The sequence below is a fragment of the Triturus cristatus genome, chromosome 7, assembly GCF_964204655.1.
Source record: "Triturus cristatus chromosome 7, aTriCri1.1, whole genome shotgun sequence".
In the NCBI taxonomy this organism is placed as follows: Eukaryota; Metazoa; Chordata; class Amphibia; order Caudata; family Salamandridae; genus Triturus; species Triturus cristatus.
Window position 1 is genome coordinate 1718324355 of NC_140590.1, and position 140209 is coordinate 1718464563.

At 46.3% G+C, this 140209-nt stretch overlaps 1 protein-coding gene across 3 annotated transcripts; it reads left to right on the top strand.

Annotated features, from left to right (window-relative positions):
• Positions 1-16470: 16470 nt before the first annotated feature.
• On the top strand, positions 16471-115165 carry LOC146812879 (uncharacterized). Of its 3 annotated transcripts, XM_085614626.1 has the most exons (6): positions 16471-16676; positions 70974-71018; positions 95677-95721; positions 96636-96671; positions 105238-105435; positions 114809-115165. In XM_085614626.1, exons 1-6 carry the CDS (start codon positions 16598-16600, stop codon positions 115096-115098), a joined length of 693 nt encoding a protein of 230 aa, XP_085470752.1. In that variant the 5' UTR covers positions 16471-16597; the 3' UTR covers positions 115099-115165. The 3 variants fall into 3 exon arrangements, with proteins under 3 accessions (XP_085470752.1, XP_085470754.1, XP_085470753.1); XM_085614628.1 differs by lacking the exon at positions 105238-105435; XM_085614627.1 differs by lacking the exon at positions 70974-71018.
• The last annotated feature ends 25044 nt before the right edge of the window (positions 115166-140209 follow it).

The window sequence follows — 140209 nt, forward strand, 5'->3', positions numbered from 1 at the left end:
GGATGGGATGTTTAAAAGCATGCCCCATCCATTCTCCCAAATATACACTATCCACGCATATATTAACAACACAGTAGTTCCCTTAGTTTACAGTTTACTCCCTGATAAACAATACCCAACATACACTGAATTTTTGTCAGTGATAAAGCTAAAACATCAAACAAAAGTCCTGGAAAATGTCTTATTGACTTTGAATTACCTATGATTAAGGATGTTTTTTCACTTTTCATCGGCATATTGGCGAACAATTCAAAAAACATCCTTTATTGAGGATTATATATCAGATAGCAACCTACCGTTTGAACTAAAAAACGAACTGCCCTTTACTTTATTCCTCCTGACAGTGTAGACACGAGTACTACACTTTGATTTCAGAATCTGAATATTTTACCTCAAACGAAGAAAAGTTGGCGCCTATTCTAAATTATTTTGAAGACACATGGATTGGCAATCTAAACAGGTCGGGTCGCAGGAGGAAGCCACGATTCCATGTGGAGTGGTGAAATTGCTACTCGACCTGCTTAGAGGGAGGAGCAAAAGCAAACAATGCCATAGAGGGATGGCACAACTCTTTCAATAAATCAATTGGCAAACCTCATCCTAATTTCTCTTGGAAATTTTGAGAAAGAATCAAAGTTTCCAAGAAATGAGAATGTTGGAATCATTAACAGGTAGTCTGAACCCACGTATTTCTAAAAGAACAAAATGTCTTAAAGACTATCGGGTGCAAATCAACAGTTTACGTTGACAGGGGCTTCACACTACCTTGATAATCTTGCACACATTCTCCATTTCTAACCCACATTATCTTCTTACTTGCCTGTTTCGGCCCAAAAAATTAAAACTAATTCAATTGTTTTTTTAAAAAACATTTTTAAATTGATAATAAAAGTCGGGTCTCCTTACCTTCAAATGTTTTCTTTTTTCAACTCTTGGATTTACGTTCAGTCCATTTCTTCACCAAGAGTCCTTTTACTTTTTCGTAAATCCATTACCAATAATCCACATTCCATTTGGAAAATCCATAACCTGATTTATACTTTTTTAATGTGCACAAATATTTTTATTAAAATCTGTGCATATCTAAAAAAACACACTCAATAAAAAAGATCCCGAAAAATTGTTATTTTTGTTCAAAGAACGTAACAAATTCCAACGTTGCAATCTAATCTATTTCGAAAACAATCCCATTTCGATTCCAAGTTCCTTAATCTATCCCCGAAAAGCCATTTTGAAAAATGGTAATTCGCACATCAAAATTCCAAATGTAGGTGGATGTAAAAATATCCAATTTCCTATTTTACAAACAGGAAATCTTTTAGTATAAATCATATTATAAAATATATCAAACCGCGACAAAGAAAATGTTTTCTTTTTTTAAAAAAAAAAACATCGCAAATCGAAAAAAGCATACCTTTCAAAACACTAATGTTTATAAAAAAATGTTATGTATATAATGTTATTAACTTTATTAAACAAAAGTTGTTTAGAAAAAACAAGACCCGATGTGGGCCTACTACTGTAACCTGTAATGGAGTGAAATAGTTTGTTAACACACAACCAAAATACCTAAAACACATGTTCTACATCTATCTACCTCCCTCCTCTCTCCTTACAATTACCACTACACTATGTATTTTATTCATTTGAATTTATCTTACCTTAACGGAGCTCTCCCGTGCATCTGTCCTGTACAGTGATGATCCCCGTAATGACCAAAGTTACGTTTACGCTCCAACGTCATTTCTTTCTGGAAAAATGAAAAAAGGACATTTTAACCCATTGACTTCAATGGAAAAGCGTGAGAAAAATGTATAAAAATGTGTTATAAAATCTAAATGTACATAATAAATTGCAACGAAAATTTGGGAAAATATTTATATGTGTATACTACTTTTTGAAACATTTTTATAATGTATTTGTATTATTAAAAATATTATAAATATTAATTAAATGATGTTATTAATGCTTAACTTGTATGGTATTTCTTCCTTCATATTTTTTATATCATAATAATATATTGAATGCTAAATATTTGTTTTAATAATTATACATTCAAATTAATTTTTTTGAATTTTATGATAATTTATTTATATGAATATATTTCAATACCCCATGGTAATATTATGTTATATTGATAGTTATAATATTAAAAATTACTCAAAATACTGTAGTACTTTATTTTTTTACCCGAGTGTTATTTTACATGTACTAAACATTAGTCACTATTAAAATATATATTTTTTAAATCAAACTCTTCTCATTCACAATAATAAAACATCACAATGCATATTATTTTTAATCATATATCAAACATTTAAAACCTATTTTTCCAAATGTGTATTAATTAATACCTGAGTTTTTAATTATATATATTAAATACTCTGGTATTAATTAATTCACATTTGGAAAAAATAGGTTTTAAATGTTTGATATATGATTTAAAATAATGTATTGTTTTGTTTTAATATTATAATATAATACAAATATAATATAATATAAAAAAAATTATAATACACATCTGAAATCTTTCATTCACATATCATTTTCATACCATATATTTATTATTATTATTTTTTCAATTTATATTCTTTATAATATCTTGGGGCCTATTAGGATGGCGGGCGGACACCCTAGCGGTGCTGGGACCGACCGCCAGTGGAGCAGCGGTCCCGCACCGGCAATTAGGATGCCACCGCCACCGTGGCGGTGGCATCCTCTATTCCCAGCATTGTGGCGGGCGGTGCTCACAGCACCGCCCGCCACAATGCTGGGAATGCATATTGTGCATTGGCATGCACAAGGTGACAGGAACCGCGCGGTGCCTGCCACTTTGTCTGTGCCAATGCAGGGGGTACCATAGGTAGCCCCCATGTGCCCCCCCAACATCCTGGGGTCTGCAACGGGCCCCCAACTGCAAAATATGCATGCCTTTGGTTGCCACCACGGAAAGGCTGCTTCCCGCTCCCATGGTAATATGGATAGCGGTGTCTAGAAGACACCGCCACCATATTCAACCCTTTTCCACCAGGTCGACTCTTCGACCGGGCGGAAAAGGGGCGGACCGTCTTCCCGTCTGCCGCGGTACCTCCCGCCATCATAATATGGTGGGGGGAAATGGGAGGCGGGCGGGGATGATGTCGGGCGGATCGCCACAGCCATGCGGGCGGTGGTGATCCGCCCGACATCATAATAGACCCCTTAGTATTAATACCTGAGTATTAAATTAAAAAATTACGTATTTTTCTCTTTACTTATCAAAAAATCAATTTGTTTTTATATTTATTCATTATAATTTTCTTAATGTTCTAAAAATAAAATTAATCTCTTAGTATTAAATTAAACACTAACACCCTTTTTCCATTGCATTCTAAATATTAAATTTTAATGGTAATTATTTAATATGAATTTTTTCTATTACCATAAATTATTTTAGTATTAATACCTGCGTATTAAATCCAACAAACAATTTTAAAAACCAAACAAACACTTACCATCCAATACTTACCAATTCATTGTAATAGCATGCGTTGTAATGGTATATGCGTTGAAATGGCATGCGATGTAAAGCCATGCGATGTAATGGTGTCTGTGTAGTAATAGTTGCGTTGTAAAGGCATCGCGTTGTAATGTCCGCGTTGTAACTGATGTCTTCTCCTGGCCCAGATAGCAGGGCTTTGTTGGAAGTCCCAAGGCAACCAGGATAGCCCAAGGATTTTATGTAAGTGTCCGTTCTCCGGCTAACAACCTGACCTCGTTGTCACTATTTTTTTGTTGTTTGTTTAATTTTTATTCAAATTTATTTCGAAATTTAACAAAGCGGCAGTTCAATTTCAGGTCGTCTGGCTCTAGACAGGATATTTTTTTATCCTACTGAAGAAAGTCACACGCAAGACATCCTGTCTCAGCAACTTTCACTTTGGAAGGAAGGTTGGGGCCCCACCTACTCTACAGGGGCCCTCATTATGCCACTGTGATATCCATTGATGTTTTTGTTCATAGCTCGTACATGGTGCTTACATACTGGCACATGCATCAACAAAGACTTTTGCGATTCCTTAATTGCGATTTTTAAGGAATCGCAATTAAGGAATTGCGAAAGCCTATGCATGTAGGAATCGCTATAAAAATAGCGATTCCTACAAGTTCCTTAATTGCGACTCGCAAATTGCGAGTCGCAATTAAGGAATGCCGTCCCATTCATTCCTATGGGCCTCCAGGCCCATAGGAATGAATTGGAGATTGCATGATCAATTTGCGAGTACCAGTAGGTACTCGCAAATTGCTCATGCAATTTCAAGGGTGCAAGGGTGTCAAAATGACACCCTATTGCACCCCTGATATTGATCTGTGCACATATGTTGCACAAACACACATGCTCTAAGGGCATGTGTGTGCGCAACATGAAACTTTGAAAAATGCACAAAAGTGCATTTTTCAAAGTTTTTGCAAATTACCATGAAGTTCAACTTCATGGTAATTTGCTCCCCCTATTTGCGAAATCGCTAATTTTTTCACTTTCATGCATTGCATTTAAGGAATCTCAATTTGGGATTCCTTAAATGCAATCGCAATTTAAGGAATCGCAATTTAGAGATTCCTTAAATTGCGATTTTTGTATTTGGGATGATGCATCCCAAATGCAAAAACACCGGTCGCAAAGGGGCAGATTCTGAGAATCTGCCCGTTTGCGACCGGTTTTTACATTGAATAGTGTGCAAACGCACAACAAGCTTTCAGAATGAAATTGACGATACCAACAAACTACGGTTTAGGGAAATTCATAAAGGAAAAATTAAAGACAATACAAATGTAGTTACTTGAGCTGCTCAGTGAAGAGGAAATATGTAAGCCCATTTCACAAATGTTGGCATTTGAGAAATTTCATGGCATGGTTAGGATGGAATGAAGAGAGTTCACTAGAGTAACAATAAATGTGAGGTGGCCAATCCATCTTTGCCCCCCCCCTGGATGTATGAGGGACCCCTAGGATAATGGGGTGCATTATTGGTTCAGTGATAGCCAGAGCTTGCTGTCTCTCTCCTCCTTTTTTACCCCTCCCCCAACCAGTGGTTAACTTGTAAAAACAATAAGTGACTGGGCTTTCGTCAGTAGGCAGCTTGAACCAGCCCATTTCTCCTGTTAGCGCGTCTAAAACATAACCAACTACTAACCATGAAACTGGTGAGAGGATGTGGCATAATGGCCAGAGCTACCGACTTTGGAGCTGGTAAACTAGTTTTGAGTCACAGCATCAGATCAACGTCCTGTGATTGTGGGCAAATCACTTAATTTGCCGGTAAATGAAAGGGTACTTAACTGGTCCTCATGAAAAGCGCTGGTGTTAATGATTAACTGACGGTGCTGAGCACCGATATCACTGGCTCAAATTAAGCACTGCCCCCAACCAGATTTATCTGTATAGCAAAGAGCAACTGTCTAGTTTTAGTACCCATCCTGAAGGAAAGACAAGGCGATACGTTCTTCAGTTCTCTTGATGTGGCTGAACCACTTCCAACAGATCGTGCTGTGCTCTCACCTGAACAACACCGGCCCCACATAATGGCTGCAGTGCGCCCCTCTTACAGGGAAAAGGGGCAGCCTGTCTGGCCCCGCATACTGGGCTTTGTGCTTCCAAAGAGAACACTCAGGAGGGCAGTTTCACATGAGCCTGGTTGTCATGTAGATGTGGCACAGTGAAGGAGAAATTTGCTTAAGGGTCTTTGGTTGCTCCCAAACGTTTGGGGCGAACTTTGAATCTGGCTGGATATTTGGATCTTGGTCACCTGCCCCAAGCTAAGCCCTTGGACGGAATACACCAAAACATCAAAGAAAACATATTGTGATATTGTATTGTATTGTATTGTTGTGATATAAGAATTTTGTATCAAGAATATTGTGAACTCAAAGATATTGTGGGGCAGAATATAGACTGCAAAAATATTGTTTAAGAATATACTATTGTTTTTTAAAATGCTGCATATAATACTATTTTTATTCATATTAAATATTGTTGTTAAATTACTTTAATATATATTGGTCATTGTAATATTATATGGAATTAGTACTATGATAATATTTGTTATTTATTTTTAGTGTAGTTTGTTTCGGTGGTATGGGATTATGGTAGGTGGTTATTCAAAATAAAAAATTATTGTTTTTCAAGTTCACTTTTTATGTTAGTTAAACTATTCATTGATAATACATTCTGAAAATTATTTGATTAATTGTTATATTGATTATTTTATTATTGTCTGTATTTTTTTTATGTGCCGATTCCGATCCTGTAAAACCCGGGTACGAATGGTCGTACGGAGCATATTCTCCGTACGACTCGTACCCGGGAAATCCACCTTACAAACCAGCAAGTACGATTCGTACAGAAATACCATTTCCGTACGAATCGTAAAAAACACCGTACGGCTGAAAAATACCTACTATTCTGATCCTGGACAGCGCATACGCGACGTCCGCACAGAGTCAGGCAGCGTTTTACGGACCAGCAAGTACGATTCGTACCTACAGCACTCCGCACGGCTATTTATTTACGGGAGCCAAAAAGTGCCGGAAAATCTAAGTACGCTGCGATGCACGACGAAAAGGGGGCCCGGTACGCGACGTACACGCCATCAACCACATCGTACGTGTCATCATGTACGGTGCGTTCCCCAACATTGCATATGTATGGTGCGTACATCCTCGCTGTTGGGGTACGCACCGTACATAGGCCAACAGTGCGTATGTACGGTGCGTATGTCCGCACCGTACCCCCCCACCCGTGTATGTCCGCACCGTACCCCCCCACCCGCGTACGTCCGCACCGTACCCCCTGGGGTACGGTGCGGACATACGCGGGTGGGGGGTACGATGCGGACATATGCGGATGGGTGGGAGGCTGGGGGGTCGTACGACTCGTACCCTGGGCACAAGTGTACCCAGGGTAGGGGTCGTACAAAGTTTGCTCCGTACGGGACGTTTTCCATACGCTTGTGTATTCGGAACGCCGGTACGGATCGGACTTGTGCGCTCGGACTTCAGTTTTAGGACTCGTACGTAAAACTGTCCGGGGACGTCTCGTAGACCTTTTCCCGATACGATTCATATGTATTTTTTAAAGTACGAATCGTACTTCACCGGTTGTACGGGACTTGTACGATTCGTGCGTAAAAAAATACGGATACGAGTCGTACGGTAATTTTTTTTAACGGATCGGAATCGCCACCTTAATGTGAAAATTTATTTAATCAGTCTGTTTTAATTTAGTAGCAAGTTGTTGAATTGGTAGGGGTTTGGGATGGTATTTTATTTAAAACCTATATATTTGTGTTTTTTAATTTTTAAGTAATTGCCATGTCAATTAAATTATTAATTGATAATTCATTACACAGATCATTTAATTGATTTACTGTTATTTTATTTGTTGTTTTCAATTGATAATCGATCAATTAATTTAATTAAACAATTCTGAAAAAGAGCTTTATATTTATCTAGTCAGAATCCACTGATATACTGCTTTTTACCGGAAACCTTGTTAACCAAGGATTCTACGCCTGATGTTCTAGCAGCTCTTCCAGAGAACTTTTACGTTTTGAATGTGAACAGAACTCATGGCAAAAAAGGAGGGAGGATCGAAGCAATCATAAATAAACAGCAAAAATGTACTAAACACACCCCTTTACCCATTTCTTCAGCAGAAAAAAATCGTAATTAAACTACATTCACCTACCTCCTCTATGATATGTATCATTCTGTATAGACCTCCAGGTCACAAGCACCATTTTCTGGCTGATTTACCGACACAGTGTTGGCCTTGGCCATTGATTATGCAAAATTATCACTGATTGGTGCCTTCAATTTATGGTCAAATGACCCTAATGAGGGCCCCATACTCCAATGTGACTGAGCAGTTGACTAGTTTGAATTTCGCTCAGCAGGTGTCAACAGCCACCCATGTCAATGGCCAAATTTTATATCAAATTTGGGGGCATATTATCAAGGCGGCGCTATGAAATTATCGCCGCTTTTGCATCCGTTTTCAGGCAAAAAGTGGCGATAATTTTATCGCCTTATCAGCAAAGACATGCTATTGCGTGTTTTGCTGACTGAACGCCCATTTCCAGCACGCCTAACTTTGCATCGCTAATGAGATGCAAAGTAGGCGTGGCTGTGAAACCAACCAGGGAAAATATCGCGAAGGCAGCTTCGCAAAATTAACAAGGAAGGGTAGAGATTTTTTAAATTGCGTTAAGTATGCCTTAACGCAGGAATTTAACGTCTGTAAAATTCCTGACTAAGGCATACTTAACATGGGGGGTGTATTTTGTGACTAAGACCACAGGCCCTATCATCTAGGATATCGCCGTTTTCCACCATGGAAAACGGCGATATCCACCCTATCTCTGGAATTTGTATCGCCTCGGCGATGCACGTTGTTAATAACGCGCTAACCGGGCGATAAATTCCAGAGATAGCCGGCGATAAATAAGCAAGCGCTAGGCGCGCTTTGCGATATTTATCGCCGGCGCTTGTTAATATGCCCCTTGGTCACTGATTCTTCTCATCTCCAATCTCCAGGTCATTCCCTGCTGTTGATCAGACCATCATTTAATTACATTCAGAATGTGTGCTCCCTCTTTTAGGAAACCTTCTCAGTGTCCTGACCCTTTGTCCAGGAATTGGAAACATGCAGATCTTACTGCTTTTTGCAATTCTTTGGTACAGTCCCTTCATAGCTAACGAGAGTACCTGAAGCTTGAAGGGGCAATGATGAACTGGCTCAGAGAAGCGAGCGATACTCATGCCCCTCTGCGTAGGACGAACCTGTTCTGGTGCCACAAGGCATCCCAATGGTTTTCAGATGACCTTAAAGAAGTTAAACTAATTTGGGAAGCTAAAGTCACCTTCTTTTCAAGCAAGATCATAAATTCTGAAAATAAACCAAAGTAATATTTGAAACAGTCTTAGACTTGTCCAACCATGACTGCCTAATCGCCTCAGTGTCCCCACACAAGCCTTATGCGATGAATTAAACTCTTTTTTCATCAAAAAGATTAGGACAATCAAAGACAACATTCCTCCTAGTCCGCCCATCAGCCCCACTCCTTTGGAAATCACGAATCCCCTTTATCTTATTACTTTCCCTCTGTTCACTTAAGATGATCTGCCTAAGCTGCTTAACGAAGGTCAAATCTGGCTCTCCCAATGATGTTTGCCTCTCCCCGCCCGATTCAAAAAGCCATTTTTTCAACGTTTTCTGAATCGGCGATGGCCATACTTAACCTATCCCTGAGCCAGGGCGTTGTCCCTATTTATTTGAAAAAAACAGTGGTTTAGCGTCTTTTGAAAAAAGTTGGAGCCGACCCCTTGATTTTAAAGATTACCACCCAATCTCCCTTCTCCCCTACCTAGCCAAGATCCTAGAAGCTCATATCGTTTACCATCTCTGCTCTTTTATTGAGGGCTCATCATTTCTAAACTCACATTAGGTGGGCTTTTGGCCCACTCACTCCACGGAATTTGTTATTATTTCCATAGTAGTTGACATGAGAGAGGAGGCAGATACAGATCATGCCCAGCTGTTGGTCCTTCTGGATCTATTGGCGTCCTTCAACACAGTGGATTATGACATTCTCTTGAACTGTGCAGGGTTGTGCTATAGATTGGATAAAATATTTCCTATAGACCGCTCACATTCCGTTCGCCTTTCCCCCTTCTGCTTCTCCAAGGGTGAGCTTAGTTGTGGAGTGCCTCAGGGCTCCTCTCTAGCCCCCATCCTTTTCAATCTCTATATTAACCCGCTGGTAAATGACCTACAAAGGGGGGAAGTATAAGTATACAACTAAGCTGATAATATGCAGCTAGTATTCACCTTGTGGATACTTCTGATTCAACAGCATTCTTCCAGAGCAGCATGGTCTTCATTTGGGACTGTATGAAGTCACCAACTAAAGTTAAACTCGGATAAAACAGAGATGATGATGGTTAAAAACAAACTGCACTGCTGGAGCCCCTCCTATTGGCCTCAGGAGTTAGGCCCCCGTCCTACTCCTAAAAAGGCGGTCAAGAGTCTTGTCATACTTATGGAAAAAGACCTGTCAATTAAACACATTCAGGTCTGTAAAATTAAAAAAATCTGTAAATTTTTCTCAACTGAAGTCATCATCCAGATTGTACTCGCACTTGTCATGTCCCGTATTGACAATGCGAACACCCATTACCTGTGCCTCTCAAAGGGTCTGAGTCAAAGACTGCAGCTGGTCCAGAGTCATGCTGCTAGATTGGTCTATCAACTGCCAAGATACTGCCACACTTCACCCTTACTAAAGAAACTGCATTGGCATCCAGTTGTACAAAGAACATTGCTTAAAACAGGCTTCACTATTTTCAGAGCAAAAGCCCCAATTTTATGTCCTCTAGAATAAGGAACTATACTCCTAGTCGCAACCTCAGATCGGAACATCTCAATTTCCTAGAGATCTCAAATATTATAGGAAGAGGCTAGGGGGAACCAGGTCTGCCGTGATGGCTCCCGGTATTTGAAATTATTTTCCGGATAACATGAGAGCAGCAACCTGCTATGGGCAATTCAGGACTCTGCAAAAGACATGTCTTTTCAGACAAGCTTATGACTAATCTACATCTTTGTCCTGCTGCTAGTGCTCCCAGCGCCATGAAACCTTCGGTGAACATGCGCTTTAGAAGTTTCTTAGAGCATAACATTACATTATTTTGTTTTCATGTTTACCTGTTTTATTTATTAATTCATTTAATAATAAAAAATGTCATGTGTATATTTAAAATGGTTATGTTGGGTTGTAGGGAAAGAAGTGTATTCATTTTAAATATTTTTATTTTTTATATTCTTGTAATAATTTTGAAATGAGCAATTTGTATTTTTTCAATTCACTTTTAAGATGGGACAGTATATCTAAACCCATCAAAGTCCAACACATTCCATACTGTTGTTCAGATTAAGGTGGGAATTATAAATCTAACCCTTTCAGGCAGCAACATGTTCCTGGCTTTTGCGTTGACTGCGGTGGGAATAGTATAACTAACGCATTCACAGTCCAACACTTTCCTTACTGTTGCTAGGATTGGAATGGGAATAGTGAGTCTAAACCATCCAAAGTCCAACACTTTCCCTGCTTTTGCTTACGTCTGAAGTAGGAATAGCATATCAAACCCCACCAAAGTCCAACACGTTCCCTGCTTTTGTTTATGTTGGAGTGGGAATAGTAAATATGACCTCTTCAAAGTCCAGTACTGTTCACCACCTTTCTGACTCACTCCTTGTATTCTTCCATGAATGCCCACTTTCTGTAAACAGGCATCTAAATTTTGTTCTTATCTTGTCAGATTTGCTGTGCATTCAAAGACAGTGGTCAAATGTCAGGTTCTTCAAGAGAGCTTGGTGTGAACTTTTCTTTCTCTGACTTTCAAGTGAGAGGATTTATATGAAAATCTTGCTGTGAAAGGTAAGGCTTTTTTCTACCACACAATAAAATGTAAATGTCTGTATATTAACTGTGCAAATATCTCAGAATATATCAGAATCAGGAAAGCACAAATGAAGCACATTTTGCTTGTAATTCTGAAGTGCGGTAGAAACAAATATTTGAATATGATCAAAACATATCAATATATTAGGGTGATTCCATTTCCTCACATTATCATGTGTGACTGTATAGTTTTATCAGCAAACATATGTGCAAATGTAACAGTCATTTCAATTGAAAATGTGTTGTCTGAAATTGTAGTGCGCTACCACACCATGCATACTCCACTCTACACCACTCCACTCTATACCACTTCAAACTATGCCACTCCAATCTATGCCACTGCACTCTATGCCACTCGACTTTATGTCCCTCCACTCTTCCGACATTCTACTCCACTCTAAGCTACTCAACTCAATGACACTCCACCATACAACATTCCACTCTGAACCACTCCATGCTACTCCACCCCACTCAGCTATAGGGCACTCCACTGTATAACACTCCACTTCACGACACTCCCTGGCACTCCACTCCACTCTACTCCACTTTACCTCACTTTATGCCACTTCACTGAAGGCCACTTTGCTCTACTCTACAACACTCCACTGTACAACACTCCACGACACTCTATGTCACTCCACTCTATGCCACTCTACTCCACTCTACACTCTTTCACTCTACATGCATCCACTCTACAACCCTCCACTCTATGCCCCTCTTCTCTATGACACTGTACGACGCCACTCAACTCTATGACTCTTTGCTCCCCTTTATGTCAATCTACACCACTCCACTCTATTACACTTCACCCTAGGCCACTCTGCTGCACTGTACGCCACTCCACTCTATCAGCCACGGCCGTTACAGGTAAGAGCGGTGGGGCGGTTGGGCCGGCTGAGGGGGATTTCGAGAGACAATCAAGAGGGAAAATTAATTATTTATCTAATTTTCCCTTGTGGTCGTTTCTTGAAATCGCCCCCCCCCCCCCCCAACCAGCCGGCCCCACCGATCTTACCTGTAGCGGCCGTGGCTGCACTCAATGCCACTGCACTCTATGACTCTACTTCACTCTATGGCGCTCCACTCCACTCTACTCTATGCCACTCCACACGACTCCATTCAGCGCCTCTTTACTCCACTCTGTGCCATTCAACACCCATCCACTCTATACCACTCCACTCTACACTACAACACTTTACTTCTCTCTATGCCACTCAACTCTACTCCACTCTGTGCCACTCCACTGTACGACACTCTATTTTTTGACACTCCTTAGATAGAAAAAAGCTAAAATCTTTCTGCATGTTTCTTCACATTCGGAGCTACTGCGTCTTTTTTTTAAACTTAGTTGTATTGAACTGTTTCTAATATCTGTCAGCAACAAATATCTACCAAGTTTTTGATGTGTTTAATTTTGCACTGGAGGTTTTTTTTATCTTTCATGTTTGCAAACATGCTTGTTCTTTCAAATGAAAGAGCTACACACCAAAGTTTTAAGTGGTTTGTGGGAAAGGTGATGGTGTGACCATGGATCATATGTGATAAAGTACTCCCTAGCATATATAATAAGGATATTGCATGTCACCCCAGACTCCCATAGCCTTATAAAGGAGCTCAGCCTTCGACCTTGTTCCACTATATGGTTATGGAACTCCTCTCTGAGGTGCAATATCCTTATAATATATGGTGGGGTATTTTATCCCTTATATTGTACTTGCATTAAGCACAGGTGTAAGTGTCTTCACATGCTGTGTCCAGGTGTATGTTTTCAATCTGGTGTGCTTGTTCGAATAGCCATGTCAGTCCGTTGTCAACCAGTGCTCGGTCGTAGAGACATGACCAGGTTTCACTTTTTCATATACTTAATAAAGACGGACTTCTACTACCTACCTGTGGCCAGATCACATGGGGCCTCATTATGATGTATCTCGGAAAGTCTCCGACCACAGCATTCCAATGCAGGCGGTCAAAAGTAAAACCGGCTGGTCATTCTGGCTGAATTCCGATGGGCTTAAGGAGCCTGTCAGCCAGTCTGAGGCCTCACCGTAATCCCCAAGGACGGCATTTCCCGCCGTCTGAATTACGGTGTCAGTTTCGACAGGGTTTCAATGTGTGGCTTTCAGACATGGAAAGCCTGTTGGAAAGCGACTTTGGGGGCCCCTAACACTGCCCCCTTATCCCTGCGGCCTCCGGTTGGGGGTCGAGGAGCCCTTCCTGTTAAACTCCCATTTCAATATGGGAGCTTGTGTTGTGGCCAGTTTACAGCTGCTAACAGATTGAAACAACCAGGGTTCAGACTCTTAATCAGCAAGGCAGAGCCCCAATACACAATAAACAACAAAATGCCAATACTGATCACTTCTTCTACCTTATTTTCTATCACATCACAATGAACCAAACAAAGTGACCATTAGAACTTTTTCTTCTCAGTTTTTGAATCTATCAAAATGTATTAAACCACAAAATCAATTTAATGGGTTATTCAAAATCATTACAATAGTTTTACATATCAAATAAATCCCACACATCACTATTAGACAACTCTCTCATACTGACAGTCAAACATTAGACGCAATCCAATTGTTGGTGTTCTCCTCAGGACAACTACTTGTCGCAATCCTCTATTCGAGAACCAGCGGTCGCCCGTGGTGTCCTGCTAGCTTTTGAACACACGGAATAGCGAACAGCTCACTCCCCTGCGTAAATTTATTTATTTATTTTATTTATTTTGAGAGTCTTATATAGCGCGAACAAGATCCTTGCGGATATCAGAGCGCTTTACATAACAACAAAACAGTAAGTTGGAACAAACAATAGTGTGCAGGTAACAGTCATATAAACACATTTGGAGCACGAAATCTTAGGAGGATTAAAAAAGTAGAGCATTTTAAACGGGCTCTAAAGAGTAGATGTGCAACTAATGGGTTGTCTACCGTCTAAGGGAGTGTCTAAAGAGTTCTCGAATAGAGGATTGCGACGAGTAGTTGTCTCTGGCGGTTACACTGTTTGAGCAAGCCGGCTTCGCCTATCTTTTCCGGCTTCTAAAGATATCGTGCCTTGCATCGCCACGAAGAATGAGTCATATGTCCAGCAGATAAATAGATCGGCTGATCTATTTAAAGAAATCAAGCGTGTTGGTCCTGAGGAGAACACCAACAATTGGATTGGGGTGTTCGAAACGCGTCGACCTGTCGTTTTTTTTTGGACCTATTGGGTGTTTTTATATGTTGGAATTATTTGTGATTTTGGTAGTCATTGTGAGATTTATTTACCTTAGGTCTTGCTTTTTCTAAAATATGGTTATGTATATGAAATTGCTGTTTTCTGTATGGTTTGAGGGGGTGAAAGAATGGTTGGTTGTTTGGCTGCTGGAGTGAATGAGAGAAAGTGGGAACATTGAGTGTGAATCAAATCAGGAAACGCGTCTAATGTTTGACTGTCAGTATGAGAGAGTTGTCTAATAGTGATGTGTGGGATTTATTTGATATTTAAAACTATTGTAATTATTTTGAATAACCCATTACATTGATTTTGTGGTTTAATAAATTTTGATAGATTCAAAAACTGAGAAGAAAAAGTTCTAGTCGTCACTTTGGTTCATTGTGATGTGATAGAAAATAAGGTAGAAGAAGTGATCAGTGTTGGCATTTTGTTGTTTATTGTATCAGTTTACAGCCGCAGCACAAGCTCCCATAGAGAAAGGGGAATATGTGACCGCCCTATGTGCGGTCCCATTGTAATAGCAGTGTCGGGACCGCCAGCCGGAGGTCGGTCGGTCCTGAGACCGCAATGGTGTCTGTTCGCTCGACATCGTAATAAGGTCCGTAGTGATCACAACGCCTAATTTGTAAAAGAATGACTGCCGGTGCCCAGTCTTTGCCTGGAATCCCACGGCCGGAGCGATTACATGCCGAGACGCTGAATATCAAGCCCGCGTGGCCTTGAGTCCACCTCATGCCTCTTTAATCGGCTCCCAGACACTGCCTGCGCCGTCATCTCACTACCGAAAGTTCCTGCTCTCTCGATTTGTGGCGTTTTTTCCATCTTTCTCTTCTCCACTCTGGACATCTTTCCCTCTCTTTCTCTCGCTCAAAAATGAGTGCTGTTGGGACCCACCTGCAACCATCAGCTCAAATTAAGCACTGCCTGTTAACGGATATCTGGTGTTAGTCTAATTAGTTCAATGGAAGCAAAGGAAAGGGCTACACCCAGGGGGCGTCAGGCTACCACACAAAAGGCCAACACTGGAACCAGGACCCGTAATGACATGGAGGCAGGTGGCCACCCAAGGCGAGGGTCTCCGATTCTGGGGTCGCCCTGGCTTTCCTCAAGGTTCCACTTTTTCAGGTAGGTGAGAACGATCTTAGCGGGTAGTGTCTGGGGTCTCACCCGTGGTGTCCTGGGCAGGGGGAACCCATTGATAAACCTAGTCTGTGCCACCTGAACCACTCGAGCTAGAATGCCCATCGCAGACACTTCTGAGTGGTAAAGGCTGTGCCAGTCCTGTGCCAGAAATGCCTCCCACCCCCCACACACCAGCGCTTTAGCCCTGCAGAGAGTGACCTGCCTCGCCCTGTGTGCTCTGGCTGCCTGGAGTGGTGGGTGACAGCGGCCTCAACTGTCCCGGTCTCGCCATGGGATTATTAGGGGTTGTGGAGGTCTGGCAGAACTCAGGGGGGATGCAAAGTGGAGACACACAGCACCTGGTCTGTGCAGAGCGCAAAAGATCCCAGCGGTCCCATCCCCTCCAGCCTCCCTGAGGAGTCACCTGGCAGTCGCCTCCTCCCCAGCCACATCTGTTAAGGAACCTCTGTGCTCTCTAGTCCCACACACCAGGGCTGATTTCAGCCCAGAGCCGCTGGCACCATCCGTACAGCAGGGAAAGAGTTAAAACCCCTCCCAGCCCCACCTATGTTCAGACACCACCTAGAGCAGGGAACACCCTCTCCTGGCCAGAGGGAGGGAGCCACGGGCGCAGGGTGACTCCAGACTGCGCCAGGGGCCCGACCTCGAACCAGGCAGAGGCAGAGACTAGCGGACTCTACAGACGGAACCCGCAGGGCTCCATCCACCCACCGCCCCTCCCAGGAGCCACCATGTGGGGCGCTGCCCTGGCACTGCTGTGGGCGCTCTCAGCTGGCACACTGGCCCTTCGGGATATCGAGACGACACCAGGTGAGTGTTCCTCAAAAGAATGACGTCAAACAGGAGAGAGCCCCCTCTGGGAGCTGGGGTGGTTGTCACCACAGGGGGCCCGGGTGGGCTGCGGTCCTCGTAGAGGCCGTCAGGGCAGCTTGGCAGGGGCTGCGCCTCACACGACCCTTAAGGGGCCCTTAGGAGGCAGGGGCCAGAGGTGGTCACTCGGTCACTTGCACGAGTGCGGTCGTTCTCAGGTGCTAGTAAAGGGACACACCTGGCTCCACCAGTGCACCTCAACCTAAGCACACAGCACCTGCTGCTATTACAGGGGCACACTTGGCTCCGCCAGTGCACCCCAACCTTAGCACACAGCACCTGCTGCTAGTACAGGGACACACCTGGCTCCGCCAGTGCACCTCAACCTAAGCACACAGCACCTGCCGATAGTACAGGGACACACCTGGCTCCGCCAGTGCACACAGCACCTGCTGCTAGTACAGAGTCACACCTGGCCCCTCCAGTGCCGCTAAACCTACGCACACAGCACCTGCTGCTAGTACAGGGACACACCTGGCCCCACCAGTGCGCATCAACCTAAGCACACGGAACCTGCTGCTAGTACAGGGACACATCCGGCTCCGCCAGTGCACCTCAAGCTAAGCACAGAGCACCTGCTGCTAGTACAGAGATACACCTGGCTCCACCATTGCACCCCAAGCTAAGCACAGAGCACCTGCTGCTAGTACAGGGATGCACCTGGCTCCACCGGTGCGCCTCAACCTAAGCACACTACACCTGCTGCTAGGACATGGAAACACCTGGCCCCACCAGTGCGCCTACACCTATGCACATAGCACCTGCTGCTAGTACAGAGATACACCTGGCTCCACCATTGCACCCCAAGCTAAGCACAGAGCACCTGCTGCTAGTACAGGGATGCACCTGGCTCCACCGGTGCGCCTCAACCTAAGCACACAGCACCTGCTGCTATTACAGGGGCACACTTGGCTCCACAGGTGCACCTCAACTTAAGCACACAGCACCTGCTGCTAGTACAAGGGCACACCTGGCTCTGCCAGTTCACCTCAACCTAAGCACACAGCACCTGCTGCTAGTACAGGGACACACCTGGCTCCGCCAGTGCACCTCAACCTAAGCACACAGCACCTGCTGCTATTGCAGGGACGCCTCTGGCTCCACCAGTGCACCTCAACCTAAGCACACAGCAACTGCTGCAAGTACAGGGACACACCTGGCTCCACCAGTGCACCTCAAGCTAAGCACAGAGCACCTGCTGCTAGTACAGGAACACACCTGGCCCCACCAGTGTGCCTCAACCTAAGCACGCGGAACCTGCTGCTTGTACAGGGACACACCCGACTCCACCAGTGCACCTCAAGCTAAGCACAGAGCACCTGCTGCTAGTAAAGAAACACAACTGGCCCCACCAGTGCACCTCAACCAAAGCACACAGCAGCTGCTGCAAGTACAGGGACACACTTGGCCCCACCATTGCACCCCAAGATAAGCACAGAGCACCTGCTGCTAGTACAGGGACGCACCTGGCTCCAACGGTGCGCCTCAACCTAAGCAAACAGCACCTGCTGCTATTACAGGGGCACACTTGGCTCCACAGGTGCACCTCAACCTAAGCACACAGCACCTGCTGCTAGTACAGGGGCACACCCGGCTCTGCCAGTTCACCTCAACCTAAGCACACAGCACCTGCTGCTAGTACAGGGACACACCCGGCTCCACCAGTGCACCCCAACCTTAGCACACAGCACCTGCTGCTAGTACAGGGACACACCTGGCTCCGCCAGTGCACCTCAACCTAAGCACACAGCACCTGCTGCTAGTGCAGAGACGCCTCTGGTTCCACCAGTGCACCTCAACCTAAGCACACAGCACCTGCTGCTAGTGCAGGGACACACCTGGCTCCGCCAGTGCACCTCAACCTAAGCACACAGCACGTGCTGCTAGTACAGGGAAACACCTGGCCCCACCAATGCACCTCAACCTAAGCACACAGCACCTGCCGCTAGTACAGGAAAACACCTGGCCCCACCAGTGCATCTCAACCTAAGCACACAGCACCAGCCACTAGTACAGGGACACATCTAGCTCCGCCAGTGCACCCCAACCTAAGCACACAGCACCTGCTGATATTACAGGGGCACACTTGGCTTCACAGGTGCACCTCAACCTAAGCACACAGCACCTGCTGATATTACAGGGGCACACTTGGCTTCACAGGTGCACCTCAACCTAAGCACACAGCACCTGCTGCTAGTACAGGGGCACACCTGACTCCACAGGTGTACCTCAACCTAAGCACACAGCACCTGCTGCTAGTACAGGGGCGCACCTGGCTCTACCAGTGCACCTCAACCTAAGCACAAAGCACCTGCTGCTACTACAGGGACACACCTGGCTCCACCAGTGCACCTCAACCTCAGCACACAGCACCTGCTGCTAGTGCAGGGACACATCTGGCTCCACCAGTGCACCTCAACCTAAGCATACAGCACCTGCTGCTAGTACAGGGACACACCTGGCCCCTCCAGTGCGCCTAAACCTACACACACACAGCAACTGCTACTAGTACAGGGACACACCTGGCTCCACCAGTGCACCTCAAGCTAAGCACAGAGCACCTGCTGCTAGTACAGGGACACACTTGGCTCCACCAGTGCACCTCACCCCAAGCACACAGCACCTGCTGCTAGTACAGGAACACACATGGTCCCACCAGTGCACCTCAGCCTAAGCACACAGCACCTGCTGCTAGTACAGGGGCACACCTGGTCCCGCCAGTGCCCCTCAACCTAAGCACAGAGCACCTGCTGCTAGTACAGGGACACACTTGGCTCCACCAGTGCACCTCAACCTAAGCACACAGCACCTGCTGCTAGTACAGGGACACACCTGGCTCCACCAGGGCACCTCAACCTCAGCACACAGCACCTGCTGCTAGTACAGGTGCACACCTGGCCTCACCAGTGCACCTCAACGTAAGCACACAGCACCTGCTGCTAGTACAGGGACACACCTGGCTTCACAAGTGCACCTCAAGCTAAGCACACAGCACCTGCTGCTAGTACAGGGGCACACCTGGCCCCACCAGTGCACCTCAACGTAGGCACACAGCCCCTGCTGCTACTACAGGGACACACCTGGCCCCACCAGTGCACCTCAACCTAAGTACACAGCACCTGCTGCTAGTACAGGGGCACACCTGGCCCCACCAGTGCACCTCAACCTAAGCACACAGCACCTGCTGCTAGTACAGGGACACATCCGGCTCCACCAGTGCACCTCAACCTCAGCACACAGCACCTGCTGCTAGTACAGGGGCACACCTGGCCTCACCAGTGCACCTCAACGGAAGCACACAGCACCTGCTGCTAGTACAGGGACACACCTGGCTCCACAAGTGCACCTCAAGCTAAGCACACAGCACCTGCTGCTAGTACAGGGGCACACCTGGCCCCACCAGTGCACCTCAACGTAGGCACACAGCCCCTGCTGCTAGTACAGGGACACACCTGGCCCCACCAGTGCACCTCAACCTAAGTACACAGCACCTGCTGCTAGTACAGGGGCACACCTGGCCCCACCAGTGCACCTCAACCTAAGCACACAGCACTTGCTGCTAGTACAGGGGCACACCTGGCTCCACCAGTGCACCTCACGCTAAGCACACAGCACCTGCTGCTAGTCAGTGCAGGGACACATCGGGCTCCACCAGTGGACCTCAATCCAGCCCTGAAGCACCGCTGCAACTTCAGTTTGGGGACAACCAAATAGCTCCGCGAAACATCTCCCTCTTCACCTGCAGCACCCCCTTTATTCATGTATGTGTACCCCACTCAGCTCTTGCAGTGCACCTCATGCCTGCTTTTAAACGCCTCCATCTTTTCGCTCTCCTGAGACGCTTCTCTAAGTGCAAAAATGAAGCACTTTGATGTGAATGCGCGGAACTCCCTTCCTCTGGGAGAAGCCTTTGTTCTCCGCTGTCCTCCTCTTTGAGGCTTTGTACGGCCGTGGGTGTGGGCCCGGCCCGCCATGATCGTCTGAAGCAGTTTACAGAAATCCAGGCCAGCCCCTGAAAGCAGCGAGACCTGGTCCGGGCCCTAGGGAGCCTGCCTGGCCCTGAGAGCTGTGTGCCTGCAACAAGGGCATCCGATGAAAGGAGCGAGGCCTGGTACAGGCCTCTGAGGGAGCGGCCTGGCCCTGAGATCTGTGTGCCTGCAACAAGGGAATCCGATGAAAGGAGCGAGGCCCTCTGCGGGACAGGCCTGACCCTGAGAGCTATGTGCCATCCGATGAAAGCAGCGAGGCCTGGTGCAGGCCTCTGAGGGACCGGCCTGGCCCTGAGAGCTGTGTGCCATCCGATGACAGCAGCGAGGCCTGGTACACAGGCCTCTGAGGGACTGGCCTGGCCCTGAGAGCTGTGTGCCATCCGATGACAGCAGCGAGGCCTGGTACACAGGCCTCTGAGGGACCGGCCTGGCCCTGAGAGCTTTGTGCCATCCGATGACAGCAGCGAGGCCTGGTACACAGGCCTCTGAAGGACTGGCCTGGCCCTGAGAGCTGTGTGCCATCCGATGACTGCAGCGAGGCCTGGTGCAGGCCTCTGAGGGACCGGCCTGGCCCTGAGAGCTGTGTGCCATCCGATGACAGCAGCGAGGCCTGGTGCAGGCCTCTGAGGGACCGGCCTGGCCCTGAGAGCTGTGTGCCATCCGATGACAGGAGCGAGGCCTGGTACACAGGCCTCTGAGGGACCGGCCTGGCCCTGAGAGCTGTGTGCCATCCGATGACTGCAGCGAGGCCTGGTGCAGGCCTCTGAGGGACCGGCCTGGCCCTGAGAGCTGTGTGCCATCCGATGACAGCAGCGAGGCCTGGTGCAGGCCTCTGAGGGACCGGCCTGGCCCTGAGAGCAGTGTGCCATCCGATGACAGCAGCGAGGCCTGGTACACAGGCCTCTGAGGGACCGGCCTGGCCTTGAGAGCTGTGTGCCTGTAACCAGGGCCGGCTTTAGCGCTGGTGGCGCCCAGTGCGACAATGTTAGTTGGCGCCCCCAATGGCCACCTCCACCAAGGATTCTCTCACTAGCACCCTTTAACAGTGACCAAGTCTCCATAACCACTCTCTCTCGGATGCATTGAATTCGTTAAATAGCGCTACTCATACCAGTAAAGTATGTCAGAGCACTTTGCATCACACACATTACACAGACAATCAATCATACTTGTGTAAATCAGTGTATAGGAAATGTTACATAAGTCAAAGGACTGATGGCCAGATGTATCAACATTGCATTTTGCGAGTCCTTAATAGCGAATCAGTAAAATTCGCTATTAAGGACTCGCAAAATGCAATGTATATAGGTTTCGCATTTAAAATAGCGATTCCTACGCATTCCTTATTTGCGAGTCGCAAATAAGGAATGGCTTCCCATTCATTTAATGGAAAGTGCAAGCGCAATTTGCGAGTACCCAATAGGTACTCGCAAATTGCGCATGCAATTTCAAGGGTGCAAGGGTTCCAAAAGGACACCCTGTTGCACCCCTGAAATGTGCATGTGTGCCCATGTGGCACACATACATGCCTTAAGGACATGTATGTGCGCCACATGGCACTTTGAAAAATGCAAAAAAGTGCATTTTGCCAGGAAATCGCAAATTACCACCAACTTGAAGTTGGTGGTAATTTGCAATTCTTTAAAGCAATATCGCAATTTGCAATGGCTGCAAGACTAGCATTTAGGGAATCGTAAATTGCGATTCCATAACTGCATTCGCAATTTAGGTAATTGCAAATAATTGCGATTACCCATATTGTGAATTCTTAAAGCTTGATACATTGCTAAACGCTTTTTGGATATTTCAAACAGGCCGCATCTGCGAATCGGCCCTTTTGCAATCGCAAAATGCGTTGATACAGCTGGCCCTAAAAGTGTAGGAGTCACATGTCATCCATACTGGGAGGCAGTATAGTTTAGGAGTGCTTGGTGTGGAGAAGCACAAACTCAGAGTCGAAAAAGAAACAGCATTGTTGGGAGTTTTCTTTAATAATAAGAATCCATTTCTACCCAAATTAACCCTTTTTGCAATATTAATCAATGTTCTATACTTTGCAGAGTGTATGCAGTTCTAGGATGAAAGTTAATACCTCACTATTCTATATTAGGACTTTAAGTTATAAATTGCAAGTAACAAAAGGATGCTCTTTTAAAAGCGGTAACCAGCTGATCTATTTACATTAAATGCACTCTGTAAACTACTTGGTACATGTTCTTTGCAGTAGCCATATTAACCGTCTGTGCTACCTTCACATAAGTCAAAAACCTCAACTACAAAAAACTCTGATCTCTGGCCAGGAATAACATTAATCACGGGAGTTATCTTGCCATTTTTGTGAGGCCCCGTAATTACAGGAGGAGAGGAATGTGGTAGCAGGGGCTTTAAAAGCATAATAAAGTTGCAAACAGGCGCCCCCAGCCCAGGAAGCCAGCACCCGGTGCGATGGCACCAGTCGCACCGCCCTAAAGCAGGCCCTGCCTGTAACAAGCCCAGCTGATGAAAGTGGCGACACCGGGCCACTAGGGAGCCCTCCGCCTCTGAGAGCTGTGTGCCTGCAACAAAGGTGCGAGGCCTGGTCTAGGCCCCTGAGGAGCCCCTCCACGCTAGAGACAATGCGTGCCTGCAACAAGGCCAGCCGATGAAAGGACCGGACGGGGCCCCTGGGGAGCCGGCCCGCCCGGAGAAGCTGTGTGCCCTCAACAAGCAAGGAAGGGGAAGAAACAACAGAAGAGACAGACGTAACTGATGAAACAAGAGACAGGGGTGGCTAATGGAGGTCGGGGACTAGTTTTAGGTCATTATTTGTTCTTCGCTCGGTGATCACAGTCTGAAAGGACCTCAATTATAAATAAGAATGGCAGTGCGTAGCCAGTGCGTCACGGGCCTTCTGCTAGGAACGCACTGCCCCCTGGCGGCCGCTCTCCGAATTATGAAATACAGCAGTGATCCGGGTTCAATGGGGCCTGCACGGAAGGCAGCTACGCCCCTCTGTAAGGCACCCAGGGCCTCATCTCATCTGGGAAATACGGTTTGATGTCAGGACTATTAGATCATGATTGGTATTACAAGACGGTGACGGCGATGGGTGCAGGAATAGATGGAAAAAGAAGGAAACAGCACATTTTGCGTCATATTTACAAGGGCATTATCGCCGCTTTAGCGGCACTTTTTGCCGCTGAAGCGGCCATAATTTCATCGCCCTATTAGCAAGGCGGCGCTAACATGCATTAGCGGATGTTAGCTGCTTTTTGTAGCCATGCATCTTAGCGATATACATTGTTAATGAGATGCAAAGTAGGCGTACCTTCCTGTAACACCATGACAAAAGGTCGCGAACAGGACATCCCGTTATTTACAAGGCGGCCCGGAACCACGAAGCGATGATGAAAGCCAGGCTAACCGCGGTTTTCGCATGATCCTTAACGCCTGGTCAAAACTTGACTTAGGTTTCAATGGGAGGTGGATTTTTTGGTTACGTCCGCACTCCCCTATTATCAAGCTTTTCATTAGCGTGTGAAATCATTGCTTGATTTCACACGCTAATGATGAATATCGCCGTCTATCGCAGGTTTGTACATCGCCTATGAGCATGACGTTGTAAATACGGCGCTAACACGGCGATGTAAACCAGCGATAGGCGGCGATATTCAAAATTGCGCAAAGCGTGATTTGCGATGTTTAACACGAAGCGTTGATAATATCTCCCTGGGGCATATTAGCAACGGTTTATCGCAAAGCGCGCTTAGCGCTCATTTTCTTAATGCCGGCTATCGCTGGTTTTCATCGCGGAGAAAACACGTTATCAGCAAGGCGTATCTCCAAAGCGATAAGAAATCCAGCGATAGCGGCGAAATGCCTGATTATCGCTGAAAATCCAGCGATGAAATTCCTGCGATAGTAAAATCCTTGGTCATAAGCCAAGGTTGTCTCAGGCTGACAATCCATCTCCCATTGGAAATATGGCTAAGTCATATTTCTATAAGGCGTTAGGAAGCAGCAATAATGACAGTTAGCGCAAGTTATTTCATGGCTTAGCGGCCATTGGTAATAGGGGGAAGGTGAGTTAGCGACTGCTTTCAGTTGCCTTGAAGTTGGGAACACCTACTTTGCATGTCATTAGCGATAAATATCGCTGACATGCAAAGCGGCACCCAAACCGGTCGCTTTCGCCAGGAAGTTGTCGCTAACAGCTGTTAGCGACAGCTTGCTGAAAGGGCGATGAAAATATCACCGCTTTAGCGATGACGCCCTTGCTAATGTGCCCCCTGCGTTTTAAATATCGACTTACAGGAGCATTGTAGTCAGGATATCGACTCCCACGATAGTACAGAAGTGAGAATATACAGGTCAGATGACCAGGTGAGAAAGCTCCCGAGGTTTGAACGCTCAAAGGAAGAGACGGGTCTTCAGTTTTTTTGAGTGATCATAGATTGGGTTCATTGCACAGCGGTGGGGGAGAGCTTTCCAAGGGGAGGAGGCTCGCAGGTGCAGAAACCTCCCTCGGCTGCACTTCAGTCATTGAGGGAGCAGAGCCAGACCTCGGGCGTCTGGTCCAGAGGGACAGTCTGGCACTGAGCCTTGCGCTGATTTGAGCACCAAGAACAGGATTCTGAGTTGGTCTTGGTTTAGTAGGAGCCAGTGCAGTGTTCTAAGGGCTACAGGCAGGAGGCGGACAGCAACACTGTCTGCTCTTTGTAGCTTGAATAACCTTCTGGTTGTAAACCCCATACATTTAACTAAAGTATTCTATATATGATGTGGCTTCTGCTTTCACCAGAGCATTCCGGTGTTAGGTTTGAGATAAGGTACCATGGCGGATACAGAGAAGGGCATGGAGCGTGCCTGGGCTTATGGGGGCACACTCTCCTAGACGGCAAGAGGATGGTGCATGGACAGGCTGGGCACTTGTACTGTGAGAAGAGAGATGTGCAGAATCCTGGCACGTTACAATGCCATGTAAAGACGTCTGCAGTAACAGATGCACCAGTAAGACCTGTACTCACCTTCACTGCCTGTAGGAAGAGAGGGTAGGTGCAAGTGTTCAAAGGATTGTACATGGACAGGCTGGGCACTTGTACTGTGAGAAGAGAGATGTGCAGAATCCTGGCACATTACAATGCCACGTAAAGACGTCTGCAGTAACAGATGCACCAGTAAGACCTGTACTCACCTTCACTGCCTGTAGGAAGAGAAGGTAGGTGCAAGTATTCAAAGGATGGTACATGGACAGGCTGGGCACTTGTACTGTGAGAAGAGAGATGTGCAGAATCCTGGCACGTTACAATGCCACGTAAAGACATCTGCAGTGACAGGTGCACCAGTAAGACCTGTACTCACCTTCACAGCCTGTAGGAAGAGAGGGTAGGTGCAAGTATTCAAAGGATGGTACATGGACAGGCTGGGCACTTGTACTGTGAGAAGAGAGATGTGCAGAATTGGCACGTTACAGTGCCAAGTAAAGACATCTGCAGTGACAGATGCACCAGTAAGACCTGTACTCGCCTTCACTGCCTGTAGGAAGAGAGGGTAGGTGCAAGTATTCAAAGGATGGTACATGGACAGGCTGGGCACTTGTACTGTGAGAAGAGAGATGTGCAGAATCCTGGCAAGTTACAATGCCACGTAAAGACCTCTGCAGTGACAGATGCACCAGTAAGACCTGTACTCGCCTTCACTGCCTGTAGGAAGAGAAGGTAGGTGCAAGTATTCAAAGGATGGTACATGGACAGGCTGGGCAATTGTACTGTGAGAAGAGAGATGTGCAGAATCCTGGCACTTTACAATGCCACGTAAAGACGTCTGCAGTGACAGATGCACCAGTAAGACCTGTACTCACCTTCACTGCCTGTAGGAAGAGAGGGTAGGTGCAAGTATTCAAAGGATGGTACATGGACAGGCTGGGCACTTGTACTGTGAGAAGAGAGATGTGCAGAATTGGCACGTTACAGTGCCACGTAAAGACGTCTGCAGTGACAGATGCACTAGTAAGACCTGTACTCACCTTCACTGCCTGTAGGAAGAGAGGGTAGGTGCAAGTATTCAAAGGATGGTACATGGACAGGCTGGGCACTTGTACTGTGAGAAGAGAGATTTGCAGAATCCTGGCACGTTACAGTGCCACGTAAAGACATCTGCAGTGACAGATGCACCAGTAAGACCTGTACTCGCCTTCACTGCCTGTAGGAAGAGAGGGTAGGTGCAAGTATTCAAAGGATGGTACATGGACAGGCTGGGCACTTGTACTGTGAGAAGAGAGATGTGCAGAATTGGCATGTTACAGTGCCACGTAAAGACATCTGCAGTGACAGATGCACCAGTAAGACCTGTACTCACCTTCACTGCCTGTAGGAAGAGAGGGTAGGTGCAAGTATTCAAAGGATGGTACATGGACAGGCTGGGCACTTGTACTGTGAGAAGAGAGATGTGCAGAATCCTGGCACGTTACAATGCCACGTAAAGACGTCTGCAGTGACAGATGCACTAGTAAGACCTGTACTCACCTTCACTGCCTGTAGGAAGAGAAGGTAGGTGCAAGTATTCAAAGGATGGTACATGGACAGGCTTAGCACTTGTACTGTGAGAAGAGAGATGTGCAGAATTGGCACGTTACAATGCCACGTAAAGACGTCTGCAGTGACAGATGCACCAGTAAGACCTGTACTCACCTTCACTGCCTGTAGGAAGAGAGGGTAGGTGCAAGTATTCAAAGGATGGTACATGGACAGGCTGGGCACTTGTACTGTGAGAAGAGAGATGTGCAGAATCCTGGCACGTTACAGTGCCACGTAAAGACATCTGCAGTGACAGATGCACCAGTAAGACCTGTACTCACCTTCACTGCCTGTAGGAAGAGAGGGTAGGTGCAAGTATTCAAAGGATGGTACATGGACAGGCTGGGCACTTGTACTGTGAGAAGAGAGATGTGCAGAATTGGCACGTTACAGTGCCACGTAAAGACGTCTGCAGTGACAGATGCACTAGTAAGACCTGTACTCACCTTCACTGCCTGTAGGAAGAGAGGGTAGGTGCAAGTATTCAAAGGATGGTACATGGACAGGCTGGGCACTTGTACTGTGAGAAGAGAGATTTGCAGAATCCTGGCACGTTACAGTGCCACGTAAAGACATCTGCAGTGACAGATGCACCAGTAAGACCTGTACTCACCTTCACTGCCTGTAGGAAGAGAGGGTAGGTGCAAGTATTCAAAGGATGGTACATGGACAGGCTGGGCACTTGTACTGTGAGAAGAGAGATGTGCAGAATTGGCACGTTACAGTGCCACGTAAAGACATCTGCAGTGACAGATGCACCAGTAAGACCTGTACTCACCTTCACTGCCTGTAGGAAGAGAGGGTAGGTGCAAGTATTCAAAGGATGGTACATGGACAGGCTGGGCACTTGTACTGTGAGAAGAGAGATGTGCAGAATCCTGGCACGTTACAATGCCACGTAAAGACGTCTGCAGTGACAGATGCACTAGTAAGACCTGTACTCACCTTCACTGCCTGTAGGAAGAGAAGGTAGGTGCAAGTATTCAAAGGATGGTACATGGACAGGCTGGGCACTTGTACTGTGAGAAGAGAGATGTGCAGAATTGGCACGTTACAATGCCACGTAAAGACGTCTGCAGTGACAGATGCACCAGTAAGACCTGTACTCACCTTCACTGCCTGTAGGAAGAGAGGGTAGGTGCAAGTATTCAAAGGATGGTACATGGACAGGCTGGGCACTTGTACTGTGAGAAGAGAGATGTGCAGAATCCTGGCACGTTACAGTGCCACGTAAAGACATCTGCAGTGTCAGATGCACCAGTAAGACCTGTACTCACCTTCACTGCCTGTAGGAAGAGAAGGTAGGTGCAAGTATTCAAAGGATGGTACATGGACAGGCTGGGCACTCGTACTGTGAGAAGAGAGATATGCAGACTCCTGGCACGTTACAGTGCCACGTAAAGACGTCTGCAGTGACAGATGCACTAGTAAGAACTGTACTCACCTTCACTGCCTGTAGGAAGAGAAGGTAGGTGCAAGTATTCAAAGGATGGTACATGGACAGGCTGGGCACTTGTACTGTGAGAAGAGAGATGTGCAGAATTGGCACGTTACAGTGCCACGTAAAGACATCTGCAGTGACAGATGCACCAGTAAGACCTGTACTCGCCTTCACTGCCTGTAGGAAGAGAAGGTAGGTGGAAGTATTCAAAGGATGGTACATGGACAGGCTGGGCACTTGTACTGTGAGAAGAGAGATGTGCAGAATTGGCACGTTGCAGTGCCACGTAAAGACATCTGCAGTGACAGATGCACCAGTAAGACCTGTACTCACCTTCACTGCCTGTAGGAAGAGAAGGTAGGTGGAAGTATTCAAAGGATGGTACATGGACAGGCTGGGCACTTGTACTGTGAGAAGCGTGATTTGCAGAATCCTGGCACGTTACAATGCCACGTAAAGACGTCTGCAGTGACAGATGCACCAGTAAGACCTGTACTCACCTTCACTGCCTGTAGGAAGAGAAGGTAGGTGCAAGTATTCAAAGGATGGTACATGGACAGGCTGGGCACTTGTACTGTGAGAAGAGAGATGTGCAGAATCCTGGCACGTTACAATGCCACGTAAAGACGTCTGCAGTGACAGATGCACCAGTAAGACCTGTACTCACCTTCACTGCCTGTAGGAAGAGAGGGTAGGTGCAAGTATTCAAAGGATGGTACATGGACAGGCTGGGCACTTGTACTGTGAGAAGAGAGATGTGCAGAATCCTGGCACGTTACAATGCCATGTAAAGACGTCTGCAGTGACAGATGCACCAGTAAGAACTGTACTCACCTTCACTGCCTGTAGGAAGAGAAGGTAGGTGCAAGTATTCAAAGGATGGTACATGGACAGGCTGGGCACTTGTACTGTGAGAAGAGAGATGTGCAGAATTGGCACGTTACAGTGCCACGTAAAGACATCTGCAGTGACAGATGCACCAGTAAGACCTGTACTCGCCTTCACTGCCTGTAGGAAGAGAAGGTTGGTGGAAGTATTCAAAGTATGGTACATGGACAGGCTGGGCACTTGTACTGTGAGAAGAGAGATGTGCAGAATCCTGGCACGTTACAGTGCCACGTAAAGACATCTGCAGTGACAGATGCACCAGTAAGACCTGTACTCACCTTCACTGCCTGTAGGAAGAGAAGGTAGGTGCAAGTATTCAAAGGATGGTACATGGACAGGCTGGGCACTCGTACTGTGAGAAGAGAGATATGCAGACTCCTGGCACGTTACAGTGCCACGTAAAGACGTCTGCAGTGACAGATGCACTAGTAAGAACTGTACTCACCTTCACTGCCTGTAGGAAGAGAAGGTAGGTGCAAGTATTCAAAGGATGGTACATGGACAGGCTGGGCACTTGTACTGTGAAAAGAGAGATGTGCAGAATTGGCACGTTACAGTGCCAAGTAAAGACATCTGCAGTGACAGATGCACCAGTAAGACCTGTACTCGCCTTCACTGCCTGTAGGAAGAGAAGGTAGGTGGAAGTATTCAAAGGATGGTACATGGACAGGCTGGGCACTTGTACTGTGAGAAGAGAGATGTGCAGAATTGGCACGTTGCAGTGCCACGTAAAGACATCTGCAGTGACAGATGCACCAGTAAGACCTGTACTCACCTTCACTGCCTGTAGGAAGAGAAGGTAGGTGGAAGTATTCAAAGGATGGTACATGGACAGGCTGGGCACTTGTACTGTGAGAAGCGTGATTTGCCGAATCCTGGCACGTTACAATGCCACGTAAAGACGTCTGCAGTGACAGATGCACCAGTAAGACCTGTACTCACCTTCACTGCCTGTAGGAAGAGAAGGTAGGTGCAAGTATTCAAAGGATGGTACATGGACAGGCTGGGCCCTTGTACTGTGAGAAGAGAGATGTGCAGAATCCTGGCACGTTACAATGCCACGTAAAGACGTCTGCAGTGACAGATGCACCAGTAAGACCTGTACTCACCTTCACTGCCTGTAGGAAGAGAGGGTAGGTGCAAGTATTCAAAGGATGGTACATGGACAGGCTGGGCACTTGTACTGTGAGAAGAGAGATGTGCAGAATCCTGGCACGTTACAATGCCATGTAAAGACGTCTGCAGTGACAGATGCACCAGTAAGAACTGTACTCACCTTCACTGCCTGTAGGAAGAGAAGGTAGGTGCAAGTATTCAAAGGATGGTACATGGACAGGCTGGGCACTTGTACTGTGAGAAGAGAGATGTGCAGAATTGGCACGTTACAGTGCCACGTAAAGACATCTGCAGTGACAGATGCACCAGTAAGACCTGTACTCGCCTTCACTGCCTGTAGGAAGAGAAGGTTGGTGGAAGTATTCAAAGGATGGTACATGGACAGGCTGGGCACTTGTACTGTGAGAAGAGAGATGTGCAGAATCCTGGCACGTTACAATTCCACGTAAAGACGTCTGCAGTGACAGATGCACCAGTAAGACCTGTACTCACCTTCACTGCCTGTAGGAAGAGAAGGTAGGTGCAAGTATTCAAAGGATGGTACATGGACAGGCTGGGCACTTGTACTGTGAGAAGAGAGATGTGCAGAATCCTGGCACGTTACAATGCCACGTAAAGACGTCTGCAGTGACAGATGCACCAGTAAGACCTGTACTCACCTTCACTGCCTGTAGGAAGAGAGGGTAGGTGCAAGTATTCAAAGGATGGTACATGGACAGGCTGGGCACTTGCACTGTGAGAAGAGAGATGTGCGGAATCCTGGCACGTTACAATGCCATGTAAAGACGTCTGCAGTGACAGATGCACCAGTAAGAACTGTACTCACCTTCACTGCCTGTAGGAAGAGAGGGTAGGTGCAAGTATTCAAAGGATGGTACATGGACAGGCTGGGCACTTGTACTGTGAGAAGAGAGATGTGCAGAATCCTGGCACGTTACAATGCCATGTAAAGACGTCTGCAGTGACAGATGCACCAGTAAGAACTGTACTCACCTTCACTGCCTGTAGGAAGAGAAGGTAGGTGCAAGTATTCAAAGGATGGTACATGGACAGGCTGGGCACTTGTACTGTGAGAAGAGAGATGTGCAGAATCCTGGCACGTTACAGTGCCACGTAAAGACATCTGCAGTGACAGATGCACCAGTAAGACCTGTACTCACCTTCACTGCCTGTAGGATGAGAGGGTAGGTGCAAGTATTCAAAGGATGGTACATGGACAGGCTGGGCACTTGTTCTGTGAGAAGAGAGATGTGCAGAATCCTGGCACTTTACAATGCCACGTAAAGACGTCTGCAGTGACAGATGCACCAGTAAGACCTGTACTCACCTTCACTGCCTGTAGGAAGAGAGGATAGGTGCAAGTATTCAAAGGATGGTACATGGACAGGCTGGGCACTTGTACTGTGAGAAGAGAGATGTGCAGAATTGGCACGTTACAATGCCACGTAAAGACATCTGCAGTGACAGATGCACCAGTAAGACCTGTACTCACCTTCACTGCCTGTAGGAAGAGAGGGTAGGTGCAAGTATTCAAAGGATGGTACATGGACAGGCTGGGCACTTGTACTGTGAGAAGAGAGATGTGCAGAATTGGCACGTTACAGTGCCACGTAAAGACATCTGCAGTGACAGATGCACCAGTAAGACCTGTACTCACCTTCACTGCCTGTAGGAAGAGAGGGTAGGTGCAAGTATTCAAAGGATGGTACATGGACAGGCTGGGCACTTGTACTGTGAGAAGAGAGATGTGCAGAATCCTGGCACTTTACAATGCCACGTAAAGACGTCTGCAGTGACAGATGCACCAGTAAGACCTGTACTCACCTTCACTGCCTGTAGGAAGAGAGGGTAGGTGCAAGTATTCAAAGGATGGTACATGGACAGGCTGGGCACTTGTACTGTGAGAAGAGAGATGTGCAGAATTGGCATGTTACAATGCCACGTAAAGACATCTGCAGTGACAGATGCTCCAGTAAGACCTGTACTCACCTTCACTGCCTGTAGGAAGAGAAGGTAGGTGGAAGTATTCAAAGGATGGTACATGGACAGGCTGGGCACTTGTACTGTGAGAAGAGAGATGTGCAGAATTGGCACGTTACAGTGCCACGTAAAGACATCTGCAGTGACAGATGCACCAGTAAGACCTGTACTCACCTTCACTGCCTGTGGGAAGAGAGGGTAGGTGCAAGTATTCAAAGGATGGTACATGGACAGGCTGGGCACTTGTACTGTGAGAAGAGAGATGTGCAGAATCCTGGCACGTTACAATGCCACTTAAAGACGTCTGCAGTGACAGATGCACCAGTAAGACCTGTACTCACCTTCACTGCCTGTAGGAAGAGAGGGTAGGTGCAAGTATTCAAAGGATGGTACATGGACAGGCTGGGCACTTGTACTGTGAGAAGAGAGATGTGCAGAATTGGCACGTTACAATGCCACGTAAAGACATCTGCAGTGACAGATGCACCAGTAAGACCTGTACTCACCTTCACTGCCTGTAGGAAGTGAAGGTAGGTGCAAGTATTCAAAGGATGGTACATGGACAGGCTGGGCACTTGTACTGTGAGAAGAGAGATGTGCAGAATCCTGGCAAGTTACAATGCCATGTAAAGACGTCTGCAGTGACAGATGCACCAGTAAGACCTGTTCTCACCTTCACTGCTTGTAGGAAGAGAGGGTAGGTGCAAGTATTCAAAGGATGGTACATGGACAGGCTGGGCACTTGTACTGTGAGAAGAGAGATGTGCAGAATCCTGGCACGTTACAATGCCACGTAAAGACGTCTGCAGTGACATGCACCAGTAAGACCCATACTCACCTTCACTGCCTGTAGGAAGAGAGGGTAGGTGCAAGTATTCAAAGGATGGTACATGGACAGGCTGGGCACTTGTACTGTGAGAAGAGAGATGTGCAGAATCCTGGCACGTTACAATGCCATGTAAAGACGTCTGCAGTGACAGATGCACCAGTAAGAACTGTACTCACCTTCACTGCCTGTAGGAAGAGAAGGTAGGTGCAAGTATTCAAAGGATGGTACATGGACAGGCTGGGCACTTGTACTGTGAGAAGAGATGTGCAGAATCCTGGCAAGTTACAATGCCACGTAAAGACATCTGCAGTGACAGATGCACTAGTAAGACCTGTACTCACCTTCACTGCCTGTAGGAAGAGAGGGTAGGTGCAAGTATTCAAAGGATGGTACATGGACAGGCTGGGCACTCGTACTGTGAAAAGAGAGATAAGCAGACTCCTGGCACGTTACAGTGCCACGTAAAGACGTCTGCAGTGACAGATGCACTAGTAAGACCTGTACTCACCTTCACTGCCTGTAGGAAGAGAGGGTAGGTGCAAGTATTCAAAGGATGGTACATGGACAGGCTGGGCACTTGTACTGTGAGAAGAGAGATGTGCAGAATCCTGGCACTTTACAATGCCACGTAAAGACGTCTGCAGTGACAGATGCACCAGTAAGACCTGTACTCACCTTCACTGCCTGTAGGAAGAGAGGGTAGGTGCAAGTATTCAAAGGATGGTACATGGACAGGCTGGGCACTTGTACTGTGAGAAGAGAGATGTGCAGAATCCTGGCACGTTACAATGCCATGTAAAGACGTCTGCAGTGACAGATGCACCAGTAAGAACTGTACTCAGCTTCACTGCCTGTAGGAAGTGAAGGTAGGTGCAAGTATTCAAAGGATGGTACATTGACAGGCTGGGCACTTGTACTGTGAGAAGAGAGATGTGCAGAATTGGCACGTTACAGTGCCACGTAAAGACATCTGCAGTGACAGATGCACCAGTAAGACCTGTACTCACCTTCACTGCCTGTAGGAAGAGAGGGTAGGTGCAAGTATTCAAAGGATGGTACATGGACAGGCTGGGCACTTGTACTGTGAGAAGAGAGATGTGCAGAATCCTGGCACGTTACAGTGCCACGTAAAGACATCTGCAGTGACAGATGCACCAGTAAGACCTGTACTCACCTTCACTGCCTGTAGGAAGAGAAGGTAGGTGCAAGTATTCAAAGGATGGTACATGGACAGGCTGGGCACTCGTACTGTGAGAAGAGAGATATGCAGACTCCTGGCACGTTACAGTGCCACATAAAGACGTCTGCAGTGACAGATGCACTAGTAAGAACTGTACTCACCTTCACTGCCTGTAGGAAGAGAAGGTAGGTGCAAGTATTCAAAGGATGGTACATGGACAGGCTGGGCACTTGTACTGTGAGAAGAGAGATGTGCAGAATTGGCACGTTACAGTGCCAAGTAAAGACATCTGCAGTGACAGATGCACCAGTAAGACCTGTACTCGCCTTCACTGCCTGTAGGAAGAGAAGGTAGGTGGAAGTATTCAAAGGATGGTACATGGACAGGCTGGGCACTTGTACTGTGAGAAGAGAGATGTTCAGAATTGGCACGTTGCAGTGCCACGTAAAGACATCTGCAGTGACAGATGCACCAGTAAGACCTGTACTCACCTTCACTGCCTGTAGGAAGAGAAGGTAGGTGGAAGTATTCAAAGGATGGTACATGGACAGGCTGGGCACTTGTACTGTGAGAAGCGTGATTTGCCGAATCCTGGCATGTTACAATGCCACGTAAAGACGTCTGCAGTGACAGATGCACCAGTAAGACCTGTACTCACCTTCACTGCCTGTAGGAAGAGAAGGTAGGTGCAAGTATTCAAAGGATGGTACATGGACAGGCTGGGCACTTGTACTGTGAGAAGAGAGATGTGCAGAATTGGCACGTTACAGTGCCACGTAAAGACATCTGCAGTGACAGATGCACCAGTAAGACCTGTACTCACCTTCACTGCCTGTAGGAAGAGAGGGTAGGTGCAAGTATTCAAAGGATGGTACATGGACAGGCTGGGCACTTGTACTGTGAGAAGAAAGATGTGCAGAATCCTGGCACGTTACAGTGCCACGTAAAGACATCTGCAGTGACAGATGCACCAGTAAGACCTGTACTCACCTTCACTGCCTGTAGGAATAGAAGGTAGGTGCAAGAATTCAAAGGATGGTACATGGACAGGCTGGGCACTCGTACTGTGAGAAGAGAGATATGCAGACTCCTGGCACGTTACAGTGCCACATAAAGACGTCTGCAGTGACAGATGCACTAGTAAGAACTGTACTCACCTTCACTGCCTGTAGGAAGAGAAGGTAGGTGCAAGTATTCAAAGGATGGTACATGGACAGGCTGGGCACTTGTACTGTGAGAAGAGAGATGTGCAGAATTGGCACGTTACAGTGCCAAGTAAAGACATCTGCAGTGACAGATGCACCAGTAAGACCTGTACTCGCCTTCACTGCCTGTAGGAAGAGAAGGTAGGTGGAAGTATTCAAAGGATGGTACATGGACAGGCTGGGCACTTGTACTGTGAGAAGAGAGATGTTCAGAATTGGCACGTTGCAGTGCCACGTAAAGACATCTGCAGTGACAGATGCACCAGTAAGACCTGTACTCACCTTCACTGCCTGTAGGAAGAGAAGGTAGGTGCAAGTATTCAAAGGATGGTACATGGACAGGCTGGGCACTTGTACTGTGAGAAGAGAGATGTGCAGAATCCTAGCACGTTACAATGCCACGTAAAGACGTCTGCAGTGACAGATGCACCAGTAAGACCTGTACTCACCTTCACTGCCTGTAGGAAAAGAGGGTAGGTGCAAGTATTCAAAGGATGGTACATGGACAGGCTGGGCACTTGTACTGTGAGAAGAGAGATGTGCAGAATCCTGGCACGTTACAATGCCATGTAAAGACGTCTGCAGTGACAGATGCACCAGTAAGAACTGTAATCACCTTCACTGCCTGTAGGAAGAGAAGGTAGGTGCAAGTATTCAAAGGATGGTACATGGACAGGCTGGGCACTTGTACTGTGAGAAGAGAGATGTGCAGAATTGGCACGTTACAGTGCCACGTAAAGACATCTGCAGTGACAGATGCACCAGTAAGACCTGTACTCGCCTTCACTGCCTGTAGGAAGAGAAGGTTGGTGGAAGTATTCAAAGGATGGTACATGGACAGGCTGGGCACTTGTACTGTGAGAAGAGAGATGTGCAGAATCCTGGCACGTTACAATTCCACGTAAAGACGTCTGCAGTGACAGATGCACCAGTAAGACCTGTACTCACCTTCACTGCCTGTAGGAAGAGAAGGTAGGTGCAAGTATTCAAAGGATGGTACATGGACAGGCTGGGCACTTGTACTGTGAGAAGAGAGATGTGCAGAATCCTGGCACGTTACAATGCCACGTAAAGACGTCTGCAGTGACAGATGCACCAGTAAGACCTGTACTCACCTTCACTGCCTGTAGGAAGAGAGGGTAGGTGCAAGTATTCAAAGGATGGTACATGGACAGGCTGGGCACTTGTACTGTGAGAAGAGAGATGTGCAGAATCCTGGCACGTTACAATGCCATGTAAAGACGTCTGCAGTGACAGATGCACCAGTAAGAACTGTACTCACCTTCACTGCCTGTAGGAAGAGAGGGTAGGTGCAAGTATTCAAAGGATGGTACATGGACAGGCTGGGCACTTGTACTGTGAGAAGAGAGATGTGCAGAATCCTGGCACGTTACAATGCCATGTAAAGACGTCTGCAGTGACAGATGCACCAGTAAGAACTGTACTCACCTTCACTGCCTGTAGGAAGAGAAGGTAGGTGCAAGTATTCAAAGGATGGTACATGGACAGGCTGGGCACTTGTACTGTGAGAAGAGAGATGTGCAGAATCCTGGCACGTTACAGTGCCACGTAAAGACATCTGCAGTGACAGATGCACCAGTAAGACCTGTACTCACCTTCACTGCCTGTAGGAAGAGAGGGTAGGTGCAAGTATTCAAAGGATGGTACATGGACAGGCTGGGCACTTGTACTGTGAGAAGAGAGATGTGCAGAATCCTGGCACTTTACAATGCCACGTAAAGACGTCTGCAGTGACAGATGCACCAGTAAGACCTGTACTCACCTTCACTGCCTGTAGGAAGAGAGGATAGGTGCAAGTATTCAAAGGATGGTACATGGACAGGCTGGGCACTTGTACTGTGAGAAGAGAGATGTGCAGAATTGGCACGTTACAATGCCACGTAAAGACATCTGCAGTGACAGATGCACCAGTAAGACCTGTACTCACCTTCACTGCCTGTAGGAAGAGAGGGTAGGTGCAAGTATTCAAAGGATGGTACATGGACAGGCTGGGCACTTGTACTGTGAGAAGAGAGATGTGCAGAATTGGCACGTTACAGTGCCACGTAAAGACATCTGCAGTGACAGATGCACCAGTAAGACCTGTACTCACCTTCACTGCCTGTAGGAAGAGAGGGTAGGTGCAAGTATTCAAAGGATGGTCCATGGACAGGCTGGGCACTTGTACTGTGAGAAGAGAGATGTGCAGAATCCTGGCACTTTACAATGCCACGTAAAGACGTCTGCAGTGACAGATGCACCAGTAAGACCTGTACTCACCTTCACTGCCTGTAGGAAGAGAGGGTAGGTGCAAGTATTCAAAGGATGGTACATGGACAGGCTGGGCACTTGTACTGTGAGAAGAGAGATGTGCAGAATTGGCACGTTACAATGCCACGTAAAGACATCTGCAGTGACAGATGCTCCAGTAAGACCTGTACTCACCTTCACTGCCTGTAGGAAGAGAAGGTAGGTGGAAGTATTCAAAGGATGGTACATGGACAGGCTGGGCACTTGTACTGTGAGAAGAGAGATGTGCAGAATTGGCACGTTACAGTGCCACGTAAAGACATCTGCAGTGACAGATGCACCAGTAAGACCTGTACTCACCTTCACTGCCTGTGGGAAGAGAGGGTAGGTGCAAGTATTCAAAGGATGGTACATGGACAGGCTGGGCACTTGTACTGTGAGAAGAGAGATGTGCAGAATCCTGGCACGTTACAATGCCACTTAAAGACGTCTGCAGTGACAGATGCACCAGTAAGACCTGTACTCACCTTCACTGCCTGTAGGAAGAGAGGGTAGGTGCAAGTATTCAAAGGATGGTACATGGACAGGCTGGGCACTTGTACTGTGAGAAGAGAGATGTGCAGAATTGGCACGTTACAATGCCACGTAAAGACATCTGCAGTGACAGATGCACCAGTAAGACCTGTACTCACCTTCACTGCCTGTAGGAAGTGAAGGTAGGTGCAAGTATTCAAAGGATGGTACATGGACAGGCTGGGCACTTGTACTGTGAGAAGAGAGATGTGCAGAATCCTGGCAAGTTACAATGCCATGTAAAGACGTCTGCAGTGACAGATGCACCAGTAAGACCTGTACTCACCTTCACTGCTTGTAGGAAGAGAGGGTAGGTGCAAGTATTCAAAGGATGGTTGTTGGACAGGCCACACGAAGGGCTTGCTCCCTCCCCGCACAACAGGGCCCGAGCTCCGGCCCACCAGGCATAATCCACGAAAAGCACCTGTACCCCGTCTCCCGACGGATCTTCTGCCCTCGGACCTCTACTCATCACGGGGCCCAGCCCCACCGGCTCCCCCGGCCGGTTCAAGCCGCCATCTTGGGCCCTGCACCACGAGGCCGCGTGGCCTCGCCCCGACCCTAACCCCGGGCCTGGCAGGCCCCGACATCCCGGCACCACCATCCACCCGGGAGGTGAGCGGACCACTTGGCAGGTCAATGGGAGGACGAAGTGTCAAGAGCTCTTCCCCCGCCAGGTGCCGATCGCCTCCAGCTCCCCCAGGCGCTGGCTCCACCCCCTGCTGGGTGTCTGGACACCTTCATCCCGGACCCTCCGACCTCCAAGTGCGAGGGTCCGGCAGAGGCGTAGCTAGAGCTTGTGGCGCCCGGGGCTATCCCTCAGATTGCCGCCCCTGGAGAGGCGGGGGGGGGGGTGCTGGGGAAAAAGGAGGGTGAGCACTTGAAAGAGGTCCGAGAGACACATAGTATTGCCGCTAATAGTTACCTCGATCAAGCAAATCACATGCACATACATGACGCGGTCCAAGGCTACACAGTTGAATAGACCAGTGACTGGCAGAACAAAAGAGAATACACAGACTGCATGATCCATCTGGGGACTCAGAAAAACCGCATGTGCCATCCTTCAGAGAGCTGCGTAAACAATTACCTGGTAATCCCCTCAGCACAATGCAAACATGCACATACATGACACTGTTCAGGGATCCATCATCTACAGCTGACAGTGGAGAAGTGTGGCTCAATGGTTAGAGCGGCAGACCCTGATGCAGAGGTCTGGCCTGGACCAGGGTTCAATTCCCGCCTCGGCGGCTCTTGGGCTCAATTTCCCCGGACCCGATAATTCTCGCCTTGGTGCCTATTCTGATCATGGGTCCCACCCACTCTGCAACTCTGGGCAATAGCTTGCTTAATCTCCACAACGGCCCCCACAGCGCAAATGATGCCTGGCTTTCACCTTGGGGTGCCCAGGAGTGGACATCTCATAGGAAAAACCAGGAAGGGTTCCACAGCGGTATGAGTACAAGCGCCAGGATGCCTCCGGGTAGCTGCGCGCTATACAAATACATCACATTTACATTAAATGACCATACATCATGGTCCCTCCATTAAAGCAGTGGGGACCTGCACAAATGTGATGTGGTCTGGGGACCCAAAACCAATGTAACAGTGTCAAAGCCTGTGATTCTTTGTCTTTCAAAAACAGCAAATTAATTATTCACAGGGAATGACTCACTGTGTGCCCTTAGAACTAAACGCAGCACAAAGGGGTCAGTCAGCTCCACCTTGCCAACACAGACCAGATACAAAGCCCACTCTGGTGGCCCAAAGGCAACAACCAGGTGTCGCGCCCTGTCATTACTTTAAGCACTAGCAACCAACTCCAGGGAATGAAAAAACATGTGCTCCTGGGACCCAAAAACAGCTTTTAATAGTGCATCTCTCCTTCATAGCAGCCTCAGAACACACATGGTGCACAGCCTGCCCGGGGGCCCAAAGCTAAAAAACAGGGAGGGGCGACGCATTATCATCACAATCCTCAAACACAGCTGTAGGAGCCATGGGAGCATGTTCAACTCTATCCAAGACCCGGGACAAACTGCTCCAGCGCTGCGGCACTCCTTGAATATTCAGAAGAAACCAGAAACATTACATTTTTCTGCGATTTTGTTTTCACATTACTTTCATGGTAACCAACAGTGTTAAAAGTCTACAAGAACAGTAAAATAATAATAATGTGTCAAGTAAAGAACTGCAAGGCTTGCACACGTCCCAGCTTGTCATTCTTTCAAACACCTTGACTTCTATGACCAAAAGAAATTGTCAGAGCCACTGGTCGACTAACCCCTCGCCTTGGATAAAAATACACTCCAAAATCCAAAAGCTTGTGTGAATTAATTTTGCATTAACTACTGCTCAGGATGATGTATAGATAGCCATTTGGTTCCTACTCAGGGTTTTAGCCTGTCTGTTACATTAGTAGATGAGCAAGTAAAAGTCTAGGTAAGTTTCTATTTGTGAATCGCCAGGACTCGGACTGAAACAACCATGCAGCCACTGAAAGACACCAACCAGGGCACAATTCCGGGGTGCACAGCGTCCACCCATTATTTTCACAGGGTGAACGCTGTCCACCCTGCCAAGAAGTTGGCCCCACAGAAATATGCTGAACTTGTCCAGGTGTAATTTTCAGACTCCTAGACAAGTTCAGCAGCACCTGCACATTGTCTGCTTTTCATTCCCAGCAGCAACGTGCAGGCAGCAAGTTTTTTTTTTCATATTTATCTCCAGCTGGAACAACGATAAAGGGCAAGTTAAGGGGCCTTTAGGCCTCCTTTTGATCGAGTGGCCTGGAACTTCACATTTAAATGTAAATACAACGGAGGGAAACAAAAGCACACAGCTGGTTATCTCTTCACAGGTACCTAAGAGAGGCATGCTTTTGACTTTGTTAGGCCCCTTTATGTAAGTGCATGAACTGTAAGTATCTCAGATGTGTTGGTCGGTCCCAGTATTTACACACAATTTAAATAGCACTATTTTACTTTCTTTTATAATGCTACACATCCCTATGCAGTGTCAGAGCGATTTACATAACATACAGATTGAAAAAAAATCATGCAAGCGTGTAAATCAGTGTACAAGATGTGTTGCATGAGTCAGTGAGGGTTAAAAGTTGTAGCAGTCACATATCCTAAATAGCTCACTGTGCTATATTAAAAGGTTTACTATGTATGAACTGCAAGTAACAAAAGGATCGGTGTTCAAAGCAGTAACCTTACCCAACTACATAAAAAAAAATCTGTCATCTGCATATTACATGATGTGCTTTGCAGGCATATTAACCTTCTATACTACTATTCTAGCCTACAACAAGTCAGGACTATTGGCTTTGTCAATGGTTATTAGTTGCATAAGATAACTAAGCTGCAACTATGGCTTGTTACATATAATATTGAAAAAGCTTCCACTTAAAGCCCTGGTGATAATACCACAATGTTGCTGCGCTCATTTTCCAGTTCACAATGGCCTAGGGTGGGCCAGGGCAATCCTTGGGTGGGCCTGGCCCACCCTCTAGAACCGGGCCTGGTCGTAGGTATCAAAAAAATAAAAATGAATCAGTTTTATTTACATTATTCATCACTTGGGCAGTAATTGCAGCGATGATCCGAAAGCAGCAATGATACAAACTAGAGCATCCCTATTTCTGGAATAAGTGAAAGAAGTGTGCTCTGCTTCAGATCTCTGGGGAGCATGTAAATATCTGAAGGGCGGCAACATGTAGGCATCCACAGCACAACTCCCTCTGGGTACAAGAGACTGTGGCTGCCTGTACCCCACCTCCCATGCCAGATTTCTCACAACTCGATATCTGTCTGAAAACACAAAATGGCTCGTTCTGAAGCTATGACAAGATTTCTCTTGGGGCTACTTTATCCAAAGCATCACTGGGAATAAAAGAAAATAAATAAATATATATATATTTAAAAATCTAGTTGTCCTCCAGGTTTACGACCAAAACTTAGAAAACAGCTGTTGTGCGAATAGCCAGTGAAGACTTTTGTATTGGTGATCACACTGTTCACATGCTTTGTGGAAGTCCTGATAACAGCCCACTATGCAGAGAGAAGCAGCACCCACCTAAGGGAGGCAGAAGCAAAGGTAGAGGGGGAAAGGCCTTGTGATGACGTAGTAAGAGTGCGTCCTCTATTGAGATGGCAAGAGAGACCCCCAGTAGTTTGCAAACTACCAGTCTGTTTTTTTTCTTTCGCTCTATGCATGGGGAAAAAACTGAAAAATATGCCAGCAACGGTTATCAAAGAAGGGAGTGCTGGCAATATGGTTGTAGGTATGGTGTTACTTCTTGTATCACATAGCTGAATGCAATGACAAACAGCAAAATACAAGTCAGGCGGCACACTATGCTAAGGGTAAGTGTTTTAAAGCCACGTCCTTAATTAAATCGGCCACCCCCCTTTGTGAGACACCCCCCCCCCCCTAGTTTTTTCATCACACTTAAAGCCCTGTAAGAAAACTCTTCTCTTACCTCACTCGTGACTCGTTCCACTTCCAGGGTCTCTATGGCAGGCAGGGGCGAGGTTGGTTCGAACTTCTTTAGCCGCCAGACCTGTCTCCAGCGCCATCACATCACCCAGATATCAGCAGACTGCCCCCAGGCCAGAATGAGCGTGAGAGCGCGTAGCGTGAAGCGCGTGACGCATCACTGCTACGCCGTTCTCATCGCGAGGGCAGGGCTGGCCAAACTAAATTCATGTTTTTTTTTTACGTTGCCCAGGGCCGTCATTGGTAGCGCTCGCGCTACAAGAGTGATTGACGGCCCTGGAGGCTGGTAAGTGCTAAGTGCGCTCAGCGCACACTTTCAAACTGGGTCGCGCCCGCGCGCGCAGCACTGGTGATCGGTTGCGGCCGCGGCATCCGTTATAATTTATTTGGGGACACAGTGTACCAAAATAAATTATAAAGGCCGCCACGGCCGCAACAGGCGACCAGTGCCGCGCGGCCACCCCCAAAATTGTGCCGCCTGGGGCGGTCCGCCCCCCTCGCCCCCCCCTAGCTACGCCAGTGGGGTCCGGACATCAAAGGGCGCCTGCCCTATAACTGGGGCAACTCCGGAGCAGGAAGGCAGTTGTATCCTGGAGTCGAGAGACACCGAGAGAACTCAGCCTTGACGGACTACTGGCGCTGCCGTAGCCCGCTCTTGTGAACCATCGTCCTGCCTGCTGGCGCTGCCGCGGCCTTCTACAACATCCATCCTCGTCGGGACCTGCTGGCGCTGCCGCGGCCCGTTGTAACGACCATCCTCACCGGGACCTGCTGGCGCTGCCGCGGACCGTACATCGACCATCTTTCCGGGACCTGCTGGCGCTGCCGCGGCCCGTTGTAACGACCATCCTCACCGGGACCTGCTGGCGCTGCCGCGGACCGTACATCGACCATCTTTCCGGGACCTGCTGGCGCTGCCGCGGCCCGTACCAACTAAGCTCGAGGATTGTGAGCTAATCATCATCTCATCCAAACTACCTGACTGGTAGACAGACTGTCCCGCTACCCCTTACCCTGCTTTGAGAGACTTGAATCGAGGGGACCCCTGAGTCCAGACCTCCTTGTACCATTCAACCGTACCTTAAGAAGTGCTTATAAAGAACACTGAACCTTATCCGTGTGTGGTATCTGTCTGTGGGGGGGAAGTTACTTGTCTGTACGATCGCTGGAGACGGCTCTCCCCGGAGACCTCTCCTCCTGACCCCGGCCGACCCTCCCGGTCCGTCTATCCTTTCTAACATTGGTGGCCAGCGGCGCGATCCGAATCAACGCGTAATCGTACAGAGAGTAGCTCACCCCACGACAACAACACGATGTCAGCCAAAGATAGCAACTCCACCGAGAAATTCCAAATGGATAAATTAGAAGAATACAACCACCGCGAACTGAGACAATTCTGCATAGAACTTGGCATTGCTACCACCGGCCTGAGTACCAAAGATGATCTAAAGCACGCCCTAGAGTCGTGGACAGAAACTGGGGTCGCCGGACCCTCCGACCAAAGCAGCATCACACCAGAGGGGAACGCCACGGCTCCCGAGGAGCGGGGAACGGGCCTCTCGCAGGAGGAGATCCGAGAAAGAGAAAGAACCAGATTGCACGAGTTGGAAATGGCACGACTCAAGATGGATGGGGAACTCAAGTTAGCTGAACAGAAACTCAACCTCGAGCACATGCGGCTCCGAGATGAACGAGAAGAGAAGCAGAGACAGAGAGAGCTGGAGGAGAAAAAAATAACGCTCGAGCACGAGTGCAAACTGGCGGAAATAGAACTTCGGAAACAGAATAAAGAACTGGGGGTGCCTGAGCGACCACACACCCCGGGGCCAATCGAGAAAAAAGTCCACATCCCCAAGGATGTTGTCCGCGAGTATGTCCGAGAAGACGACATACAACAGTGGTTTAAAGCCTACGAGATCGCCATGACCTCCCACCGGATCGACCGGAGTGATTGGGGAGCCGGACTCTGGGGGAGGTTTATCAACGAGGGTCGCGATGCCCTACTGCAGCTCCCAGATCACCAAATGTCGTCCTACGACCACATGAAGGCTGCCCTCCTCACCCGCTACGGCCTCACACCCGAGATGTACCGCCAGAGGTTCAGAGATTGCACCCGGATCCCAGGTACAACTTGGGTAGAATACGTGAACTATTTCAGCCGTGCCTTCGAGGGTTGGATAAAGGGGAGCCAGGTCACCACCTACGAACAACTCTTTAACCTGATGGTATGGGAGCACCTGTCGAACAACTGCTTCGTCGAGCTCAGGCAGCACCTCCTCGACAGTAAGCTGACTGACCCCCGGCAGCTCGCCGCCGAAGCTGACCGATGGGAAAGCACCCGAGTGGGCCGGAGGGGGCCACACGAACAGAACAGAAGCAACCCAGGCCAGCACCGTCCTCGGGGAGGAGGAGGGGGCCAGGGGCGAGGGAGAGACGCCTTGCCCGCAACACCCGTGGCCAGCACCCCGGCTCCGGCCGGTCGGGGCAACCCCCCGTGGCGTCCTGGGGTCCGAGCCAACGTCACGTGCCACCGATGCCAGCGAGTCGGCCACTACGCCAATGACCCGAGCTGCCCGCAGAACCAAACACCCAAGCCCCGCCAGGTAGCTGCCGCCGCCCTGGGGGAAGAGCGATCATTGGAGGAACCAGAGGAGTATGAGCCGGCCCAGCAAGAGTGGGAACCGGCCGCCATGGTCCTGGCGTGCTTAGGGGGAAGAGACATGGTCCCGCGGGCTCCCCTACCCGCTAACACCAGGAAATACGGTCAGTGGGTGACCATTAATGGACAGCGAGCCGAGGCCTTGCGTGACACAGGCGCCAGTGTGACGGCCGTCCGCTGTCACCTGGTGAAGCCCGAGCAGATCCTGCCGAACATTCTCTGCCCCGTCCGCTCGGCAGACAACTCTGAAAGTATGTGTCAAATGGCCTGCGTTCCATTCGAATGGGGAGGGGTCTCCGGCCTGTTGAAGGTGACGGTCCGGGACGATGCCCCCGTGGACTGCCTCCTGGGGAATGACCTCGAGAGTTCCCCGTGGGCCACCGTTGAGAGAAGAGAGCACCTGGGGATGCTGGGCCTCCCGGACTGGGCCTGCATAACCACCCGGTCCATGGCCGCCCGTGCCGTCCCTCGATCAGAAGAACCAGAATGGCCAGCACCTCCGCCCCCAGTCGCCCCAGTAGAAGACAACGACGAGGCCAGCCTCCCAGACCCGACGGCCGAAGGGGACGCGCAACCCCAGGACCTTCCTGACCTGGCTCAGTGGCGTCAAGAGGGGGGGCCCACCCAAGCACAGTTCCGCCAGGAACAAAAGACCTGTCCCTCCCTCGAGGGACTCCGCCAACAAGCCAGCGCCCAGAACGCAGGGGACTCCACCGGAACTCACTGGGTCTACTGGGATAACGACCTGCTATACAGCGAGCAAAGAATCGCCGAGCTGGGGGCCGGTCGAGTACTGGTGGTACCTCTCCGCTTCAGAGACTTTCTGCTCAACCTGGCCCACGATGTCCCCCTGGCTGGACACCTGGGCCAAGATAAAACGTACAGCCGCCTAGTGACCCACTTTTTCTGGCCGAAGATGAGGAACGACGTCCTGAACCACTGCCGATCTTGCCCCACATGCCAAGCCAGCGGGAAGAGTGGTCGGAAGCTGAAAGCCCCTCTGCAACCCTTCCCTGTGGTCACCACCCCGTTCGAGAGGGTGGGGATAGACATCGTGGGGCCTCTGGACCCCCGCACGGCACAAGGACACAGGTTCATCTTAGTACTGGTGGACCATGCCACCCGCTACCCCGAGGCGGTGCCCCTACGGACCGTGACAGCTCCGGTGGTTGGCCGGGCCCTAATGGGGATCTTCTCCCGGGTAGGCTTCCCCCGAGAAGTCGTCAGCGACCGAGGCACGAACTTTATATCCAAATACATGAAGTCCCTCTGGCAACAATGCGGGGTCACCTACAGATTCACGACCCCCTATCACCCCCAAGGGAACGGACTAGTGGAGCGTTTTAACCGCACCCTCAAGGGGATGATGGGGGGATTGGAAGAGCCCCTCCGTCGCCAGTGGAATGTACTACTCCCGTGCCTCCTCTTCGCCTACCGCGAAGTTCCCCAGAAGTCCCTCGGTTTTAGCCCTTTCGAACTCCTGTACGGGCACCCTGTGCGAGGGCCCCTCAGCCTAGTAAAAGAAGGTTGGGAGATGGCCCCCCTAAAGACCCCTCCAGACGTCTTCAAATACCTCCTGGCCCTACGCAATCAGACCCGGCGCTTCAGAGAGATGGCCAAGGCGAACCTCGAGGCCAGCCAGGAGGACATGAAGAAGTGGTATGATCACAATGCCTCCTCCGTTGAGTTCGAACCTGGACAACAAGTATGGGTGATGTCCCCCACCGAACCATGTGCCTTGCAAGATAAGTGGACGGGGCCCTTCAAAGTGGTCGAGCGCAAAAGCCCCGTCACTTACCTCATCGACCTGGGGACCTCCCGGAACCCCCTTCGGGTCCTCCACACCAACCGACTCAAACCACACTTTGTGCGCTCAGAACTCAGCCTCCTGATGGCTACGGACAGTGGGGCAGAGGAAGACTCCGAACCCCTCCCGGATCTTCTGAAGACTCAGGAGAATGACGGCTCCGTGGACGGGGTCCGGCTCTCTGACGCCCTCACTTCGGAGCAACGCCAGGGCTGCCGGAACCTCCTGCTGCAGTTCGCTACCCTGTTCTCCCTCACCCCCGGGGTCACCCCTTGGTGTTTGCACGACGTGGACACCGGGGACAGTCCCCCTGTCCGACACCGGGCCTACCGCGTACCAGATCGGGTACGGGCCTGCATACAGGAGGAGGTGGCCAAGATGCTCACAATCGGGGTCATCGAGCCCTCGGACAGTCCCTGGGCCAGTCCGGTTGTATTGGTCCCCAAAGCCGCTGCCCCCGGCACCGCACCTGAACTGAGATTCTGCGTCGACTACCGGGGCTTGAACGCTGTCACCCGGACCGACGCTCATCCGATCCCCCGAGCAGACGAGCTGATCGACCGGCTGGGGGCCGCCCGCTACCTCAGTATCTTCGACCTAACAGCGGGCTACTGGCAGATCGGCCTCACACCCAGGGCTCAGGAACGGTCAGCCTTCTCTACCCCCGATGGCCACTACCAATTCAAGGTCATGCCCTTCGGCATGAAGAATGCCCCCGCCACGTTTCAACGCCTCGTGAACCAGGTCTTGGCGGGGCTCGAAGAGTTCAGCGCTGCCTACCTGGACGATATCGCTGTATACAGCCGCCACTGGCCCGACCACCTCCGTCACCTCCAAGAGGTCCTACAGGCCCTCCAGCGGGCCGGCCTCACAATTAAGGCCGGCAAGTGCCAAATTGGCCAAGGGTCTGTGACCTACCTTGGGCACCAAGTGGGAAGCGGGCTGGTGGCCCCGCTACAACTTAAGATTGCTGCCATCCAGTCCTGGCAGCCCCCCGTCACCCAGACCGAGGTCCGAGCCTTCTTGGGGCTCACCGGCTACTACCGGCGGTTCGTGAAGGACTACGGCAGCATCGTGGGGCCCCTCACGGGTCTCACGTCCAAGAACCAACCGAAGCGGATTAACTGGACCCCCGATTGTCAAGCGGCCTTCGAGAAGCTGAAGGCCGCCCTGTGCACCGCCCCTGTGCTCCAGGCCCCCGATTACGGTCAGGAATTCGTGGTACAGACCGACGCCTCCGACCACGGCATCGGAGCCGTCCTTTCTCAGTTAAACCCCGAAGGCCATGACCAGCCGGTGGCCTTCATCAGTCGACGTCTCCTGGCCCGAGAACAGCGCTGGAGCACCATCGAGAGGGAGGCCTTCGCAGTGGTGTGGGCCCTCAAAAAGCTCCGGCCCTATCTCTTCGGTACCCACTTCCGGGTACAAACCGACCATCGACCCCTGCAGTGGCTGATGCAGATGCGGGGGGAGAACCCAAAACTCTTGCGCTGGTCCATTTCCCTGCAGGGAATGGACTTCACTGTGGGGCACCGACCAGGCCAAGACCAGGCCAACGCGGATGGCCTGTCCCGCTTTTTCCGCCTCGACGAAGAGAGTCCCCAAGGAGATGGGTGACTCTCCCCGCCTTCAGCTGGGGGGGACGCATGTTGGACAGGCCACACGAAGGGCTTGCTCCCTCCCCGCACAACAGGGCCCGAGCTCCGGCCCACCAGGCATAATCCACGAAAAGCACCTGTACCCCGTCTCCCGACGGATCTTCTGCCCTCGGACCTCTACTCATCACGGGGCCCAGCCCCACCGGCTCCCCCGGCCGGTTCAAGCCGCCATCTTGGGCCCTGCACCACGAGGCCGCGTGGCCTCGCCCCGACCCTAACCCCGGGCCTGGCCGGCCCCGACATCCCGGCACCACCATCCACCCGGGAGGTGAGCAGACCACTTGGCAGGTCAATGGGAGGACGAAGTGTCAAGAGCTCTTCCCCCGCCAGGTGCCGATCGCCTCCAGCTCCCCCAGGCGCTGGCTCCACCCCCTGCTGGGTGTCTGGACACCTTCATCCCGGACCCTCCGACCTCCAAGTGCGAGGGTCCGGACATCAAAGGGCGCCTGCCCTATAACTGGGGCAACTCCGGAGCAGGAAGGCAGTTGTATCCTGGAGTCGAGAGACACCGAGAGAACTCAGCCTTGACGGACTACTGGCGCTGCCGTAGCCCGCTCTTGTGAACCATCGTCCTGCCTGCTGGCGCTGCCGCGGCCTTCTACAACATCCATCCTCGTCGGGACCTGCTGGCGCTGCCGCGGCCCGTTGTAACAACCATCCTCACCGGGACCTGCTGGCGCTGCCGCGGACCGTACATCGACCATCTTTCCGGGACCTGCTGGCGCTGCCGCGGCCCGTTGTAACGACCATCCTCACCGGGACCTGCTGGCGCTGCCGCGGACCGTACATCGACCATCTTTCCGGGACCTGCTGGCGCTGCCGCGGCCCGTACCAACTAAGCTCGAGGATTGTGAGCTAATCATCATCTCATCCAAACTACCTGACTGGTAGACAGACTGTCCCGCTACCCCTTACCCTGCTTTGAGAGACTTGAATCGAGGGGACCCCTGAGTCCAGACCTCCTTGTACCATTCAACCGTACCTTAAGAAGTGCTTATAAAGAACACTGAACCTTATCCGTGTGTGGTATCTGTCTGTGGGGGGGAAGTTACTTGTCTGAACGATCGCTGGAGACGGCTCTCCCCGGAGACCTCTCCTCCTGACCCCGGCCGACCCTCCCGGTCCGTCTATCCTTTCTAACAATGGTACATGGACAGGCTGGGCACTTGTACTGTGAGAAGAGAGATGTGCAGAATCCTGGCACGTTACAATGCCACGTAAAGACGTCTGCAGTGACATGCACCAGTAAGACCCATACTCACCTTCACTGCCTGTAGGAAGAGAGGGTAGGTGCAAGTATTCAAAGGATGGTACATGGACAGGCTGGGCACTTGTACTGTGAGAAGAGAGATGTGCAGAATCCTGGCACGTTACAATGCCATGTAAAGACGTCTGCAGTGACAGATGCACCAGTAAGAACTGTACTCACCTTCACTGCCTGTAGGAAGAGAAGGTAGGTGCAAGTATTCAAAGGATGGTACATGGACAGGCTGGGCACTTGTACTGTGAGAAGAGATGTGCAGAATCCTGGCAAGTTACAATGCCACGTAAAGACATCTGCAGTGACAGATGCACTAGTAAGACCGGTACTCACCTTCACTGCCTGTAGGAAGAGAGGGTAGGTGCAAGTATTCAAAGGATGGTACATGGACAGGCTGGGCACTCGTACTGTGAAAAGAGAGATAAGCAGACTCCTGGCACGTTACAGTGCCACGTAAAGACGTCTGCAGTGACAGATGCACTAGTAAGACCTGTACTCACCTTCACTGCCTGTAGGAAGAGAGGGTAGGTGCAAGTATTCAAAGGATGGTACATGGACAGGCTGGGCACTTGTACTGTGAGAAGAGAGATGTGCAGAATCCTGGCACTTTACAATGCCACGTAAAGACGTCTGCAGTGACAGATGCACCAGTAAGACCTGTACTCACCTTCACTGCCTGTAGGAAGAGAGGGTAGGTGCAAGTATTCAAAGGATGGTACATGGACAGGCTGGGCACTTGTACTGTGAGAAGAGAGATGTGCAGAATCCTGGCACGTTACAATGCCATGTAAAGACGTCTGCAGTGACAGATGCACCAGTAAGAACTGTACTCAGCTTCACTGCCTGTAGGAAGAGAAGGTAGGTGCAAGTATTCAAAGGATGGTACATGGACAGGCTGGGCACTTGTACTGTGAGAAGAGAGATGTGCAGAATTGGCACGTTACAGTGCCACGTAAAGACATCTGCAGTGACAGATGCACCAGTAAGACCTGTACTCACCTTCACTGCCTGTAGGAAGAGAGGGTAGGTGCAAGTATTCAAAGGATGGTACATGGACAGGCTGGGCACTTGTACTGTGAGAAGAGAGATGTGCAGAATCCTGGCACGTTACAGTGCCACGTAAAGACATCTGCAGTGACAGATGCACCAGTAAGACCTGTACTCACCTTCACTGCCTGTAGGAAGAGAAGGTAGGTGCAAGTATTCAAAGGATGGTACATGGACAGGCTGGGCACTCGTACTGTGAGAAGAGAGATATGCAGACTCCTGGCACGTTACAGTGCCACATAAAGACGTCTGCAGTGACAGATGCACTAGTAAGAACTGTACTCACCTTCACTGCCTGTAGGAAGAGAAGGTATGTGCAAGTATTCAAAGGATGGTACATGGACAGGCTGGGCACTTGTACTGTGAGAAGAGAGATGTGCAGAATTGGCACGTTACAGTGCCAAGTAAAGACATCTGCAGTGACAGATGCACCAGTAAGACCTGTACTCGCCTTCACTGCCTGTAGGAAGAGAAGGTAGGTGGAAGTATTCAAAGGATGGTACATGGACAGGCTGGGCACTTGTACTGTGAGAAGAGAGATGTTCAGAATTGGCACGTTGCAGTGCCACGTAAAGACATCTGCAGTGACAGATGCACCAGTAAGACCTGTACTCACCTTCACTGCCTGTAGGAAGAGAAGGTAGGTGGAAGTATTCAAAGGATGGTACATGGACAGGCTGGGCACTTGTACTGTGAGAAGCGTGATTTGCCGAATCCTGGCATGTTACAATGCCACGTAAAGACGTCTGCAGTGACAGATGCACCAGTAAGACCTGTACTCACCTTCACTGCCTGTAGGAAGAGAAGGTAGGTGCAAGTATTCAAAGGATGGTACATGGACAGGCTGGGCACTTGTACTGTGAGAAGAGAGATGTGCAGAATTGGCACGTTACAGTGCCACGTAAAGACATCTGCAGTGACAGATGCACCAGTAAGACCTGTACTCACCTTCACTGCCTGTAGGAAGAGAGGGTAGGTGCAAGTATTCAAAGGATGGTACATGGACAGGCTGGGTACTTGTACTGTGAGAAGAGAGATGTGCAGAATCCTGGCACGTTACAGTGCCACGTAAAGACATCTGCAGTGACAGATGCACCAGTAAGACCTGTACTCACCTTCACTGCCTGTAGGAAGAGAAGGTAGGTGCAAGTATTCAAAGGATGGTACATGGACAGGCTGGGCACTCGTACTGTGAGAAGAGAGATATGCAGACTCCTGGCACGTTACAGTGCCACATAAAGACGTCTGCAGTGACAGATGCACTAGTAAGAACTGTACTCACCTTCACTGCCTGTAGGAAGAGAAGGTAGGTGCAAGTATTCAAAGGATGGTACATGGACAGGCTGGGCACTTGTACTGTGAGAAGAGAGATGTGCAGAATTGGCACGTTACAGTGCCACGTAAAGACATCTGCAGTGACAGATGCACCAGTAAGACCTGTACTCGCCTTCACTGCCTGTAGGAAGAGAAGGTTGGTGGAAGTATTCAAAGGATGGTACATGGACAGGCTGGGCACTTGTACTGTGAGAAGAGAGATGTGCAGAATCCTGGCACGTTACAATTCCACGTAAAGACGTCTGCAGTGACAGATGCACCAGTAAGACCTGTACTCACCTTCACTGCCTGTAGGAAGAGAAGGTAGGTGCAAGTATTCAAAGGATGGTACATGGACAGGCTGGGCACTTGTACTGTGAGAAGAGAGATGTGCAGAATCCTGGCACGTTACAATGCCACGTAAAGACGTCTGCAGTGACAGATGCACCAGTAAGACCTGTACTCACCTTCACTGCCTGTAGGAAGAGAGGGTAGGTGCAAGTATTCAAAGGATGGTACATGGACAGGCTGGGCACTTGTACTGTGAGAAGAGAGATGTGCAGAATCCTGGCACGTTACAATGCCATGTAAAGACGTCTGCAGTGACAGATGCACCAGTAAGAACTGTACTCACCTTCACTGCCTGTAGGAAGAGAGGGTAGGTGCAAGTATTCAAAGGATGGTACATGGACAGGCTGGGCACTTGTACTGTGAGAAGAGAGATGTGCAGAATCCTGGCATGTTACAATGCCATGTAAAGACGTCTGCAGTGACAGATGCACCAGTAAGAACTGTACTCACCTTCACTGCCTGTAGGAAGAGAAGGTAGGTGCAAGTATTCAAAGGATGGTACATGGACAGGCTGGGCACTTGTACTGTGAGAAGAGAGATGTGCAGAATCCTGGCACGTTACAGTGCCACGTAAAGACATCTGCAGTGACAGATGCACCAGTAAGACCTGTACTCACCTTCACTGCCTGTAGGAAGAGAGGGTAGGTGCAAGTATTCAATGGATGGTACATGGACAGGCTGGGCACTTGTACTGTGAGAAGAGAGATGTGCAGAATCCTGGCACTTTACAATGCCACGTAAAGACGTCTGCAGTGACAGATGCACCAGTAAGACCTGTACTCACCTTCACTGCCTGTAGGAAGAGAGGATAGGTGCAAGTATTCAAAGGATGGTACATGGACAGGCTGGGCACTTGTACTGTGAGAAGAGAGATGTGCAGAATTGGCACGTTACAATGCCACGTAAAGACATCTGCAGTGACAGATGCACCAGTAAGACCTGTACTCACCTTCACTGCCTGTAGGAAGAGAGGGTAGGTGCAAGTATTCAAAGGATGGTACATGGACAGGCTGGGCACTTGTACTGTGAGAAGAGAGATGTGCAGAATTGGCACGTTACAGTGCCACGTAAAGACATCTGCAGTGACAGATGCATCAGTAAGACCTGTACTCACCTTCACTGCCTGTAGGAAGAGAGGGTAGGTGCAAGTATTCAAAGGATGGTACATGGACAGGCTGGGCACTTGTACTGTGAGAAGAGAGATGTGCAGAATCCTGGCACTTTACAATGCCACGTAAAGACGTCTGCAGTGACAGATGCACCAGTAAGACCTGTACTCACCTTCACTGCCTGTCGGAAGAGAGGGTAGGTGCAAGTATTCAAAGGATGGTACATGGACAGGCTGGGCACTTGTACTGTGAGAAGAGAGATGTGCAGAATTGGCACGTTACAATGCCACGTAAAGACATCTGCAGTGACAGATGCTCCAGTAAGACCTGTACTCACCTTCACTGCCTGTAGGAAGAGAAGGTAGGTGGAAGTATTCAAAGGATGGTACATGGACAGGCTGGGCACTTGTACTGTGAGAAGAGAGATGTGCAGAATTGGCACGTTACAGTGCCACGTAAAGACATCTGCAGTGACAGATGCACCAGTAAGACCTGTACTCACCTTCACTGCCTGTGGGAAGAGAGGGTAGGTGCAAGTATTCAAAGGATGGTACATGGACAGGCTGGGCACTTGTACTGTGAGAAGAGAGATGTGCAGAATCCTGGCACGTTACAATGCCACTTAAAGACGTCTGCAGTGACAGATGCACCAGTAAGACCTGTACTCACCTTCACTGCCTGTAGGAAGAGAGGGTAGGTGCAAGTATTCAAAGGATGGTACATGGACAGGCTGGGCACTTGTACTGTGAGAAGAGAGATGTGCAGAATTGGCACGTTACAATGCCACGTAAAGACATCTGCAGTGACAGATGCACCAGTAAGACCTGTACTCACCTTCACTGCCTGTAGGAAGTGAAGGTAGGTGCAAGTATTCAAAGGATGGTACATGGACAGGCTGGGCACTTGTACTGTGAGAAGAGAGATGTGCAGAATCCTGGCAAGTTACAATGCCATGTAAAGACGTCTGCAGTGACAGATGCACCAGTAAGACCTGTACTCACCTTCACTGCTTGTAGGAAGAGAGGGTAGGTGCAAGTATTCAAAGGATGGTACATGGACAGGCTGGGCACTTGTACTGCGAGAAGAGAGATGTGCAGAATCCTGGCACGTTACAATGCCACGTAAAGACGTCTGCAGTGACATGCACCAGTAAGACCCATACTCACCTTCACTGCCTGTAGGAAGAGAGGGTAGGTGCAAGTATTCAAAGGATGGTACATGGACAGGCTGGGCACTTGTACTGTGAGAAGAGAGATGTGCAGAATCCTGGCACGTTACAATGCCATGTAAAGACGTCTGCAGTGACAGATGCACCAGTAAGAACTGTACTCACCTTCACTGCCTGTAGGAAGAGAAGGTAGGTGCAAGTATTCAAAGGATGGTACATGGACAGGCTGGGCACTTGTACTGTGAGAAGAGATGTGCAGAATCCTGGCAAGTTACAATGCCACGTAAAGACATCTGCAGTGACAGATGCACTAGTAAGACCTGTACTCACCTTCACTGCCTGTAGGAAGAGAGGGTAGGTGCAAGTATTCAAAGGATGGTACATGGACAGGCTGGGCACTCGTACTGTGAAAAGAGAGATAAGCAGACTCCTGGCACGTTACAGTGCCACGTAAAGACGTCTGCAGTGACAGATGCACTAGTAAGACCTGTACTCACCTTCACTGCCTGTAGGAAGAGAGGGTAGGTGCAAGTATTCAAAGGATGGTACATGGACAGGCTGGGCACTTGTACTGTGAGAAGAGAGATGTGCAGAATCCTGGCACTTTACAATGCCACGTAAAGACGTCTGCAGTGACAGATGCACCAGTAAGACCTGTACTCACCTTCACTGCCTGTAGGAAGAGAGGGTAGGTGCAAGTATTCAAAGGATGGTACATGGACAGGCTGGGCACTTGTACTGTGAGAAGAGAGATGTGCAGAATCCTGGCACGTTACAATGCCATGTAAAGACGTCTGCAGTGACAGATGCACCAGTAAGAACTGTACTCAGCTTCACTGCCTGTAGGAAGAGAAGGTAGGTGCAAGTATTCAAAGGATGGTACATGGACAGGCTGGGCACTTGTACTGTGAGAAGAGAGATGTGCAGAATTGGCACGTTACAGTGCCACGTAAAGACATCTGCAGTGACAGATGCACCAGTAAGACCTGTACTCACCTTCACTGCCTGTAGGAAGAGAGGGTAGGTGCAAGTATTCAAAGGATGGTACATGGACAGGCTGGGCACTTGTACTGTGAGAAGAGAGATGTGCAGAATCCTGGCACGTTACAGTGCCACGTAAAGACATCTGCAGTGACAGATGCACCAGTAAGACCTGTACTCACCTTCACTGCCTGTAGGAAGAGAAGGTAGGTGCAAGTATTCAAAGGATGGTACATGGACAGGCTGGGCACTCGTACTGTGAGAAGAGAGATATGCAGACTCCTGGCACGTTACAGTGCCACATAAAGACGTCTGCAGTGACAGATGCACTAGTAAGAACTGTACTCACCTTCACTGCCTGTAGGAAGAGAAGGTAGGTGCAAGTATTCAAAGGATGGTACATGGACAGGCTGGGCACTTGTACTGTGAGAAGAGAGATGTGCAGAATTGGCACGTTACAGTGCCAAGTAAAGACATCTGCAGTGACAGATGCACCAGTAAGACCTGTACTCGCCTTCACTGCCTGTAGGAAGAGAAGGTAGGTGGAAGTATTCAAAGGATAGTACATGGACAGGCTGGGCACTTGTACTGTGAGAAGAGAGATGTTCAGAATTGGCACGTTGCAGTGCCACGTAAAGACATCTGCAGTGACAGATGCACCAGTAAGACCTGTACTCACCTTCACTGCCTGTAGGAAGAGAAGGTAGGTGGAAGTATTCAAAGGATGGTACATGGACAGGCTGGGCACTTGTACTGTGAGAAGCGTGATTTGCCGAATCCTGGCATGTTACAATGCCACGTAAAGACGTCTGCAGTGACAGATGCACCAGTAAGACCTGTACTCACCTTCACTGCCTGTAGGAAGAGAAGGTAGGTGCAAGTATTCAAAGGATGGTACATGGACAGGCTGGGCACTTGTACTGTGAGAAGAGAGATGTGCAGAATCCTGGCACGTTACAATGCCACGTAAAGACGTCTGCAGTGACAGATGCACCAGTAAGACCTGTACTCACCTTCACTGCCTGTAGGAAGAGAGGGTAGGTGCAAGTAGTCAAAGGATGGTACATGGACAGGCTGGGCACTTGTACTGTGAGAAGAGAGATGTGCAGAATCCTGGCACGTGACAATGCCATGTAAAGACGTCTGCAGTGACAGATGCACCAGTAAGACCTGTACTCACCTTCACTGCCTGTAGGAAGAGAGGGTAGGTGCAAGTATTCAAAGGATGGTACATGGACAGGCTGGGCACTTGTACTGTGAGAAGAGAGATGTGCAGAATCCTGGCACGTGACAATGCCATGTAAAGACGTCTGCAGTGACAGATGCACTAGTAAGACCTGTACTCACCTTCACTGCCTGTAGGAAGAGAAGGTAGGTGCAAGTATTCAAAGGATGGTACATGGACAGGCTGGGCACTTGTACTGTGAGAAGAGAGATGTGCAGAATTGGCACGTTACAATGCCACGTAAAGACGTCTGCAGTGACAGATGCACCAGTAAGACCTGTACTCACCTTCACTGCCTGTAGGAAGAGAAGGTAGGTGCAAGTTTTTAAAGGATAGTACATGGACAGGCTGGGCACGTGTACTGTGAGAAGAGAGATGTGCAGAATCCTGGCAAGTTACAATGCCACTTAAAGACGTCTGCAGTGACAGATGCACCAGTAAGACCTGTACTCACCTTCACTGCCTGTAGGAAGAGAGGGTATGTGCAAGTATTCAAAGGATGGTACATGGACAGGCTGGGCACTTGTACTGTGAGAAGAGTGATGTGCAGAATCCTGGCACGTGACAATGCCATGTAAAGACGTCTGCAGTGACAGATGCACCAGTAAGACCTGTACTCACCTTCACTGCCTGTAGGAAGAGAGGGTAGGTGCAAGTATTCAAAGGAGCGGTAATTACATACAGTGTCACAGCAGAGCCCATCAATCACAGCCCAGTTACTGCACATTTGTGTAGGTCTGTTGGTGCACAAGCTGGGGTTCTTGGAGATGGTAGTGGCCTCCTGCCAGGCCAGCACACATGATAGTAGGGTTGTGATGTTTGACCTTCTTCCAGTGTCAGATGAGATAAATGAAAGTCTGCCCAGTGGTTGCTGGTGACGTTGGGGCATCTAGGCCCCGAACCCGGTGAGAGATGGCAGGCAAAGGGGGACAGACATGAGTGGATGGGTGGGTTTGCAACCACCGGGTGGGTGTATGGGGCTCCTGGATAGAAACATGTAACTCCCCCTTAGAAGGAGGGTCTCTATTTATTTTGCCAAAAGTTTTCTGTGTTCTATCTAAAATATTTCCTAATCGACTGTGAGTCAATAGTCCAATACAATTGGACTTCGTTCAATACCCATATCTCCCTCTTAGGTATCTCTAAGGGTAGCCTGTATGGTGATTTCTGGCAGAAAGTAAGGATTAATGGAAAAGACAGAACGGAGGGAGCCAGTGAGAAATGCAGAGTCTGTCCAAATACTGCCAGTGATACAGAATTGTTTAAGGCTCTCGTGGACCACGATTCAAGGTCACGGAGAACAGGGCTTCACTTCTGCGCCCATTCTAGTACGTAAGAAGGAGGCCAGAGAAGAGTTACAGTCTCTATCTGTGGTAGGATTTTACGTGACGGATGAAAGAGAGGTCTGTTTGGTGCATTACTTGGCACACATAGGATTACGACTAACCATGGAGCGAGGTGCTTTTGGACATTTATAGATGGGTCCCGGATTTGTTGCTAAATTCCCTTTGGACAGTAAATAGCTAGTATTATATTTTTGGTGTGGATTCTGGGACTAAGACAAATTGCCCCCCCTCCCCCTTGTTTCTGTGCGCATTGGATCACACTGGATGCCTTGTGGATCTGATGTCGTAGCTTTCTGTGGTCACATTTTCATCCCAGTAACTTGACTTTAACTTTGGGAGATTCATGTGACTTCGAGCGGATCCACCTTTTTTCACCTGAGGAAGCCTTTGTAGGTGAAACGCGTTGGCTACACTATTCTCTGGATACATTCAATAGAAAGAAAAATAATCTACCTGTTTTCTAATTTCATGAGCCAGTGCTTACTTGGAGTGTAATCTGTGTTCGTTGCCTCTCGTTATTGTAAAAATTGTATTTAGTGTGGTCAATGTGCAGCTGGCCATTGAGGTGGGCCACGGTCTCCTGTTGGATCCAGTGGCTGTTCTATGTGGTACGGCTGGAAGTGCTCAGGCTGCCTTTTCGTTTTATCTGTGCTAGGATACAGGAAAGGGTTGCAGGGCAGCATGCGTACCAGCACATTCAGAGTGAGCGAAGAGCAGTTTCCGCTCTTCCCAGAATCCTAGAAGTTGAAGGGATACCGCCGGCGGGATCCTGTTCGATCTACCTGCTGTGTTATTCCATCCCATGGACCATACCATCCTATTGAGTAGGCTCAAGCAGTTAAGTATCTCTTGGATGGTGGAAGTTTGGTCTGTGTCTTTCCTTAATGATTGTTCCCCATCACCCGCCCTTCCTCACCTTCTATGTAATACCTTGTAGTGAATTACGCGAAGACACACTGAAAGTTCATGTCGCGTTTAATTGTAGAAATAGCTACACAGCAGGGTAACATCAAGGTAGCATCTCCTTCAATCTCCAACCGCCCCAGTCCACAGTTTACACAACACCGAATCCAATTCCCAAGAAACCCAGCAACACATGGACATTCTAAACAATGTCACTAATCTTAGAACAGAACATCTTAAAGCAGCGAAACACATAAAATAGAGAAAGGATACCACATATCCTCCTTGCTTACTAAAAAAACCTAAATAAAACAATATAGAGGAAACAATAGAAAATAAGCATGTAAAATGAAAACTGTACTTAAGCATGCAAATAAATAATAAATAGGTTTTTCAACCTGTATCTTTTGGGAGTAAAAATTGTCCTACCTCTTTTCCTACGTAAAGGTTTAGAAGGTCCATTGATCGTAGGACCACAAGGAGTTGATGAAGAACAAGAGGAAACATTTTAAGCTTTTACAATTCTGCACACATTCCACCATTTCCCCCCTTCAACTTGGACAGCATTCCTACCCTCCTTAATAATAGAGATAGGAGGACCAAACGTGTTTTCGCCCTTCTTAATATAAAGAGGAGATTTTATGCGTACCATGTCTCCAACTCCAACTTGGACTACTTTCGCACTTTTCTTTTTATCAAAGAATGACCTTTGTTTGTGTTGTGCACACAAAACATTGGGGCATATCAGCAACACCCGGCGATAATTATCGCTCAGCGCTCTTAGCTTGAGGATAATTATCGCCGGGTAACGTGGATTTTTATCGCTGAGATAGCGTGCTATTAGCAACGCTTATCTCCTCAGCGATAAAAATCCTCACGCTAACTGCCTAACGTGAGATTATCGCTGGAAACCCAGCGATAATCTCACGTAGAGTGGCGTTAGCTTGCTGATAGGGACTCACAAACTTAGCCATGATATCCACCTTCCATAGGATATCATGGCTAAGTCAGTCCTGAAGCAGGCGTAAGGAAAGTAGCGATAACAGGGGTTATCGCTACTTTTCCTGCCGCTATGCTTCATTGCGTGGGGCTTGATGATAGGAGAAATGTCGCTTAGCTCTGATCTCTGATCAGTTGATCCGTGAACATTTCAAATTGACAGACTGAAGCTAACCTGAGTAGAGCAGAGATGTAAGAATCATCGTCCTCGTTTTCAGATTGATGTCTCTTTAGAAACTTGTGACGGAGAACCATCAAACTAGGCTGTTTGTCAAACCTGGTTTTAAGTTTGGAGATGGCGTCATCGTAAACATCAATAACATCATCTGGGGGATGATTGATTTCTGGCAGATGTTTAAAATTTGATCTTCCCTCGAAACCTAAAGAATGCAGAAGGAGAAATTTCTTGAGCTCACTGCTGAATCTGGAAGCACCAATGGCACCAAGATAAGTTTGGAAAGCGTCAAACCATATCTCCCATCGAACAGGAGGTTCACCAGGAGATTCCAAAAAAGAGGGAGGAGGTGTTACAGATTGCATGACTTTTTAATAAGAATAAAGAGTGAAGAAAAATAAATGTAGAAGAAAGAGATAAACATGAGTAAAGAGAGAAGAAAAAAAAATAAAGAAGTTGTAAGTTGTAAGTTGTAAGTGAGACTGTAATGTGTAAAACAGAGAATCACTTTGAGTACAATATTAAAATTAAAGTTAAAATAGTGTGTGAAGTGCAGTTTGCTGATTCCACAAATAATTTTGAGAGAATATGAAAAAAAAAAATAATAATTAGTTGATTTAATAATTGACGTGTTAAACTGACAAAAGTTAAAAATAACCTTGTAGATGATGTTGTGTGTATCAACGAAGAATGTATCTCAACTAATCACAGATACACAAGTGCTGTGTGTATCGGTGTGAAGAAATGATGAAAACAAAATACGTAGACATGCAGATAGGGCTGAGCGTGTCAGCGTTATGTCAATAGATACTCGTGTACTGCGTGTTTATTCACGGATACACATGTGCTGTGTGTATCAGCGTGAAGCAAAGATGAAGATAACACGTTGACACGCAAATGAAGCAGAGCGTGTCAGCGTGATGGCAGGAAAAACAGCTGAACAGAGGACTGGGCCAAGAGTTATCTGTTTCTGTGAGAAAATCAACTTGCACTCACCGTTGACGTTCGCCCACCTTTAGGAGAGAAGAAATGGTGATGTTTTCCCCGTTAAACGAATACGTGATGAATCCGTTCAGGGACGCAGGATCCGTAATTATGGAAACCACAGTAAAGCCGAAGAGTAAGATGGCTTCCTGCTGTGTCGTAGGTTGTTCTACGTCGTTGCGTGCGTCGTGTCTTCAGTGCGGGATTTGAAACTAAGCAACGATAAAAAAAAAACTCAGCTTACGTAGGAACATGCTCAAGCTTGACTGCACCATCATAATCGGGGAGACATCGTAGGCGAGAGAACCACGGTGAGAAGTTAACGCAGTGAGTTTCACAAGTGAAAAGTCTTCAATTTTGTTTAACACACAAAATTAAAGTGCACTTGGTTAAACTGCAACACGGCATGGGCGATGATGCGAAATGCTTGGATATAAAGTTATAGATCAGGATGCGCTGTCGGCAATTATGAATGTGAATGCAACATGCACTCCAATGTCATTTAAAGTTAGTTTGTATGCACCTTGATGTTTGTTTGATGCATGGCGGATGGCAAAAATAAGAACAGTCTTTTTTCTTCGTTATAACAAGGTGCATGCAAGGTTCTTGCTGTCGCTGTGTAGCAGGATCGTCGCCATATTTGTAGTGAATTACGCAAAGACACACTGAAAGTTCATGTCGCGTTTAATTGTAGAAATAGCTACACAGCAGGGTAACATCAAGGTAGCATCTCCTTCAATCTCCAACCGCCCCAGTCCACAGTTTACACGACACCGAATCCAATTCCCAAGAAACCCAGCAACACATGGACATTCTAAACGATGTCACTAATCTTAGAACGGAACATCTTAAAGCAGCGAAACACATAAAATAGAGAAAGGATACCACATACCCTTTGAAGTCAATGTAGATTCCTTCATAGATCTTCACTGCCCCTAATGCTAAACCTCTGACCCAGCTCTTTATGCCCAATGGTTGTTATGCAGCACCTCGAGACCCTCAGGGGCGAAGCAGCCGCACTCTACAAATTCTGATAGATTGATTGATTGTATGCAGACGAGGCAAGTGACTGTTCTGTTGGATCATAATGCACTCAGGTCTACGGCTAATTTAAAAAACCGACTGGCACCTGCCTGTTGATAGGCATGAACTGCTTGAAGGTAAATGTAACAAAAAGGAGCTCCTTTCGGCTGGCGATCAGAAGCAGAGTTAGCCCAGCTCACCCTGGTCTTCATCCACTGCTAGAGCTCTGTATTACCTGCAAGTGCCTCAGAATGTCTGTTTCCAAGCCTTCTGGTTAAATCACAGAGTGTGATGGGGCACAAGCACTCATGCTTGTAAGAGCACTTCTCTCTCTATGAACCCCCAGGCTTTTTATGAGTTCAAGAAATTTACCAGGCTCTCTACAAGAAACATGGTTAGAAGAGCCTATTTATTTGGTTTCAAAACCCATCATACTCCAGCAGTGAAAGGCTCCAAATTTGGCCATCCAATGGGTGGTCTAGCAATTTATTCATCAAGAAAAACAATAACAGCGACTGAAGATGTTGACACCTCCACATCCTCCACCAGTGCAATTAAAGCACTCAGAGTGAGCATACGGGATGGAAATATTATACAACAATTACTACTCCTAAGCACCTACATACATCCTCGTGACAAAATTAAAGGAATCAAAATGATGGAGGCAGAAATCATTAGGCTCCTCTCAGAAGAACCAACTTCAAATCTACCGCTGATGGGTGACTTCAAAATGTACTTAATGGGGCCACATATGATGGATGAGCTACTCGAGGAACAACACACCGCCTGGAATATTCCTTGTCAGGAGTTGAGCACCAAGAAGCAACAATCAGTACTCGCTAGGAACTTCGTCAAGGGTTTGGAACACCTATGCTTTGTGGCACTAAATGAGCGTTTCCCGGGAGATCAGCCCCCAGCGGCAACATTTCACAGCACAAGTTCTAGCACGCTAATAGACTACACCTTTGTATCCTTATCACTCATCAGTAGTATTACAGGCTTCCAGGTAGGGACCCAAGATGAAAGTGACCACCTGCCACAGGAAATCTCCACAAGAATAACTGGATCACCACTAGACCAACCTGCTGAGGACCCTGAGTCTATATATACGGACAATTTCAGGAGGATCAAATTCAAAACCAACCAACTAGATGAACTACTGGCCTCAGCGAAGTCATTATGGGAACAAAGGGATGAGACTGACATAAATGAGATAACGCACGGGGAACAACTCATTAAAGCATTAGCAGCAAAGTATGCGGCAAGCGCTCTTCCAGCCTTAACAGCAAACAGGCCTTTAGACCGTCAAGACAAGCATTTTCTTATCACTAAAACTCCAAATCTTCGCAATCTCAAGAAAGCAATAAACAAAACAATACGCAGGCTTTGGTGTACAGGGCAGGATCCGCGTTTACAAAGGGAGCTAGCAGAACTTAAAGCAGAAAAGAAAAAAATAATCTGGCAGGCAAAAAGGGATTTGGACAACAACCTATGGGCTAGACTGTTACATGACTCAAAATCGAACAACAGCGCAAGATTCTGGCGCACAATAAACAGCCTAGCCAATCCGAACACTCCAAGAATCAACTCACACTTGACAGAGGAAGCTTGGGCCTCTCATCTGCTGCATCATTTCAATTCTGATCAGAAGCAGAGTACACGCTATATTCTTGAGGCAATCCCTTCCAATCAAAATGTTACACCAGGAAATTACCATCTTTCGTTCACAACTCACCAGATGAAGGCCGATAGCTAAAGGCAAGCGGGAGGGTGCCCCGGGCCCTAATGGGATTCCACCAAGCTTATTAAAAAAAGACCCAGAATACTGGGCTTCCAAACTGTTACCGTTGTTTATTCAAATCGAAAGAGGAAACACCATACCGGACTCTTGGAGGGGTCAATCATATCCCCAATATACAAGAAGGGGGATAAGAACTTTGCAAACAGCTACAGGCTTGTTCCTTTAATCGATGTCAAGGCGAGATATTATGCTGGCCTACTTCTGGAAGACCTTATAACCTGGACAGATGAAAAATCAATAATACCCATCAATCAGGCGGGTTTTTGCAAGGGCATGGGAACACCAACAAACATACTTGCCCTGTCCCTAATGATAGATCGGGCGAAATCAGCAAAACACCCTCTATTCATGTGTTTTATTGACTGTTCATCAGCATTCGATAAATTCGACAGGAGCAAACTATGGCACAAGCTCAAGGATAAAAAAATACCATCCACTCTCCTATACCAGTTAAGTCTTCTCCACACAAATACATGGGTACCAGTCAAGCTAGGAGATGGTAAGTTCCTGTCTCGGAAAATTCCAACAACCATGGGACTCAAACAAGGGTGCATCTTGGCGCCGACACTTTTTAACGTGTACATGTCTGATCTATTGTCAGAACTGGAAACCTGTAACTCTCGCATGCGCCAAAAATAGGAGGGCTGCCACTTTCCAACCTCCTGTATGCAGACGACCTTGTGCTGGTTAGTCGAACCCCCATTGGCCTTCAACATCTATTAGATACAACTAGTAGATATTCAGCAAACCATGGTTTAACCATCAACTACGACAAAACAAAGGGAATGAGCATTCATCCAAGAAAGAAAACCTCTAACTTCCGCTGGTACCTGGCTAACTTAACAATAGAAGTAGTTGACCAATACAAATACTTAGGAGTAATAATAGACAATAGAGGCACACTTAACTCACAAAAAGATGTTATCAAAAGAAGAGGCAATGCTATTGCGGCAGCAATTAAATCTATCAAACATAAAACCACTGGCCCAAATCTTACTCCACTTTTACAAGTCTGGCAAGCGAAGCTCATTCCGTCAATCACTTATGGGAGTGAGTGTCTGAGGGGAAGAGAAGCGGCCATATTAGACAGCAGTGTCTCAAGAGCAGCCAGAATGATTTTTAATCTACCTAAGTATGTTTCACCGGCCCAAATAAGGTTAGAATTCGGCCTACAAAACCAAGATTTAGCCCGCAAAGGAGCTTATGCCAAGAACTGGTACAGGATCAAAAGAGCCGAAGCAGGAACATTGAACTCCTACCTATGGAACGAGATACAACGAAAGAGGGTCTGCCCAACTATGAGCTATCTGATCGCATCAAAAGAGTGCCTGGACCTGGAGGAACTTTGGGCAGCCTCAGGGTCTTACCATTGTTTTAAACAAATAGTAAATAAGACAGTGAAAAAACTTTCCCTATTAGAAGACAAGGCGGCACTCACAGAAAGAACCCACGGATGGTTTGTTGTGCAAAGCTATGTGAAGTCTTCTCCTCAATCTTACCTAGGCATAGGTTTCAATATTAGGAAGAAAGAAAAATATCTTCATCTCCGAATTGGCATTTCACCATCATAGCCGCACCTTCCCCCTTGGAAATGATCTCCGGGTCAGTCGACATGCCGTTTATGTGAGGGAGCCAATGAAAGTGTATTACGCCTTTTATGCATCTGTGGAAAACTACAAGCTGAACACCGTCAATTACTGAAGCCACCCTTTGTAAGGATGGGGATAAGAACCTGCAGACAAGCCGTGATGGCATGCCTCGGAGGTGGAGACGTTCAGCTAGCACGCCGCTTTGTGCAATTTATGGAAGCGGTAGGGTAGAAACTCGGTCGTTAAACACTTCATCATTGCAATAAAAAGACTTTCCAGTGACACCTCACAGCAAATAACATGTATTTAGATTGCCCCTAACTCGGACGACATAAGCTCCAGCAAACAGTCAACAGCAACTTACTGCTGCAGCTGTCCATAAAGCAACTGACAATTGCACACTTACCCCTCCATTGAGAACTGAGTACTCGTTTTATCAAATTTTAAGTCTTCTTGATTTTCTTTTCCTTCCTAAAAATTCTCAGGAACCGAAAAAGGACAGTATTGGCAAATCATTTGAAATTCCGTCAATATACTGAAAGGCTGAAACCCCTTATCAATGTACTGTATTGGACAGCAATTTATAATAATTGCATCACTGATGTTAGCATAATGCACGGATGTTTTATGAAATGTTAGTTTTTTTTAATTAGTCTTAAATCATTGACTTTGCTGCTATAACTTTTCTTTTATGAGAAATTGTAAAGGTTTTAATTGACCAGACAATAAACCACTTACTTACTTACTTACTTACCAGGCCCGCTTGAGGGCGTCTTCTCATGGGGTCCTAGAGGTCTTGTTCCACCAGGCCCCTTTTGAGCTTCTGGCACATAGAACGAGGAAGAGCTGAAGGCCCACTAGTGAGCAGAGCATGAACACAATTTTTCTCCAAGTTAAATCCCTCTGAGTGATTCCAGTTCCTGTCTTCAAAGGTGTGTACGCTCAATGGTCTCTTGGGGGACTGCAAGGCAGGACGGGCAAGTCGCGGGGTAATTCCGTTGTCATTGCCAAAAAGGCATCTCTTTGGCCCGAAGACGGATAAATGCTTATTCAGCAACAACATCCTGTCCTTGGAGAATGGGGTGCAGTGGTGGCTCACTGGCCTTCTAATGCCAACTGGAATGGTGGCGAGCCAAGGGGACGATGAGGTGTGCTTGCCTGGTCCTTCATGCCTCATTCCCTAGATTCAGGGAATGCCTTGTATTACCTCACCTCGGACCACCCATTCACAAGCGGGCAGTGGCGTAGGAAGGGGGCATGATAGAGCGATAGTTGGGGGTCTTCCTGAACCCCTGAGTAGAGAGGCATCGATTCCATCACCTTCCCACCTGGGCTGCTAACATCCACCTCCTACTCTCACCATCTCCTTTTTCCTGCCATGTCCTGGGCAAATCCGTCATTTACTAGTCATCTCACCACCAATGGTGGGTTTCAACCTGGATATAGGCAGCGTCTCTACTCACGTCTAAAGGGACCGACGCTTTTAGGTATGTAAAGACTCACGGGGCGGAAACAGTTTGAAGGAGGTAAGTCTTTATTCAGAGCAATGCCCTGACACCCATGCCGCGTGTAGTATGTTCAGAAGTTCTGCCTCCAGCTGTCTTCCCAACCGCTGCCCATGCCCAAGGTTCTATTCCAGAATGTAAGCTCGTCATAGAACCCTGGGCATGTGCGCGCGGCAAGGAAGAGAGCACGAGGCACAAAGTCAAACACAACAAGGTATATGCCTGTAAGAGATTCATCCTCAGATCATAATTCATAAACAGATGGAGACCGTTTTTTCTTCTGGCGCATTTCGATTGTACAATATTTGTGTTACGAATTAAAAAGGATATTGCCTCGACAAAGTACATAGTACTGAGTGAACACTCGTAGATTTTTATTTAGACAGGAAACCCATACTGTCTACAATGAAGAAAGAAAACACAGGGGGAAACCAGAATATCCCAATCAGATAGGATACATTTAGAGCCTGTTGAGGTGATTGTTACAGATTTTACTTAAAAAGTGATGTAGGCTTCCAATTTTCTGCCTTTTTTTATTTTAAATGTGCATCAAATGTGTGTTGGATTTACACAAGACTTCCTTTATAAGAATAAATATTTCACGTCCCACAAACCCCCCAATGTATAATGCCTCAGCTGATTCACACTGTAGGCATAAAAGTAATTATTTTACCGACTCCGATGAGCACACTGACAGGTGCTGTGGTGGTGCCTCGCCTAGGGATAGCCTCTTTCATCAATCTGCTAAACTCCAGGGCTGGGGTGACTGGCCTGGGATGCTTCAATGCAACGTGCTGCTTCACTTGACTGTGAAATAGCAAGTGAAAGCAAACAGTTTAACTTGCATGATATGGGGGCACGTGAGGCATAACACACACAGGGGACATTCTGAGTAGATGCAGTGGTACTACAGTGGCACAGGAGGCCCAAAATAATAACTCTGTATTAGTAAAAGTGCAAGCTGTCTACAATCCTTTCAATTTCTACTTCATTGTAAATGGGAATGCTGTGAATACTCCCATTTTATATGTCTCGGGGCCTATGCATAAAGCATTTAAGAGTCATAAAAGAGGAATACAACTTCACATATTCATAAGTACCTTTATGAATTGGCCCGAAAAATCTAATTCCTTAATATTAAAAGTGCAAAGAATGCACAGTCCTTCCAGTATTTTACCCTTGTGTATGAATATTCCCATTTTAGATGTTTGGGGCCAATTGGTTAGAGCACTCAAGGCTTCTTGAAGTCGCACTACAGGAGTAAGACGTCATGTACTCATTAATGCCTTCGTGAGTCTATTCCAGGACGTTGTCATTACTCCTGGGTATGGCTTGGATGACGAATCACTAGAAGGAACCCCTGCCTCCCTTGAAAGTTGACGTACAGACGTGGAGTGCTGGTCATTGGCTGAGTTCATGTCATGATGCTGACAGACCATGAGGGAACCCCAGCCTCCCTTGAAAGTTGGCGTACAGACGTGGAGTGGTGGTCTTTGGCTGAGTTCATGTCATGATGCTGACAGACCATGAGGGAACCCCTGCCTCCCTTGAAAGTTGACGTACAGACGTGGAGTGCTGGTCATTGGCTGAGTTCATGTCATGATGCTGACAGACCATGAGGGAACCCCAGCCTCCCTTGAAAGTTGACGTACAGACGTGGAGTGCTGGTCATTGGCTGAGTTCATGTCATGATGCTGACAGACCATGAGGGAACCCCAGCCTCCCTTGAAAGTTGGCGTACAGACGTGGAGTGCTGGTCATTGGCTGAGTTCATGTCATGATGCTGACAGACCATGAGGGAACCCCTGCCTCCCTTGAAAGTTGGCGTACAGACATGGAGTGCTGGTCATTGTCTGAGTTCATGTCATGATGCTGACAAACCATGAGGGAACCCCAGCCTCCCTTGAAAGTTGGCGTACAGACGTGGAGTGGTGGTCTTTGTCTGAGTTCATGTCATGATGCTGACAGACCATGAGGGAACCCCAGCCTCCCTTGAAAGTTGGCGTACAGACGTGGAGTGCTGGTCATTGGCTGAGTTCATGTCATGATGCTGACAGACCATGAGGGAACCCCAGCCTCCCTTGAAAGTTGGAGTACAGACATGGAGTGGTGGTCTTTGGCTGAGTTCATGTCATGATGCTGACAGACCATGAGCGAACCCCAGCCTCCCTTTAAAGTTGGCGTACAGACGTTGAGTGGTGGTCTTTGGCTGAGTTCATATCATGATGCTGACAGACCATGAGGGAACCCCAGCCTCCCTTAAAAGTTGGAGTACAGACATGGAGTGGTGGTCTTTGGCTGAGCTCATGTCATGATGCTGACAGACCATGAGAACAGAAGCAGCCATCAGTCTGGATGGCGGTTGAAACATGACTCGTTACACCTTCATGACATGAAGCCACCAGGCAGGTGGACCTCTAGAGAAATGCGAAACTATCTGGAGGGTCCTTGAATGGTAGCTAGACATATTTTAGTTCTGAATTCTGTTGGCTCAGCAGATGAGGGGCTACACTAATCAAGACATCTATTGAATAGAGAATTTAAGCCGAATATAGAGGTACGATGGATGACAAATTGATATGCTCCTACGATACTTATATGATGTGTTATCAAGTACCTGATGAACTTGGTTGTTTTACATCCTCTTTCATGTTCTACCTATGTGTGGTTTGCACAGATAGCATGTCTGGGTGCATTGGGTGTTATCTGGGTTATCCTACCATCTTGCCTTCTTTCACCACCACCTGCAGGTCTGCCGGCTTGCTCTGGAAACCCACTCTGATAAGACTGGTGATTCTGATGAAATCTACCTTTTATTTTACAGATACGACACAAATATTTCATAGCCAGGATGGAGGACAGACATTTGGTGAGTGTGTCACAGATATCTTTGCTGAATTGCAGCCTTGGATTGATTGTCTTGTCGGGCAATAGGACGATGCCAGAAGGGCTAGCGCTCGAAAGGTTGGGCAATGAAAGTTTGTTTTTGGGCCAAGGAGGGCTGATTTGGTAGCATGGCTTTCCCCCTCACTCGGAGTGTTACAGTAAACTAAGAGACCTGGGTTGCCACAGAGGCAGGTAGGAGGAACACACAACACAAACGCACACACAATCTGCAGGGTTCCATGGCGTCACCTCCTTGTCTTTGCTTGCTAAACTTGTTGGCTAGTTCTGCTGAGAGAGGACAGTTGAGCTGAAAGGGACCTTTCCATAGTAATTTAGATAAGGTTCTCCATTATATCTCACAAGGAGATACTCTAATGGGTGAACTTATGTATTTCAGCAGCATTTGACTAGAGTCTCCTAGATCCCATGTCCTGCATCATCTCAGCACCTTTAGTGTCCCCCCAATTCCCAGACCCCACTTCAAATCAAAGTCTTCATGCGCACTTTCAGTATAATGTAAAGACAGTGCCTAGCCATCCAATCAGCACAGCGCTATTCGAGTAACAGAACAGCATCACATTGCATTCACAAAGTTTATTCAACACCCCTATTAACGGTGAGTAGGATACACTGATACTGTGATAGAGCAAAGTATTCCACTTTCTAACAGTTTGGCATCACCATGGTGCATAAGTAACAAGAGTAGATTGGCCCCACACCTTTGAGATTACCTGGATCCATCAAACCTTTTAACAAATGAGCACAGGGCCAGAGCCACAAACCGCATTGTGTAGTACGCAAAGTAGTACTACATTAATAGTACTTATGACAAAACACAATTCAGAAACCTATGGTTGCAAATCTCCTTACTACAGCCCTAGAAGTGACAAAACAGAAGTAAATGTATCCCAGCCCAGCCTTGGCATACATTAAGCACCACCCATTGCTAATCACAGCTACAGCAACACACTCCCATAAACAATAAGGGAGGCAGGACCTTAAATTAACAACTCATATGAAACACTGTTAAATAAAAGTAATTTGACTTTAAAAAGTATATATATATATATAAACTGAAAAAAACAAAGGTTAAAGTTACATTATTGTTGGGTGAAAATTTCAGTGACAAAATAATGTTTTGAACTAAAAAAAAACATTGAATTTCGCCAGATATAGTTATAGTTAGCTCAAATAATTATAACTGCTGCCTTTATAACTTGCGCCCCTGCCATGCACAGTTTTCTCATTATTAAGTTCATTGCACATGTTGCAGTGATATTATCAATGATGTAATAGATGTCATGAGTGATGTAATATGTTCAGTAAATAGCAATGCATTGTGAGGGCACGAGTTATAGTTACCTTAGGGCACAAGCTATTTAAAGTTTTTTTAACTCGTGCGCCTCCACACTTGGGGGCATATGAACAACAACCGGCGATAATTATCGCTGAGCGCACTTAGCGCTCGGATAATTATCGCCGGCTAGCGCCGATTTCTATCGCTGAGATAGCGTGCTATTAGTTACGCTTATCTCATCGGCTATAAAAATCCTAGCGCTAACTGGCTAACGTGAGATTATCACTGGAAACCCAGCGATAATCTCACGTTAGCTAGTTGATAGGGACTCACAAACTTAGCCATGATATCCACCTTCCATAGGATATCATGACTAAGTCAGTCCTGAAGCAGGTGTTAGGAAAGTAGCGATAACAGGGGTTATTGCTACTTTTCCTGACGCTATGCTTCATAGCGTGGGGCTTGATGATAGGAGAAATGTCGCTTAGCGACATTTCTCCTATCATGTCAGGTCAGGAACGCCCACTTTGCATCTCATTAGAGATGCAAAGCTGGGCGTTAGAAATCCCCACGCTAAAGCAAGGTTTCACGCGTTAGCGTGACCTTGCTAATATAGCGATAAAATTATCGCCGCTTTTCGGCTGAAAACGGGCGCTAAAGCGGGGATAACTTTTTATCGCCTCGTTGTAAATATGCCCCATAGTGTGCTGGACTCGGTACTCACACTATATCACCTGGAACTTGCACCGTCTCCATGCACTGCTTATAACTTTTCATATTGTATTACTAATACCATCAAAAAAATTGCATTTACAAAAACACTAATGACATTGCAAAATAAATTGCATAGTGGTGAGTTATAGTTTAAAAAAAAAACTTTATTGACCTGTTTCAGAGTTAGCACAATAAATTTTCCAGCTCCAATATAATGGTATTTGTAGCAATACAGTGCATGATACAGCGATTCGCGCGTTTCACAGCATTTATCCGCGTGTGTATTTATTCAGCCTGGACCATCAGCGCTGCAAGTACATGGTCTCCACCCTCGCCTCTCGTAACACCAATTGTCTCGTTACTACAGTGCATTGCAAACTGCATTATGAAAAGAAAAACATACATTCAATTTAAATATCACATTTCTGTGTCTGATGCACAATTTCTATTTGATCAGCCAATGCCCACAGGCACAAGTCCGCGTTCCAGCTGTGTGGTAGGCTGAGGTTGTGCAGTTGCCGTGTATTTGTTTAAAAGGGGCCCAAATGTCCCGCGGGCGGGATGTACTGAGCAGAGTCGAGGCATAAAAATCATAGTTGATGTTGCAATATGCAAGACTGCTCAGCCATTCCTTGCACGTCAGGGCAGCCTTTCGCCCCCATTTGAGTGCTATCTCTCTTTTGGCCAGCAATAACCCCAAAGCAGTGAATTTCCGGACTGGATTTGGGATATTCGTCACGTACCCCAGCAATGCAACCTCTGGAGTAGGTTCGAGGTCTAAGCCTATCATTTCCCCGAGGGTACGATAGATTTCGGCCCAATACTTGTTTATTTTGCAACAGGTCCAGGTGAGGTGTACAAAATCTGCGCATGGGGATTTACATTTTAAACAACAGTGGGGTCTGTCTGGGTCTATTTTATGTATCATCTCAGGGGTAATATATATTCTGTGCAGAAATTTGAAATGGATTAGTTTATGGCGGCTATTCAAGGAGACCTCTTTGGTTTGTAGGCAGCATGCAGCCCATTGGTCATCAGTAATAGGGTGGCCTAAATCTGCCTCCCAAGCGGCCCTTATTTTAGCATCGCGTTTTGGAATTATATCAACACATACCCAGTATAATTTGGAAACCAGATGGTCCCCATTGGTACTATCCAGGACTGTGGAAAGTGGGGTGAATGGATCAGGTTCGACGGGAAAGCCAGGGATCTTAGCTCTCAGAGTTGCGCGAAGGCGAGTAAGTACAAATTTGTCCATGAATGATACCTCATTGAACCTATCTCTGTCAGAAACAGAAAAAACTTGGCCCTCAAGGTAAAAACCCCCAATAGTGGTCATGTCGAACCGAGAGAGAGTGCGCTGCAGTGGTGAGTTATAGTTAATGTTGTGTGCCTATCGAGTTCAATATACTGTGCATGGAGATGAGCGAGTTGACATATTTGAAGGTGTTGCATACATTATAAATTAAAGTGTAAGTATAAGTTTAGAATGCATAATTTTTGGGTAGTTTAATTTGGTTTGTATCTAATAAATAAATAAAATTATAGTAATTTAAAGTTTGAATAGAATTATAGCAATTTAAAGGTGATGCTTACATTATCAATTCAAGGCATAACTATGACTAGAATTTGTAATATTTGTGTAGTTTAGGTCTGGTTTGTATAGAAAGAATAAATAAAGTGTTCCTAACTATAACAAAGGTTTCATCATTGTATTTTTTCATTGAATGTTAACTTTTTAAATTTTAATAAAAATGTGTTTCAAAGCGTACAGATTTGTGTTGTCGAGTGGAGTGTCATTAAGTACAGTGTCGTACAGAAGAATGGAGGACAGTGTTATACACTGTAGTGTCGTAGACTGTAGTCTACTGGAGTGGAGTACAGTGCAGTGTAGTACAGTGGCGTGGCGTGGCGCACAATCAAATATCAAAAGGTGGAGTGGTGTACATTGGAGTGACGTTGAGTGGAGTATGGTACAGTGCCCTGACGTACAGTGGAACACTGTAGAGTGGAGTGTTGTAGAGTGGAGTGGTTTAGAGTGAAATTGCATAGCGTGGCATAGAGTGGAGTAGTGAAGAGTGGAGTGGCATGGAGTGGAGTGAGGTAAAGTGTAGTTTTGTGAAGTGGAATAGTGTAGAGTACAATGAAAAGGTGTACAGTGGTGTGGTGTTCAATGGAGCGAAGTACAGTGGAGCGGCATCGGATGTAATAGCGTTGAGTGAATTGGCATACACTGGAGTTCTGTACAGTGAAATAGCATACAGTGGAGTAGCGTTGAGTGTAGTGGCATACAATTGAGTGTCGTAGAGCAGAATAGTGTAATGTGTAGAGTGGAGTGCGGTAGAGGGAGTGGCAAATAGTGGAGTGGCTTACAGTGGAATAGCATACCAGGGAGTGGCTTATAGTGGAGTGGCATAGCGTGGAATAGCATGGAGTGTAGTGGCATACAGTAGAGTTGCATACAGTGGAATAGCGTAGAGTGGGTAAGAGTGGAGCGTTGCACAATAGAGTGGACTTGCCCGGAGTGGCCGAGACTGGAGTGGTGGAGAGTACGGTGGTGTGAAGTGGAACAGCGTAGAGTGGTGTGTTGTAGAGTGGAGTGGGGTAGAGTGAAATGACAAAGTGGAATGACGTTACGTTTTGTGGCATAAAGTGGAGTGCCATATAGTGAAGTGGCATACAGTGGAGGAGCGTAGACTGGAGTGGTGTAGAGAAGAATAGCGTTCAATGTAGTGGCAAACAGTGGAGTGGCGTACAGTGGAATAGCATAGAGTAGAGTGGCACACAGTGGAGTACCATACAGTGCAGTGGTGTAAATAGTAGTGGCGAAGAGTGAGTGGCTGTAGAGTGTATGGGTTCTGTAGAGTGGAATGGGTTAGGTGCAGTGGGGTAGAGTCTAGTGGCGTTAACTTTCATAGTGTAGAGTGGAGTAACATTGAATGGAGTGTCGCAGAGTGGAATCGCATAGAGTTTATTGGCTTAGGGCGGAGAAAGATAGAGTGGGGTGACATACAGTTGAGTAGTATAGAGTGAACTGGTGTAGAGTGGAATAGCGTTGACTGTAGTGGTGTACAGTGGAGTGAAGTAGAGTACAGTGACATACAGTGGAATAGCATAGAGTGGAGTGGCGTACGGTAGAATAGTGTACGGTGGAGTGGCAATGAGTTGAGTGGGGTACACTGAAATAGCGTATAGTGGAGTGGTATACAGTGTAATAGCATAGAGTGTACAGGGGCAGCTGCTATCTAACTCTGGTGGGGGCAGTTTGGGGAGGGAATGAAAAACAAATTAAACACTTACCTGTGTGCTGCAGCCTCCTCTTGGTTCTCTTCGCCCTCTTCCAGGGCAGGAATAGGAAGCACCCGGGCTCCCCATAGCCAATCACAACGCTGCAATGCAACATTGTGATTGGTCTGAATGCCGTATTTCGGCGCTCAGACAGGCAGTGGGAGCCTGGGCATGTTCTCCACCCAGGCTGTACTGTAGCCTGGGTGGAGAACATGCAAAGTGCGCATGACGGATTGGCCAGCCCGAGACGGCTGGTCAAACCGCCATGTGAACTTAAGAGAGTGTGAACCACTCTTCCTCCAGCTCCTCTGTCAGAGCCCAGCCCCACCCCGCCCCAACTCAGATGAACAACAACGGGAAAATAAAATGATAATAACAATGAGTTATCATTTAATTTTTTTCGATTTTGACCTGCTCAGTGGGGCGGCACTCCTCTGCCTTAGCGGAGGAGCGGTCCCTGAGAGTGTAATGGAATTGAGTAGAGTGGCGTCCAATACAAAAGCATAGAGTGGAATTCAGTGGAGTAGAGTGGTGTAAACTCGAGTGACATCGAGTATAGTGGCGTACAGTGGAGTGCCATACAGTGAAATAGTGTACAGTGGATTGGTGTAGAGGGGAGTGCCATACAGTGAAATGGCATAGAGTGTAGTGTAGTAGAGTGGAATAGCGAAGAGTGGAGTAGCGTACAGTGGAGAGGTATATGGTGCAGTGGCATTCAGTGGAATACCATAGAATGGCACTGCGTAGATTGGAGTGGCGCACAGTGGAATAGCATAAAGTAGGGTGGCGTAGAGTGTAGTTGCATACAGTGGAATAGCATGTAGTGGATTGGTGTGGAGTGGAGTACAGTGTAGTTGCATGGAATGGAGTGGCAGAGAGTAGAGTGGCATGAAGTGGAGTGGCATAGACTGGGTTGGGGAGCGGTGGAGTGGCGCAGAGTGGAGCAGTGTACAGTGGAATGGTGTAGAGTGGAGTGGTGTAGAGTGGAGTGTTGTAGAGTGTTGTGGCTTACAGTGGAGTGGGGTAGGGTGGAGTGGTGTGTGGAATAACGTACAGTAGAGTGGCGTAGAATTGAGATTAGGGTGGAGTGAGATATAGTGTAGTGGCGTTCACTGGAGTGGTATAGAGTGAAGTGGTGTAGAGTTGAATAGCATAGAGTGAAGTGGAGTAGAGTGGAGTGGCGTACAGTGGAGCAGCATACAGTGGACTAGCGTACACTGGAGTGGGGTAGTGTGGAGTGGTGTAGAGTGGAGTTGAGTAGAGTGGAGTGGCTTAGAGTTTAAAAGCATAGAGCAGAGTGGTATAGAGTAGAGTGGCATTGAGTGGAATAAGGTACAGAGAAGTTGTGTACAGTGGAAAAGAATAGAGTGGAGTGGTGTAGAATGGAGTGGTATAGAGTGGAATAGCGTAGAGTGTAGTGTCGTAGAGTAGAGATGCGTACAGTGCAATATCATAGAGTGGAATAGAGTAATGTGGAGTGGCTCAGAATGGAGTGGTGTGGCGTACAGCAGACTAGCGTAGATTATAGTGACATAGAGTGAAGAGCCATAGAGTGGAGCAGCATATATAGAAGTGGTGTAGATTGGAATAATATTGAATGTAGTGGCATACAGTGGAGCGGCATACAGTGGAATAGCATAGAGTGGTATGGCATTGAGTGGAGTGGCGTACAGTGGAATAGCGTATAGTGGAGTGCCATAGACTGGAGTCATGTACACTGGAATAGCATCTAGTGGAGTGGCATACACTGGAGAAGTATAAAGTGGATTGACATACAGTGAAATAGCATAGAGTGGATTGGCGTATACTGGAGTGGGGTGCAGTGGAGTGGTGTAAAGTGGGGTGGTGCACAGTGGAGTGGTGAAGAGTGTGTGGTGTAAAATGTAGTTGCATTCAGTATGGGATAGTGTACAGTAGAGTAGTGCAGTGGAGTGGTGTAAAGTGGGGTGGTGCACTGTGGAGTGGTGAAGAGTGTGTGGTGTAAAATGTAGTTGCATTGAGTATGGGATAGTGTACAGTAGAGTAGTGTAGGCATAGAGTGGAGTGAGGAATAGTCTAGTGGCGTACACTAGAGTGGTGCAGATGAAGTGGTCTTGAGTGGAATAGCGTAGAGTGGGGTGGTGTGGTGTACACTGGAAAGAGTACATTGGAGTGGGGTAGAGCAGATAGAGTTGAATAACGTAGAACAGAGTAGCGTAGACTAGAGTGGCGTAGAGTGGAGTGGCCTACAGTCACGTAATGTATATTGGAGTGAGGTACAGTGTTGTGGTGTACAGTGGAATAGCCTAGAGTGGAGTGGCGTGGAGTGGTGTAGAATGGACTGGCATAGAGGCGAATAGCGTAGATTGTAATGTTATAGAGTAGAGTTGCATACAGTGTAATAACAGAGTGGAGTAGAGTACAGTAGAGAGTTGTAGAGTGGAGTGGCATAGACTGAAATTTCGTAGAATGGAGTGGCGTAGAGTGGAGTGGCGTACAGCAGAATAGCATATAGTATAGTGGTATAGATTGGGATGCCATAGAGTGGAGTGGCACGCAGGGGAATAGCATACAGTGGAGTGTGTAGAATAGAATAATGTTGAGTGTTGTGGCGTAGAGTGGAGTGATGTAGAGTGGAGTGCCACATAGTGAAATAGTGGAGTGTCGTACAGTGGAATAGCGTAGAGTGTGGTAGCATACAGTGGAGTGGCGTACATTGGATTACTATAGAGTGGAGTGGCATAGAGTGGAGTGGTGTACAGTGTAATACTGTACAGGGGAATGTCGTGGAGTGGCGTACAGTGGAGTGGCACGGCGTGGAGTGGTGCAGAGTGGAGTGGCGTAGTGTGGAATGGCGTGGAGTGGAATAGTGTACAGTGGAATGGTGTACACTGGAGTGGCGTAGAGTGGAATAGCGTACATAGTAGAGTCGTAGAATAGAGTTGCATAGGGTGGAATAGTGTAGAGGGGAATAGTGCACATGGGAGGGGCTTACAGTGTAGTGGTGTAGACTAGGGTGACGTAGAGTGTAGTAGTATATAGTGGAGTGGTGTAGAGTGGAGTGGTATATTGAAATAGGGTAGAGTAGAGTGGTGTACAGTGGATTAGAGTGGAGTAGTGTATAGTGGATGTGAGAAGTTGGCCTGATATATGCTGTCCACTAGCTATAGTGGGCACCTTATATCAGTCCAAACAACCCCTTATTGGTTATAGGTTAAAGACAACCTTTATTGAAAGCTATCCTAGTGGTAGCTATGGAGAGCAGCCTTCAGGCTAAGTCTTGAAGGAATGTAAAGCAGCTTGTTTTACCAGTCTATAATCTCTTGAGTCACTAAATGAAAGATATCCACACCAGGTATATATATAAAATATATGTATTTATTACTAAACACACCCTCCTAGTCTCTTTATGAGACTAGAGGTCAAAACACATAAGTCACACTTCTATAATCACAGTAAAATAGCACAAATTCACGTCAGGCCTTAGGGGCGAGCCAAACCATATACGAAAATAGTGGTATAAGAACCCGACTTAACTAGACACAAGGCATAGAGCCTGTAGAATCACTGGGACCCCAAGGAACCACCCAAGGTAGTGACACAGGGGACCCACGGGGTCCGTGTGCAGTGTGTGAACACAGCCGCGAGCTCCCGTTAGCTTCTATGGGGAAAGTCGCGGTTAGATTTTTAAAGATTAGGGACACTTAGAAAGGAGTCAGAACCAAACCCTTTTGGACTTAGGAAGTTCTAGGGCTAGCACCCACGGGAGCACTGGAGTACTTGTGTTACTTCACCCAGGGAAGCCGGGTGCATATGTGTCTTTTGGTGTCGGGTCGCATCGTCGATTTCAATGGGAGCCGGCGAAGAAGTGCTGCTGCCGTGAAGATGCGAAGTTTCCGAAGAGATCCAAGCCTGGATCGAAGATGAGAAGAACCTGAAAGCAGAGGGGACAGAGTTTGGGTCACTTGCCAGTGACCAGGAAGGCGATGAGCAGATGCCCACCGATGTTGGGTGATTTCAGGTGAAGGAGGTGAAGCTTGACTCTTCATCCACGAGGACCAGGAGGCGTCGAGGATGACCAGGAGCTGGATTAGAGCTGTCCCACAAAGGATGTCGAGTGCTGCAGCATCGGTGCCCGGATTGGACACAAGCTTGGCAACAGCAACCCACGCAGAAACGAGAAAGATGCTTCGGTGCAGGTCTGTGGGACTCACCACTTGGTAGGGAGTTGGGGCACGTCTGGAGCAACCAGGAAAGCCCAAGGAAATATAAAGGTACCCCCTCAGGGACCCACCAGTCAACGGACCCGGGATCGCGAAGGGAACTCAAGACAAAACACAAAATGGCGGAATGACCAGGCTGACAATCTTCAGTGGATTCAGTGCTCAAGGTGGGGGCTACAAGTCACCAAGCACGACTTCAAGAGAGGTCGAGAAGTCAATGCACTTGCAGAAATGCACGGTGACCAGGAGTTCCGGTTCCACGCTGCTCACGAAGGCTGCGGGTCTCAGCTTTGCTGGGGACTCGGGTCGGCCTCCGAGATGTCTGGAAATCCTCTACCAGGGCTGAAAATACTTCGGAGTCCGGCGGGAGCTTCGATGATGCAGACCGGCAAATTGCTTCGTTGGTGCATGCCAAGCAGGGGAGTCACTCCTTGACCCCAAAGGAGATTTCTTCAGTCCTTTGATCTTGAGCAGAGCGTCGAAGGTCCAGGATTCAGCTTCAGAGTTTTGTCCAGGGTAATCTAAAGTCCTAAGGACAGGGGTCCCATACTTATACTAAGGTAGGGGGTTGGACATACTCTGGGGACCCACCTATGGGAGGGTTTGGAAAGAGGGGTGGCTACACCCATTTCCTTTGTCCAGTTTCGCGCCAGAGCAAGGGCTGGAAGCCCCTGAGCCGGTTCAAGCTGGATTATGCACAGGGACACCAAATGTGACCCCAGTGCAGAACTTCAAAGCACTCAGAGAGTGCTCCCACCCAGCCCCAATACACATAAGCCTGTTACACCTCCCTGTGACAGGAAACCTATTGTCCAGGTCACCCCTGCCGGAGTTTCGGTCAGCAGCAAGAGGCCAGACCCGTGTCTGTGGCTGCAGCATCCATTTTGTGATGCCAGGGCTCTATTAAGTTTCTACCGGGTCTGCCAGTGCTGTCATGTCTCTCCCTCTACAAGGGTGAGATCATACTCCCACACCGGTTACTGGTGTGGGGGTATGATTCCAAGGTGTTTGACACCAAACACGACATGTTTCCGTGCAGCCAGTCCAAAGTTAGCATTTACAATTCGGTTATAATGCACTTAAGAGTATATGGTCAGGCTGCACTACAAACAGCATCAGAGAAGGGTCTCCGAACGCTGCAGAGGGGCTCTGCTCATGCAGGGGCACACTCTCACATAAAACCAAGCACTCTGCCTCCAGGATTGATAAGGCCTGCCATAGGAGTGACTTATAGGTTTATATGTGTGTATATATATAGTGATATAGGTAACCTATAGCACATTAAGTGGTGCATGCACCACATTACCAGGCTGCAGTAGCAGATCTGTGGTGTCATTTTGGGTGGCTTTCCAGGGGTGGCATAATACATGCTTCAGCCCCTGGTAGGCCTCTGGGGTACCTATGCCCTGGGTACATAGTATACCATATACTAGGGGCTTACAAGGGCACCTCAGATCCAATCTGTAATGTACCTAAAGTGCATGGAATCATTTTAAAGAGGCAGCTAGGCTGGGGCCCTGAATGGCAGGGTCCCAGCCAGACTAAAGTCGAAAAACAGTGAAACACCAGCAAAAAGTGGGGGTAAACATGTGAAGCAGATCCTACTCTCCTACAGTGGATTTGCGTAGAGTGGAGTGGCATCTAGTGTAGTGATGTAGAGTGGAGTGGCGTAGAGTGTAATTGCATAGAGGGAAGTGGCATAGAGTGGAGTGGAGTGGCATAGAGTGGAGTGTGGCAATTGAAACCGGTGTAGTGTGAAAGTGGGTGAACAGATGTGTATGTAATGTGGTAGGAACATAGATAATGAGGTGTTTTTGGTAGTAGGTGTAAATAGTATAAGTAGTGTTAAAGGTATAAGTTTTAAAATACTTAGAAATATTGTAATTGTAATTATATAGGGTTTACACTTTTATGCAAGTAGCACTCTACTCCAGAACCCAGGGTGGATTACTATAGGGAAATATAAGTTGTTAATAGGAGCAATGGACATGTGAGTCTGTTAATTGGATTAAATAGGATAAAGGAAGGATAGAGGAGGGAATCGGGCTTCAGAAAACGTTGCAGCATAGAGACAGCGATCTTGAATGTCATAGACTACATCCACAAGTCCCTCGATAGGGATCAATGCTGTCTGCTCGTACTCTTGGACCTATCGGCAGCCTTCAACGCGGTTGACCACAATCTACTCGTTAAGGCACTGCAAGAAAGAGTTGGAGCGGACGAGGTGGTCCTAAAATGGTTCACCTAGTTTCTATAGAATCGCATCCAAAGAATACAAATCAATAACTTCTTGTCCGACTCACACTCCGTCAGCAGGGGTGTACCGCAGGGATCAGTTCTCTCTCCGCAACTCTTTAACATCTATATGGAACCCCTCAACTCCATCCTCAAAAAAAAAAACATCCCTTTCCACCTATACGCGGACGACGCCCAGATCTATTTTGAAACCTCCTCTATGGAAGACATTCATAGACTAAACCACACTCTAAGGGAAGTCCAGCACTGGCTAACACTCAACCACTTGAAACTGAACCAGGACAAGACAGAAATCCTGCTAATTTCCAATAATTTTGATGTAATAGTACGGGGACCACCACGTTCTATACTGTTCTACACCCAGGTCCCAGTGATTTTGGGTAAACCCTTCTTTATAACCATTTCCAATAAGGCGCACAACCCCCAAGTCACAGAATGGATAAATGCAATTGATGCCCTCAACTGCAACCTCACCCTGACCGACTCAGTTAAATCACTTAGAATCACTCTGGATCCAAAATTGAACACGACCAAACACATTAAGAACTCCGCCAAGAATGCATTCCTCAACCTTAAACTGCTCAATAAAATAAAACCATTCATCCCTCCCAGCAATCTCAAACAAGCCACTCAGTCCCTGGTGCTTTCCAGACTGGACTATGGGAATGCAACCCTCACAGGAACGGCAAAATCCCACTTAGCCCCTCTGAGAGCAACTCTAAATGCAGCAGCCAGAATGGTCACCGGAGTGAAGACATTTTAACACATTTCACCGGCACTCAAAGATTTAAAATGGCTCCCAACTGAAATGCGTACCAACTTCAGAACGGCCTGCCTCACGCACAAAGCCCTGCACACTGGGAAGTCCGCCTACCTGGCCGCCAAACTCAAGAAAGCCGGCCAGACAAGGACCCTCAGGAGCTCAAACACCTTACTCCTCATCACCCTGAAAATGCACAAACAAAAAGCTTCTTCTCGATCCTTCTCTGGAAATGCTCCAAGAATCTGGAACTTCATCCCAGTCTAACCCCTCCTTCAAAAGGCAGCTCAAAGACCTCTTCCTCAATCGCTCCATACCGGATAGATAGCTGCCGCTTGAATGCAGACTCTTGCCCACCACACCATCCAGTCACCCTAAGTTTAAGAACTCTACCTCACCCATCTACCAACTTAGTCCTGCCTCACCCCTGTATATAACACCCCTTAATTTTGTAACTTTTTGGATATTAAAGCTGCATTCTGTTCTGGGACTCTCGACTCGCAGCGAATCAATATGTATACTATTGTTACGTTTTTGTATTGATTTTCCCATCACCTTTGTTGTAAAGCGCTTTGGAAGATCACAGTAGTAAAATTACGTTTGGGATGAGTTAGAGAATGAAGTGAAGGATATATTGAACAAGTGTAGACTGAGACATAGAGTAGTGAATTGGAGAGAATTTATGTTTTTTTATCTACACTGGGAGTGAAGTAATAAATATATAGATACATAACTACATTAAAAGGTAATTACATATATAGAAAATAGTAAAATTATATAAAACTGTATTCAATAAAATCCCATATCTATATGCATGGACAAATATTTAGAAACTCAGGCTTTCACTTGTTGCTGTACATAAAGCGAATTCATTTATTTTTATTAATATTATTTGGTAATTGTATGTGCCTTTGTATTTTTTGAAATATACTTATATTTCTTTATTTGATATTTCCCACACTATTTTAATAGTGAAGCACTTATATATACAATTGTTATGATCATAAGTTCACATTGTGATAAATAAAATAAAACAGATAACCATAGTACATAATCCAATGACATATAAGTAGACTAGGCAGTGACCTACATACATGTTAAGCATACAAAATATATATTTCTTATCCATAAGTAATATATACATTTTATAAGAATGTCTATGTTTTTTAAACCATAAGTAGTATATACATTTGTAAAAAGAAAGAAATGCACATATCTAATACATACATATACATATACATTTATATTACATATACATTTATGTTTTGAATATGTTGGTCATGTAGGAAAGAGCCAACCTAGTAACAATGTTGTCTGCCCAATGTTGTCTGCCCGCTGTCAGCCATGATAGTGAATATGGTCTCTTTTCTAAAAGGAATTATAGAGAACTTTGTAACAAAACTTACATTGTATAATACACATTGGTCCTGTTGTACTTAAAAGAACATTGATATATCTGTGGATGTGACAGTTTGTGTGCTGGGGGCTTCAAAACAGAATTGAAAGTATGGTTGATGTTATAGCACACGCTGTTAAGAGGCTCTGTTACTGTTGAAGGGACATCATTGCGTGACACCGCCCATCAGCCACACAGTATATGTGTTCTGGACCTTGAAGACATATTTGTATCCTTTCCATGTTAGGCCACCATACTTGTAAAAGTTATTTCAATGCAACGACTTCTTTTTGCAGTTCTTTAGGCCTGGTGGTTTCAAGCATGGACGTAACTCAGTCATCCCATTTGAGAACTGCTCAATGTGGGGTATTTACAACAACTATTTTATTCTCATTTAGAATAGTGCAAATTCTTGGCAGAGTAATTACCAGGAGGTAATAGTGCCCACTAATTGGCTCACATGTATTATATGAAAGAAGAATGGAACATGAATTGGGGACCAAACCTGGGTATTGCCAGTCACATATCCCAAAATCCAGTGTGTTAACTCACTAAGCTCAACATTCTGAGACCTGCACATGTGTGCAGTCTCAAATAAGCAATGCCCCAATGTATATATAATATGTTGTGCCATGGTATACCACTGTAACTATGCTGTATACTGTGGTACATGCAAATGAGAAGACAGTCTCATTGGCTAATGGCTGTCTTTACAAGGCAGCCATGTCGTTTTCAGCACACTTTCATTGCATTCTGGGTTAGAGCCTTATCTGTAGGTAAGTATTAGGTTTAATTGTTGTTTAGCAGTTTACCATGAACTGCACCTTTAAGAAAATGTAAGAAGTGAGGTAATTTGTAGGTATAACCACGGTACTCTGTAGACTTTTTGCCAAGCTTTAAACATGTAAAAAATGTAAAATACACTGTACTACTCTACATTTGTAAAATATAGGGTAGTACAGAGTATTTTTAATTTTTTACATATTTATTTAGTTATTTATGTATTTTAAGTACCGCAGTACTTCCGAGGAAGTGCCACAGTACTCCGAATATTTGTTTTAAAATATGTAAAAACCTATAGTTTTCCCTACCTATTACCATTTTATTAAAGTGGTACTAGGTAGGGACAAATATGAAGCGTAATACTTACCTATATCCATGGGCATAATGCAAAACACAGTCAAAGTGTGCCTAACACAACATGGATGCATTTTTGTAAATGCAGTCATTAGTCATTCACATAAAGCCTTGTCATTGCTATGTATTTGCAGTTGACATGTAGCAATATTTTAAAATGTTGTGATTCATACAATCACAGGGTAAGCCCTGCAATATGGTATTGGACCATATTCTAGACCGCTTTGCTTCGCCAGAAGGCTTTTTCCAACTCGTAAAAGAGGTTTTGTGAATCATTATGACTCTTGACACAGATTTGAGAAGGTAAACTTCAGTGGGCCTAACCCGGTGACTGTAGCCAAACTGCACTCCATAGTGGTCAGCCTGAAAGTGTGACTTATACCTGCAGTTAGAAATATATAACAAGGGGGGAGGATTCTATGAGGTTTTCAGAGGCCGGAATCATATAGTAACTTTTTTATAGAACAAATACCTCTGACACCATCGATCACGTTTTTTACTTATCTCAGCAAGCCTATTTATTGACTGCGAGTCATCTTTCGTTTATACAAATATTGGATTCTTTGAAACAGAAAGAACACTTCTTCATTGTGCCAAATACATGTCCTTTACATCAAACATTGACAACACTTTATACAAACATTGAAAAATACTTTACATTTTACACATTGACTTGATAACGAATCTACAGACATAGACAAGAAATACTTTCAACAAGTAAGGAAATTGTTACACTACAGTACTCAGATATCCCTTTTTATCAGATGCGGGGACTCAAACTTATTGTTGCCTCTACGTTAGTTACTTTTTTCGGTCCTATGCAGGGTCAAAGAACACTATTCAAAGTTCGTTATACAGAGCATTGACTGGATGGATTGTTTTTGCTCTCCTGGGGACGAAGATGTCTAATTGCTATCCCAAGTGTGTCTCGTTCTCTGCTAGCCGACGCGTTTCAACCTATGGTGTAGTGGACCTATGTTCTGGTCCAATCTCACTTTGGACAGTTGGAATCTCTTGTTGTTCTTAAAATGGTGGATGCCGACTCGTCTCTTGTTCGGTGTTTCCCTCAACTGCGTCTTCTGCTGCTGGAAATCATTCCGTTTCGGAAACGGATTGGACCAGAACTATATGTCAGTCCCCTTTCCCCACGAACTGATCTAATAGGCAAAGAAGACGACAGTAATTCACAACTGTTAGTACAAGAAAGATGTCCATTCGGAACCATATATGAGCCCTGACGAAGACCTTTTGAATAAAACATAGGTCCACTACACCATAGGTCGAAACACGTCGGCTAGCAGAGAACGAGACACACTTGGGATAGCAATTAGACATCTTCGTCCCCAGGAGAGCAAAAACAATCCATCCAGTCAATGCTCTGTATAACGAACTTTGAATAGTGTTCTTTGACCCTGCATAGGACCAAAAAAAGTAACTAACGTAGAGGCAACAATAAGTTTGAGTCCCCGCGTCTGATAAAAAGGGATATCTGAGTACTGTAGTGTAACAATTTCCTTACTTGTTGAAAGTATTTCTTGTCTATGTTTGTAGATTCGTTATCAAGTCAATGTGTAAAATGTAAAGTATTTTTCAATGTTTGTATAAAGTGTTGTCAATGTTTGATGTAAAGGACATGTATTTGGCACAATGAAGAAGTGTTCTTTCTGTTTCAAAGAATCCAATATTTGTATAAACGAAAGATGTCTCGCAGTCAATAAATAGGCTTGCTGAGATAAGTAAAAAACGTGATCGATGGTGTCAGAGGTATTGGTTCTATAAAAAAGTTATACCTGCAGTTGGCGCTTTTCACTTTTAGGCTCTATTTTCCACTTAAATCTTTAAAAATTCATAACTCCGGTTCTTCTATTTGGAGTTTTGTCATTTTGGGTTTTCTTATTTATTAAATTGTACTCTATTTGTTTAACTTGGAGTGGGATCCTTTTTGTGTGGTGTTTTCACTAGATTACTGTTTGAAGTATTATAGGGTGGCGCACATGTTAACTGAGGGTTGGCTTGTGCCTCACCCTGACAAGGACTGTAGTTGCTGCTTGACCAAGGCTCACACCCTAGTTAACCAACAACTCATTTTCTCAAAGAGGCAGGCAGTGAAAATCTGACAAAGAGTTATATATAATGCAGTGAAAATAAAAAAAATCATAAAACAAAACTGCCATGTAAGAAGGTGGAATCTGACTACATGGTTACCCCCACTTTTTTCCTGGTGTTGGATGGTTTTTGACTAGTCTGGCTGGGATCCTGCTATTCAGGACCCCAGACTATCTGCTTACTCCCTTAAACAACATGGGGTGCATATTAGGTGCACTAGTGATTGGATACTGTGGTGCCTTATGAGTCCCTAGTATATGGTACCTTAGGTGCCAAGGCATAGGTACTTCACAGGCCTACCAGGGGCTGAAGCATGTATTATGCCACCCCTGGGGAGCAGACTAAATCTGACACCACGGTCCTGCTACTGCAGCCTGGGTGAGGTAGTGTTAGCACTCCTCACTGAGATATAGGTTCACTATATCTCTCCCTGCACAAACATTTAAACCTATCAGTCACCCCTAAGGCAGGCCCTATCAATCCTGAGGGCAGGGGGCTTGGTTTCCATGTGAGGGGGTGACTCTGCCTGAGCAGGGCCCCTCTGCAGCTCTCAGAGTCCATTCTCTGGGGCTGTTTGTGAATGCGGTCAAACCAAATACTCTTAAGTGCATTATAACCGCGCGGTAAATGCTAACTTTGGAATGGCTGCATCAAAACATGTTGTGTTTGGTGTCAAACGCTTTGGAATCATACCCCCACACCAGTAACTGGTGTGGAAGTATGATCCCACCCTTCTAGAGGGATAGACATGTACCTACTGTGGAAACACGGTAGAATCCTGAAGAGCCCTGGCATCACAAAATGGATGCCACCAGTCACAGACACTGGGCTGCCCTCCTGCTGATGACCGAAACTGGCAGTGGAGGAGGCCCAACAATAGGCATCCTGTCACAGGGAGGTGTAACCACCTCCCAGACAGGGCTTAGTGTATTGGGGCTGGGTGGGTGCACTCCTAGAGTACTTTGAAGTCCTGCACTGGGGGAGCAGTAGGCTCCTCTGTGCATACACCAGTTCAAACCGGTTCAGGGCCTACCTGCCCCTGCTCTGGTGTGAAACTGGACAAAGGGAAGTGGGTGTAGCCACCCCCTCCCCTGACCCTCCCATAGGTGGGGTTATAGAGCTAGTCCCTCCCTTCCTTTCAGTATAAGTTAGGGAAACCTTGCCATTGCAAACTAGATATCCCTGGACGATGCTCTGAAGAAGAATCCTGGACCTTCGACGTTCCATTACCTCTGGAAGGCGGAAGAATCTCCCTTGGAATCAAGGAGTGACTTGGCAGGCACCCAATCTTGCAATCAATGGTCGCAAACTTTCCCGCCGGAGTCCGAAGTCCCTGCATCCCAGGAAGAGGATTTCCTGACTTCTCCAAGGCCATCATGAGTCCCCAGTGACGCACAGGCAAGTGGACCCCACGAGTGACGAGGAACCGCAACCCCTGGGTACCGTGCACTATTTTCGAGTGCAACCCCTTCTCGATGTTCTACGAACTTGTGCATTGGACCACGTGTGGTCCAAGCCTCCAGCAGGAATCCCTCCGAAGATCAGAGGCCTACCCTGTCCCAAGTGACCATGGGCCCCTGTAGAGTGAATCCTCCCGAGGCGTCTTCGCGATCCCTTGCCGGCTGGATTGTGAGTCCCCAGAAGACTTTTCTACAGTTCCAAAGGGCTCCCCTGGTTGCTCCTGGCCGGCCCTGACTTACCCTTGCTGGGTGAGTCCCTCAGACGTTGCTGGTCTGCACCGCTGACTTTTTATCCTTTCCACGAGACTTGCTATTACCAAGGCTTGTTGGATCCAATCTGGTCACCGACACCGCAGTAAGCTGCAGAGTTCGTGGGACACACCGAATCCAGCTCCTGGTTGTCGTCGACACCTCCTGGACCTCGTGGCTGAAGAGTCAAGACACCTGTGGATCACCTGAAATCACTCGACGACTGTGGGCATCCATCTTCCTTGCCCCGGGTCACTGACAAGTGACTTTGAACACTGTCCCCTCTGCTTTCAGGTCTTCCTTCTTCTGAATCCAGGCTTGGATTCCACCGGACAGTTCTCCTGTCTTCACAAGCAGCAAGTCTTCTTTGGCTCCCATTGAAAACGACGCCGCGACCCAACACCAAAAGACACCTATGCACGCGGCTTCCCTGGGTGAGGTAACTCCAGCACTACGGTGCTCCTGTGGGTGTTGGCTCTAGAAGTACTTACCCTGTAAGTGACTTGCTTGTAGACTCTCCCGAAGTATCCTTAAACTCTTAATTTCCAATCGCGACTTGCTCCATTGAAGTCAATAGGGATTCGTGGCTGTGTTCTCACACTGCATGCGTCTCCCGTGGGTCCTTTACTTACCTGCCTTGGGTGGTTTTGTGAGGCCCCAGCGCTTCTGAAGGCCCTAGGCCTTGTCCCCTCGGAAGTCGTTATCTCTAAGTCTCTTTTTTAGTATATGGTCTGGTACGCCCCTAGGGCCCCAGCCATATTTGTGCTTAACTTATTGTGAAATGCTGATTTGTGCATATGTTCCTGACTTCCAATCTCATAAAGAGATTAGCAGACAGTTGTTAGTAATAAATACATATATATTTGATGTATATACCTGTGTGGTGTCCTTTCATTAAGTGATTCAAGAGATTATAAGGTAAAACAAGCTGCTTTACATTCCTCTAAAGACTAAGCCTGAAGGCTGCTCTCCACAGCTACCACTAGGATAGCTTTCTTTAAAGGTTGTTGTTAGAAATGGGGGTCTCTAGTTGGCAATGGCTGGCCACTGTCCAAGTAGGGACCCTTCTTCCTAAGTCAGAGTAAGCAGCCTACACCCTTTGACAACCCCTGCTCAACCCTGTGGTAACGTAGCACGAGCAGCTAGGCTTATCTCAGAGGCAGTGTGTTAAGCATTTATGACCATACACAGTAATACAATGAGGAACACTACATATGGACACCACTCAAGTAGGTATGAAAAATAGGTATTTTTATATAGACTTAATCACAAGACCAATAACAGTAAAAATCCACAATACGATAAAAATATAATTACTTTAGAAATGCTGCAAAGGAAAAATAGTTCAGGATGCTCAAAATGATGTTTAGTTCAAAGCAGGGGTCTCTGCGACCCTTTTACTCACAAAGTATCTGGTTCCTGGAGCAAAGCAACAAAAATGTCGCTAGGGAGTTGCAGCGATGAATTTCCTCACGCTAACCAGCGATGCGTTGAATCCTTACCGCGAGGGAGGATGATGCGCTGGGTTGCGGGCAGGACAAAGCGACAAACTTTCCCACGCTAGGCCGGTGATGCGATGAAATCCTTGCCGCGAGGGAGGATGATGCACCGATCCTGGTGCGTGTGCGACTTCGCTGCGATGAAAGGCAAATGGCGCTCCGCGAGGGGGCGACGATCTGGATACGATGCGGGGAAAATGGCGAACGCACTGCGTCCGCGCTGCGATGATCCTGTTGCGATGATGTGGGGTGTTAGCAAGCGTTTTGGGGCCCGCCAACAAGGGATGCGACGATCTTCGGATAGCGGGCGTTTTCAGGCCCGCTGACAGGAGCTGCGATGATTTTCAACTAGCGGGCGTTTTCAGGCCCGCTGACAAGTGATGCGATCTTCTTCGGGTTAGCGAGCGCTCTGCGACAGCGGAGCGACGGTTTTTCTCACGCTCACCAGCTGCGGCGGCTCGCTAACGGAGGTTAGCGACGATTTTCAGCGCTCTCTTCTCAGCAGTAGAAATAGAGGCCCTGGAACACACAGGAGCCTCACCTGCAGATAGTAATCCTCGCTGGGAGGAAACAGGAGGCTGATGGTGGAGTCTGATGTGCCTGAGACTCCAGCAGGAGGCTAGCTCGCTTCTAGCCCTTGGGTAATTGCTGTAGCAAAAATGAAAGTCCAAACAAAGTTCCTTTCCTCTTCTTGAAGTCCAGTAGTAACAGCTGCAGGCCAGTCCCAGAAACAGCACACAAGCACAAGGACAGTCCTTCTCCTGCAGATTCCTGTAGTCACACGGGCAGAGGTTCTTCTTCTTGTTGTCCAGGAGCAATACCAATTGTAGGGGTTTGTGCACAAATATTTATACCCCCAAAGTCTTTGTTCTTAGGGGTCCCAAGCCTCTGAACCCAGCCAGAACCAGTTTTGCCCAGCCCTGGAGCACTTTGTTGATCAGGCTGCATCCTTCCTTTCAGAAAGAGGGGGTCTGCTGGCTCCACCTCCCACTGTGCGTCTGAGGCTTTCACCTTGCCAGGCACAGCCCTATTCAAGTGCAGGAGCTACCCCTCCCTTCACACCTAGGCAGGTCGCTCTATTCAACCCAGGTCTGACTTAGCCTGCCCTGTCCCTCCAAAACCAGACAGCCAATACACATAATAGCAGAGCAACTGGAAGGCTTAGGCAAGAAAGTACCTATACTCTAAAAGTGGTAGTTTCAAACACAGAATATAAAAATAACCTTCACTAAAAGATGTATTTTAATATTCTGAGCTCAGGCATACTAGATTCGTTTTTCTACCATGTTCTGTGGGTCAGTTAGGACTATAGGATGTAATAGCCCAGACCTCCCATTCTGGCCTATGGAGAACAGGTAGCCTTACAGTAGTGAAAAACGAAATTGGGTGTAATTCACTACTAGGACATGCTACATACAACAGGGCATGTCCTACCTTACACATACAATGCGCCCTATCATAAGGGGGGCTTACATGATGCCAAGGGAAGGTTTAGGGGCTGGGAAGCGGGTGCACTTCACAGCCAGGATGGCAGTTCTGGACTGCACGCAGACACTGCAGTGGCAGGTCTGAGACACACTTTACCAGCTGCTTCTGTAGGTGGCACAAACCAGTGCTGCAGGCCCACCAGCAGCATTCGGTTTACCAGCCCTGGGCACACACAGGCCACGCTACTAGGGACTAACAGGTAAACCTAATAAGCCAATCATGGATGTACCAATTCATATGTCATCTTTACAAAGGGAGCATTTGCGCTGTGGCACTGAATGGCAGCGGCACAGCGCCCAGAGCATCTATAACCAGCAAAAACCGAGGAGACACAGCGAAAAAAGGAAGGGAGACTCACGCCAATGGTGCCAGGTCTAACAGTTGTCTTAAACCTATCTACCATAAGAGTCGAATTGTACTGGTGCAAGGTGTCCACTTTAATTAGTGACCAGCATATACCAGGCCAACTTCTCACATGCCACTAAGCAACACAGATTTGAAGCTTTCTTTTCCAGTTACAATTTTGTGCTAAATTGAAAGTGATTGTCAATGGCAACCCATGGCTCTTCTGAACCCTGCCGACAGAAATCAATATATGAAAAAGAAAGTAGACAGAAGAGTGAAAGGGGTGGGCAGTGGGTGTTGCAGTGGGCGTTCCATCGCAATACTCATTCATTTTGATGCTGCCCCCTATGTACTGGTCTTAAGATGGCGAAAAGAGGAGAAATGCACTATTTATCCTCGTTTTTGCTTTTTCCATGTGTGCTGCCTTGTACAACACACATGGAAAAAGCAAAATGCCATTGTTTGTTTATGTACAGGAAGGTGTCCCTTCCAGCACATAAACAAAGTTTTTAAAAAATGCCATTTTGTGACTTTTATGTGTGCTGCATGAAGCAGTGCACATGAAAGTTACAAAATGGCATTTCTAGGACTGTTTATGTGCAGAAAGAGACAGCTTCCTACACATAAACAATCCTCCCCTGCACGCAGACACCATTGCACCTGCGTTGGCGCTAAGTTGCTAAACTTAGCGCCATCGCAGGGTGAAACACAAGGCTGCACCACATTCTTGTAAATATGGTGCAGCCTTGCGATTCCGAAGTGGAGGAGAGTGGGGTTAAGCCAGGATGGCTAACGACACGCTCTGCCACGTCCCTGTACATATCCCTCTCCGTTTGAGGCCCAGCACTGCTGGAAGCCAGGACACAAGTGGCACCATTGGAGGATGGTGACCAGTGATGGCCCTCTGACCACAGGACCTAAAACGCTGCCCACAAATCTTTTTAGTCCAGAAGGTAGAAAGGACAGTGATAATAATCTGGAATATCCTGTTCTTCCATGCAATATAAAAGAATTAACTGCTGGCGTGGTACATTTTGTATAACTTTCTTTGGCATTAAACCTCTGTACTTTGTGTATCAATGACATTTCCTTGTATAACTCATGGTTGAAATGCAAATTTAGCTACATAACAGCGTCAGGAAATATGTCACATAATCTGCTTTGATCACGTAATATGATTAAACACGTATTCTTTCCTCGTAATTTGCATTTTTTTTATGCCACATAATTTAGTCACACCTGCCACTTCATATGTTCCACCAAGCAGGGCCGGCTCTAGGGCGGTGCGATGGGTGCCACCGCACCGGGCGCTGACTTCGGGTGGGGGCACAATGTTCATCATTTTAAAAGCACCTGAAGTCACGTACATTGTCCCAGCAACTTTCAGGCGTCAATAAAAATGACAACTCCTTGATTCATGTTCTTCCTGGAGAGAGACGCTTTGTCAAGTGAAAGTTTTGACTCATCATAGCGCAGAGGGTTACTGTGCCTGCTGCAAAGAACGTGCCCCATTCACATCACAAAGTGCATATCATATAAACAAGTCAGTGGGTTACCGCTTTTGTCAGAGATCCTTTTGTTGCAGTTTATAAGTTAAAATCCTACTATAGAGCAGTGCGCTATTAACTGCCATCAAAGAGCTGCATGCAAACTGCAAGGGAAATATTACAGCTATATAGTTTTTGCCCAGTCTTTGGTGGTCCTAATATTGCAAAATGGGTTCATTTGGGTAGAAACCAATTTTTATGATTAAAGAAAACCCCTATCGATGGTTTTGAATTTTAAATTCTTAATTTGTGCTTTTCCAGTCCAAGGACCCTCAAACTATACTGCCTACGAGTATGGATGAAATGGGACTCCTGCTCCTTGTAGGCCTCTGTCTTAGGTAACATTTCCTATACACTGATTTTACACAGCGATGATCGTCTCTGTGCAATGCTTGTGTGATGTAAAGTGTTCTGACATCTTAAACTGGTATGAGTGGCGCTATAAAACTAAATGAATCAAAAAAAGACAGTGGTTATGGAGACTTGAGGGACACTGTCAATTGGTGGTAGTGAGGGGATCCGTGGCGGAGGTGGTCATTGGGGGGGGGGGGCGCCAACAAAGATTGTCGCACAGGGCGCCACCAGTACTAAAGCCGGCCATCATTTCAGTGACTCTGGTTATTGGGAATACGATGGCCCTGATTGTATCCTATTTTTTTTCTTCACGTGTATGGTTTAGATGTTATGAAATCAAAAAAGAATTTAAATAACAATGCGGACCTTCATCCTGGCCTCTGGCGCGAGGAGGCCAGTACCAGCAGGTGGAGACAGCGGGGCAGTAACAACACATGCATTAATGGACCATTAAACACCATCTGCCGCCCTGGCTGGACGTGCTCCATAATTCCACACCTGTCCTGCATATCATTCTGATGTAATAAACCTTTTATTTTACAGGGGCTGCGGAGCCACTCTACGCCGAGGATGAGGAGCTGTCATTATGTAAGTGTATCGCCGATATCCCTAGTGAATTGTGAAGCCTGAATCAAGTCACACCAGCAGGGGGCGGAAGAGGGACTGAAAAATATAATCAGCCCTGAAAACAAAAATCTAACTAGTCCCACACTGCAGGAAGTGGGCCTAGAATGTGAGGCATAGCTGGGTCATGGTAGCCCATCCTGCTCTGAAACAGGCCCCCAAGCCTGCAGAGTGCAAGGGAAATGCCAGTGACAGCGTGGCCAGCCTGGTCCTGGAGGAGAGAGTGGCTGGGCACATAGCAGGCCCAACTCGGGTTCCGGTGGCTTAGAACTGTTTGAGGTCCCTTCCAAGTCAACCCCTTTGTAGGTAAGAACTGGATGCGTGGAACAGGAAAGGAAGCCCTCCACCACACCCAAGGTAGCATTGAATGAGCACATGCGGCATGAAGAAGAATAACATTGTGGCTACATTATTTCACCCTCCCATCGAGTAAGGACACACATCTTGGGTGGCAGGTAATTATTTCATGATAAGACCCCTAGAACGTCCTCGGTTCATTTCATTCACCAGGCACAACATTGTGTCAGGGTGGTGTGAATTTGGAATTGTTTTAAAATACAGAAGAAAGTCAGGTGGTTAGTGTGGGGAGGAGAGAGTGGCTGTATTTGAACAAGGGTGGTGGAGGGCCTAGAAATGTAAAGCAGAGCAGAGTAACTCAGATAGAGCATCTCAGAGAAGGGGGTAACATCTTGTAAAATAAACTATGAATGAAGATGCAGAGTGAAGCGAGATGAGAGGTCTGTAGACCCTCGGCCGCAATGTATTCCTTTCAGACCCGGCTCACCTCGTTCCCGCGCTGGTGTTATGCTGCAGTTCTGTCATTTTAGCGCAGTGCTTTGTACAGTCAACTAAGTAACATCTTTTTTTTGTTTTCGCAGTTTTTCCTGGAGCGAATAACAAGTTGTGGCTACCGGGTAAGTGTCTCAACATTTGGAAACACCAGTTCTTAGAACAGGGTTATGAATCCCTTAGTCTTTCTGCGAGAGGAAGGGATATGGTGAAGGGGTTGTGTTGTGGGATAGAAGCAAGGGTTCGACCTAGCCTTTCCATTGAGTAAACTGTGTGATCCTGGCCAACCCCTTCATTTCTTTAGTGCTGCTTTCCTGTGGTAAAGGTGAGTAGACCACATGGAGTGAAGCTGCAGTCCTTAAGCTGCTCACATCAAGTGAGTCTAGCACTCGCTTGGAACAAGCACCGTCCACACTCACACAGGAGCTTGAGAAAATGCAGCACAAAACCCGCTTCCCCTTTTGCAGAACAGCAGGGAGGGCATGGGAAGCAACGCACATTGTGGGTCAAGACATGTTTTCTAGGAAGTTATCAAAACCCTGGAAAGAGCACAGTCAGTAGACACAACCCACAGCGGGACTATTGTACGTCAAGTAATCTTGCTCTGGCGCTCATAAGGGCTGCCCAGAGCGTAGCCAGTGCTTAATTTGTAATGTCCAGGAGCTGTTTCTTAGGGGTCAGCAGCTGGTGCTGTTGTATGCCGGGGTCGCCGAATTGTGAGGCTTCATTTCAACTCTTGCCTCCACAGCCGGTCGCTCCTCACCCCTGCTGCCTGCCGCTCCTGGACGCCTCCTGCTGCCACCGCTGCCTACCGCCTCCTGTCTGCTGCCTGCCTCCTGACGCCTAACGCTCGCTGCCTGCTGCCTACCTCCTGACGCCTTATGCTCGCTGCCTGCTGCCTACCTCCTGACGCCTAACGCTCGCTGACCTCACCTTCCGCTTCTCCTCCGCTGCCCTCGCTCCTGGTAGGTGCCGCCGCCGCCACCACCTCCTTTTCGCGCCATTTTCCGCCGCTGCCCCTGGTCCGCTCCTCCTTCCCGCCGACGCTGACCCCAGGCCCGCCTCCCCCTGCAGCCCATTGGTCCCCCCGCCTCCCGCCTCCCGGCTGACCCTCCCTCCCGTCTCCTTACTTATGAGGCCCCCAGAGCGACCGCGCAGCGGACGCGCCCAGCGGGAGCGCCTAATGTGCGCTGAAGGTGCGCCAAAGGTAAGCCCGTCCGCGCCTGGCCCGCGCCCAGCGTCAGACCCCCTGGCCCCCGCGTCCGCCACCCCCCCCGCAGAACCTACGCTGCCGCAACACTCATCGCACTCAACGCCGGCCGAACCCCCGGATGCTATCGAGCATCACCGCGACGCACCCATGGACCCTTCGTCTGCCGAGCCTGCAACTTCTCCTGCCTACGAACCCGCACCGCGCCCATCAAGACAGACATCAGCGACCACCTCAAGTGCATCCTGATCAACACCCGCTCCGTCCACCGACACGCCGTGGAACTCTGGAACCTCATCGACACCGCTGCTCCTGACGTCGCCTTCCTAACGGAAACCTGGATGAACGCCTCCTCAGCCCCCGACATCGCCATAGCCATCCCGGCGGGCTACAAGATCATCAGGAGGGATCGCGTCAACCAGACCGGAGGAGGGATCGCCATCGTACACAAAGACACCATTCGCATCTCGACTGACTCCATCGACGCATTCAACGCCGCCGAGTACCTGCACTTCCAGATCCACACCGACCCAAAGACCACCCTCAGAGGCACCCTCATCTACAGACCCCCGGGACCGCATACACAGTTCTGCGATGACATCACGGACTTCATCAGCCCACACGCCCTCCCCTCCACCGACTACATCCTCCTCGGGGACCTCAACTTCCACCTGGAGAACAACAACGACCGCAACACCACCGCCCTGCTGGACAACCTCGCTAACCTCGGACTGAAGCAACTGGTCAACACCCCCACGCACTACGCCGGCCACACGCTCGACCCGATCTTCTCGTCCAGCACACACATCTCCTTCAGCCACTCCACCGGACTTCACTGGACCGACCACAGCTGTGTCCACTTCAGCTTCAGGAAGAACACGACCCACCACCACCCGAAGCAGGTCCCCCACAGAAACTGGAGCAAGATCACGGCCGACCAGCTTACCTCCTCCCTCAGCCAGAACCCACCTGTCAGCACAACGGACCCCAACACAGCAGCCCGCAACTTCTTGCAGTGGCTGACCACCTGTGCCGACGACCTCGCCCCACTGAAGAACCCACCCACCAAGCCCAGAAGCAAGAAGGCCCCCTGGTTCACCGACGACCTCAAGGACTCCAAGAAGGCCTGCCGCACACTCGAGAAGGCCTGGCTCCTCGACAAGACCGCCGACAACATGACCGCCCTCAAAATCGCAACTCGCAGACATCACCAGCTCATCCGCATCACCAAGAAGAAATCCCTGAAGGAACGACTGGACAACAACGCCCATGACAGCAAGGAGCTCTTCAGCATCGTCAAGGAGTTCTCCAACCCCAGCACCGGAAGGAACAACATCGCCCCTTCACAGGACCTCTGCGACTCCCTCGCCTCGTACTTCCACCGCAAGATTGCCGATATCCACGAGAGTTTTGGGACTCCGCCCCCGCACCCATCGGTAGAACCTCCGCACACCACCGTCACTCTCCAGACTTGGACCAAGGTGACTCCCGAGGACACTGCCCGCATGATGAACACCATCCACTCCGGCTCTCCAACGGACCCGTGCCCCCACCAGGTCTTCAACAAAGCAGCCTCCACCATCGCACCCCACCTCAGAGACATCATCAACATCTCCTTCGACACAGCCACCTTCCCGGAGAGCTGGAAGCACGCCGAGCTCAGCGCACTGCTGAAGAAACCAACAGCGGACGCAACCGACCTCAAGAATTTCCGCCCAATCTCGCTCCTTCCTTTCCCTGCCAAAGTCGCCGAGAAGATCGTCAACAAGCAACTGTCCACCTTCCTCGAGACGAACGGATCCCTCGACCCATCGCAATCCGGCTTCAGAGCCAACCACAGCACTGAGACCGCCCTCATCGCAGCCATCGACGACATCCGGGCTCTACTCGACAACGGGGAAACTACGGCCCTCATCCTCCTGGACCTCTCCGCAGCATTTGACACTGTCTGCCACCGCACCCTAGTCCAACGCCTCAACAACACAGGTATCCAAGGGAAGGCCCTGAAATGGATCACCTCGTACCTCGCCGGCAGAACACAGAGAGTACGCCTCCCTCCATTCCGATCTGAGGCCACCGAAGTCATCTGCGGCGTCCCGCAAGGATCGTCACTCAGCCCCACCCTCTTCAACGTCTACATGAAACCCCTCGCGGCCATCGCACGCCAACACAACCTCAACATCATCTCCTACGCCGATGACACCCAGCTGATCCTCTCCCTCACCAGAGACCCTGCCAACACCAGGACTAACCTGCACGAAGGGATGAAAGACGTCGCCGAGTGGATGAACTTGAGCCGCCTGAAACTGAACACGGACAAGACAGAAGTCCTCATCCTTGGACCATCACCCTCCGCATGGGATGACTCCTGGTGGCCCCCAGCCCTAGGCACCGCACCAAAGCCATTCCCTATCGATGACCAGACAAGTCAACGCCGTCTCCTCATCCTGCTTCCACACCCTCCGCATGCTCCGCAAGATCTTCCGATGGATCCCGACCGAGACCAGGAAGACGGTCACCCAGGCCCTCGTCACCAGCAGACTAGACTACGGAAACACCCTCTACGCCGGAACAACAGCCAAGCTTCAGAAAAGACTTCAGCGCATCCAGAACGCCTCCGCCCAACTCATCCTAGACGTCCCCCGACGCAGCCACATCTCAAGCCACCTGAGAGACCTCCACTGGCTCCCTGTCAACAAGAGGATCACGTTCAGACTCCTCACCCACGCACACAAATCTCTCCACGACCTGGGCCCAAGATACCTCAACAACAGCCTCGCCTTCTACGCGCCCACTCGCCAGCTACGATCCGCGCGCCTCGCCCTCGCCACCGTCCCTCGCATCCAGAGAGCCACCTCCGGAGGAAGATCCTTCTCCTACCTGGCGGCTAAGACATGGAACTCTCTGCCCATCCACCTTCGGCTGACCCAGGACCACCTCGCCTTCAGGAAACAGCTCAAGACCTGGCTGTTCGAGCAGTAGCAGACCCCCTTCCCCAAGCGCCTTGAGACCCTTCCGGGTGAGTAGTGCGCAATATAAATGCCTTGATTGATTGATTGATCTTCCACCACACTATACTTCCTGTTTCATGACCTCACATTAGTAGATACTTTTTCATTCCTGCTTTCTCACATTGACACTTCGCCCATACTTTATTTTTTTCTCCATTCCCCTTTCTCCCTTTAGCTTCGGGTCAAAGGCAGATAACGAAAAATAAGGCTTGATCCCCAAAAATGAGTGCCAGTGGCACCGCCTGCAACCACCGGTACAAATGAAACACAGGTGGAGACTGGCATGTGATCGTCCAGCCGCTACCCATAGGCCTCCCAACAAAGGTTGGACGTCAGGCGCTGGTCCCTTCCCCTCTCTTTGGAGTTAGCGCACTAGTTGATGGCTTCAGGGTACAGCGGCTGCGTCTCAGAGCAGAGAATATCGCAACAACACTGAGCCCACATTACCAATTGGTAGCAAACATTGGCAGAACCAATATATGTGACTTTGCAAGCAGGCGTGTGTGTTTTTTTTGTTTCTACTTTTTATTGCAAGCATTTGCCACTGAATTATAAAGACAAAATGCTGTGGCTAGATGTTCCGGTCAAGTGACCATTGCATATAATTTTAATAGAACAGTACAGGTTATTCTGATTGGCGGGTGTATATGGAACAAGTATAGAAGTCGTTTTCAGTTCTAACGCACATCACAGGAAAATATGATTCGTTTTGGCGTGCATTAGGCTTTGAGTTACTGTAATATGAAAACATAGGTTAAACACACAAGGGTGACGGAACAACATAAACCGCAAAAACAACAGTTGATGGACAGAATGCAGAACAATGTCATACATTCACCCCAGTACAGAGATCTGGGCCTAAATCCATCGGTTTTTTGCTCACCATGCCGTTCCACTTTGGACCCAGCCATATGCAAATCAGTCTTGACCCTGTGCCTCATGGGAACAGTCCAGCCCGAACTGCCAGGTCAGGTCCTCCCTGGACTGGAACATAAACCAGCATTGGCCATGGCAAATAGGTCTGGCTTAGGAATGTACTGTAAAGCCAGACCAAAAAGATACATTTGCGTTCATGACTGCTTCCTCCCATCAGTGCTGCTGTCATAGAAAACCCCAGAAATTATCTAGTTATCTAAGACACTTTATTAGCATTACAATGGCATTTGTGTGCTCCTGGAAGTTCAAGTTCCAGCAGCTGGAAAAATAAACAAACTGATAATAGCTGTGAGGATGGCAATCACTTTGTTGGTGGAAGCACAGAACTTCTGCCCAATCAAAACATGTACTCCTGTCTCCCAACATATGGGTGGCCCCTCTCCTGGAGGTTCTCACATATTTGTATGGTGACAGCTACGCTGTCAAGCCATACCATAAAAAGATGAACAATGGACAGAAAAAAGGCACTGGCAATATTTAATATTGGTTGACCTCATTCTGCCACTGGAGTGCTCTTCTTTTTAGAGTGATGTGTACGTGATCTGACAGTATTCCATCACTTGCACAGCAAGACAGCCAATGGCTGAAGTGGGCTGATCCCTTGCTCCATGCTCTGGTGGCAGAAGCAACATGAGAGTGACAGCTGAATTTAACCAATGGCTGAAGTGGGCTGATCCCTTGCTCCATGCTGTGGTGGCAGAAGCAACATGAGAGTGACAGCTGAATTTAACCAATGGATGAAGTGGCGTGACCCAAAGCAACTCGTTTTTTATATCGAGTAAGACTGGCGAGAGAGAAGAAAAGGATGAGGAATGTATGGAGCTTTATGATCAGAACAAAGAGTCACAGAGAGACATGATCGATTGTTTCCCCATCACACCTTAGCTGACACTGAACGTCACTCATACAGCATTCACACATCACACCATGCCACCATACGTTCCACGAGACAGAACAGACAAACATACCTCCATCTGCAAAGGTCTGGGAATGTTTGGATGTAGTTTAATCCCTAAAAACATATAAAAATCATACGTTTTACTGTGCAGCGTACAATATCAGGGTCGAAGAGCGCCAACAAGGAGTGACGGTGACACCCAGGCACTAGCTGGGTCTGGGGCTAACTTCCTGTTAAGTTCATTTCTATTCCAAGAGCACCTTTGGAAAAACAAGGTCAGAACTGCTACTAATCTCAACTCTAATTCATCCACCAAAAATGATATCTCGTAAGCGGTTTTGAGCCGCTTTGATTACTTGCGATGTAGTGGAAACCAGCGCCCTGATAAAAGGGTTCAAGACTTGTGGATTCAAAGACGTTGACAGCTGCACATCATTCACACCTGTAAAAGAAAGCGGGAAAGGCTTGTATGCAGCAGCGGTTCCTCCTCTAAGGCGGAGGAGCGTCGCCCTACATCAAAATAAATGATGATTATAACACCATGTTATTATGATTTTATTTTACCCTAGTGGCTCTGTAGGTGCAGGGCGGGGCTGGGCTGCCCACAAAGCAGGGAAGGAATGGTAGGCACATGATGGTTTGGCCTGCCGTCTTGGGCCGCCCTAACAGGCATGCATGCTTTTCAAGAAACAGTCAGGAGCACATTGCATGTTCTCCACCAGCTGTAATGCACAGCCATGGTGGAGAACATGCACAGTCCCCCAGTCCCTATCTAAGCACCAAACCACAGCGTTCAAACCAATCACAACACTGCTCAGGGAGTCTGGGAGCCTGTGAGCTTCCTGTTTCGTGGCAAGAAGGATAGAGGAGAGGCGTCTACTGTAAGGTGAGTTTGATTTTCTTTTTTTAAACTCCCCTCCGTCACCCACCACTGCTGCCCGTAGCAGCGACTACTCCTTATATGCTGACTAAAGTTGTAAAGAGACACAGAAGAATAAAACAAAAGTTCACAGTTGCAAGTCTTAGTACGAAAATGATGGTCCACTTCTGCAAAGAGATCTTCTCTCGGAAGCATGAGGTGGATCTGGACAGGAGGTGTTCATTTCGTTCACTGGAGCGTGAGTCGGAGGAATAAGTCCATGAGGCAAGACAAAGATTGAGAGCAGAAGAGCCAAGTTGCATTCATAGATTTCACACTAACTACACTGGTCAGTCTAGGACCTCTGTGGAGAAGTGTGGCTCAATGATTATTGCGGCAGACCCTGATGCAGAGATCTAGCCCGGGACCAGGGTTCAATTCCCTGCCTCGGCGGGTCTTGGGCTCAAAATTCCACGGACCTGATAATTCTCGCCTTGGTACCTATTCCAATCATGGAGTCCCACTCTGCAACTCTGGGCAATAGCTTGCTTAATCTCCACAACAGCCCCCACAATGCTAAGGATGCCTGGCCTCCACCTTGGGGGTGCCCAGGAGTGGATGCCTCACAGGGAAAGCCAGGATGGGTTCCACAGTGGTATTTGTACAAGCGCCTTGAGACCCTTGCGGGTGAGTAGTGCGCTATACAAGTATCAAATTTACATTTACCTCTTATTTTTATCTCGCTGGAACCTGCTTCCCTCAACTTCAAAATCAGATAGCACTTCAGTTCATCAGGGGTGGGCACCAGGGTAGGTTGAGAAGTGTCTGCTCCATGCTAGATGATTAGAATAATCACACAGAACAAAGTTACTTACAGAGAACCTAAATGGAATTCATTTACATTATTTATAGTCGTACTCTCTGTGATGGATCCAGCCCTCCAGGACATACATCAGGCACTCCTAAACCTACAACCTACATTGTTCACTCTTGTTGAATGAATTGCCAGAAGGTAGGTCAGTGTCCTGCCGCTGCTTAATGTGTTAAAGATTAAGTGAAGCGGCCCAAACTATCTAATGTCAGGTTTGCTGAATACCAAGGCTGGTAGTCTTGATTGTGCCTCGTGCCTCGCTCATCCACCACAACACCTCACCGTCCCTTTATCGTACTCTTTAAGATTCTATTTTATCATTGCTTTCTATCTTTGTCACATGTTTTCCATCTTTCTCTTGCCTCTTCTTTCTCTCTTTTGCAGTTTTCTTTCACTCTCTCTTGCTCTGGTTCAAAGTTCGATGAGGAAAAATAGGGGCCGATCCCCAAAAAGGAGTGCTGGTGGGCCCCACCTGCAACCACCATCTCAAATTCAGTACTGTACTGTGTCCTGCTAAGAAACATCCTTTGGACAAGTCAGGACCATAGCCCCAAAAACATACATTTGCCCCAAGTCTCGTTGCAAGGGGAAGAAAAACCTTATGCATGGATTCTCTTCTTCTCACAACACATTCAGAAACAGCAGGGGATGTGTAGAAGCACCATAACAGGAAATGAGACTGCCCAAAAGGGAGACTCCATCTTAGTTTTCTTGTAAAACACTCATGTTCATCATTGGGGTGTTTGTATGTATGGTTTTGATTGATTTAGGGATAAGCAAAGCTTGCCCAGCGAATTTGACATGCTAATAGCTCTCCTAATATCATTGCCGACCAATCAGATTCCTGTCAGCGCCCCTAGTTCACACTCTCTTCCCCTCAAGTGACTCCCATCTTCTCTCTTGTAGGTTTACAAGAACCAGTGACCCATCATCATGAGTGGAAGGACAAGCGGGGAGAGTGTATAGAGGACGAGCCATGCCCCGTTGGCTGTGAGGATGGAATGGCTTGCCTGCACAAGAACTGCAGCAATCATTCTGAATGTGAGGGGGCTCTGAAGTGCTGCAGGACCCTCTGCGGAAAGAGGTGCATGCTTCCTGAGTTCAGTAAGTGCCATTCACTTGTTTGGCCTTGCCGTGCGAGCTGTTCACACAGGATGCAAAAAGAACGGACTGGTTCCAATTGCGTTGGCTAGAAGCATCACACACCAATTGAGAAGATTCTTGAAGAAACCTCTGATTTCAAATGACTCTTTCAGTCGACTACGCACACCAATTTTAGGCAAATCCTCATTTTAGAATATCGCAGAAAGGTACCCCCTATGGATACTTCTAGGTCCAAGAGTCAGGGGGAGAGGGAAACAAAATCACATATATAAATACTCTTGTCAGACCTATTTCACTTTACTAGTGGCCTATGGAAAGCTCAACAATAAGGCTATTCCACAATGACCAGTCTTTCCATACAAAGTTATAGAAAAGATAATACATTTTATGAATACATTTTCATCATTTTATAATTTTTAAGACTTTATCTTTTTGTAGACTTTCAATTTATACAGATATAAACATCTATATTCAGAGATCCCAATGTGCAAAGGTACAAACAGGGTAATCATAAACATTTAATTTTTAACACGTGCAAGAAGTATTATTTACAAACAAAATACATGGAAAGACATATGTGTACATTCAATTGATTCATACCCATACCCCCAGTGGAATCAAATGCTACCTCAAATCAGCCAATCTCACCAAACACACCACATTCTCACAAACGAAACAATCACACACAAAGGAAATGGGTGGGAAAAAGAGCCTCTGTTCAATTATATGATATACACCAATGACAATCAAGCGGACGGAATAAATCACAGTGTACTCCACTTTGATGTTATCTTTGATGGATTTCCCATGATCTGGTCTAACCAATGACCAGATCATGGTAAATCCCTGATGCCTTTGTACCCCACCTTTGACCCGCCCCAGTAACCTCCCCTAGGAGCCCCTCCCATCTATGTCCTTCCGGACATGCGCGAATCCCCCGTGGGAAGACTGGTCTGCGACCCTTGCTTCCCCCGTGGGCCGTCAATGCTTGTTGTTGGAATCCCGCATCGGAGCCATCCACAGCCCAGCCCACTAAGCCTGCGTGTGTGGAGGGGAGGGCGAAGAGTTAGACAAAGAGCTCCAATTAATTAACAAAAAAAAGTGCTCACGATATACAAGCGGAAAGTCAGGAAGCAATAAAAATGTTTTATGAAGGGAAACACACAAACGTGTGTGAACATAAGCCTGTAGCAGACCCAAAAACAAGCATTTACAATGCAATAGGTGTCGCATTTACGCAAGACCTATTGCATTGTAAATGGTAGGCATCACGACAACGGGAGGGAGGGAGGGCAGGAGGGGGGAGTTTGAGAAGGCACAGACAACGGGAGGGCGGGCGGGGGAAGAATGCACGGGCAACAGGCGAGAGGGCGGGGGTTAAAAAAGGCACCAAAGCATGTCGTGCCTGAGCAGGAGACCCTCATTCTAGAAAACAGTGCTCACAGTGTAAAATATCTAGTACGGTGTAACAACCGAAGTAAAGGGGCCAGTAGCCATGGGAGAATACAAATGACGACATGGCCATACTAAGGAGGGACTAACAAGCCTCATAATGAATCAGAAGACAGCATTTACAAATGACAAACACACAAGCCAATGAAAAATAAGTGCGGGGGAGTGGGCAAAGTTTCTCTCCGTACTCAACTACCACAGATCTTCGCAGAGCAGCGCTTGCGTGCTGGCTCACGCTCGACCTAATAACATGTTGTTCAGTCCCCACAAGCCCAGCAAAGTGCACTTGCTCCGGCTACAATCTTGCTGTGTGCTTGTAAAACCTATAGACTTATTCCCAGCCTGAATCGGCCCCTGCGGTTTTCCACCCTTGTATGCGTTCCCATTTCTGACTGTTCGGAATTCGGAAACGTTTTCCAGGTTCCATTTCAAAACCTGTACTAGTCATAGCTTGACTGGAGCAATGAATCTGCTTACTTTTTTCTTTTTTTCCTTTCTGGGAAACCCCATTTCATAGGCTCCCCAATTTTTAGGGAGTGTTCTCTAGCACTTTCCACCCTGGAAAGTCGTTTACTCCTGCTATTGATAGAAGTAAACCATCGCCCATTTCTAAAGTGGTGAGAGCTCATAAGGTGGTGACAGTTCATATGCACTGTGTAAGTTTAGGAGCATTCATGCCCTTCCAGTGCATTCTGGACTCAGATCACCTTCTCCTCACCAGCAGGAGCAGTTTTAAACACACATGGAAACTTCTGTCTGAGTAAATCCTCTCAAAGTGTGACACTGAGGTCTGGTAATTGCACATGTGGCTCTAAACTCATCAAAAAAGGTTAATTGTGCATCCCAGTTAATATTACATGTCAAATAGCTTGTGAATGAGACCGAGGGTTTACCACTAGATCCTTGAAGGGCTGAATAGATTTTTTAAAAGAGGTGAATGTAAAATACTTTTTCATTTCCCTTTAACCACCGCTTGTCTCAAACTGCAGCCCAGCTCTTTAGCCTGCTTGGAGCTGTATGCTTAGTTGCCAAGGTTTCAGGTTGCTTATGTGACATTTTCATAATTTCATAGTAATTATGAGTGACATTCAATGTGAGTGACACTTTCTCGCAAGCAAAATCAAGCAATGAAGACAAGGGAAACATAAATATCAGAAATTACACCCATTTGAGAAACGAGAAACACTAAGAGGATCTTAAAACTGCTGCAAAGCACCAGAAATGGAAGGGTACTGTGAGACCCAACTGTACCAAGCAGGAGGATGTGAGAGGCCATACTGCCTGCAAATGAGCCTCTTGTTCCAAAATGCAATGTACTGTGCACTCACCTCTGGCAGCACAGGACAGCAAACTCACTGCCAGCGCACTTTAGTACTATACTCAGCCGCGACCGGTGCAGGTAAGCGCCGTGGGGCAGGGGTGAGATGGGGCAGGAGGGGGGAAGTGACAAATAACAGAACAGGGAAAGCAAAATTAATTAATAAATAAAACCGCTTACCTTGCGCTCAGCGCATTGGTGAGTCAGCAAAGTGGCGAGAGATGGTAAGTGGTTTTATTTATTTATGTTATTTTTCATATACCATCTTTTGTCACTTCCCCCTGCTCCGCCCCAAGGCTTACCTGCACGGGCCGCCACTGGCTATACTATACTACTATAGTACTGCACGCCCAGGGGAGGTCCGAGGGCGCTTCAAGATGGGCGACCAATGCATTTTAGTGCAGTGGTGTGGACACCTGCACACTCTAACCCCTGATGCGTGGTACTTGGCAGGGCAGAGAAGGGAACTTAAATGCCTCAAAGATAAGACTCCAATCCCGTATTTAGCAGCAAGTGGTAAACAAATGGATAATGTCAGCGTCTTCATGACCACAGCAAAAGCTGACCTATTGCCCCATTAATTAAATTTTTTGGCGTGCAATAAATATCTTGTATCACTTTAAAGTGTTGAATTTTAAGGTAAGAAGTGTTAGTAAATACATATCCACATAGCAGCCGCGACTGCTGCAGGTTAGAGCTGTGGGGCCGGCTAGGGGGGATTTCAAGAGACGAACATGAGGGAAAATTAATTTTTTATTTCATTTTCCATTGTGGTCGTCTCCCGAAATGCCCCTCCCCCCCCCCCAAGCCAGCCTCACCGCTCTTACCTGCACCGGCCTCGGCTGCCACATAGTATACTTGTTTGACAATTACAATGAACAGTAATGGTGCAGCTTTATACGTCCCTTGCTGTGCTCTGTGCTGTGTGCATGAGATGCATGGCCGGGGGTAAGGGTCACAGCAGGACACAGCGTCCACCAAGAACTGGGTGGGGTGCTGACTACCTGGTCTCAGAGTATCATGAGACCAATAAATCTGTGGAACACCAACAGCCATTGCAACATCTGTAATTGCTTATAGCCACATATTGTGGACTCGATTGGGGACAGTCTAGCCACCTTGGCAAGGACTAAGGACTTGTGCACAGAGGCACTGAAATTACTTTCATATTTCACCATACTAATTCACCACTAATCCTTTATGGGTTTCCGGAGTAGCGTGCTACTGCCCCCCAAAAATAAAAAAGGCGCGTCAACGCCCGATCAAGGGTAACAAGCGCTGTATAAATACAAACCTTTTTTCCTCTTCTATCCCTCCGCTATCCTTCCGAATCCAAATAACTGACTAACCAGGGCCGGACTGGCCATAGCAGGCACCGGGCAATCCCCCGGTGGGCCGCACGGGTGGGGGCTGTTTTTGGGTCCCTGGGGGCCATTTTTGCAGCATAGCTGCAAAATCGGCCACGTAACAAAATCGGCCGTAAACCGGCCCTAGCAAAGAGCTCGGCAGCACCCCCAACCCCCGGGGTGGCCGGCCGAGCACTTTTCCAGGGCCGGTTTTGGTTCCCAGTCCGGCCCTGTGACTAACCTCGCCACCACTTTAATTACTTTCATTTTTCACTATACTAGTTCAACCCTAATCCGTTATAGGTCCCGGAGTAGCGTGCTCCTCACCGAAAAAGCAATTTGACGCCTCGTCAGGGATAGTAAGCGCTATAGAAATGCTATTACAATACAATAGGTGCATACAGTAAATATGATACTGTGTGGTCTACTGCTGCTACTAGTGGGGCAATTAAGTCCTTCAGAGCAGTTATGTGGGGCTGCAGCACTCCACATGGCCAGAGCAACAAGAAAGCATTCCGAGCTCTGAGAATGTTCAAGATGTGGTCTATGATGAGGAGCTGCTGCCAGCTGTCCAGGACTGCCTCTTAGTGGCGGCAACCAGCAACCACTGCCACAAATTAACTACTGCCAATGATGCAGAATAAAGGTTACTTAAGTGTAATCCTTGTTCTCAATTATTTAAAATGGCTGCTGAATACACAAAGGACTCTTCGTCTTCTCAGGTGTGGTCAAAATAAATAAATAGTAACATAGCTTGGATCAAAGCGGCGTGTCTTTGGCTAGCAGGCGGCAGAGGCACAAAATATTTAAATATTTTGTATGAATCACACAAAATGCATTACTTTTTGCCCACTTGGCGCCGCCCTTGCCAGTCAGAGACTACAGGAATCCCACCCCTTTTACTCATCAATTTAGAATTAGCCCGTCAGTAAGATCCAGCAGCTACACATGTCTCAGAGAGGCCGTCGGGGTTTAGAGAGGGAGCACAATCCGTTTTTGCTCACGGGAAAGATACAAGGTATCCCCGTGTTCAGCCTCACCATTACAACGAGTCGTTGTAAGGCCCGCCGGCAGGGTAAATTGCTTTTTTTTTATAGACAGCTGCGATCTAGACTGTTTACTCTATTTACCGACCTGACTCAATCCGGAAATACTGGAGGTGAAGGAGATACCCATTTCACTCAGAGTTCCCTTCTTGCCAATACTATTAGGACCAATAACAGTTGTTCATGCTATTTGAAAGGTGTATATTGTGATCCCTCTTCTGGCAGGATCCCATAAATAGCCAAAGCAAGGCTCACCTCGATTTCTTTTCCCAACATTTCTGAGATAGCCTTACCAACATCTTGCCAGAAGACCTGGATCTGAGGACACTGCCAGAACATATGCACATCATCAGCATTCCTTGTAGAACACTTAGAGCAAGCTTTAGTCCCTTCTCCTCCCAGTTTTTATAATATTTTAGGGGTCTAATACGCTCTGTGAATCGTAAACATATGATTTCTTCTGAGAGGTGCAGCTTTAACAACCGACCATAAAGTGGGCATCGATACTTGCCATAGGTATCTTACATCTATCATCGGCATGTCTCTCTCTCTCAGGACTCCTCCGGAGGTGCTGACACCAAATCTTCTCCCTTTACCAGCACCCAGTACCACTTGGAAACTTCTTTGCTTTGATGAATGGGCCCCTACGTTTTATTTTCCACTCTTCGTTTCCTTCCCTGTCTTTACCTGAGCCGCATCCCCACCCGATTATTGATAAAACTTAAACTTAGATAAACTTTGGTTCATGAAAGTAGTTTAGGTCTCCCCGGAAAAAATTGTGTTATTGTGCAGTAATTGCCTCCATTTATTTATTCCTGCTTCCATCAATGGGACAGCAAGTTTATCCTGCAGGAAATTTGGAGTCTCTGGGGAATTCCAAATAGGTGCACCGTTACTGTAAGAGGGCATCTTCAAAATCCTTCTGATCTGGTATCAAATAAATAGCAACATAGCTTGGATTAATGCCGTGTGTCCTTGGCTAGCAGGCAGCAGAGGCACAACATATTTAAATACTGTGTGTGAATAACACATATTGCATTACTTTATGCCCACTCGTCGCCGCCCTTGCCAGTCAGAGACTAGAGGAATCCCACCCCTTTTACTCCCCAACTCAGAATTAGCCCATCAGTAAGATCCAGCAGCTACACATATCTCAGAGAGGCCGTCGGGGTTTAGAGAGGGAGCACAATCTCTTTTTGCTCAAGGGAAAGATATAATGTATTCCTGTGTTCAGTTTGACCATAACAACAAGTCTTAAAGTTAAGTATTAGTGGAATGTTTACGTACAAGTGTTCTGTAGCATTTCATGACTTAGGGCTTGAGGGGTCCATGTACAGGCAGTTACTCACTGGTTGGAGAGGGAGCATTAAGTCTTGGTCATCTCTGAAAATAAAAAACATATATTCGTACTTATGCCTTGTCTGCGATGTTTGAAGTTCACTTCTTTTAGCTAGATTGGCACATGTGATTGTGTAAACTGCAGTCACTCACAGTGCATGAGTGCTAAAGGCAGAAGTGGGCTGAGCCCTTCCCCATGCTATATTTTGTGGGGGAATCAGACGGGAAGCATGAGGTGGGGCTATTGCCAACAACACATACAGCATACAGAATAAGGAAAGGGATGATTTTATAAAGGAGATGGCCTGTTTTCCTCACAAATACACCATCTAACATCTGTGGACTGCTGTTGCATCAACAATAAACATAACATGTCTATTTGCAAAGCGCACGTTCAACCAAGCGTATCTTAGCACTGAATAACAGATGTTTCTTGTTACCCAACTCAATGGTACTCATTTTATTGATTAAGGGCTGATTTGAACCTGTGACCATGAGGCCGAACACAGGCCCCTGCAGTGGAGGCATTAGTCCACTGAACCACAGGCCCGCATCAACAGTGTGAGGAGCACTAGTAGATTACCACATGTGTCTGGGCAACTTCAAGTTTTCCAAAATCTCCAGGGAAGTAATTATTGAGCCTCAAACTTTGAACCCAATATTTCTGAACCCCAAGATGTTAGAGGAGCTATGAGGACTGCAAGCAGCTGTTGTACCTGGCCTCCCTCACCCTCATACTTCAGTTTGGGGCACAGAAAAAGCTCCCCTCAATTGAAGGGATATCTGTAATCCCGGTGGACCCCAACCCCTGACCACGCCTACAAACAAGGTATTGTATATACCATTATACTAATATGAAGGATCCTGGGGGTGTGGGGTAGGGTTGGAGGGAATGAGGTGTTGTGCCGACCTGCCGTTCTAGTTCAAAGTGGAGTTTGTTGAAGGCCCTAAACAATATTCCATGCATTGCCAATAGCAAAATATGTAGAGACTACTTTGCTGTTGATGTCTAACATGGCTAGGAGGCAATTCTTTTTTACTTCATTCATAGGCCCTTTCTTATATACAAACATTAATGCACTTCCTGTCCAAGCTGGATTACTTCCATGCCATAGCAGAAGATCAAAAGAATTATTCAACTGCCAGGACCTAAATAGGAAGTTGGATGTAAGTATTGACACAGAGAGGCTGTGAGGCTTGGAGCCTGGGAATTGCTGAGGAGGACAACCAACATTTGGATCTCTGAGAGTGAGATGATAAACTCTCTCAGCCAAGAACCATATTCACAGTTGGGTGTATACAGACACCGTAGAGATCATTGATCAGGCCATGCCAGTCATGTTCAACTACAGCAAGAACAGGGCTGATGAGTCTCAGAAACCACCATCCCAAAAGGTTTAGTGTCACTGCTGTTACATTTAGCAAATAGGGATGCCCAGATGTGTTCCTTATAAGCTATTTGCTATTTTTGTGTGCTATACAGTAGCTCTGTTCATCTTTCTAGTAGTTATTAGAGCATTTTTGCAGAATGTCAAATTAGTGGATTTATTTAGAGAATGAAAAACTGAGGTGGCTTTCAAACTTATGAATAATAACAGATCTGATTACCAAACCAACCATAATCGCCGGCATAATCTATGGAAGCACTGGAGCTGGTTGATCCAATGGAAATCTACCATTTGGAGACCAGAGTTTCAACCTCACTAACTCAGTACAAAGCCATTTAACCCTAGAGTTGCCTCTAGATTGAGGATGGATGGGGAATGCGGGATGCCCCATATTTTGTTGCAGAAGTCAAAATCTGCATCATTGTCTTCAGCGCCAGAAACAATTAAGATATCTGTAAGAAGAATAGGAAGGGGACATGTTTTTCAAGCAATTATTATTGATGAAGAAGGGTCATGCATACCTTTAACCGGAGTAGCGTATACATTAACTCAAACAAAAGGCACAATATTGCACCTGACTGGAAGTCCACAAAGGTAACCAGAAAATTATTGTGATCATGAGCTAATACAATCCCTGAACACCCACTAATTAATTTTACCATTGAAAAAAATCTACCTTTAGGATGTTGAAGAGGTAAAGGCACAGTTCAGACCTCAAAGAAAATAAAACCATCAAACAATAATCAGACATGCAAAATCACAAGTCTTAAGACGAACATAAACCTTACTGTTAGCCATCGTTTGCATATACCTGCTACATTCCAGGAACACATACTTTATTTGGAGGAAAGCAAGAAATGCCATTCTTATTTCATGATCCATCATGAATATTGTAGTAAAATCCATTAGATCCAATTTTCAGTAAATTAAATTGTCATTCTTACAGTAATCATTCAAGCCAAATGCCATTTTATTCTGGCTAGTTGGTGAAAACGCTAGCTCAGATTTTTCCATTCAACAGTGCACAATTGCTCCATGACAGATGAAATGGGTATATTCCAACCCATGATCTACCTCAGAATTGTCTGGCTCACTGCATTGGAGAGGAATAAAATCTCAATAGAGACCTGCTTTATCAGGTGACATTGGGCCCAAGTGGCAAATAGTTTGCTGTGACATACTCTTGTAATCATGCATGACATAGTCCTGCATGCCAGGAGTAAGTAAAGAGTACTCATGGAATTCAAGAGTAAGGGAGGAGTGCTAGATGAAAAAGTCATAGCTACTCACAGCAAACTATTTGTGAATCAGGTCCCATGTGTGTTTTAGTCAAGCCTGTACTTACAGCTGACTTTGAAGCAGTGGAGCCCAAGTAGGAAACATATAAATGTGTGGGTTGACAACATGTTCGTGAACATTTTAAGGCTTCATATCTTTTATCAGTCTGCAGTTGCTAACTTCTTCCTCTGTGTTTCTCTCTGATAGAGCTACCCTGCAAATCTGATCGCAATTGTCCAGAGAGCACAAGCTGCTGCTTTGATGGTTCATGCGACAGCGACTGCCCGATTCGGCCTTCTACCAGCATCATTCAGCAACGCAGTACCACTCTGCCCACTTTGGATGGAAGCGGTGACGCTCCAAGTAGTGTGTTTTCCGTGACACACAACCGAAATGGCCCCCAATCAACTACAGAAGAGAGCAACCAGCCCCATCCACCCACAGAAGAGAGCAGCAACGCACATACCACCATGGAAAATGACAACTATCTCAAGTAGTACTCCAGGGTGATTATTTGAGGCACAAAGAAAATAGAGGCCTATACAGCACACCGTTTGTCTTATTCAAGTCCTAATTGCGTATGTTCGACCCTCGGGTATAAATAAACCCAATTTCATTAATGTCCCGGTACTGCTTCAAAACATCTCCTTATGATCAAACAACCAGTCCTATTGTGTACTAATGTAGCTGTATTGATATCCACTTGGCGGTAGTAGTACTCTCGTCGTGGATCGTGGGGCCTTACGGATCGGTTGGAGACCTCGCTGATTAGAAGCTCTGGCTCACAACGTATCAGGGTTGTGTCACAGGAGCTTGAACAAGAGTGTTACTTTGAGGCTTATTTACACAAGAGTACTACTACCGCCAAGTGGATATTAATACAGCTACATTAGTACACAATAGGACTGGTTGTTTGATCATAAGGAGATGTTTTGAAGGACTACCGGGACATTAATGTGGATCCCACGCTAATTAGATACCTATGGATGCTTTGCTGCCCGGTTATTATTATCTTATGGCCATACGATTCCAGACATTTAAATTGGAGGCAGACTGAAATTTCGATTATCAGGATTTTGTTCGTCGTAGGTGGGGCATTTGGAATTGAGGTGTGTGTACCACAATATTTTGAGCGGACGTGCATTTAAATATTGTAACGCACGTATAGAAAAGGCGCGATTCTGATTTTGGATTGCTGTTTTCGATTTTTACGCCTTGAAAAAGTCTGTGTAAAGACGAAACACGTGTCGGCTAATCATGTGCTGGGAATTTTAAGATTTATATTTTGAGAATAAAGACTGCCAATCGACATGGATTGACCTCTCTGGATTCCTGTTTCTGATCAATACCTTTGTGCTTTTCTTGCTTTGAAATTGGGTTTATTTATACCCGAAGGTCGAACATACGCAATTAGGACTTGAATAAGACAAACGGTGTGCTGTATAGGCCTCTATTTTCTGGGTGTTTCTTGGGGCCGACTTTGCACCCACTCTTATAACCATAGACGAATATCTTTACAGAAGCAACTTGTTTTCACGCCAAATTGAATGCTTACTTATTTCTTGTATATAGTGGATGTGCGGGCATTTCCCTGTAAAGGAACACTACTATCTGTTGTTTATGTCTAATGATTATTTGAGGCAAACAATGTAAGTAAAACATAATTAAGAAGAGGTTCAAAGATGTTTCTACATCTTAGCCACTTTTCTCTCTAATCAATATGGAAATATAATAGCAAGAGGAAAACTATCTGTAAGTAACTGAAAAAGATTACCTCCATTATAGAGTGTGGTATCCTTTAAAACACAATTTAAAATATTGTTCAAAACCATATTAAAGCATTTAACCAGGACATTGGGTTGCAGATCATATCAAGATAATGTAATATGTTGTGCTGTAGCAAACACTCATTCAAGTGACTGTAAAACATTTGGACACCACTGTCTGCTACTAGAATTTGTAGACGTATTCCCTAAAAGATGTCTTATTACAGAAATCAAGGAGCAAACAAGAAATCAAATTTGAGCGATAAAGTAAATTGAATTCGAAATATTTACCTAATTCCAACCTCAACCTTTGATCTTCACCTAATTGTAACACCATCTTTACCCAAACTATTGCTATTAACCCTTACTCCGATACAGACCCTAAAAACAAGCTTGTGTCTAATTGTTAATGTGACCCTAACCATTAATCAGCTATGACTGTAATTCTTATTTTCACCTAAACATTAACTTGTGTTGTTCCTGATCCTAAACAAATCTCTTACCCTGGAGTACTACCAGAAAATTGAGTTTTTTCACATTGATCTTCACATACATTCACTCTAAAATATTAATTACTACTATGAACAAAAGTTCAAGGTATGGAGCTGTGGAGTTAAGAATAGTAAATCTATATTCAGCTATGTTTATGTTTACCTACCTTGATCCAGATATCTTGTAGATACTTATCGTCAAGATGCGTAGATGGGGAGTTAAGAAAAGTGAAACTATATTCACCAATGTTTACTCCTTTGAACTACATATCTTGAAGCTGTAAATCTTCAAGGTACGTAGACATGGAGTTTAGACTAAAAACTCTACACTTAATTATGAATGATATAGTAGGAGTCTACAGGCAATATTTTCTAGGTCAAAATTTGGCACTACAATATCTAGACATGTAACGTTCACTCTGTACTAACCTAATACCTTAACTCGGCCCTGACCTGTATCTAATCTCTAAACCTAACTTTCATCTTGATTTGACCTTTCGTTTTATTATCTTGTTTCATTAAAATGTACCTCTCCAATTGTGTTTCTTCATGAATTGTTATTTCATGCAATGCTTTCATTGAAGTCTGTTTCCTCTGAAATGTAATGGGATGGAATGGTAATTTCTTTGTAGTGATCAGTTACAACTGCCCATGTAAGAGGTAGTTGCTGTAGGCAGTTTTTAAACAACTGGTAGGATACCTAAGTGATTGAGGCCCTGGCTGCAATTGTCTGCATTGCAACCTTCAGATCCCAGATTTTAATCCAGACAAGGATGTCTTAGCTGCTCCACTTTCTGAGATTTTATTAGAAATGGACCACTGGGCAGAACAATAGTAATACCTGATTTTATTTGATGCCATGGACTGGTATGTATAGAGGGAACTCATCCCCAATAAACAGCAGGTACACTTTGGAAGTAGGATGAGTATGTTATTTTAGCTATACATATTTGCCTACAGAGGACAATTCTGTAGGGCTAAAACAGGTGTGGGATGACTGTATTTTCTCTCCAACTTCAAAATAAAAGCCACAATTTTGTAGCATTTTGGTGTAAATAGTTAGGCAGATATTCCAAGTATCTGCATTTACATTAATCCGTTGCGATGAAAAGAGGACAAGCATGTAAAATACAGTACAATAAAGCGATGGTCGTGGTAGCAATTTCTTACGAACAAACAAATAGAAAAGCGCAATCAACACTTTTTAGTTGCTTGATGCCTTAGTCAAATTTAATAGTATTTTCAAAGGCATTCAAATTCAAAGCATTTCAGTAGTGGCAACACAGTTGCTCCAATATATTACGATGCATAATATTTACAGTGCTCTTGGTGGTTTAGAAAGGAGGGAAGAGAAGTGGGTAGAAGGTTGTGAACATGTGAGTGAAGGACAAGGAAAAGGTATTGTGACATACATACATCATGTGTACATAGTATAGGACCTTTCTGGCCTAACACAGGTCAATTGTTCCAGAATAGATACATAACTCTAATGAATATGTTTATTGTACAAATTTGTCTTTAGAGTTTGTGTTGGGGTTTGGGCTGTCAACGTTTCGACCCCTGTGGTAGAGGGTAAATTAGTCCTCACGGTGGGATCTTCATCAGGACACGGTCATGAAGAGCACCTGTGAATAATCGAAAAGTGTGTGTGAGAGGAAACTGTAAACATAAGGGGATTGGCGCTAAGAAAGTATAGTATAAATTACCTACCTATGGCAACAGCAAAATGACTAAGCTGTACATTCAGGGACGCGGATGGCTCATACGTAGCTGTTGGGAGTCAGAGGGAAAGCACATGAGAATACAGTCAGTGATCTCTAATGTCAAGCTTCATTAAGTTCGAGGGTAGCACTCAATGTAAAATTAATTAGAAAATGAAGAGTACTGCTGACGACAAGTCACTCACAGTTAGGGAATTAATCCACTTTCAATCTAATGCAAGGAGGAAATACAAAGGAGGGGCTCGTCAAAGAAAAGCTCTGTGAGGAAAGTAATTGAAGATGGGAATGCCTCACTGGTGGCCCCGGACCTACAGGTGATGTCATGAAGGCCCTTCGTGTTCACGTTAATAACACTCAGTGGGGAAGGAAAGAAAACCTGGTGCCTAGCTGGAGGTAATCCAAGTTGATTGCCTATGCACCCCAGACTTAACAAAATGATCTATGCGGTGGCAATATAATTATTGGAAATGTTCGCGGTAAACATTGGAAACCATTCACCCCGGCATATCAAAGGAAAACCCCGATGTGGATAAGATCGCAGTGGCGTCTACTAATGGAGGACCCTTAGTAATACGAATAATTGGCAGTTGTTGCGTGCCGCTTTTGAAACGCTTATCTCGTATATGTAATCCCCATTCAGTGTGACTTGTTCCAAAAATCGCATCTGCAAGAGGTTTTTAGGAATTTGAAGATTGTTTGTCAACACCAGTCTCCCTCCGCACTTTCAGTATCTAAAGACCGTTATGTGCATAGATGTTTCACTATATTCCTTGTTCCTTCATATCTGAAGAATTAGGCTCACAGTTGTGTGTTATGAGCTCCCACCCAGGGTGTATGCTTAAAAAGTGATAAAAAAAAGACAGTAGGGCAATCAAGCACATGTTCCAGTGACGAGCCCTCTTTGTACATCCAGTAAAACATGCCTCAGTATATACAGTATTACATCCTTTTAACGCTAAGAAATTAAGGGGACTTCAGTTTGTCCTATACCATCCTTCACAAGCAAACAAGTTTATTATGCATGTTTGCAGACTTTATAAACAGAGTACAACCGTTGAAAAAGTAAGACATTTTCTTTGATTCTATATTCACTCAGGCATGTACTGTATTCATTTTTCAATTTCCTTCTGCAAATCTCAGTTTTCCTCCTCGTATTTCAATATATGAGCTGTAACCTCATATACCAATTTACCTCATTAGATCCCATTATACCCTCTCAGATCTCAGTTCTCCTCCCTCCATGTCAATTAAACTTTACAGATCTAAAGGTACCTCTTGGCATTTCAGTTATACTCCTCATATCTCAGTTGGTTAGTTAAATAATTATATCTTTAGATTTCTTCAAGTCTCCTCCTTAGTTCATTATTACCCTCCTCTGACTCTGAATATCTCACCTCAGAACTAACCACTTCTTTGGATCTTATTGTACCTCTTAAGATTATAATTGCCTAGATATGGTACCAGAATATCTGAATATCATCTAACAAAACAATTCTGCTTTAAATATTCTTTGCAAAAATATCACCACATTACAGCATTTATAATAGAAAATCTACACCCTGTGAAGTGGTATTTTTTCACAATATTTACACTACAATATTTATGTCAGACGAAATTTTTGACATTCTGACTTAAAACCTAATCATTAATCTCTTCAGATATCAAGGGATATCCTTGGATGTAAGCTTACCTCTCTAGTGCTCACTGTAACTCTTTAAACCTCTTGATTTCATTTTCCTCCTCAGTTCTCAGTTTATCTGTTCAAATTCTGCCTCTTCTCTGTACTGAACTCACTGAGCCTCTGATCCTTTACAGATATTAGTTTAGTTAATCGTATCTCATTTTCATTTAGTTTAAAATCACAAAATGATTGTCAGCCATTTCACAGTTTGGTTATATTTTTTGGGCAGCATCTAACACTTTACCATATTTTGACTCCACCTTTCTTGTTTACAGTGTCTAATGGCTGCTAGTATGGGGTTCTCATTCGCGAAAGATACATCTGCTGTGAACCACCCGCCTTGTCCTACCTTCGCTCCTTCCCATTTGTTCAAGTGCATCGATTCCTGAATAGATCCATTTGTACTATATACATAAATATGAAATCCTTGGCCCTGTGCATGTGACTTATTTTAGTTAGTGTATTACACTGTGCTTTTGTGGACACCGTCTGTCTGTATTATAATGCACATAAAAATGTTAAGATTTAAATAATTTTGAATTCTTTGTATGCAACACATCTTGTTTAATTAGTTTGCTTTGTGCATGAAATTGACAGCATTAAAGACAGTCAGGTGTTTGTGGATTACAGAACATCTGTGTGTGTTGGTTATACTGTCACTTTTATTCAAATGACATTGTCTGTTTTGTGTGTGAAATTGTCTCCAAATTGTGAATCACACAACTACCAATGTCTGTAATATTGTCTCACTTGTGCATGTCAGACTGCCTCTTTTGTGTGTGAATTTGTTTCCCATTGCTGTACATGTGTAATATTGTCTTTTTTGGCTGTGACTTTGTTTCCAGAGTGTGTATCTCACAATCACGTCTTCGTGTAACATTATCTCATTTGTGCGTGCATCATTGTCTATTCTTTCTCTGACGCGGTGTCTTAAATTTGACTAAGTGTTTTTGGTGTGTGAGAACATCATGTTTGTTGTCCAGTGAATATTCTGTGTAACAATGTCCCATATATGCCATGCTCACTGCTCACTCACTCTCTTTAATCTGTTTTCCTATGTTGCCATCTTATCTTACTTGTCTATAACACTTTTTCTGTTCTTTCACTCCCACCACCAGAGGTGGTGTGGGCTGGAAAGAGCTGTGCCTTGGAGTGAATGTAGAAATCTGCACTAAGAGGCCGCCTGATCCACCATGTGATCATTGTCATTTAGTGTATTAAGAGGGTGTCAACCCTTTTAGGTCTCTCTTAATAAAATGATGGGAGATGCTGTGGAAAGGAAAACAAATGAGTAGGGGTCTGGAATTGTGATGGGACCTAAAAGTTGGACTAACAGCAAGAGAAAGCCAGTAGCACATACAGCTGTGGGTGGATTACAGGAATGGGGGCAGTGGGTTCAGAAGCAGAAAGATGTCCCACATATTAAAATTAATTATATATCAATATTTTGAGACCCGGTGACTATATGAAAAAAGACCTTAATGTGGTAGTGAATGATGTAAGGAGCAAGGAAGTAGTGACAAGCGTACAAGTATTCAACTCTGTGTAAAAACAAAGGTGTTCATGACTCCATAAGTTAAGACAAAAATTCCAAAGGTTCCTGACAGGACAAATACATGAGGTAGAGGCAGGATCTGGGCATAAAATAATTCGGAGTTCATTCAGGATTAGGTATAAGATATCAGACACTCTACATATCTTGCGAGTTGCGCATAGGATGTCTGCCCTGGTTACAGACTCCAGTCAAGTAGCCCCTAGCCATGTGAGTGGTGTACTCCGCTCATTCAGAAAGCATCCTCCATCAGCCACACTTTTTACCCACTACACTCAGCACCTAATCAGGTAACCATGGTGACTTGCAAAGGCCTTGAGCAGAGAAGTCCTTCTGGGTAGTGTCACAGGGACCCCTGTTTTAGGCAAGTTGTGTTGATTGGGCAACCAATCACTTACTGCCCCACCCCATCAGTGCCCCTGATGAAGAAGCAGATGTATACTGACTTGTATAGAACTGGTAGCTTATTGTAGGACAGAGAGTGTCCCAGTCAGGCTCTGAAGGATATTTCAATATTCTATATTTGTGAACACATAGTGGTAGCTCTTAGTACACCTGTTTCTTAAAAACTTCCTCCTAAAAAAGAGCCTGGTACAGATGCTCCTCTACAGGGAACAGTTTGTGGAGGGATCACCTGTATGAATAACAATCATAAGCAAAACCAATATGTTTAGATTTTGTTAGATGAAATGTACTGTGATTTTATTTAATGGTTTTTTAGACGAAGGCTATCAAACATAGCCACATAAAAATTCATCTTACAAAGAGAACACCACTAACATAAAATTTATTTAAAATCAGATAAAACAAGTTCTACTGTCCAAACACCTTGATAACATTTATAAAATACATTTTACTAGTAAGTTGAGAACTGACAATCATGACAAAGTTCCATATTTAACAAACAAAGTCAAAGTCTGTGCAACAATTCACACCAGTGCTTTAAGAACAGCAAACAATCCATTAATAAATGGGAACTACACTATCTGAAGTGAGACTATACACATTGCCGCATTTTCTTTAATCACATAATACAATTTCCAGTGTCTTCTTGAGGAGAAAATCCCAATCCTACTCATAACAAGCGCCTTCCCTAATATATCTGACAGGAGTTTTTCCAGGCATTGTAAGTACCCATAAATGACTTGCCGTAATGTTTCTGAGATTGACAATTTCTCCATCAAAGATAATCAATTTCTTTTTAAAGAAATATAGTTTGCCAGTTTTCTAAGATATGCGTGAAAAAGAAAAGAGATCCCACAGGATAACTAATCCTACTATTAGCAAATCATTTCACCTAATCATATTTGACAGTCAAGGCCGCTCACTTCAATAGAACTCCTGCCAACATAGGAATCAAATGTTATCATTCCTCTTGATATTGATTTTATAAAATAAAATAAAAATGGAACACAAAGAATAGCCTGTCACAGAAGTCATCAAAGCAACAATACAACGTGAAATGGACCTTGCCCCTATGGCCTGCAGAGAGAATCAGTGATCCATGATAGAGTGGCCCTCTCTAAGGCCACCCCTTAACTGAACAGACAACTTTAGCAAAGTTCAGAATTACCCTCAAAGAAAACTGCTATGAAAAAAGTCAAAAGATGCAGTTTGTATTGCAAGTAGTGAACTTAAAAGGCATCCAGAGAAAATATTGCTTAGTAGGTATTTTTAGCAAAGGTCAAGGACTTTTATTACATTTCCAAGAAAGCCTATTTTTTTTAATGTTTTACTGTGCGAACATAAAAAGCTATGAATCTATCAACCTGGGATCCTGACAGCGGTGTAAAACCAATGAACGCAAAAAGATGATTAGTCAAAAGCACTAGGACTTCATGACAGAATAACACATACAAACAGCAAGCATAATAAATAAAAAGCCACAAATCAGCCACAAATAAGCAATTAAAATGTCACTAAAGTAAATACTACAAAGACTACATAAAGGCTGTAAACAAGTTTCACATCATATGGCATCTGCGGTCTAACAAATGGACTACTTGATTCTCAATCTAAATATGATGGGAACCCAAATAGGGCAATGCCACCATCCTCAAAATGCCAGGAACTTGATGGATAGCCATCCAACCAATGGCAAAGCATGAACAACAGATGAATGCCAATGGCTAAAGGGGGCTGACAACCAGCCCACTTCCTCTTGCTGTACTTCATATTGTACCTTTTAAAGAATTTATAGCCGGAGGTATACAGACAGCTAAAGGCAGACCTAAAAGGAAGACAGCTCATATTACCTCCTACAAGAGTGTGTTGTGTGCATTATGAGATGTCAGGTCACTGGTATCTCAAAGCCATAGCTACTTGACTGGCCTCAATGTCTGCCATACTACAACACAATATATTATTCAGCACCTCACCTTTGTTGTTGTTGTGGACAAAGAAAGGTTTTCCATAAAATGAGAACAGTCTCATCTTTTAGAGAGTTAGGATTGTTCATTGTGTTTAAGAGAACTTAATTCATGTCCATGTTATGTAATCCTTTTCAGGAGGACTAAACCCTCATTAGCTATCAAGATTAGGCACACTTTAACTCACATTTAAGAGAATTTGTCCATACTCCAACCCACATCGCATCCCAATAGGGTTCAGGAAAAGTATGTGAACTACATCACTGCCACCTTCACAGCAACAGAGGACATGCAGGTCACCGACCCTCCGAACCAGACATGCATGTGGCCCGGCAAAGCATCCAGCCACCACAAGTTCTCATTATCTCCATCAAAGTTCTTCTTCTAAGGAGGAGCTATAGTTAGTGTTACAGAGATACTTGCCTTGTCCAATCGGAGCTCCTTTTTAGATGCTAATATATTGAAAACAATCGAACAAATTTATCCAAAACCAATCAAAGGTTGATTGAGTGAAGTTAAGCAAAGTTTTACAATCAAGGTATATTTGATGTAATTCCATTCAGACGTTTTTCTCTCTACTGAGAATCAAAAAATCCAATGGGAATTAAAACGTGAAATTACACTTTTGCACCCCCCACCCCTCCACCGTTTTCTTTGCCTGAGTTTGAAAGATCACCATGAAACTTGCCATTAATGACTAAAAGCAGGTATACTTTCTTTTGTAGAGTTTTATTGTCAAAATTTGTACAGATTCTTAGGTGATAATGTTATTAAGAAAACAAAAAATGTCTTACCCTGACTCAACCATAACTACGCATAGGCCACTGCGATATATTATGTGTGTGTTTCATAGATCATATCATTAGTGATGTGATAGGTGGGGTAATTAGCAGTGCATGGTGTAGATGCAGGTTGTAGTTACTTTAGGGCATGAGTTATGATTCCTTGGGATAAATATAACTGGTACATTTCTGTGTTTTTATTAGTTAAAACAGAGTACCCCTTATTGTGTTCTTGTATGAAATGATGACATGTGGTCTTCTTTCAATAAGAAGACCTAAAAAGGAGATCCCACTTTTAGCCGGTGCTTCAAACCAAAATAGGTGGGAGGTTGTGGACCTGTATGTTTGTTTTGCGCTCAGTTAAGAATTCCAAATTGGTACTGCTCAGCTGCAGCTACCCTCTGAATCCAGCCCTCCCACTCAATATTGAAAAGTCTCATTCCTCCTCTGTCCCAAAAGTTCCTGCCAACACTGGACACCATTGCCACTCCTCTCTTTCACCCTCCATCAAAGCTATGTTTTTATATTGTGTTAAATAAACTATTATGAAGCTTTGCAAAAGGGTCTTTGACCCTAATCTTAACTGCAACTAGCCCTATCCCCAATCCTGACCACATCCATGCCTCCAGTGCTGCTCCTCCGCTAAGGCGGAGGAGCGTCGCCCCACTACGCAAAAGGAAAAATAAAATGACAATAACATATCGTTATTATCACTTTATTTTTCCTATTGCAGTCAATGGCCTTGTTCAATGTGGGACGGGCGGGTCTGGCCAGAGCAGGGGGGAGTGGTGTGTACTCCCTAAGTGCGCATGACTGTTTGGCCGTCCCTATTGGGTCAGCCAAACAGTTCATGCGCACTTTGCATGTTCCCCACCAGGCTGTAATGCACAGTCTGGTCGGGAACATGAAGAGGCTCCCAGCCCCTGTCTGAGCCCCAAACTCTGGCACTCAGACCAATCACAATGCTGCATTACAGTGTTCCAATTGGCTTAGGTGAGCCTGGGAGCCCGGGTGCTTCATGCTGCCGGGAACTGAGACAGGAAGATGGAAGACGAAGAGAATGGGAGAGGTGACGGCTGACCGTTCAAAGGTAAGTGTATTTTTGATTAATTTTCCCCCACCCCACCACCCCCATTCAGTAGCAACCACTACTGTGCCTCTCATACTAAACAGAGCCCTTACACCGATCCAAAACTTAAATATAACCTTTACCCCAACCATATTCTTAACCACAGTCGAAGTGTCGCCTTACACATTACCTTAACTCAAGCCTTCGTAAACTTCAACCTATCCTGAACGCTTCAACCAGCCCTCGCCCCAAGTCTTACCCTTTACCCCGCAATGGTGAAATCACCATTGATGAAGAGAACTTTGCAATGTTTAGTGGATTTTCTTACTTACAACTCTAATTCAAATTCTTCATTTCCAATTGTTATTTTTCTGTTTTCTAGGTTTAATCCAAATAATTTCATCATTTTCACATCATGCATCATGATGGTCCTGCATGAGACAAGAAGGAAGCACTGAAGCAAACTTGGAGAATGAACTGCAAATGTCTGCCTCAGCAAGAATGTCCTAGAGAGACCCTGCTCACACTCTTGCTATTTCGTTACAAACTGCATTTATTCTAGGATAATGTACTTTACTAATCAAAGTGTCTTCCAGGGTCCCGCGAAGGGTATTATGAAAGAATGAAGGGAAAGGAGTTTGTAAATCCTCTCAGAATTGTTTTGTGTGTGATTTTGAAGAATGTACCCCCAACAGAATGAGCCTTAATAAGCGACAACCCAATAAAGAGAGACACAGATGCTACAAGATCTACACCTGTGACCAAGTGAAAAATCCCAAGTTCCAACATCTGTGTAGATGCTAGAGAAAATGGTAGCACCAAATGTGATATTTACATGTCTCACAGTGCATAAACACCATGATGTAGGGGTGAATATGTACCATGATTATTTTTTTCTTCTGGGTTTGGCATCACTGGTAGAACCCACATCCAACTTCCTGGTGGAACTTTAAATGTTCTAATGGGGATAGGTTGACTGGGCACCCAAGTGTTAGGGAGAGTTCCTAGAAAGCCTCACAACCTGAAATAGAAAAGTAAACAAAGTCTGGAAGTGATTGTGCTCTCAGTGCATTTAAATTTGGAACCTGGTGATATGAAACACCCACAATGGAAGTGCTGGGGAATTAACTGAGCGATCTGTAAGAATAGCTTCCACACATCGCTTCGCACCACAGCTGGTCGAAACGAGGAACGCACCCAAGGGAAGTTGAGGCCAAGGCACGGTCTCCTCCTTCCAGATTGTTTCGGGTAGATTATATACCCCACTGACCACCAAGGTAAAGACTGGTAGGTGGCCGGGGCAAGGGTGAAAGGGGGCTTAGCAGGGTTGCTTGGGTGGGTCAGCCTCCTTTCCATTTTGCACATTGGCAGGTAAAGGCAATCCCTAAGATTAGCTGGTCAGGCCTTATGCGTGGTAGGACACATTCAGGTTGTTTTGAGAAGTAGGTGGTGAAGGTGGGTAATGTGTTTTGGGGCAGTTGAGGTAGCGATGCAGTTATCAGGGGTAGATTTGGATGCGCTTGAGGTGCTTCAGGTGGGAGGGTTGGAAGAACTTGTTGTAGCCTGGTGTAACTGACTGGGTATGGGTGGATCATAGGTGACATAGAAGGGAATTGGTCCAGAATAGAGGTGCTGTTTTAGCCTGCTTCCTGCCACATAGGGACTGTGAATGAGGTTTCATTATGGGGAGAATGTGGCTAAGGTGACAACCCATAAAGTAGGGGATGTAGAGAGATTTAGTGGCGACGCATTTGGGGGGGGGGGGGTTGCACAATGGGCTAATTCGCCAAAGGATGCACTCTGGAAAGGCTGAACTGGCCTGAGAGAGGGCTGCGTAGGATGCATTCTGCATTTCTGGTGTCTGGCGCCACTCTGGAGGAGGCACCATCCAGTATGCAAGCCCATGGAACTAGCACCCTTCCGGTAGGTGCATGGAGGGAATAGGCTCATTGGCAAGAGACATGCACAATGACCTTGTTTTAGAGAACATTAGCCGTGGTGTAGATGGTAGCGTACGTGAAAGAGCAAATCATATGTTTAGATTTGAAAGAAGGGAGTGATATGGAGGTAACATAGAAGGTCAGAGGACAAGGTGTAGAGGGGAGTGAAGAGCTGGTGAGAGGCAGAGGTTAATAATAAGGTGTAAATTGTAAAAAAAGGAAGTAGTTGGTAACTGATTTGGGCATAGGGGAAGGTGGGATGGTGTTAACGAGTAAGTTTGCTCAAGTAGTGCAGGTAAAAGATAGGGAGCCATGAGGGTTAGTGTCAAAAACACTGAGTTGATCGAGATGAAGAAAGCCAAAAGGCAGGGGCTTGCTTAATGGGCGGCAGGGCGGAGCAGTGAGATGACCAATATTTGGGATGCAATGTTTCTAGAAGAAGCAGGATCAGTTCTGTTTTGCATTAGGTGGGCTCTGTCTAGAGAGGCATAGTGGGTGAAAATTGATGGGTTGGAATTCCGCCCACAGCGATTGCAACTGGCTGGACTATTTGCAAACATGTATTCGATTACCTTTCGGATGCTCGATTGCCATTAGTTTGCCTGGAAACCTGAGACGGGGGCAGCTTTCCAAGACTACTACTGCCAATGTTTGTGTAATTTGCACCCATTCTAGAAGTACTTCTATGGGTGCAGATTTACTCATTATTTGTTGAACCACTCACTGTATATATAAGTTTCTGCTCCAAAAAATGAACTCAGGGCCCCCAGACCCAACTATCATGCCAAACACATTCTACTTCTGGAGGTTAGTCGAATGGTTTAGGTCTGTAGGTACCCTATGAAGGGCACTATATATTTCTAAAATGGAAAGTGAGACAAGACTAGGTTTTACTTGCATGTGTACGCCCTGAAGGCCGTGCTTGTACACAATGGGTACGATGTATTTTCTTTTTCTTGTGGCTTGTTCCTCCTTTCTATTGGCTTATTTTTTTATTTTTTTATTTTTTATTTTTAACGATCATTAGTGGATGCCTATCTGTAATGCTGATGTGGCTGATACCCTGCCGACAAAACAATAAAATAATAAAGTGTGTTAAAAAAAAAAAAAACATGCCAAACACATCCCATCCCACCCGGGTCTGGTAGTTCTCCCCGGGAACTTATGACTCTTGTTACATATGACACCATGGTCTGGAGTCTCTGCCCTGGAATCACTTATTTTAAATGTATTTTCACTGCTCGCACTCTTCTTTGTCTCTGCTATGAGCAGCCTTGATGGCAGAGTTATCAAGTCTGTGTATGTAGGCAAGGCTCCATGTTTCAAGTACTTGCCTTTTACAAATCATTTATCAAGTGACTATCAGCCCTTTGTACTAAGCCTGAGATGCAAAAAAAGGTAGGCATGCCAGCAAATTATTAGGGCGAGCCGAGCCAAGTGTATGGCTTGGTTCTAAAAGTCCGTGCACGAGCCAAGCCATGAAAACGTTTGGCTCATGCAACAAACATATAGAAAAATATATGATACAGTCTTAGCAAAATTCAAAACATTCTATTTTGTAACAAGCAGAAGCATTTCACCATAGCATATCTAATTATATCACTGCATAGACAGGTTCTTATTAACATACTGGGGTATCTCTTCAACATGAAAAGTGATAGTTTGTAAACATGGGCTTAGAAACATTACTAGCTCGCACCCCACTGGCAATGCCAGAAGTTAACATGTGATTCCCTAAATGAATGTGGCCTAGATTACCATCATAGATGGAGCCACATTATAGTCTATTAAATCAAACACAAGAAGTGCTTGTATAGCGCACATCCCAAACTCAAGTATTTAAAAGTGCTCTCATGTGTGATAATAAAAAAGGTGGGTCTGTGAAATAAAATGTTTGCCTAGGATCACATAATTTGCGCAAGCAGGGACGCGGTATTGATTCCAGGTTATTTCACATTTTCAAAATCAGCCATTAGATGTATATCTCTCGCCTGTCTTCCATCAAAGGTCACTGTTTTGTCTTTTATTCTTGGAGCAGGCCCAACTACCAAGCCAAGAATGCATTTATTTGTGGGGTGTCACACCCCACGCACCCACCTTGAAGCTACGCCCCTGGCAAAAGGGTGTGGGCGATGTTATGTTATGTTATGTTAATTTTAGTTTACATAGCGCTTAATACCTGCAGGTCTCTAAGCGCTGTGAGCAGATCTACGGGAGTTCCAGGAGGGGCTGTATCGCAAGAAGGGGGATTATGCCCAGGCTTCGATGAAGGAAGGGTTTGAGGTACTGAGCAGTGGAGGAAGATTTAGTGTGGCCTGTGGAGCCTCCAAGTGTTCAGAACGTTAATTGTTTGTTATGGGCAAAGGAAATATATGGGAAAGAGAATTTGAGGATGTGTTAAAATTATTGCATAGAGAGAATCAAACTAAAGAGGGATCAGAGGAGGAGGAATGAGAGTTAGCTAAGTGTTTATTGTGAATGCCACCCTGAGGGATGTGCAGCTTTGTTCAAGTATATGGATGTGATAACAACACAGATTGATTTCAGCAGCATTGCTTGTCTCAATTAGAATGAGGACCAAAGATAGCAATTAACCCAGAAAAACAGTGTTCGATAACAAGATACGGTTACAGTGTATGAGTCCCAAAACATCTGCCACGGCTGTTCACACTGTGAGTGGGCTTCAGATTCAGTATAGGCCCTTTCTTGAACAGCCAATCAAGGTTGGGATGGGGGTCTTTGAGAGGTGTCTTTTGCAGCAGAATGGAGCATGGCAGGTCCATAAGAAAGGGTATTGTTCCAGAGAGCTGTGTAAATGTACGTTTGAATGAGGGAAGGGCGGGTGCAAGCACAGGTTGGTATAGTTTTTTGTACTCTTGTCAGTGTATGTAGAGCAACAGGTTAGAGGTAGGGGACAGAAGGCTGGTGCAGGAAAGGGCTCCTATGGCAATTAAAAGAGGCAAGATGTGTGAATTACTGGTTTTCAACCCATGCAAAGAGACAGAAACAACATTGGAAAGGGGAGTCAAAGAAGGTTTTGGTTTAAGTTATCTAGAGTGCAAAAATGAACAAATCATTTATTGTCAATTAAACTTAGTCCTCAGTTCATCAGATTGAAAAAGTATCTAAGGAGGTGAGGGATGAAAGGTTAGCAGGGCCTTGTACATACCGACCTTTGACACATTTTTTAATGTCACCGCTGGGAGTGGTTCCAAAAACAAAATATGGAGAGTTCATTTTGGTGGAAGGCACATCTTTCAAACACACCAAGGTAGATGAAGCAACTTCCTTGCGTATGTCCTTTGTTGTAGGTACCAAGCTAGCAAAGTCAGATATCAGGTCAGCTTTCCGGCCATTAGTGGCATATCTGAAGGCTTTTTCTTTACTAGGTCTGCAGTTTGACAGGACTATCTTTGCAACTTAGTGCTCTCTTCTCGAGTTATTAGGTACATTTTTGCACTGGGATGTTTATTTTTGATTGAATATTATTCTTTCCTATTTTATTGTGGGGGGGAATTGACTCAGGAGTGTGCAGGAGAATGATTGGGTGCAGAGAGATGGCTGGCACACTGGTTGAATCACAAAAAGAGCATCTCATTTTAGGGTTTTTTCCTCTTAGTGGTGACTTTGAGTCATTGGTGCAAGGAGTTGGCGAATGAGAAGCAGATTTTCAAAGTTGCCGATCAAACAGTTGTACCCTTAGCAAAATAACAGAAAGCAAGAGAATGGAGGGTCCTGAGGTTGTGGAGGGTGTTTATTTTGGGATGTTTGAAGTTTAATATTGTGTTTTGGGCTTAACATGGACCAAGGCCAGACAATAACATTAAAGATGCTTGGTCTCGTTCACAGTTGCAGGGATGCCATGGGCTGGTGCTGGGAGGGGCGGTATGGAGACCAGGATGCTGATCGAATGCTGGGAGCTGTAAAACTCAGAGGGAACAATGGATGGAGAAGTCCGTTGCAGCATCCACGAGAAGGGTGTACATGCAAGCATCGCAGAAGGTGTTAGATAGTGGGACACAGAGGAGAGGTAGCTCAGATGGTGAATGCAGGAGAAGGAGGGATGGTGTTGCATGTGATATCATGTCGCTGTTTTGTGGCTACGAACCCTCAGAGTGCTTTGGCCACAGACTTTTGTCAGGCTGGGCAAGGTAGAGAGGTGTGGCGGAGAATGAAAAAAAACCTTATGGGCAAATTATTGCTAGAGATTTTAATGTTCCGTTTATGCATGGTATGGCTGTCTGTTGGGGCATATAGGATTTCAGTATTATTGGGGGAAGGGGGACAGTGGGCGTGCAAAGGAGGGACATAACGTTAACTGCAGCTAAAGTTAGAACTTGGTTGAAGTCGTGTAAGACAAACCCGATCGAAACGTTTGGCGACAGCAATCTAGAGATGGGTTTAAGTGTCCAGTGCAAAAGTGGTGCACTTGTTTTTTAAGCAATGTTGTGAGTTTGAAGGCAATATCTTTGAGCCCTGGGGGTGGGCTGGGCAGTATCAGGTCCTGCAAGCTTTGCGTAAAGCATTGGGCACTTTGGGATTGCCTGTGGAGGATTTCGGGATGCACTATTTTCTAACAGGAGCAGCAACAGAGCAGTAAGAATAGGTCTGAATATGAAAGAGGCGAGGGCAGTAGGTAGATACAAATCTGATTCTTGTGCCAGGTGTGATAAGCAGGGTGGGATGGAGGACAGTGGTGGATGTAAACTATTTCTCACTTTAGTTCAGCTCTGTTTGTTGCTGCAGATTGCATTGCTAGGCTGCCATTTGGCTATAAAACAGTTAGGATTGTTGGCCATCCATGGGTAGAGTGGTCCACCAAGCAAGTCTTTCGAAAGACAATCGACCCTGGATGCGATCACATTTCTGTTTCTTGGTATGGAAGAAGCGGCACGGGCTGGGGACATCTGTTGCCAAGCTTGATGGATTACTTTGCCATGAGCTGGGGGAGTTGACTTCACCTATTAGTTATTCACCCTGGCGAGAATGACTTCGTTCACTGGAATTGGATTGTTGAACTCACTGAAGTCCAATTTGCGACAGCTGAAAGCTACGGAAACATACATTATGTGGAAGGAGTTAGTACAGGGAAGAGATCGGAGGGGGCCAGGAAGGCCAATGCAATGGAGAAGGCCAGGTGGTAGACACGAGGCAAATGCTGCCCGTCTGCACAGAGTATTACTCTTTAGAAACAGAAGGACACTGTGGAGAGTGATTATGACTTTGTTCATCCGGAAGGAGTAGATCTACTGTTCTTGGGAATGAACCCTACTTGTTGGAACTGAGGGAAGAAATGGCAAAAGCATTGGGGGTGAAGTCCGTGTCGTTCGTGCTAGGCTGAGTACAGATGGCGGTTCAGTTGGTTTTGGATTCGCGGGTTAAGAACAAAGAAGGAGCGGCAGGAAAACACCTATTCAGGGGGTGCATGGTTGGAAGGACACGCTGGGTCAGGATTACAGAATGGAGGTTGGGGGTCGCTGAAGAACGAACAGCTCTAGCATGGTGGGGTAGGGGAGAGGGGGGTTTGGACTGAGAACGGGGTGGCTTATAGGTGAGAGGTGCGCGGGGACATGAACCCTAAAGAGGAGGGTTAACAGGGCAGTTGGGTTGACCTGACTTCCTGATGCAACAGGACTACTCAGGAACTGAAAAGTGTGCTTGGGTGTTTGAAGGGGGCATCCAGAGGGGTCGAAAATGTTAGGATTTAAAGGATATACTAGTGCGGTGGGATTGTAGGATTTAAGGCTTTGACCAAGGTTGTATAAACCTATTCAAGTAAAGCTAACAATTGCATTTGCTGGATTTTTTTTGCGACATTTTACCCAAAGAAACTTTGCAAAAAAAACACTTTTCAGAACCAATAACACTGTCGAAAATATGCATTAATGAGCTTTTACGTGATAAACATCGTCTCTTTGTGGAGCTCCTTAGCTAATATGAGGGCAGGAAAAGTATGGCCTCGTGCATGTGAATGAGCCGTTCTCTACGTCTTAGCACTAAAGTGTTACTTACCTGGGGCCATCTGCGGATTACAGGGAACAATGGTGCCATCTCTCTCGGATACTTCGCAATGGACATGGTCCGTGACTGGCTACCCTCCCCTCCCAGCTAATTAAAACAAGATGCCTGTAAAACAGCTATACCATCCAGTCCCAGTCCCTGATCTAAAAACGATTAAAACACTCTAAGGTAGCAAATCACAAAACTAGACAGATTGTTAGCATTAGAGGAAATGTTTATTTTTATTACACATGCATCTGGTTGCCATGTGTACCTTCTAAAGGACCAATACGTTACACTGTAAGCCACTTTTAGTATTTGAGTCACATAACCGAACAATGCCTTGTCATTTTGCTTCCACCGTGATAAGCACAGGCTGAAAATTGTTGACACGCTACGGTTTGCCGTACAAAGCCTGCAGCTAACGAAAGGTGCACCTTGGTTTTATCACACAGAGCTGCACCGAAGCCCCTGCCCCTCCCGCAAATCCTTCGAGGCGCGCGCCTACAAACCACCTACGATCCGGATCAGCCGCACCGTGTAGAAGGGAAGAGGCCCTCGTCCTCCGCCTGACGCCGACGCCCGCACAATAAGCCCCGACACCGTGATCACACCTCCTCGTACCACGCTCCTCGTCACCGTCGCTCCAATGTGCCCCGAGGACTTAATCCTGCAAAACAAAAGAAAAGTATTACACGCCCCAAGTGAGGGGCACGCGAGGTATCCGGGGAGCGAGCCAGGGGCAAGAGGGCGCCCAGCCCGCTCCCAGGGCCTTTTAAGGCGCAGCTGCCCCCGGGGGGTCGCCGGCCCAACCGGCCCGCCCCCCTGCCCCGGAAGCTGTAAAACCACCTCCGGGTCACGGGGGAGGCATCAACCTATCGGCGATGGGGGCGCGCCGCGCGCGTCATCGATCCGCGACGCACGGCCACCGCCGAGAGGCCGGGGGAGGGGGGGGGCGCCGCACCGCCATGTGGGCGGGGAGGCCCCCCCTTTACAAGAGCTTGGTACCTTTTCACCTGAGGCTCCGATTGCTGCAGCTGCGGGGCACTTAGGGTCAGGGGTCAGGGTTTATGTTCCAGCAGCAGCCGAGGTGAACCGGTCAGCAGCGGCAAGTAAATAATTTCTGAAGCAGCAGCCTGCTCTTACATTCAGTTCTGTGACAGAAAAAAGCCCTGGCTTTCCCCTACGTCTAAGGGTTCACGTGGAAGGTGACTTCTTAAAACAACCTTGAAATGCGGGCCTGGTTGGGAAATGCTCTCTGTTTCATTATCTTCTTTAGTTGGTCACAGGTCGCAGCAAAACAAAGTTCAGATTGCACTTGCCAAACTGCAACGGAACAGTTTTTCACGTCGATGAACTGCGGATTCCACGACACATGTCTATGACCTGTGTAGCACGCGGGCACTTGTATCTGTGGTTTTATATTGAAGAGCAGCCCTCCCTCCCTCAAACAGATGCTGTCTCCCTTACCCCATCCTCGGGGATACTTGAAACAAGTCCCGCTGCAGTGTGCTACCATTTCATGCTTTAGTTATGTATTTATTAAAAGTGATATTTTTTAAACATGATTTGAAAAACATTTCTGCCCCCGCCCTGATGAAAACACTGTTAATGAACTAAGAGGCAAGTCAGGGGTCATGTGTATCATACATGTGGCTGGATTTGTTTTATATATGGAAAAAGGTTTAGTCTATTAAATCAAACAAAATACTTTTTGTACAGCAGAAATGCTGAACTCACACATTGGAGGTGCTCTCATATGTGAAAATGAAGAAAATGGTGGCAAAAAAAATGTTTGATTTTTCGAGGCCTTCAACCAGGTATAAACCAATATTACCATGTTTAGGGAGAGAGCACATGCACTTTAACACTGGTTAGCAGGGGCAAAGTGCACAGAGTCGTAAGACCAGCGAAAATGAATTAAGTAAAATAGAAGGGGTGAAGGCAAAAGGTTTGAGTGAAGACCACCCTAAGGCTAACAGGGCGAACATGAGCTAATAGGCAAAGCAAAGTGGTCCGGGTCGCATTTTGACCCAGTCTCTGATACAGAGCTACTGAATACCATAACCAAGGTTAAGCTATCAAACCCTCATTTTGATGCTATACCTGGCTTCATCAGCAAACATCTTGCCAAACAACTTCTACTCTACTGGTCCACCTTAGTAAACTCCTCTCTTGAGGAAGGCGTTTTCCACAACTGTTTAAAAACTTGTCAAATCTGTCCACGCTTAAGAAACAATCACTAGAGGTCAATGACTCGAACAGCTTCACACATACCTCTACCATTCCCTTCTAACTGAAGGTGATAAAAAGCTGCTGAGCTACTCAACTTTTGATTGACATCAATACAAGACATCTCTTAGATATCTTCCATATAGGCTTCCAGCAGAGTTACTGCACAGAGACCACCCTTCGACAAATTGTTGAAGGCTTGCGGCTCATCCTCAACTCATGCAACGCCGGTCTACTTGTGCTCCTTAAACACCTGGCTAGTGTGTAAACAACCACTGCGCCTTCAACAACACCTTGAAAGAACGGATGGACATTGAGTGGTAGTTATTGACTGGTTCACCTCCCATTTCACAAACAATTCACAAATAGTCATAATTGGAAGCATTTTTTTCTACAAAGTCAGCTTACAACACGGGGTTTCACAGGACGCAATCCTCTCGCTAAACCATGTTCAACCTATATCCACATGAAATTCTCAGTTGTTCTAGGATTCCTTTCCACCTGCATGCTAATGGTATTCAGACCTCTCTGAAGATCTAATTCCCAGACATCCTCCTTCTCTCAAATGCAATGAAAGGAATTCAAAAATGGATGTCTAAGTGCCACTCAAAATTAACTCCGCTAAGATAACATTTTCTGCAATGTTTCCGAATGGATCCAACCTTCTATAAGTGGATGGAATCCTTCACTTCCTGCGCTTTAAATGGGCCACTGAAGAGGCCTTCATCTTCCATAACAGGCTTGACTTATAGAGGCAAATCATTGATATGGCCAAGCGTGCTCAGTTCCAACTAATATTGAATAGGGGTCAAACCCAATATACCCTTGAGGGCTTGGGCAGATAGATACGAGAAGGTTAATGTGCCAACAAGGGATTTGTTTTAAAGTGACCAGTTAGTTATAAATTTCAAAGATTTGAATCAATAGGTATGTTAAGATAAATTAGCATCAATTTGAAATCAATTCAATGAACTGAACATCATAAATATCTAATGATGACAACGCACACGGGGGTTTCTTTTGTGATTTGATCACAGTGATTTTTATAGTTTTATCCAAAGTAAAAAGAGTACAAAAAAGATATAAATTAGAGCAATATATCATGAAAACAGGGGACGGAATTAAGTCCTCATTTCATCTAAATATACACATCAATTCCTGATTGGTTTGAACAGAGATGAAACTCTTTCTGAGCATACAATCTACTGTACATAACATATAAACTGGAATTGGATGGTAAAGTCGACGTTTCGGTCTTGGGTGTTGTCAATCCGTCAGACCATCTTCAGGACAATAATTGCTTATACAAGGACTCCTAAACAATACAATGCAAATAGTTACATGAATGTAAACATAATCGCGCTAACAAATCAATATACAAAGTTTAAAACTTAGACTTCAACCCGTGTGCGAACAGAACAGTTATCAATATCATTTATCAAAAAAGAGTTAAATCAAAATCTAATGTTGAGAAAAAGCTATTGTCTCATAATCATTTCAACCATTTACTTTCTATGGTAATACATAATTTTCATCAATGGCCATGCTTACTTAAAGGTCTCCGTAGCGTTTTGACGTTAAACTTTGTTTAAAAACATGTGGGCATTTGAACTACGAGTCAAAAAGAACATAATTCATTACTTAATCATGCTGTGGCAGAGAGATAGTGAATCATATCCTACCATATAGAGCTTAGCAACAGCAACTGCCAGTTCGTATTATTGCGGGAGTCAATCCTGCCGTGGTTTTATTGCTGTACAATAGAAATGAGTAGTCATAAATTATCTATTCATTCATCTGTATGTTGTTTCTCTTGTTCTAACTTAGTTTAACAGTTGCATTCGCAATAATGATAGTATTTGTTTTTTTTTTGAAAACCCGATTATCTGCCTAGTCTTTGACAATTAGTGCATGGATTAAATTGTTCTTAAAGCTTAAATGATTGGTATAAACAGCACAAAAACGAAAGTGCTGCAGTTTGGAAGTGAGTGCCTCACTAGTCTACATCCTAACAGAATAATCGTGAATTTGTCATAAATTAATAGACTTTCATCGAGGAAGTAGTTGTGTTCATCGTTATATAAAAAAAACATAGATTTAAATAGATCAGTTGAGACTATGCTCAGAGGTCATTCAAAGATAATGATTCTGACAGATCTGTGGGCAGTGAATACATTAAATTCTGGCTTACTTTTCTGTCGTTAGTCTTCGAAATACGAAATGTGATCCGTCTGAATCGAGGGCAGCGTAATTAAGCACTGCACTGTCATGTGTTTTTAAGGAATAGCTGTGGTTGCAGTTCAACACAGCTGAGAGCTAAAAAAAGAGAAACAAAGTGGCGGCGTTAGGCTGAGGCGGCCATTAGTTATTGTCCTGTGTGAACTGAACAATTACATTGTCGCTAAAGAGAGTAATGGATATTTATCATCAAACATTTAGCGTAGACAAATTAATGATGTGATTCAATGATGGAAAGATAGTTGCCCGGTTACCCAAACTACCCGCAGAAGCTATTTCAAACAATATACACTCGTGTAGAGGGTTGATTATTGTTCGAATGGGTCTTTACTTGTTATATAAAATAAATCCAAGAGTGAAGCAGATGCACTGTTTGGACTGCGCACAAATTAACCAAAGGCGCGTCGTTAATTAGCTAGTGAGTGGTGCATAGGTTATGAACAACTTACTATTCTGGCGTTAGTCTTCAGAAAACAGATGGGGGTCCGCTTGTATCGATATAGCCTAATTGTGTGTTGCGCTGCCCAGTGCTTTTAAAGGCTGGCTGTAGCAACAATTCAACACAGCTGTGTAACAAGGAAATAGACACAGTGTTCGTATCAGATGGCGGCGGCCATCTTGAAGAGGCTTATATACAATTGGTAACGCTGTTATCACTGTAGTCTGTCGATTGTACTGACACTTGCGGCTGACCGATTGTATTAGCTGATGATTGTACATTAGCTAAAGAGTCAGATTGTCAGAGGCCGACCATTAAAATAATCTGGTTCTGCTCTGCTCCACGAAACGTTAGATTTCGGCCGCCATCTTGGAGTGTCAAAACGTTACCCGACCAGTGTATTGTTGTTTAATGTTCGTTTACAATATTTTTTAGAGACAATTTCATGGTTTGTAACTAAGTAAAGAACGATTAAGAGCCGCTCCAAATAGCGGACCATTGCTAATGTTGCAAATCATCTTGTAGCTAGGTGTTGACAGTGTAAGATATATTTCCATGACTGACACATGTTAAAGAATATATATAATGCGCTGTGTATTAGTTCTTTGCTAATATATTTTACAAAGATACATATCGAATACATCAATGATATATCTATAACAGTGAATATTACACGGAATATCTTGGATATACATATAGGTGTCCTGCCTATATCCATTCTATTTCTCACGTTGTATTCAACAAAGACGTAGTTTAAGTGATGTAATAACAAATCTACATTATTATCAACATCAATAAACGGTACTGTGTTAGTCAACCATCAAACCAATAGTAGTTGTGATTTGCTACCATCCAAATGTTCAGTCCCAAACGATGTACATAAAAGTCTACATTGATGGTATTAACATAAACAAATGACATGATGAATGTAGCGACCTTAATAAGCATTGCAATAACATGAGTCTATGAAGTGCGGAATTGAACAGCCGTGTTAGAAATTTAATAAAGCTGTTGAAACCTGGTTACAAAACCTACTCATCTGAAGATGGCAATGAAATGCTACTCTGACTTGAGGGGTGCAGCCAGTAATTGAAATGGTAAGCAGATATCAGTGGCTGAGACAGGCCAAAGCATGCCACTCAGTGGCAGAGTTCAGACCTTTTTTGATGTTGTCAGTACGGCAGATCCAACGGTTCTCCCTCAGAGTCAGTATGTGTTCAACGTTGGTCTGTCGTATCGTAGGCTTAACAACTTCGATGACCCACCAACGCATTTCTTTCTCAGTATGTTTCAGTTTCATATAGTGCTCCACTAATGGTGCAGTCTCT

What these genes read in the sequence shown, in the direction of transcription:
- LOC146812879 (XM_085614626.1), top strand. Translation starts at nt 16,598, where the DNA reads ATGTGGGGCGCTGCCCTGGCACTGCTGTGGGCGCTCTCAGCTGGCACA. An exon ending in GGATGGAGGACAGACATTTG is followed by an intron (nt 71,019 to 95,676) that starts GTGAGTGTGTCA and finishes TTTATTTTACAG; the next exon opens with GGGCTGCGGAGCCACTCTAC. An exon ending in GGATGAGGAGCTGTCATTAT is followed by an intron (nt 95,722 to 96,635) that starts GTAAGTGTATCG and finishes TTGTTTTCGCAG; the next exon opens with TTTTTCCTGGAGCGAATAAC.